The 142,258-nt window shown below is 40.9% G+C and overlaps 6 protein-coding genes across 15 annotated transcripts in view; 5 read left to right on the forward strand and 1 right to left on the reverse strand.

The window, feature by feature from the left end:
* Positions 1–5,561: 5,561 nt before the first annotated feature.
* On the forward strand, positions 5,562–20,772 carry CCNC (cyclin C). The gene is made up of 12 exons (XM_080616146.1): positions 5,562–5,656; positions 6,338–6,444; positions 10,066–10,150; positions 10,394–10,463; positions 11,944–11,995; positions 13,628–13,683; positions 14,931–14,966; positions 16,479–16,570; positions 17,299–17,366; positions 17,501–17,580; positions 19,750–19,868; positions 20,541–20,772. The coding sequence occupies exons 1-12, from the start codon at positions 5,625–5,627 to the stop codon at positions 20,593–20,595; spliced, it is 852 nt and encodes a 283-aa protein (XP_080472272.1). The 5' UTR covers positions 5,562–5,624; the 3' UTR covers positions 20,596–20,772.
* A 4,473-nt stretch (positions 20,773–25,245) lies between these two features.
* Positions 25,246–28,106, reverse strand: TSTD1 (thiosulfate sulfurtransferase like domain containing 1). The gene is made up of 4 exons (XM_080616340.1): positions 27,682–28,106; positions 27,351–27,521; positions 26,931–27,090; positions 25,246–25,668 (listed from the first exon to the last, which is right to left on the reverse strand). Exons 1-4 carry the CDS (start codon positions 27,758–27,760, stop codon positions 25,605–25,607), a joined length of 474 nt encoding a protein of 157 aa, XP_080472466.1. The 5' UTR covers positions 27,761–28,106; the 3' UTR covers positions 25,246–25,604.
* A 5,696-nt stretch (positions 28,107–33,802) lies between these two features.
* Positions 33,803–87,411, forward strand: USP45 (ubiquitin specific peptidase 45). Of its 6 annotated transcripts, XM_080616946.1 has the most exons (18): positions 33,803–33,874; positions 42,836–42,945; positions 45,613–45,782; positions 46,897–47,000; positions 47,506–47,606; positions 55,412–55,557; positions 56,785–56,880; positions 58,933–59,063; positions 68,535–68,622; positions 72,011–72,092; positions 72,965–73,056; positions 75,132–75,188; positions 76,837–76,980; positions 78,907–79,576; positions 81,231–81,328; positions 81,716–81,802; positions 82,246–82,399; positions 83,380–84,511. In XM_080616946.1, the coding sequence occupies exons 2-18, from the start codon at positions 42,846–42,848 to the stop codon at positions 83,511–83,513; spliced, it is 2,454 nt and encodes an 817-aa protein (XP_080473072.1). In that variant the 5' UTR covers positions 33,803–33,874; positions 42,836–42,845; the 3' UTR covers positions 83,514–84,511. The 6 variants fall into 6 exon arrangements, with proteins under 6 accessions (XP_080473072.1, XP_080473074.1, XP_080473075.1 ...); XM_080616948.1 differs by lacking the exons at positions 82,246–82,399; positions 83,380–84,511 and adding an exon at positions 86,025–87,411; XM_080616949.1 differs by lacking the exon at positions 82,246–82,399 and having other exon boundaries at positions 83,380–83,493.
* Positions 87,412–89,368: 1,957 nt separating this feature from the next.
* On the forward strand, positions 89,369–121,365 carry PNISR (PNN interacting serine and arginine rich protein). 5 transcript variants are annotated; one of them, XM_080616943.1, is made up of 13 exons: positions 89,438–89,482; positions 95,498–95,588; positions 101,690–101,808; positions 103,037–103,222; positions 108,694–108,917; positions 110,655–110,841; positions 111,127–111,317; positions 111,911–112,048; positions 113,047–113,146; positions 113,857–113,910; positions 115,178–115,348; positions 117,998–119,093; positions 119,339–121,365. In XM_080616943.1, exons 3-13 carry the CDS (start codon positions 101,721–101,723, stop codon positions 119,367–119,369), a joined length of 2,466 nt encoding a protein of 821 aa, XP_080473069.1. In that variant the 5' UTR covers positions 89,438–89,482; positions 95,498–95,588; positions 101,690–101,720; the 3' UTR covers positions 119,370–121,365. The 5 variants fall into 5 exon arrangements, 4 of the variants coding, with proteins under 4 accessions (XP_080473068.1, XP_080473071.1, XP_080473069.1 ...); XM_080616942.1 differs by lacking the exon at positions 95,498–95,588 and having other exon boundaries at positions 89,369–89,482; XM_080616945.1 differs by lacking the exon at positions 95,498–95,588 and having other exon boundaries at positions 89,369–89,482; positions 118,001–119,093.
* A 4,050-nt stretch (positions 121,366–125,415) lies between these two features.
* COQ3 (coenzyme Q3, methyltransferase) lies at positions 125,416–131,071 on the forward strand. Its single transcript, XM_080614774.1, has 6 exons — positions 125,416–125,504; positions 125,855–126,007; positions 126,155–126,254; positions 127,761–128,003; positions 129,174–129,333; positions 130,825–131,071. Exons 1-6 carry the CDS (start codon positions 125,491–125,493, stop codon positions 131,019–131,021), a joined length of 867 nt encoding a protein of 288 aa, XP_080470900.1. The 5' UTR covers positions 125,416–125,490; the 3' UTR covers positions 131,022–131,071.
* Positions 131,072–141,890: 10,819 nt separating this feature from the next.
* FAXC (failed axon connections homolog, metaxin like GST domain containing) overlaps positions 141,891–142,258 on the forward strand; it is a gene marked incomplete at both ends in the record, with an annotated part of 22,088 nt that continues 21,720 nt past the window's right edge. Inside the window, one exon of the mRNA XM_080614838.1 lies at positions 141,891–142,165. Within this exon, the coding sequence (XP_080470964.1) occupies positions 141,891–142,165 (275 nt within the window). The remainder of the gene's footprint in view (positions 142,166–142,258) is intronic.

The following is a 142,258-nucleotide window of genomic DNA, read 5'->3' on the forward strand; positions in this document are numbered from 1 at the left end:
AGAGGAGGTGGGGTTAAATGTAACCCAGAAAGGAAACCCTTTGAGATTCCTACTGTGTGGGAATACTGGCGTTTTTTAGAATTGTGCAAGTTGGTAGGAGGTGGCTGAGAGCATCTTTCTGGACCAGCTACCCTCATCAAGGAGTTCTCACAACAGAGCTGATGCTTTTAGTAACACCTTCTTCTCTTCTCATTTATCCTCATGTTGTAAACTGGACTCTCATTATTTGAAAGTTGTTCCCTCATCTAATGAAATTATCCTGAATGTCTTCTATGTATAATATTAAATGGTTGCCTTTGCAAGAGTCTTTTGTGTGTGCATTGGGGGGAGGGTGCTTCAAATAAAATATTCTCCAATATAAATCCTTTGCCCCTGAAATTGTCACTCAAGAACAACAGGATCCTTATGTTCAGATATGTGCATGACTGAGCAGCTGAATTTTTATTTCATATGTATAAACATTATTTGTGGATACTCCGTACTGGTTTGACATGCGGTCACATCCAGAGTCACCACTCCTCCAATCCACCTCCTCCGTTGCAAAATATAGCCTAAAAGACCACCATTATTGGGAAAAATATCAGACAACTGTCACATTACCTATCTTAGTGAAATCATAACAAAGGCTTCCATTAGAAGTGACATAACATAAGCTGGAAGGGGTTTTCAATTCCACTTAGATTTCTGTTCCCTGTTCCTTCCCTGAAACGTCTCACATTCTTGGCATGTTTTGTGAAAGCTTGATTAAAGTCAGGAAATCTGGTTTTGTACCACTCATTCATTTCCTGAGGGGATATTAAACAGAAGAGAGCAAACAGGAATGCCTATTGTCAGGTCTGTGAGAAGATACGCACTGTTTTCAGTTATTAGATGAATACGTAAACATGTAAAAAACCTGAGAGTATTAGCAGAGACTATTTTTTTGTGTGCAACTAAGGGAAGGGGATAAAGGAAATATTGTATTTGGAACAGTGGTGGAGGACCCATGAGGAGGAACATGCATCATCTTTCCATCATTTTAAATGCTATTTATGACATGTGGATTGAAAGAAGCATTTATTTTGTAAGAAAAAAAGAATCTGTCAAACTATCCTGTGTAAATTTATATGTAGCGAAGCACTACTAAGTACATTCAATATGTTTGTGACAGGTTTTATCAGGGGGGCAGCGAGGGAAGAGATCAGTGAGAGCTGACAGATAATTTCATCTCACAAATACAACGAAGTATAATTTTACCTGCAGGTTCTTGGCTGCAATTTTTTCATCCCATATCTGGATGTCCCTCAGAGCAGCAGCCAGGCCCAATGCTGAGCAGGAGACATTGGCACACACAGCAGCACTGCACATCTTCTTCATGAAATCTTTGTTTGCCTGTTTTGACAGAAGCATACAGAGAGGACATGGTAAATAAAGCAATCCTCAGCACTGCTTCTGGAAAAGAAAGGCTGTAAAGCAATGTCAACGGGAAAAAGCTCTGCCAGTCTGCCCCCCGCCATGCCCTCGCCAGGCTCACCTTCCAGCTGAGCCTCCAGGGAGATGGAGCCCCAGCAGTATCCACATCCTCTAAGAAACATGGGAAAATGCACATGGCTCCACAGCTCCACACCAGCTGCAGGACTTCTGGCCTGGCAATGGGCATTCCCAGCATGCTGCAGTCAAGACAAGCCTTTGCCCTTTTGCTCAAGGGATGCTGCTGGGCTGGAAGGACCCCTCAAAGCACTGGGAGCCCCTTGGGTGCTGTGGCACAGGAAGGATCTCCAGCATGGGAGGATGTCCCTTTGTAGGGCACCAGGAGGGTGGCTGAGCAGGGCAATGCATATCCCAGAGGCTTTCGCTTCTCTGTATGTGTGTGGGGCAGGGAGTGTTTCTTCCTTCATAACTCTGGTACTAGTGTGATCTGCAGCAGTGCTGTGAAATGGGGTCATGCAATGCGAGGCCTGTCCTGTTGGGAAAAGGACAGTCTGGGAGCAAGGCTGGCAAGACCCTGTGATGCCAAGTGCTCCCGTTCCAGCAGCATTAGACAGCCCATATGTTGTCAGGTGCAGGGCAAGCAAAGCTGTCCCCTGTGCCCAGTGTGCAGTGGAGCAGTGGTATTTATCATGGTTGTGTTACGTCTCCTGCTCGGTCCCTACTAATTATTTCCTGCCACACTGTAGCGCAGGATCTCAGAATTGTTTTGGTTGGAAAATACCTTTGAGATCATTGAGTCCAGCCATTAACCCATCACTGCCAAGTCCACCACTAAACCATGTCACTAAGCTACACATCTACACATCTTTTAAATACCTCTAGGGATGGTGACTCCAGAAGCCTGTTCCAATGCTTGAAAAACCTTTTGGTGAACGTATTTTTCCAAATATCCAATCTAAACCTCCTGATGCAACCTGAAGCCACTTCCTCTTGTTCTATTACTTGCTACTTGGGAGAAGAGACCAATCCCACCTAATTACAACCTCCTTTCAGGTAGCTGTAGAGATCAATAACGTCTCCCTTGAGCTTCTGTGAGAGCCTGGAGATTGAGCTTGTCTCAAACACCACTTACATTCCGTAGTGAGAGTCAGAGACAGGAAACTGAGCTTGTTTCAGGCACCATTTGCATTTGACCATGGGAGGCCTTGAGCTTAAAGAAGCAAGGATGTTGGCTCTCCATACTGAGTAGATAGGACTGTTCAGATCCCTTTGTTCAAAGCTGATGGGCCTTCGCAGGAATGTGAAAAATGCTTACCTCAGAGGAGGACTCAAGTGGAGGGAGTCAAATAGCTGACACCACCATATGAGGGACACTGCTCCTGTTCACTAATCTACACCCGTCATTATCATATTAACACCTCTCCATGCTTCATATGCAAATGATGGATAACACCCCAAAGAACATGAACGTAAAAGGGCATGTCTACAGTCAGAGGGAGAGCTCCCTCTGATGATATCAATGATACCCTGGGTGAAGAGGATCAGTGACATGTCACTGGATCCAAGGGTAGCAATACTTCTCTTCCCTCTCCTCTCCTCCTCTCTCCTCTCTTCAAGTATGTAGAAAGTTCCTATGTTAAATTTTGCTGAATGAAGCCATTTCCTTGCTTATTGGTGATGGTGGGGTTGGCTGCCTTGCAGGATATTTACTTCTGGCTCTGGGGACAGCCCCTTAGTTCAGACTGATGAAGCTGAGAGAGATGTTTGAGGTGATGGGCAGCAGTGGAGGGAGTTTTCCCACTGTGAGGGGAATCCCTAAGAAGCAAGCAGGCTGCTTTTTGCACGATACGCTGTTTGCAGATGGGTGAGGCATACTTAAATTCCAGAACAAATAAGTTTTGTCAGACCATGCAAAAAGTAGTCCTCATCTGCTCACAGGTCTTGATATCCACTAGCACCAAGCACAACCTTCCCAGCAGGATATACCAGGAGTTATTTCACCTTGCCAAGGATATACCCTGTCAGAGTGCTTTTTGCTATCACCATGATTGCTGAAAGGAAATCTGCTGACTTGTGCGGGTGCAGGGGTGGGTCCGAGCCCCAGCCTGGGTTCATGGTGGAAGGGGGAGGCCATGAGGGCTGCAGCTTTCCACAACTGCTGCCAGCTGTTGTCTATCTGTCTTCCTGTCTTGTGTCCAGGCAGCCTTCCTTTTCCTGCCCGCATTCAGCCCTGAAAACTGGGCTTGCAGGAGGGATGCGTATGCACTCATCTGGGTGAGACCACACATGTATGTCTCTGGGTGTGAAAGGAAATAATCCCCCAATCTTGGTTATGCCACAGTAGGGTCCTCATTAGGGGTAGACAACTAGCCTGTTGATTTTGCAGTAGAAGGTGTGGAAATGGGAAATATACCCAGTGGACTGACTTACTCAATCCACTACTTTCATATACAGTGCATGTAGAGGACAGTGGAGAGGAACGGATGAATGTGACTTCTGGCTCCAGTGCACACAGGTCAAGCTTGCCTTCAAGACCCCAAGAGTTTCACCTTTTTAATATTCTTGGTTAATTAGCAAATTAATGGTTAATTAATCCAATTTAATGGTTGGACTTGATGATCTTAAAGATCTTTTGCAACCTAGTTGATTCTATGACTGATTCTAAATCAAGAAACTATTCTGGAAAGCTGAGGCAATAAACTGCAAAACTTAATGACTTAGACAGCAGCTTTAATGCAAACATGCTTGGGTGAAATACTACATCTCATGAAACAAAGACGTCCCTTTTACTGCATCCATGCTGGCACACCACACACCAGCACCACGCGCCAGGGCTCCAAGGACACTCACACTCCTGGGCATCCCTGCCCACCCCCTGGGGCTCACCTCACGCTTCTCATGGCCCGGGAGCCCATCTCAGCCCCCCAAGGCTGTCAGACACTGCTACATGCTGCCAAACTGCATTAATGAGTGCTCTCCCTAAATATGGAGTGGGGGTTAGCCAGCATGTGATAGGAGTGTGGACACTTGGCCTCTAACCACATCAGTCCCAGCAGCCTTGCCCAGGGTCCCTCAGTGGCTGAGCACTCCCAGCTCTGCTAAATGCCAGGCAGACCTGCTGACCTGGGAGGTGATGGATAGTATTCAGCTAGACTCCTTCAGACTTTTAAAACATATCCGTTTTTACTGATCTTGCTGCACTTCCCCTAGCAACAGTTCTGCTTGAAGAAATGAAGGCACCATCCATCCTCTCCTCCCTCCATGCTCATCCTGATGGGATCGCTGCATTCCAGTGGCAGTGCAGGTAGCAGACCCACAGCGCCTGCCTTGATGCACCCTTCCTGGCAATACACGGATCTCAGATCCCATCAGAAGTTGAGAGCTGTGAGTGTTCTGTATGCTGCCACAAGGAAGAGCATGAAAAGAAAGTTGCAAAGGGCTCACGCCTGCGTTCTTCCTGTTAGATGCTAAATAAAATTACCTCAGGAGACTATCTCCATTGGAAATTCCAGCGTGGAGCAAGCTGAGCCCTGGAACCTTGGGAATGGGCAAGACAAATTTAAGTGAGGTAGATACAGTGGAAGACAAGTAAGTCCCAGTTGCAGCTGGGACCTTGGTGGGAGAGGACTGGTACTGAATTTAGACAGCACCAGCTTTCCACTGAAATAGGGCAGTTTGAGACTGAACATAACGAAGTAGTTCTTCACTATGAGGGTGGTGAGGCACTGGCACAGGTTGCCCAAAGAAGTTGTGGCTGCCCCATCCCTGGCAGTGTTCAAGGCCAGGTCGGAAGGGGCTTTGAGCAACCTGGTGTAGTGGAAGGTGTGCCTGCCCGTGGCAGGGGTTGGAACGGGATGGTCCCGAAACGGTTCGAGTCTGTATGAAGCGGGCACGGCGCGGGAAAGCCCTGGCGGGACGCGCGGCAGCCCGGTGTGTGCTCCGTGCGTGCGTGGTGCCTTCGCTCCCACCACTGCAGCGGGTGGCCGCGCTTCGGGGGCCTGACTGCCTCAGCTGGGCCTGCCGGGGTCGGCGGAACCCGCGCGCAGGGGAACGGTTCCCCCGTGCCGCGTGTTGCCGGCCGGCGGCGGCGGGCGCGGGGCGGTGGCGGCGGCCGCCTCCTTCCTGCTGCTGGCGCGGGGGTGGCGGCGCTGGCGCGGCGGGGCCGGGGCATCGCGGGCCCGGGCGCCTCCTCCCGCTCCTGAGCTCCGCTCCCCATGGCCGGGAACTTCTGGCAGAGCTCGCACTAGTGGGTGCCGCGGCCGCGGGGGACGGGCGGGGGGGGCTGCGGGCCACCGCCGCTCTTTGTCCATTCATTGCCGGGCTGGGGGCGCGGGGCAGGGCTCTGCCGGAGGCCCAGCGGGGGCGAGGGGCGCGGCGCGGCGCTGGGCCGCGGGTCCTGGCGGCGGCCGGGCCTGCTCGGCGCGGAGCCCTACTGGGAGCCCAGCTGCAGTGGCCGCGTTTTCAAAGTGTCCGGGCTCTCCGGGAAAGGCGTCGCGTCCCGGGGCCGTGACCGGGTCTCGGGCGGCCGAGGCAGGCAGCCGTGGTCCCTGCGGTGGGGTATATTTTCTCTCGGCGGCGGGGCACCCAGGCCGGGCTGCATTAAAACACCTCGTGGTGAGCACGTCGAGGTTTAAATGGGTGCTTGTGAAGTGCTATATGTAACTTAAAGCTTGCTAGTAAGTGTCAGTGTGTAAGGTCTGTAAAGGCAGTTTAGTTTGCTGTAGGTAAAGGCTAATCCTGGTCCTTGCTAGATAGTGCTTTTTCGTGTCTGTGAAAACCTGTAGAGAACGCTGGCTTGAGAGGATTTTATGTGGCTTGGTTAAAGGTCACTAGCTCTTCAGACCTGAGCCTCCATCTGTAATCTGTTTATATAGTAAACGGTGTAATCTTGGCAAAGAGTTGCTGACATTATTTTATCTCCCTTTAGTTTACAATGGATTTTGGATAAACAAGATCTATTGAAGGAACGCCAGAAAGACTTGAAATTTCTGACTGAAGAAGAATATTGGAAGCTACAGATATTTTTTACTAATGGTAAAACTGTTTTATTTTTATTTCTGCAGTAAAATTTGTTGTCTGCCACATCTAAATGCAAGTTTGAATTGCCTAGAGAATGTAATGTTTTCATTATGATATTACATATACTTTTACAACCTGTTTTGACAAAGAACTAGAATATCAATAACATTGGCATTTGTTCGTGGTATTAATTCAGGAGAACCTACGGGCAAGCTAGCTGCACATACAATGTTTTAATGTGTCACGGGACAAATCACATTTGTACATTTAGTACATTTTCTTATTTTCAAGAGGTTCTTAACCAAAAAGGAGAAGCAAGGAGAACCTGCTAAGCTAGTATAGTAAGGGCTTAATGTAAACAATAATACTCAGACCGGGCTTTTGGTGGGCCATTAAGCAGTGGTGTTTTGTCTCATCTGTGCAGTCCTGTTGAAGAGCAAAGCTTGGAACTTGTTGCTAGTGCTCAGTTACGTTCCTTGAAACTTGCACCACAGCCTGTGTCTTGCCTTGTGACTCATTCCCTAGCACTGGGTGGCTCTCACGTTGCCTGTAAGTTTCCAAGAGCTGTTGGCAGGCAGCCTGTTCTCCCACAGTGTCTGGGGCTTGCCTGTGAAGTTATCTAAGTCTTACTTGGTCCTGCAAAGTATTTAACCATATGAACCGTTGTGCTAGAGCATTTCTGATTACGCAGGCACTTAAACTCTTTTCTGTGCAATAGTTCAGCATTAAAAAAACCCCAAACAAACCACTCCCTAAGCAAGGATATTGCAAAGGAGCAGTTTGTTTGCAGACAGCTGCTTAAATATTTTTTCACTGTAGTCTTTTAAAGTAGAGAATGCTATCTAGCTGGGCTGGAGACAGAGAAGTGACTTTCCCAAGGCTGCTGAAAGATGTTATGTCAGTGCTGGAATGGTATCTGTGAAAGATACTTGTCCCAGCTTCTCTCTTAGTATAGCTATTTTTGTAATAATGGTGTCTGCTGCAAATCTGATTGCTGTGGATACATCTGTGTTATCACTTACACAGCACCAGGAAATCAAGCTAGTAATGATTTACCTATTTGATCAATTCCTGAAATTCCTTGAGTTTGAAACAAAGTGTTATAGCTTCATAACGCAAAAAGAGAAGATGGAGTACTGGTATTTCTAAAACTGTATTTCTATGCTAATTTTCACCAGCATTAATTTCAATTACAAAATAGGCTTTTAAAAATGTTTCACTTCAATATTTTTCTTGAGTAAACAGAAGTTTATAAGGTAGACAAGTTGGTTTCAGTTTGTGGTTCTCAGGCTTCTTTTTATTGGCACTCCTTGCCTCCCCTGAAGATACAGTGTGCAACCTGCAGCAGCTGGAGGACAGCTCTGCCATCATCTCCTTTGTGCATTCGTGAACACAGCCTGCCATGGAGGAGAGTGGTGCTGGGCTTTCACCCCTTTGGTAGCAAAGTGAGCCACTGTCACAGGGAGGATGAACAGGGGCTGCTGTGCACTGGTGGCACCTCAGGCAGAGCTTGCCTTCTTCACACCCTTGATATATGTTGTATTATCAACACCTGCCTCTGAATAGGACCCTGCTTTGGGTTCATAGAGCCTCCCCCTCTTCTCTCCTACTTCTTGCATTACCTGAGTAGGGATATGAGTCTTAGGCATGGCTTGTCACATTCACAGTGTGTCTGTCCAAGACATGGTTGTTACCTAAAGCAAGCAAAAAATTGCCTGGAGAGAGGCAGTTTCCTGCTGCCTTCTGTTTGGAAAACAAGTACAATAGATGACCAACTGATTGTATGGCCATGCACAACTATTCAGAATGTTAATACTTTAAAGAAGGAAAACTATCATCTTCTAAAATAGTTCAAAAAGGGAAACTGATGTTGATTTCTTTCTTTGGATCACCAAGTCTTAGTAGAGTTTTTGGTTGAAAAGCACATTAATTGATTTCCCTTTGTGGTTTAAGGCAGAAGCTGTAATGTTTGTGTTGCGGGCTACTCAAGATATTCAGATTTTAAATAATTTTTATTAACTTCCCGCTGAAACCACTTGTGTTGTAAACAAAAGGGAATAAGTAATCCAGTAGTTTCTTTTAAAATAATTTAAAAATTAATTACAAGTATTGGACTTTTTCCCAACATATACATGCTTCCATTTCATTAAGTCTCTCTAAGCTCTTGTCCATTTTTTTCCCTAAACCACACTTGATTTTTCTCTGACAGCAGATGGCCTAACCATTCCTGAAAATCCCATGGGAGTAAGAAACATATTTGGAGAATTCTGTTTATCTGCATATTTGATTTTTTCCTGATGCTCTGGTAGCAGGGCAGCTTTGCAGCCCCATGGTTTAATCAAAGGAAAAAATCCTTTCAGACCTCCCAAGGTATGCAGATAAATATTTTAATATTTGTAGAGGTACTGCATACCAGGCTTAACCTCCTTTCTGGCAGTATTGCTTGTCCTACTGTCACCAGCTACTAAGAACGAGAAAAATGACTGCTACTGCTGAACCCAGGACACACTGGCAAGCCAGGCTCAATTTGGCATTCTTCTATTTAGGAAAGGAGTGATGTGACATGGACAGGGACTTAATGTTGCTTTGGGTAATTATAGTGGGTATCAAATTAATTACCTTTTCCTGTGGGAGGAAAAAAGTTGTCAATCATCCATGCTGTTCAGGGTGGTTTTCTCCTTTATCTCCTACCTTCCACCCTTTTCTAGCCAACAATGCCCTTGATATTTGCGTGGTTTAAAATGCTGTGATGCTCATTAGAAGTGAGAGTAGGGTGTAGCCTGACTGTTCCCAAGGGATATGGGATAAGAGCATAGGGAAAAAAACCTGGACTTGAGTGCTTAAGTAGTGTCTGAGAAACATAGCCAAGCCTTGTACAGAATAATGGCTGCAAGGAAGTATGGGAAAAATAACAAGTAATAACCTTATGTTTCACTGTGCCATTCTCTGTATCCAACCACTGCACTTAATCTCAGCTTGATGCATCTAATTTGCTTGGCACCTTTCCTTTGCCTGGGAGGCCAAACAAGAGCTACCTGCACAGATGACACCAGGGTTGTTTCTTGGCCAACTGGCAGAGGACCACTGTGATGGAGCAGCTGACTGCTTCCTCTGGTCTCCCACCCCCTCTCCCTGGACTAAATATGTCATTTTTTTAACACCTGCTGTCTCTGCCAAATTTAATGACCATGTTTGTGTTGGCAGCTTTAGTTGTTTGAAAAAAAGCCCAAAACAGAACCCAAAACATCATTTTGCATGGCACTGAAAAGCCGTAGACTTATATTTTAAGTGCTTGATTTTGTTTTGCTCTAAAATGGAATACTCAAGCTTTACCCCTCTGAGATTTGTGTTGTCATCTTCTTAAAGATCATAACTGACTTTGTACACAATGAAGTTACTTTTCCCTTTTCAAAGGTGTCCACAGGCTTCAGGATGCAGTGCTGCTTCTTCAGCTGCAGGTCTGTAGGTTTACAGGAACGCGTTATTTCACCAGAACTACGTATCTGAACTGGGGCAGAAGACTGCAGCTGCTCCTTAGCATCCCCAGAACTAGTCATGTGTTGAGATCCTGTGCTATTTGGTGTCAAGTTGTTGTAAAAACTCAACTCAAGCTTCTGTTCATTTTTTTTTTTTAAGTTATCCAGGCTTTAGGTGAACATCTTAAATTAAGACAACAAGTTATTGCCACTGCTACAGTCTACTTCAAGAGATTCTATGCCAGGTAGGACTGTTTACTATGATGGTACAAGAATAAAACATTTGCTAGGCACATTTTGGTAGCCCTTTTAAAATGCAGTTCTGTATTAAAACCAGTGCCACGTTTGTTTTCTGGATGGTATAAAACTTTTATGCTAATAAAGTTAACTTAAGCTTTGCTTTTTCAAAAGGAAGTGTGGTGCTCTTAATAGATTAATCGTTCTACGTGTATGAAACAACATATTATAATTTTGTTATAACATTTCAGATATTCCCTAAAAAGTATAGATCCAGTATTAATGGCTCCTACGTGTGTGTTTTTGGCATCCAAAGTAGAGGTATGAAGTATTACGATTTTTTAATGTAAATTATGTGATGTATGAGAGAGAGAAAACGTTTAGAACTTGTAAATTTTTTGTCATTCTTCATGCTTTGGGGTTTGAAACCTTCTCTCTTTTTTTTATATAGATTTCTATAGCATTTGAGAAAAGGAGATGGAGAAGGCCTTCAAACATGTTATTTAATATTTGATCTTTCAGTTTTGTCTGAACTACTAACCCTGAAGGACCTCTGAAAATTGGAAGGAGTATTTTAAATGGCTGTTTCACTGTGATACAGTGTTTACATATTTACATACTCAAATATCTCAAATTGTGCAGTGTCTCCTTTCTGGTGTGTTTTTCCTTATTTATGTTTACTCAGACTTGAAAACCTAATTTGAAATTTTTTCCTAATTACCCTTTTCCCTTTCATATATTTTCCCTACATATAGTCAGGGATTCTCAGAGTTTACCACACTTTCATTACTTGTATTAAAAGTATATTGTAGCTCATACGTCATCTTTGAGAAACTATTGTAAGCAACTGATCCATTAGTGTTGAGAAGGCTCCGTGCCTCTACCATTAGAAGTCCACTTTGAATGTGGCCTAGAGTTAGCATCAGCTGGGCACTGCTCTTAATCCTCTGTAATGCAGGAAATTTTTCAGCTGTTTGAGAAGTGTCTACGTAATGGAAAAAAAAATAATCACAGTGGCCGATTTGTGCTATGTCAGTGCAAATGAATTTTACAGGGGGAACTCAAATACCTAGTGATAGTAGAAGCAGTCCTGCTAAACCAGTGTCTGCATGTGGTGCTGTTGTCTGTACAAATACTGTGATACCTTTCAGTGTTTGGAAGAGTATTGGAGAGAGTATTTTAAGCCTTTAAGAAGGTACAGACATAGAGTATATATATATATACATGTACCTTATATTTTAGAACGAATACTAGAAGTCTGTGCAGCCCTCCCTATGCTAAAGTTTCTGCAATTTTAGAGGGCATCTTTAGCAGTAATGTTTCAGCTATACACTTCTCTGGAAGAACAGCATATACAGAAAATTTTCAGCTTGCTGACTGTCTCAGCAGAGGAGCTAAGGCTTCATGGAAACATAATAAAAAGGGTAGTTAAAGATAGGTTCCTAAAGGCAGTTTTTTCTCCCAAGTGGGTTAAGGAAAACCACTATACTTTCTTGAAGCCCTCTTGTCTATTTTATATGTGGAGTGGTAGCAAACTGAGCTTTTGTGGCTTTAGTTCCTTTCATAAATGTTTACTGTTCCTCACAACTCAAACAACAAAGTAACTAACTGATGAAAAAAACTCTTTACCTAAGAGTTGACCCTCTTCACCTTAAAACGAAAGAAAAAGGGGTGTGTGGGGGGAAAGAAGTACTGCATAAAAGAAGCCCAGTTTATTAAGAAGCTATTATTTTAATTTGAAAACAGTGTGAGTATGTAGTGTTTCAGGGGGTTCACATCATTTATCATTCTTTTTATTCAGGAATTTGGTGTTGTTTCAAATACAAGGTTGATTTCTGCTGCTACTTCTGTATGTAAGTATCAGTGATTTACATTACACTGTTTAGGTACCTCTATAGGGAAATCTGACATTTTCTTTGTGGGTTTTTATGTTTGCTTGCTGTTAAAAGGTGTCTTTCTATCATGTTTTGGTGGGGCTTGTGTGTTGACTTCTAGGAGCCAGTTAAAGCCATTTAGAATAAATAACTTCTGTTTCTAAATACAGAAACAGATAGGTCCTTTCTGTACTAGTTTTGGTTGATTCTGATTGGAACTTATGCCAAGCATAAACAAAACCAAAGTAATAAACTACTGAGGTTTATAAACAGTCTCAAGTAGTAAATTGAATTCTGAACTACTCAAAAGGTAGAATTGGAAACTTAGGGCTTTATTTTTCTGCTTTATAAAAGAGATGGCTTAATGGAAGTACCTGTTTTCAGAATTATTGGAAGGCTGTATACCTCCTTGGGGTTTTTTTAATCCTTTTTTCCCCCCAACCCCATCATAAAATTAGTCTTTGCACATGATATTTATAAAAGTACATTTTATAACCTATATATTGTTCACAAATAAATGCAATAAAATCACACTGTAGTTACTTAATTCTCTATCTTTTCCACTCGCCTTATATTTCCCAGTTCCTGTAACTTGCATCGTATCCATCAAGTTCTTAAAGTGATGGCTTCCTTAACTGAATATTATAATTTGACCCAGAAGGTCCAGCTGCTCTCAATAGACAATTCCTGGCTGTGGTCTTCAAAATGTAGGTCAGTGCTTTTGAAATCCCTCTTAGCCATTGAGGGGACAGGTGACTGGCTGTATCTGTAGCCTCCACATGCAGTAAGTATATCAGTCCATGGGGCTGGCCATATGACAGTTCCACCACCAGGGACTGAAACGCATCTTCAGTGCCAGCATAACTAAGACCAGTACTGGATTTAGCAGTAAGAGTTGCTGTTTTTTACCTCAGTAGCATCTCAAAGCACAGATCTATGTGGCAGTTTTGATGAATCAATGAGAAAGATGGATTTTGGTAAATATGCAGTAGCTGATTTTACTTGGACATCTGGTCCTGAGCTGTGCTGTTTCTGAAAATCCTGTGTCAGAATCCCATAGCAGATTTTCCTCCCAGTTATTCCTTCAGACCTAGAAGCTCTGCCTGCCCTGAAATACTCTGCATTTCATGGAAGTGGAGACCGTGGTGTCATTTAAAATCTTGAATGCTGGAGGATCAAGCCTGTGTAAAAAAACACCACATGAAAATCTCATTTGGATTTAGTGTTGGAAATGAGATCCTGAAGGGATCATCAGATTCGGAGTGACATCAGTAGGCTGATAGCTCTGTGAATGATAACTCATGGAAAGTTAAGTGACCATAAGCTAGTTGTTGTTGGTTAATCAGAAGATTTAATAATGCCCAAAGCAGCAGACAAGTGTCTGGCTGAGTACCTGTGCAGATCTACGTTTCAGGTGTATTTCTCTTTCTCTTTGAGGATCTTGAATCTTATAACTTAACTTTTCTCCTTCAAATAAAAACCTTTTGTACTGCAAGTAGTTGTGCTGCCTAATGGATGTGAAGGGCTATATACATATGAAGTAACAGAAAGGAAAACAAATAAAAGTGTTAATTACATAATATTTAACATACTGATTTTTCTTTACGGTAGTGAAAACTAGGTTTTCGTACGCCTTTCCGAAGGAGTTTCCTTATAGGATGAACCATGTAAGTATTTTGTTTAAAATACAGCTTGATCAAATAAATTAAAAGACAGATAATTGTAGCGGGAAATCTTATCTTTTAAATTCTAAGAAAGAAATATTTTCGTACTCATATGTCAGGTTGCTCATAATGAGTTTCTGATAGATTTTTGGCAAAGTCGCCTTTTAAAAGTCATAAATATTATATAACCTCCTTTCCTTAAATTGTTGACAGGAATGATATATATATATTACTGAAATGGTAATGTAGTATGATGATAAGAAAGATTTTTAGAGCTCTTTTTTGAATGTTCTTGTTTACAAATACATTGCTGCAGGGAAAGTAAATAGCCCTTGCACCTGGGATGCTTCCAAGCTTGCACAAAGGAGCAGTTGGCTTACAGAAAGCAGTTCTGGTTTTGCTGTAAAATGTAATGGCTTTTGAAAAATAAATTTATTTATGCCTTAAAATTTAGGTTTATCAGTGGTTTTCAAGGCATTCTTGGCCACAATGTTAAGAATTTTTGTCATTTTTTCTTGAAACCAGTTTTGACCTGTGCTGGAGTATTGTGAAGGTTAAACCAGATCTAATTATTTTTAGATCAACTGTGACAAATACTATTTTTTTGTTGGCTGGCTTTTCACCCAGTCTAGAAAGCCAAATGATATATCAAGAATATAAAATACCTAAGTCTTCACAGTAAAACTGCACTGCTATTTTAGAGATAAAGGCAAATGGAAATATATTTGGGAATATTGCTTTCCTATAGCCAAAGCAATCTTTTCTTTGTTACCACTAATATGTCACCATCTCTGTGGAAAATTAAGAGCTGATTTAATTACTACAATTGGACAGAACATTAAATGTGAAATTAAATCTGAAAATACTTTAAAAGGCCATTTGGCATGTTAGCGGTCTGGTGAAGAGGCTTTAATTCTACAAAAGGATTTCTCTGTTGCTGTTAATTGTTAATACACTGGAAACAATTCGTTACTGCAAAGTGCTGGAACAAATCAGATGAGTACTGCGAATTAGGTAGTCTCTCCCAGTAAAGTTGATCCAAAATGCTTAAATGCATTGTTATTACGGCTGGAGTTAAGTTACAATGCTGGTAAGGAAATTGCTAATGGTAGTTTGATTTTTATTTGGTTTTGTAGCTTCAGGTGAAATGCATTTAGGACTGTTGGAAATGTGTGTTGAAATTCTGGATGGTGGTTAATTCTGCTGTCTGAAACATGCTGCTGTTTAACTGTGATTTTACTTCTTTGCAGATACTAGAATGTGAATTCTATCTCTTAGAATTAATGGTAAGTGGGGGTTTTCTGGTGGCTTGCTTTTTTTAATTTTTTTTTTTTTTACTGTTGCCTCAGTTTACTTTTTACTGGTGAATATTTTGAATTTTGTGCTATGAAATATGCGTTATGCTGTCTTCTTTCCTCACCCCTCCAATTTTAGAATTATGTCCATGCAGGTCTAGCATTTACATTTCCAGCAGAATACCATAATTACTGTGCTGTCATCTAAGCTGAGTGAGGGCGTTCTCACTTCCTTGTGTTGAAGCTGGACTTAACAGAAAGAGGGCATATTGTGGGAGCAGTGGGGCCAGGAGGATCACCTTTGGCTTTGCATCCCAGTGGTTAGGGCACTGTTAGGAAGGGTAACATGAAAATTGTTTCCAGAACTGTTTCTGTTTTTAAAAGAAAGGTAACTGTATATAAGTCCTGCTGCAGAGACAAGGATGTCAGCATCCTTATTTCCCCAGATGAATGGACTGTCAAAAGCATGAAGAATTGTATTCTTTCTATGCCTTTTTCTTCTTGCCTGGAAGAACCTGGAGCTATGTTTCCTGCATTTTCTAGGGCAGCTGAAAGGATGCAGCCCAGGCTTCTTAGGGGGCTTAGATAACGTGGTGCTCAGTTTCTGTCTATAGGCAGCAAGCTTGCTCTACTAGAGTGGTTCTGCTCAAGTGCAAATGCAGAGGAGAGGAGAGAGAAGCCAGGGAGGAGTCTAGCGAGTCAGGCAGCAACCAGGAAAGGATATGTTTTGGGAACAGGACACAGAGGAAGCTGTATCAAAAGTTTTTGTTTGTGCCTAGAGTTGTTATAACCCCTTTATAGATAACCTGTTTAGATTTAGTGCTAGATACCTCTGCTGTACATGGCAGTAACTCTTGAGTTTTGAATACATGACTTTTACACAAATAACTGCGTTTACAAGAAGTTAGATTTTGGGAATTAACTTAGTTTTTCCAGTATGCTATGTAATATATAGTATGTGCAATAACTGTCTCACTTCAGTGTTCAGCACATGTAACTTAACGTGGCTTTTCCCTATAGTATTCCTTCAGTATATAGTTGGCTGCTTTCTGTGAGAGGGTTACTCTTTCTTGTTTACACCAACCTGGGCCTGAAAAGAGGGGATTTGAGAGCAGTGGATTTTTTTTCTTTCGTTTCTTTCTTTCCAAACCAGTGTCAATTATTTTGGCATGCTTTCCATGTATGGTATTTAGCGACAGACTGTTTTCTGGCAGTGTTTTGTATTTCCAAGTGGGAATTATGGGTTTCTAAGCAAATGAGGTTTCAGTGTGCTGCAGATGTGGCTTTCTCTGTCTCTTAGGGGAAAGATGTTGACGGACTGGCAACCATGCTATGTAATAGTATTCTAGAGAGAGCTCTGCCCTCATTAGAACAGGGTTAGGTGTCAGAATGCTACTTAAAAAAATAATCAGTAATTGACTTGTTAACCAGATGGTTTTAATATGAACTGACAACATGTTCTGCATTGTAACCTAACTTTCATCCCGTTGACATTTTTCCTAGGACTGCTGTTTGATAGTATATCATCCTTATAGACCTTTGCTCCAATATGTACAAGATATGGGCCAAGAAGACATGCTGCTACCTCTCGCATGGTAATGAAGACAGTGATTAACAATAGTGCTTCCTTGCAGCAAGAAAGCAAGTATTTAACAGCTATGTTTCAAAGGTGGTTAAGCAAAAGCAGGCTTAGCTGTATTTGAATATGAGGGGTGCCCTAGTTAACCTGTGCAGGATATGTCCCTGACATAGCTTATTCTGTCTTTAGCCCTGAAATGATTTTACTTCACTGAGGTCTAATTTTTATTTTTAGACTAGATCTAATAGCACAGTTTTTTATGCTACAGAATGGTGACTATGACTAGAGGTAATCTTTTTCTATCAATGTGGGCTTTCTGCTGTATCTTGTAATAGAAGGTAAAGCAGTATATAGGGGCTTTCAGCTGTGTTAGCAGAACTCTCAATCTTGAACTATTTCTCAAGTACAGAAAGAGTGAAAGTACTACTTTTACGCTTGCTCTTGTTTATTTGTGAAATATGGATAATTATTTTACGGTGTATGTTAGCACCCTCCGCAGAAAGATATTTATGGTACTATAATAGTGCTTCCGAATAGACTTCTGCTGTGATTACAAGGAAAAAAGTGAAAGGGTTTAGTTTTTTTACAAGGGAAGAGATCTCTTCCCTTTGCTGTTTTGCCTTGCAGCCTCACAACTTCTACCATCTGAGGAACTGGCAAAATATGTATAAACTGACAGCCGTTTTTGAAATCATATAGTCTAAAGGTGAATAGGGCAATACTTACAAGTTCTTTCTTGCACAGGAGGATAGTGAATGACACATATAGAACTGATCTTTGTCTGCTGTACCCTCCTTTCATGATAGCTCTAGGTAAGTAACAGAAGTAATATCTCTTGCCATGTTTAAATGGATGTATTCCATGTGCTGTTTATAAAACATAGAATGTTTCTAACCATATAAAGAGTGGATCTTTGTTCAATATCCGTGTCACCTGATCTTTGCAGCTTGCCTACATGTGGCCTGTGTTGTCCAGCAGAAGGATGCAAGGCAATGGTTTGCTGAGCTGTCTGTTGATATGGAAAAGGTAATTCCTGCCACCTGTTGTGGACTGACCAGAAATAGTAGTCATGGTTATAAAACTACTGTTTTACATGTCTGTGGTACTGATTTGAACTTCATTCAGTGATCACATGTTAGGTACTGTTGAAATTAGGTGCATCTCTCAGGGAGAGAGACAATGTCAGGTCATTTGGTTATCACCCTGCTCTGAAAGTGAGGACAGAACCGTTGCAAGTGTTGCTGTTTTTCAGATGGAAATACAAACCCCATATCCTTTGCAGTTTTTTTTTTCCAGAAAATGAATTCCCTGTGGTTTTCATCATCCAAGATTGCCAGCATGAGTTTGACATTTAAATTCTAGTGTATGTGATTTTCTGATTCACCTTTCAGCATCATGCCTGCATACTGTTCTCATTTTCTCCCTATAATTGTGCATAGAATAGCAGAGTGTAGAATGTGCTTAACACTTTCAGGATGACCAGGACCATGATGTCAGTCAATGTTAAATAGAGGAACGCCAAGATTATTCGGTTGAGTTCCTGCTATTGAAAATCTGTGTCAAATAATCCGCTTCTTAAATTTTATCAGGTTCCAAAGCGCAGTTGTTCTCATACCAGTAAGAATGTTCATCTCCACTAGTTCCTCTCAGTTTTTAGGCTGATTTATTTAATCTTTGTTTAGCTCCAGCAAGCAAGCTGGAGCTTGCTTAGCACTCATGCTCCTTATCACACTATTTCACTTGGCACATATTTTTCAGTCTTCCTTTTTTGAAACTGTCTGGAATTAAATAGAGTATTACGGATGAAACACACCATTGCCCTCTGTGCCCTCAGTATTGCCCTTTAGCCCACTGATGGTATCCTGGCATTGCATTTTTATTCCAGGATTTGTCTTCATATTTAAGCACAGTGTGGATGCTCAGCTGCATCAGGCACTCTGTGAATTATGCTGTCATGCATATAAAAGCAGAATGACAATAAATTGGCAGCAGAGGAGAACCAGCCTACATTTGAGAGATAAGGTTACCATAAGCTTGGTACTGAACATGTTTTAATATTTACATGTCATGGTTCTCATGCCAGTGATACAATCTAAGCATGATTTTTTTTTAACATTAACACTATGGACCTTTTAGCCAACTGTGACTTTTGTTTCAAGGATATAGAATCAAAGTCCATGTATTAAAAAGATTTTTCAATGAGAAACTTAACATGGGCCGGCAGTGTGAGCTCGCAGCTCAGAAAGCTAGCCATATCCTGGGCTGCATCAAAAGGAGCATGACCAGCAGGTTGAAGGAGGTGATCCTTCAAGGCCAGGTTGGACAAAGCCTTGGGTGGCATGGTTTAGTGGGAGGTGTCCCTGCCCATGGCAGGGGGGTTGGAACCAGATGATCTTAAGGTCCTTTCCAACCCTAACTATTCTATGATTCTATGAAAGAAGTCGACTTTATTGAATTAGAGAATAATTCATCAAATTACGGACTGAACATTGTCCACCTTTTATACAGAATATTGCATTAGAAATTTAATAGGAAATAAAGGTAGTTGAGGTTCAGTAGATAGAAAATGTCCAAACTGGTAGAGAATGCTTACAGTTCCAGAAATGGAATATGAAATTCCAACTATTCTTACTATATGTATATAAAATAATAAGAAAGAATATTCTAAGAATAAGAAGGATTCAGACACTCCTGGACTCTTTATTTCTTGGAAGGAGAGAATTAAGACCAATGTCTTGTGGTTTTGGGCTTTTTGTTTTTCCTGTGCTGTGCCTGTGATATGTATAGAACATTTCTAGCCATTAGTTATTGTATTAGTAATCCATTGTCATCTAGCTGCAGTCATGCTGCCAGGTGTCTGCATTTTCCCTGTAGCACAGTTGTAAGCTGTGGCAGTAGTTGCAAATAAATAAATAAAAAGCTGTTTAGCTTGCAGGGGACAAGTGGTATATACAGTTGAATGGGAGGGAAAGTATTGTGTTCAGGCTTCCTTTCAAAATTAAATCAAAACCTAATTATAAAAATGGTTGATTGCGAGCCCAGATTAAATATGAGACATCTCTGTTTATAATATGAAAATTGTGCTGCTTAATTTCAGTTAAGGGCATGTTTAATTAATTGCACACTTAAACTGACTATGGCAAAGATAAAATCATTATTGTGTCTGACCTTAGGATCTCTTTTCTTTTTAATCAGATTTTAGAAATAATCAGGGTTATTCTGAAGCTGTATGAGCAGTGGAAGAACTTTGATGAGAGGAAAGAGATGGCTACTATTCTTAGTAAAATGCCTAAACCAAAACCACCTCCAAACAGGTACTGTAATTCCTTAATACGCCTTTCACATGGAAAAATTGGAATATTCAGAATGAGTTGATATTTAATTTCGGGTGTAGTGTTACGTTTTTATGGTGCAGACCTTTCTATTACAAACTGCCAGTCTAATTGTTCAGGAACTAGTGAGAAGCAGAATACATTGTTTAATGGAGGGCATTAATGTGATTAGAATATAATCAATACAACTTAGCAGATGTAAAGAACCGCAGTGTGAGGCTCCATGCTGGGCCAGATCTGTTGGAACTAGGCCTGCTTGATGTCGTATTTAATTACTGTGATTAAATATCACTGCTTAAATATCTGTACATGACGATTCCTGTGCACATGCTTACGTAATGTGAACTTTGACATGCTGACTTCAGAATTGGATTCAGCAGGCAGCTGCGTGGGGATATATTGAAATTATTCTTCAAATAAATAGACTGAAGTTATTTATGCATGTGGAGAATAACATTTGTGTTTTTAATGAAACTGAGCCAAATATCTTAACCTATTTGTGTATATATTGGAAGTATTTTCCTTCAAAAGGTTTTTACTACTTTCAAAATACTGTATTTTTAATTATTAAAAAAAGCCCAAAACAACAAAAAACCAAAAATGTAATATGATGCTTCTTTTTGAAGACTTTTTTTTTTTTTTCCTTCCAAACAGTGAAGGAGAACAGGGTCCAAATGGTAGCCAGAACTCTAGCTATAGCCAATCTTAAGACATTCCAAAGAATTTCTTTATGGACCACTTTGACTCAAGACACCCTGGGATCTTTCCTGTGTTCATGAAATGGACAGAAGGTTTTAGTAACATCTTTGACAAAGAACTTGAAGAATAAATAGCTTGTTTGTGTCAAGCATTTTGAAAGCTTTTTCTCTAAAACTGCATCATTTTCTCTGACGCTGGAGCAGATGTACTAAGATTTTTCAGTGTAAGGAATCAAACATTAAACCAAGCTGCAAAAGGTTAACACCATCCACTCAAAACAAGTAGGTCATTATTTGGTTTGTTTGCTTTGAGGAAGTTGTAACTTGTCATGGAAGTGAACTATTTTTAAAGCGACAGTAACCTGAAGCCTAAGTGTAACTGTGTTAATGACTTGTGTTGTCTTCATTTTGTTTGTGACTGAGGGAAGATAGTGCCCTGTATGTTAAATTTATTCATTACCCTGAGTTCTGTTGATTTTTTTTAAACAATCAATGTAGATTCAGTAACAACACAGCAATCCTTCAGAAACAAAGCCAGCAAAGAATATTGTTACAGTTTTAATGAAAGCTGCAGGAAAGAAATTCAGTTCTTTTTTCTTTGTTTTTTTGATTAGAAGAAAGCTGTTTTACTCAGTAGATATACTTGGAGGGTGTTTTTGCCATGAAGCATAGTACCCCAGCTGACCAGAGAAGTGCAATATGTATAGTGATTCTGCAGTTTTCTTAAACATTTCAAGTGTTACGAATTAAAAAAACCAACATACTATGACTTCTTTTTTTCTGCAAGTAAGCGTTCTGTGTAGTACAATTGGAATAGTTCACAATCAAGTAACAATCTGGATATGATTACCATTTTTTATGGATTTTGTTTTGTATGAGATAAACACTGCTAGTCTGCCTTCACTGTTAGCGTGAATTTGTGTGGTTCATTAGAGTTTATTTAAGAGGTTCAAGATTTCGGTGAGCTTCATCCTAATTTTAATTGTGATGTTAGGAGCAACTTTTTAGAATAACTGAAATGGGATTCCTTGGTTAACTATGGGCTGGAGAAAATGAGATTCCTTCAAGCAGAAGGCCGTATCCTGTGTTCCTTACTCAGGCAGATACCCCACTGAAGTCAGGAATTGGCCTAAATCAGATTTCTTGATTTTTTTAGATAACTTTGTTTCTAATTCAGTTCTGTACAACTTCATTTTGAGTAGTAAGACCAAAAATATCAAACCTGAATGACAGAGTGCAGTCACATGGTTCTCCTTTTTTTATTTTTTTTTTTTCCCCCTTGAAACAACACATGTCAATGGTCTGAAATCCTGGAGGGAAATTCTTAAAAACCCTTGTTCTGTGATGCATCTTGGTTCCACAAACCATCCCCTTAAAAAAACCTCAACAGTTTTTGTGAGTAACTGTCTGTCTTTGTAATGGGCTGGTCATTCAGCGAAATATAACTGAAGTGTGGTTGTATGTAGCTCCTTTGGCTACTAGCATTTATTTCTGTTCCAGTCATTTTTGTAACACATTAGGCAAACAAGCCCAAACATCTTGGTCTTTGCTACTTTTGTTGTAATTTCATCCATATCTTTTATAGACACTTGATTGATGAAGTGGAATTTGGCTATTTGCCTCTGTTTCTTGAAGTCTAAAATGTGCTATTTGTAATGTGGACTGGGGGAGTAGAAATAAATCAATGCAACTTGACCGCTGTGTGGAGTTCTTTAACTGTTCTTTAGGTAAACATGAGTCTTCTCACAGATACCACATAATCTGCTGAGAGCAAATGTTTTGAAATCAGGGATTTCACACCATTAATTAATTAAGAATTCTGTCTGGAGTGACTAGAAGTTTTCTTGCTGCTCAGGAACCTTTGCAGACTTAACTTCACACCTTAATTAGCTGTGTGACCTAAACCTCAGAGCTAAAAGTTCAGGCACTTCTTGATGGTAAATAGAAGTCATTTTTCTACTGGGGAGGTTAGGATAGGTTTACCAGCTGTGATTCCAGTGTAAACAGTAAAAGGATATTAAGTGCAGTCAAAAGAACTACCAGTGATGATGGATAGTTGTAAAAAGAAATATGTAAATTGGAACAACTGGAAATGGGACATGATGTGAATTCAGTAGCTTTGCTACCAACCAGACAGAAAAAAACCCCTACCTTTACCATGCTTCATTCAAAGGAGAGAATGTGTAAAAATGAGGTGTATCTTTAAAAGAGAGGTATCTGAAAATCTTCACAGATACATGGTTACAGGTGACAGTGGAGTCTCAAAGCAAACACAGTCCATCTATGCCAAAGACCTGAGGAAAAATCTAAATGGAAGCAAACTGATCTGGATCAGACAAGTTAACTCAAAACCCGTAATTTGAAAAGCAAGTTAAATATATCCTTATATCCATATAAGGAAGATACATAGTAAGACACAAAGGATCATCGACTTTGACAAGATACAAGTAATTCGAGAAACATGTTGCAAAAAACTACCAAGATTAATAAAAACTGGATCTACCAAGACTAATAAAAATTATGAAAATCAGAGATACACAGTGGCCTTCCTATTAAAAAATCCACAACTCTTCAGATCAGAAGAGAAAGCTGAGGTCTAGAAAAATCTTAAGGAGTGTGAAGACTGATGACAACTGTTTGTCGCTTCTGACAGAAGAAGCAGGAGCATGCAATAAACACAGTATGTGACAAGCTGAGAAGCAACAAAGGGAAGGACTTTTCACAGCACCTTGTTACACCCAGTGCCACCTGCCGTGAATGCCAGGAGTTTGTACTGATAATTTACAAATACCCAAATATACCAGGACATGCAAAGCCTGAAGGAAGTATCAGAGCACTCGGAGGAGTAAATGAGAATAATCTGGGGATTGTATCACTGCACACTTACCCTGTTTTATGTTTTCTTCAGATACTTAGCACTGGTTGCTGCCAAACAAATGGGCTATACAGATCTTGGTGTGACCCAAGATAACTGTTGTTCATTCTTTGAGGTTATGTAGTTCTAGGTATTCCCAACAAATTTTAACATAAACTACAAAAAGCAGCATTGGCCACTTAGATTAAATTCTGACCAAATGTAGTTGATGAGATCTCCTTGCTTTGTTCATTTGTACACTGAAGTTGGGTGTCTCAATCAATATAGCTAGGCATGCTTAATTACACATTTAGATAAGCATTTTCAATGTGACCTTAATGATCTAGAGCAAAAGGCATCATTAGTCCTGGCAAGTCCTGGCACAACACAGCCAGCAGTGAGCTTCCGTCATCCCTTTGACTATGTGCCCACAGCGCTGGCGGACCTGACAGTCTTAAGTCATGGTAAACAGGCAAAATCATAGGATTTAGCTAAATCCAACAAAACCGTTGGCATCTGTTACTCCCCTTACTCCCCTGATGCAGTCTGAAAAAGACCTTTCCAGAGTAAGTGCAGAGTAATTGACCACAAGGTAACACGCTTACTCATCCTGGTATTTTAATTTCATCTTACTCCTATTAATTCATCAGTTAAACTAAAGCATTTATTTTGGAAATTGGTCTAAATTCCGGTTCTTAAAGTTGTTTGGGTTTTTTTTTAATGGATTGAAAATAAAGTGTAGCAATAAGACCACTAAAAAGACAATGATTTTTTGAAAAAAAAAATAAAAAATGCACTCATTATTACGACAGCTACACTACACGGTCTTTAATTATTACTGGAGAGAACAGAAATCTCTGTAAGATACATTGTCCAGCAGCACAGCTAACACAGCTGGGTAGGCCAGCTACAGTTGTCTAGAAACAAATGACTGCAGAGACTGCTGGATCTACTAGAAATAAAATTCTATTAAGATTTCTTCTCTGTTCTCTAAACTTGAGAAGGTTTATTTTTTAGGTCCTCTTCTCACCATGCAGACTGCACTGTCAGAATGGAAGAGACGTAGGATAAGTGCACCATGCCTGCAATACTGGTTAGAGGAGGACCAGAAATTTGAATTCCTTCTTCCAGACATCCTGCAGAGTCCTGAATTTCTGTGCTAGGACTTCAATTTTCTAGAAGGCAAAGCAGCTCACCTTTGCTAGTGCCCCTGAAATGCTAACAGCATTGAAAATAACAACCAAGCAAACAAAAAAATCCTTACAATGATAACTATGCAAATTTACAGGTGGGGATGACACGGGTTGGTTTGTTTTTCAAAGTTTAAGACATGCAAATTAACGTACATAAAAGAAGAAAGGGGGGTTAGTAACTTCCTCAGATTCCTTATATTTTCCAGCCTAAAATTACCTCTCTTTAATAATAACTTCAAATACAGTCAAGTTCTCACTTGATACTGAGCTGCTGAGAGAAGTTGTTGACTGAATGCTACAGCATTTTGTGCTCAGAAACAGATCTGCATATAAAAATTAATACACTTCTAAATAAGGAATCAACATTTTGAACAACAAATATTCTAGCATCAGGTCAGTTTCCGTTTGTGTTTTCTGATCAGTAGTGCTGTTTTGACCTTACAATTGTGTAAGTACAAACCTAAACATTTGTACTTTACTTGTACTCCTTGATAACACAGCAAATATTTTAGAACTCCAGCTACACATGAAGTATAATAAATCTGTGTTTAGGGAAGTTACACCAATTCCATTAGAATATCTGCAGTTTAACTACTCTAAACAAACCACCAGAGTTACTTGGGGAAGGCTAAGTTTATTTATTCTATCATCATTAGTTTAAACAGCCATAATCTATGTCATACAAAAATCTTAGTAAACGTAATAAGTTCTTAAGTTTTCTTTACATACTTTCACCAAAAACCATAGCTCAAAATAAAGGCTGAGAAAATTCAATGTTCTTTGTTCATGTCACAGTCTTTAAATATAATTTAAACCAAGCAACTAACATGCATGGCTATTTGAAGTTGAGTGTCCATTTACACAAGAAAAGAAGAGTGGGCTGTATTCTGGGAGTGGAATACACGTAGCTTGAATGCCAAAACCTACAAACCATCCTGAAGCCTTGATGACGTAAGGGCTGGGGGAGTTATCTTCATTTTGTCGCTGGAGGTTCATGTTTTACCCAGTCCTCAAAGCCACCTGCATATTGCTGAACTCTGAAAATATACAAAAGATACAATGTTAAGGACTCTTCTTGAGAAAAGTATCTAAGAGGACAAGGCAAAAAATCCAACCCCAAACCAAAACTAATCAGAGAAACAAAACAAAACCAAACCTTACAGAAATTCTCTGCAATCAAATACACTTGTACTTAGCTTCAATGAGCCAGATCAACATTCCTTATACTCTAATGCTGTCTGCTGCCATGCAGTGTGTTTTGTAACTCTTTTGTTTCCAATTGGCACAATGCTAGACATCAAACATCAAGCAAGCAGCAGCAGACGGGTCAACGGAACAGCTTGCCACTTCATTTTTAAAAAAGAACAGACTCAATGCAGTGGGAGATTTACATGCTACTATGTTGAATACTTCAGATGTCATCAAACAAACACAGCACACTGATCTTCCTTGCAAACCTAAATGCTCTACAGATCAAACAGAAGTCTGCACAAACCCAACTCTTTCAATTAGGCAGCATGAAAAACAGGTAATGGAGGATATCTGCACTTATTAAAACAATGAACAATGTATCTACAAAATAAGAACATGGTTACGTATTTTTTACTAGCATTACTAGGGATATTCCAGTTCATAAATTGCAGCACAGTGAAAACATGAGCAAACAACCAGTTTTTTAAATTTTATCTGCAGTCTTCAGCAAGCCACCTTCTGGCATGGGCTTAACAGTTCTGCCAACCAAACACTGTTTTTGCTTTCAATCCCTATCAGTCTCATTCTCTTTTTAGCCATTGCCTTCATGGCATTACTCCTGGAAACAATACCATGCTTTACTGAAAGTGAATGTGTACTCTGTCAACAGTGAACTGTACAGGTAAAACTGCAATTTACCAAAGGGTGTGGTTTCATAAATTAAGATCATACTTCTACCAAAGTGAGCAATTCTCCACCTTTCCAATCATCCTGCACCTCAGGGCTAGTGTTTATGAAGCTGTATAAGGAATCATCATCTTGGTGAGAGAGTTGTCACTGGCAGCATGGTCTTGCAGGAGATTGCACCACCCATGGCACATGCCAAGTGGGTGTTTCACAAGGTGACACACTTCACTTTCCTGGAATGCCCAACGGTGTCTTTCAAGAGGAAGCAAGAGGTGGTGTCTAACTCAAACATCAGTAGTATTGTTTATACTACTCCACATTTAAAGTTTTACCCTTGCCCACAAGAAGCTGAGCAGGCAAGGGTAAACATTCTGCTTCATGGGGGAAGGCCACATTAATCCCATCCTTACAGAAGCCATACCTGCTGAAACCCAAAGACATGGCAAACCCAAGTGCTTGTTTACTTCTGGTTCCTGCCAAACACGAGAAAACCACAGGGTCCGACCTGGACGGCATCTTTTGATTGTACCGCTCCTTGAACTCCATTGGGTCCATTTGTAGAGCTTCCACTAATTCACCCACTGGGAAACACAGCAAAGAAAAGTCTCCTTTATTCTCCATCAACAGGCAAGCTTACACTGTAAGGTTCTAATTCCTCTGGAGGAAAAGTTTAGCCTCACAACACACTAGCAACCGTCTAGCATAGCTCCCCTTTGCTCAATCACCACCACCTTTTTCAACAAGCAAAGGGGAACTCCCAACATCCCCACAGCAATGTTAATAACTTATACCGTATGTTTACAACACCCAATGTCTCCATGTAGCAGTGCTAATAACTCACGCGGTATGTTGATGGACGACGGGATTTTCCCAGATCTATCAATCTCCCATCTCTCCCGCACGTCTATGTGGAGAACGCCGGTCTTCTTCAAGTCCTTGAGCTGTTGGTAGGACAGGCTCGGCGCCCCTCCGGCGCACAGCCTGCGGCTGGTGGCACCCGCAGCCCCGGGACCTGGCGGAGAAGCGCAGCCCGTCAGGCCACCGTAAGCGCCCGCCCCCCCCGCCTCTCGGGGAAGGAAGCCCACCGCCCCTTCTGTTTAACATCTTTACGACGGGCTCCCCAGCCGGCAGCCTCCGCAGAGGCCCAGCCGCCGCTCCGCTCTCCGCCTCACCGGGCGCTGCCGCCGCCCACCAGCCACAGCTCGTCACCCGCAACCTCCGCGCTGCCCACCACCAACCCCTCAATCCCATCTGCCCGCCTCCCAAAATGGCGGCCGCCGGGCCGCCCCGCGGGCGGGGAGGAGACGGCTGCCCAGGCGGCACCGCCTTCACCTCAGAGGCGGGGACTGGGAGACGGCCTTCAGACGCTGGGACGTTCTGGGGCTAAAAGCAGCTAGTTTGGCGTTTGCTTTTTTTTTTTTTTTTTTTCCCTTGTGAATCTCTCAGATTTATGACAATTTATGACTCGCAGTTGATAAAATATTTGCACGCTCGCATCTTATAAATTTACACCTTGGCATACAATCGCCAGTCGTGCTGGGCTGCATCCAAAGGAGCATGGCCAGCAGGTCAAAGGAGGTGATCCTGCCCCGTAGAGGGCAGATCTGCTCTGGTGATTTCCCACCTTGAGTACTGCATGCAGCTCTAGAGTCCTCAGTACAGGAAAGACATGGACCTCTTGGTCCAGAGGAGGGCCACAAAAATGGTCAAAGGAATGGAGCACCTCATCTATGAGGAATGGTTTAGAGAGCTGGGCTTGTTCAGCCTGGAGAAGACCGCATTTTTCAGTACTTAAAGAGGTCTGTAAAAAAAGATGGGGCAAGACTTCTAGCAGGGCCAGTTGTGATACAATGAGGGTGTAGAAGATAACTTCCTTCTGCAAGTAGTAGAGGAGCCAACAAGGAGAGGTGCCGTGCTTGACATTGTGCTCACCAACAGGGAAGGGCTCATTGGAAATGTGACGCTCCAGGGCAGCCTTGGATGAAGTGACCATGAGATGGTCGAGTTCGAGATCCTCAGGACAGTGAGAAGAGCGTGCAGCAAGCTCACTGCCCTGGACTTCAAGAGAGCAGACTTTGGCCTCTTCAGGAGCCTGCTTAGGAAGGTTCCATGGGATATAGCCCTAGAGGGCAGGGGGGCCCAACTGTTGGTTGTTATTCAAGGATCACCTGCTCCAAGCTCAGGAGTGTTGCACCCCCACTAGAAGGAAGTGCAGCAGGAGGGCCAGGAGACCTCCTTGGATGGATAAGGAGCTGCTGAGGAAAATTCAAAGGAAAAAAGAGGCTTATAGAAGGTGGAAGCAGGGACAGGCAGCCTGGGAAGAATACAGAGATGTTGTCCGGGAAGCTAGGGACCAGGTTAGGAAGGCTAAAGCCCAGTTAAGAATTCAACTTGGCTAGGGATGTTAAGAGTAGCAGGAAGGGATTCTATAGGTACATTGCAAATAAAAGACAGACTAGGGACAACATAGGCCCCCTCCGGAAGCTATCAGAAGAACTGGCTACCCTGGATTTGGAGAAGGCTGAGGTTCTGAATGACTTCTTTGCCTCGGTCTTCACTGGCAAAGGCTCTGAATGCACCACCCAAGTTTTAGAAGGCGAACGCAGGGACTGTGAGAATGAAGACCCCAGGCCCACTGTAGGAGAGGATCTGGTTCGAGACCATCTTAAAAACCTAAACGTACACAAGCCCATGGGACCTGACAACATCCATCCATGGGTCCTGAAGGAGCTGGCGAATGAAGTTGCTAAGCCACTGGCCATCATATTTGAAAAATCATGGCAGTCAGGTGAAGTTCCCGAAGACCAGAAGAATCACAGAATCACAGAATAGTTAGGGTTGGAAAGGACCTTAAGATCATCTATTTCCAACCCCCCTGCCATGGGCAGGGACACCCCACACTAAACCATGCCACCCAAGGCCTCATCCAACCTGGCCTTGAACACCGTCAAGGATGGAGCATTCACAGTCTCCCTGGGCAACCCATTCCAGTGCCTCACCACGCTAACAGCAAAGAATTTCTTCCTTATATCCAATCTAAACTTCCCCTGTTTAAGTTTGAACCCATTACCCCTTGTCCTGTCACTACAGTCCCTGATGAATAGTCCATCCCCAGCATCCTTGTAGGCCCCCTTCAGATACTGGAAGGCTGCTATGAGGTCTCCACGCAGCCTTCTCTTCTCCAGGCTGAACAGCCCCAACTTTCTCAGCCTGTCTCCATACGGGAGGTGCTCCAGTCCCCTGATCATCCTCGTGGCCCTCCTCTGGACTTGTTCCAATGGTTCCATGTCCTTTTTATGTTGAGGACACCAGAACTGCACACAATACTCCAAGTGAGTTCTCACAAGAGCAGAGTAGAGGGGCAGGATCACCTCCTTCAACCTCCTGGTCACGCTCCTTTTGATGCAGCCCAGGATACGGTTGGCTTTCTGGGCTGCGAGCGCACACTGAAGCCGGCTCATGTTCATTTTTTCATCGACCAAGACCCCCAAGTCCTTCTCTGCAGGGCTGCTCTGAATCTCTTCTCTGCCCAACCTGTAGCTGTGCCTGGGATTGCTCCCACCCAGGTGTAGGACCTTGCACTTGGCATGGTTAAACTTCATCAGGCTGGCATCAGCCCACCTCACAAGCGTGTCGAGGGGAAAACGGATGACCCGGGGAATTACAGACCAGTCAGTCTCACCTCTGTGCCTGGCAAAATCTTGGAGCAGATTCTCCTGAAATTCATGCTAAGGCACATGAAAAACAAGGAGGTGGTTGGTGACAGCCAGCATGGCTTCACTAAGGGGAAATCCTGCCTGACCAATTTGGTGGCCTTCTATGATGGGGCTACGGAACTGATGGACAGGGGCAGAGCAGTTGACGTCATCTACCTGGATTTGTGCAAAGCCTTTGACACTGTCCCATGCAACATCCTTGTCTCTAAATTGGAGAGACATCAATTTGATGGGTGGACCACTCGGTGGATAAAGAACTGGCTGGATGGCCGCACGCAAAGAGTTGTGGTCAATGGCTCAATGTCCCGCTGGAGACCGGTAACGAGTGGTGTCCCTCAGGGATCAGTGTTGGGACCGGTCTTGTTCAACATCTTTGTCGGTGACATGGACAGTGGGATTGAGTGCACCCTCAGCAAGTTTGCCGATGACACCAAGCTGTGTGGTTCGGTTGATACGCTGGAGGGAAGGGATGCCATCCAGAGGGACCTCGACACGCTTGTGAGGTGGGCTGATGCCAGCCTCATGAAGTTGAACCATGCCAAGTGCAAGGTCCTACACCTGGGTTGGAGCAATCCCAGGCACAGCTACAGGTTGGGCAGAGAAGAGATTCAGAGCAGCCCTGCAGAGAAGGACTTCTGGGTGTTGGTCCATGAGAAAATGAACATGAGCCGGCTTCAGTGTGCACTTGCAGCCCAGAAAGCCAACCATATCCTGGGCTGCATCAAAAGGAGTGTGACCAGCAGGTCGAAGGAGGTGATCCTGCCCCTCTACTCTGCTCTCGTGAGACCTCACTTGGAGTATTGTGTGCAGTTCTGGTGTCCTCAACATAAAAAGGACATGGAACAGTTGGAACAAGTCCAGAGGAGGGCCACGAGGATGATCAAGGGACTGGAGCACCTCCCGTATGAGGAGAGGCTGAGAAAGTTGGGGCTGTTCAGCCTGGAGAAGAGAAGGCTGCATGGAGACCTCATAGCAGCCTTCCAGTACTTGAAGGGGGCAGCCTTCCAGTTTCTGAAGGGGGGCTATAAGGATGCCGGGGAGGGACTATTCATCAGGGACTGTAGTGATAGGACAAGGAGTAACGGGTTCAAACTTAAACAGGGGAAGTTTAGACTGGACATGAGGAAGAAATTCTTTACTGTAAGGGTGGTGAGGCACTGGAATGGGTTGCCCAGGGAAGTTGTGAATGCTCCATCCCTGGCGGTGTTCAGGGTGGGGTTGGAATTAGATGATCTAAAGGTCCTTTCCAACCCTAACTATTCTATGATTCTATAATGGTTTTAAACTAGAAGAGGGAAGATTCAGGCTGGATGTGAGGAAGAAATTCTTTACAATGAGGGTGGTAAAACACTGGCACAGGTTGCCCAGAGAGGTTGTGGATGCACCATCCCTGGAGACACTCAAGGCCAGGCTTGATGTGGTTCTGGGCAGTCTGATGTAGTTGAAGATGTCCCTGCTCATTGCCTGGGAGTTGGACTAGATGACCTTTGAATGTCCCTTCCGACCCTAACCATTCTAGGAGTCTATGGTTACCTGTGGCCAGCAGGGCATCCCCCTGGTTCAGCGAAGGCCTGGGTTTCACCAGAGCTATGAAAATCTGTGCTTTGTCTGGGCAGGGTGACTTCCACAACCAAGCCAGGCTGTTGAGAAGCCTTGAAGTACCAAAGGCTGGGAGACTGAACAGAGATGAGGAATTTTGATGCCAAACTCACTCAAAGTAATCAGAAAAAAACCCCCTCAGTGTTACACCTGGGGAGAAGAGGTGACACCAGCACTTGCCTGCACCACTGTCACACTTGCCACTGCCCTAGCAGACACAGGGGCTGTGGCCCAAGGGTAATATCTGCACCCCTAGTTTCAATATGCTTTAGCATTGAAAGCTGTTGGTTGTTCAGCTCCAAGGACTGATGGCCAAGGCATGTTTTAAGTTTAAATGAGGGTCCTCCTGTTCAGCATTTGTTTATATCAGTGCTCTGTATTTACTACATACCCTTGTAGATATATTATGCACCAGCTCTATGTATGTGTAAGGGCAGACATGCTGGATATTTTCTTTGGAAAAGATGCATTTTGAGGAGTGTATTGTTTAATCTGTACTAATGAGAGTTTTCCTTCTCAAAACGAGAACAAAATATTTCTCAGTACTGTAAAGTGTGACAAATTGAACTTGGCACATATAACTGGTTCACTAGCTGCCCTTCTGCCAGCCTCTCCATATGGCTGCCTTGACAGGCATTTGCAAATTGTCTCTTTGAGGCAGTATATCTATATATGAGTTGAAGATTTATGCATTTTCCATTTTTAACAAGGTATGGATAGAATACATTACCTCTACAAATTTTCAAGTATAACTTACTGTGTATTTTATGTAGTAAAAAACAACCACCTCCTTTCTCTTTAAGCTTTTAATCTAGCTATTGTTCTTGCAGTACAATAATTCTCTAATCTCTACCATCTGGAGAAGGAAGGACCCACTTATTGATCAAATTGGTTTCAGATTATTGTCCCACATTCTTTCTCTCTTTCATATATAGATTCCATGAACTCGAGTCTGGGGCTTCTCTGTTACATGGTCTGCAGTGTGCTTGCAGATCTTTGTGCTCAGTTGTTACCACTGTCATTGAAGTGCCTGAAGAATTCCTCCTACCTAAATCAAATCCCACTTAATCTGTCAACCACTTTCAACAATATTCTTCTTGATATCCTGTCTTTGCTTGGTTCAATGACTTCTACATGCTTCCCTTCCCATTCTTTCATCTCATTTATCAGCAGACACGCTAGAGGTTCTCCATCCTTAATTTTTGAGGGGTGCCACTGCAACTTCACCCTTTCCCCCTTTCTTCTCTATTTCTTATCACTGGTTAATCTTATTCCAATAAAACTACTATTTTTTAGTCCTTAATTCAGATTTGATTTCTTCCAAATAAAGCCCCCCTTGCTGTCTAGCCAGAGGATGAGTTTAATCTGAATCCCAGTTTCTTCTAGCTTCTCCCTTGTGTGCTGGACACCTTTTACTCCGCCTGCCCCTGCAAATCAAAGGATTTGCACCTTTGATTCCGATCACCCCCCTGTCCCTCCCACAGTGGCTATCTTGAAAACTTACGCAGGGCCTAGACCCTTCTGTATGACCTCTGAATGACTATCCACACCCTTGCAGGCATGCAAACCTGTTAGCTTGCTCCCCACATATACAAATGCAGTACAGCATCCCCAGGTCTTTCAGCAAGACCTCACCAAATTCCAATGCGAAGGTAACCCCTCTGCACGCCTTCCCTTCTTTCCATTGAGTTTCTAAGGTGCCCCGCAGCCAGGCCTGCTTCGACCTGTTGCCTCTCGTCGGGCTTAATACACTCCGACCCGGCCGGCAGCCCCACTTCCCCACCGCCCTTCCTACTCGGGAGACCCATTCTGCCCTCAAATCGGCACCACCCCCCGAGCCCGGCTGCCCTCTCCGCGACAGCTCCGGGGCCCGCGGGGAGACCGGAGCTCGGGCCCGGGCTGCGGCTCGGGCTGGGGAGGGGAGCGGCGCGGCGAGGCCGGGGGCGGGCCGCGCCGGGCGGAGCGGAGCGGCGCGGGCCTGGCTGCGGCCCAGCTTCCTCCGTCGCTTCCTGCCGCCGCGCTCGCCTGCCTGCAGCCCGCCCGCCGCTCCGTGAGTGTGGGGCGCTCGGGGGGGGGAAGGAGAAGGGCGCCAGCCCAGCTCGGGGGAAGCCGTGTCCGGCGCGGGCTCCTCCTTGCGGAGCCGGGGTCGCGGAGCCTCGGCGCTAACGCGCGGCTGCTGCGGCTTGGAGAGCCGGGCCGCGCCGCCCCACCATGGCGGCGGCCGGGCTGACGGCCTGCGGAACCGAGTCCCGAGGGCGCCGCGCAGGTGCAGCCGAACGGGGCGCAGGAGGGGAGAGGATGGGGCGCAACGCTGGTGCCGGGCTGCGGGAGGTCGGAAACGGTTATTGCCTCGCCTTGGCCCCGGGCCGGGCAGGTCGCCGTTCCCGGTACCGAGCAGCGTTTCTCTCGACGTGTTTCGGTCTGATGGCCAACTACGGCTCATGTGGGCTCGTTTTGGGTAGCTGGCGGCGAGCTGCTGGTGCCGACCGTTCGCTGTTGGTCTGAAATAGGCTAACTCTACTGTGACATGAAAACAGCAGCACCGGGCCGTCTCCATGACCCGCAATAAGCGTCTCGGCCTGTTCAGTTAGAGTTGGTAGCATCGGGCTTAAACATATGCTCTGTTCACTTTGCATTAGGCAAGTTAGCAAGTGAATGCAATTATAAAATGGTCTTGTGGTTCCGTGTCATGAGGCTGCCGTGATCATTTCTGCCCTGCTCTGACAGCGTGGCATATGCCGGCCTGGTGATGCCACTGCCCGGCCTGCTGCCACTGCTGCGTGGAGCTCTCCACACCAAGTGTTTTCGCAGGCATTGCGTGTGGCCACAGTGCCCATGCTCCACTACCTGAAGTCTGGTTTTCAGCTAATGCAGACTGGTACATGCCTGGTGGTTAGATGACAGCATGGTGACAGTCCTCTTGATCAACCAGAGAGATGGTATTGTAGATCCATAACTGCAACTCTGCATGTTGTATTTGCGTTAATGTTTTTATTCTGTGGATTTTGTTTTTAGAACTTCATTCAGCCTTTTGCTGTTCATATCTCTTACTTTAGAACTTCATTGTGCTCTTGCTGTAGATATGTTGCTACTCACATGGTTAAACAGGATATGCACAACAGCATATTAAACGCAGATGCAGAAGAATAAAGTAAGATGTCAAGAATGCAGAAGCAGATGGTAATAAATCTAGGTGTAGCACTGTGTTCTTGTTGCGTGTTGTCTTTAGCTACAAGTATTTCCCAATTCATTAAATAATCTTCTTATACAAGCATGTAAAGCAGAGTTGTGTTCAGAGGATTCTTTCTGCTCTCATTTTCCAGCTTTTTAAATGGAAGCATAGTAGTGGCAGATTGGTAGCAGAATATGCCTTTGTGAAACTGCACTGCAGTTTACTACGGTTGTGAATGTTCTGTCAGATTTCTTCATGAAATATTGAAGAACTGGTACTCTGTAGTTTTGTTTCTGCAAGATTCACAGAAATGCAGCTGGCATCTTATGGGCTCTGCTGTAAGCATCAATCATGGATCAAGGACAAGTTGTTCCACTTTACACGTGTCATCAAAGGAAACTGGGGCAGTTTGTGTGGAGGAAGAAATTGTAATGAATTTTTTTGGTCTCAATTGCAAGACTTTGACTTTCAAAGAGTTCAAACCAGTTTTCCATAGTCCTTTACCATTTTATCTGTTTTACTTCCATTGCTCAGCTCACTCCCACAACACCGTTCCACAGTAGATGGGAAGTTACGTGGAGCCGTTGTCTTCCTTCATCTGCTCTGACTCAGCCTTTTAGGAATGGGTACAAAGTGAGTCTCAGCTTAATGTATTGTTTTGTGTGGGCTTCAGCCTGCTATCTCACACATTGTACTGCATCCCCAGTTCCGTTTGTTTTTTTTCAGGCTTCACAGAATTAGCATTTCTCTGAAGTTCATCCTTTGCTGATGTTGCCGTTTGTGTTCTCTTAGTGACATCTGAGATCACTTTTTTTCTCTAGTTTTTGTCCACATAGTTGTCCTCACAAGATTTCAGTGGTTACTTTCCAGCTGTTTCAGTTGTTACGCCCTCAGATTTTCTGTGGTGATGGCACTGTTACATTGGTGTTCATATCATGTGAGTGCATAGTCTGTCAGCTTGGTTAGTACTTGGATGGGAGACCGCCTGGGAATGCTGGGTGCTGTAGGCTTTATACTGGGCATGACATGCTATGGTATGGAATACCCCTTCGGCTAGTTTGTGTCAGGTGTCCTGTCTGTGCTCCCTCCCGGCTTCTTGTGCCCCTCCTCACCAGCAGAGCATGAGAGACTGAAAAGTCCTTGATCAGGGTAAGAACTACTTGGCAACAGTACTACTTGGTGCGTTATCAGCATTGTCCTCAGACTAAAGCTGAAAACATAGCACTGCACCAGCTACTAAAAAGGAGAAAAATAACTGTTACAGCTGTAACACAGAGTGTCATCTGCCTACCTTTCCACATAACAAAGTTTTCACTTGCGGGCTAGCATCATCAGTTAAAAGCCATGGCTCTTTTTATGGTACTTTAATGGTGTTCAGCTTTTTAAAATGTGAATTTGTGGAAAATCCATGTTAGACCACGAATGCATCTATCAAATGTTTTTCCCCTCTCGGTGTGTTCATATTTATTCATTTTTTAATACATTTAAGGTGAGATAGAGAACATAACAGAAGTTTCAGTTTACTTTATGAGGTTGGATATTGATAGATATCCTGGAAATGTTTCTGTCAGACCTGTGCTGTAAGATGCTAGCAAAAATACGTCATCAAAATACTACTCCTTTTACCCACTCAATCCTTCATTTACTTTAGTCATAAACCCAGTTACAGCGTCTCTCCATTCTTGTTTCTGGACACATCTGATTTCTATTAATCTTTAGAAGCAATTTTTCTGTGGCAAGTTGGTTTTAGGAGGAAATGTGAGGGGGATTGTTCAGGATGCAAACATGAATGTCATCGGACCATGTTTAGCATGGTCAGCTGGATAAAAAAGATTAATAAAAGTGAGAAATGCTGCAGGATTTTTACTGTCACTTGGAAAGTTTTATCTAGTGGTCTGACGGCTCCATCTCATTCCTTGTGCAAAAAGTGCATCTGTGTCTCGCCCTTTTAGGACTGTAATATAATGTCAGGGTTGGCATTTGAGCTCCAGTGACGGTGTAGGATGTGTGATGTGCCTTTGGGGTAGGAAATCTTGGAGAAGACACTTTCAGAATCTCAGATGACATTTTCCAGGGGAAGAAGTGTTGCTGCCACTACCAGTCAGCAGTTCTGGTCCTTTTACTGCTCCAGCAGGGCTTGTTTGCCGCAAAGGTTTTGGTGGCTGTCAGAGCGCTGAGATGGGTGACACTGCCCAGTCGCTAACAGTGATAGACACGGTTCTTGCTCTGATTGGGTGACATTTGATCTAGCAGCAAGCAAGCCAAAATGCCACAGGTAACGCTTGGAACAGATGTCCAAAATAGATCAACTTGCAGCTTACATCAGAACATGTAGCAGTTCTACTGAGGATCTGTCATTACTGACCTGTACAAGGCTCTTTCTATAGTCTGACAGTTATGTGGAAGTTCATAAAGGCCCTTCACAGATGCACTACGGAGCATCTTGGCATTTGGACTTAAACTGCACATCTGTGCTGTTCCTCAGCCCCTTTGGCCAGGATGCTGTTGACAAATGGACAGTTCTTTTAAGTGAAATGGCTAATTTTTCACTCTATGCCTTTTCAGTATGATGCAGTTGCTTTTTTTTTTTTGCATTAGCAACCTAAAATGGTATGATTTTAACATGAAAGTTTCACTACAAGTGGTGAGGCAGCTGGAATTTAGGATATCTCAGATGAATTGAGGGACTGAGGTAAATGTCTTTGCCCCAGCTTCTTTGAATTCGAGTGCTCACTGATGAAATAATTAACAACACTGGTTTCACAGTTAACGGGCAGTCCTGCTGTAAAATCTTACCCCTATCCAAAATAGTACCTGGAGACTATCTGTAGACAAACTTGGCTATATTTCTTAGGGTAAGTTGCTTAGATGAGTTGGTGGTTGTTGCACCATTTTTATCTTGTTTGCATTCTAGTAATGAAATGGTAATCCTCCCAGTTAATCAAGGATCAGGAAAAATGTTGTGATAGGTATTAAACACATAATAAGAATAAAAATGTGGCACTTGCCTGAAACGGCTGGCACCACCATAAGGGGAGAGACTGTGATCTAGGCAGATGGAACCAGTGATTGGTAGTAGTCAGCATGGCAGGTTGTTTCTTTAGCATACTGATGATCTGTTTCGAGTTTCTTCTACACATCATAGTGAAGGTACAGCATTGGAAAACTTGCTAAGGTGGCACATTTGAAGCAAGTGAGCTGTAGACATTGTAGGAGGAGGGACTCAAGCTCTAAGTCAGGAGTGCAAGATGGTAAGACGAGAATAGGTTTTGGGGAGTCTAGACAGTGAAGACATAGTTTGCTTGTACATCTCTCCTCAACCAGAAAAGTGAATTGTAGTTCACGCTAACTTTATATCCTTTATTGGTCCTAGCTCTACTGAGTTCCAGCAAAAGATAAAATTGTAAAAAAATAACAAGTACCTATTTCAGGAACTGCAACCAGCTCTTTTTAATTTCTGAATATATATTTTATGAAGAGGGTGCATTTCTAAATATAAACATATTAACATTGTTAAATATAGCCTATTTCAGTCATAGTTAACATTTAACAGTCTAGGCATACCTTAGAGTTAACTTAATGAATTTAGCATGTTGTTTTTTGGCATTTTGTCAGTTTTGAAGCTCTTTAAATTCTGTAGGCAGATCATTCTATTGCTTTTGAAGTGGCTTGTTCTTTTTACAAAGGTGGAAATGAGCAGTTGTAGTGAGAAACTTTTGATCTTAATCAGCTATTTGTAGGCAGACTGGCATTAGGAGCCTTTTAAGAAGTAAAAAGCAAAGGGAGAATTGCAAGTGATGATGATTACACTTGAAACTGAGCTCAAAGAATCTGAATGAGTTTGGCAAGAACTTGTTCTTAGTTTTGTATGAAGTGATTGTTTAAAAGGAAGAGATCTAGCTCTTTCTATTTTTAACTTTTCTAGTTAAGATTTTTACTGTGTGCAAATAGAGATTGGGATGGAGCTAACATACCCTCTGAACTCAGCTTTTTCTACCCCCAAAATCAGAGTTTTTCTGTTTGTCAGATTCATTAGTCACGTGCCATTTGCACTATGACTTAATTTTTTGTATACAACATAAAAACATTCCTGTATTTGTTTTTCCAACACAAAAGGAAACTTCCAGGCAAGGAAGTCATGGAGACTTCTTTCCTTACAGGGGAAGAGGGAGAGTCAGTTTCCTAGAACACTCCACAGTTGACAGCTGTAGCCACAAAGTCCTCATTGAACATATTAAAAAAATAGGAGAATGGGTTGAAAAGAGGCAAATAATGGGAATATTCCCACAGTTTTGAATCTTCAGTGTATCAGGTTAATTTTGTGTGAATAGTTAATTTTTCCTCTGCCTGCCTGTTGTGAATGGCTTGTACCTATAGTCAACAGAAACCTACAGAATTTTTCTCTTGCTTTTTTCTTAGCTGTATTTTATGCTTTATTTGGTTTTTGTTTGTTCAAGGGTTTAATGCCAATAAAATCTTTTATTTCCCGTAAACTGAAATATTTCTGAAAAGTAGTTTCTGTAGCAGCTTAGGTTTCTTCCTTATTTATCTCAATTAAGTGTGATAATCAAATTCCTAGTGTAAATGTCTTGAATTTGAAACATTGATCATGTTTTTAATTGTTAAATGAGATTTTTTCTTGGTAATGTTTTCCATCCCGAAATATATTGGAAAAGGGCAGGTAGCACTGCATATATACTGTGCTGCTTGCATTGTAGATGCATGCTGAGTAGCTTGTTGCTCTTACCCTTCCATCCCACTTACATGGTTTTATGGTTTTCAAAATCGGGCACAAACCGTGGCTGGCTAGGTCCTTGACATGCTGTGGCTTTTCCAAGTGCTCACAGGTCAGTAAACATTGTCTGATGGATGCCTGTCTATATGTGTGTTCAGGAAAACTGATTTATCCAATGGTCCATGTTATCTTTTGTTCTGCCTGCTTTTGCTGAAAGAAGACTGAAAGTCTTTGGGTTGCTCGGTGGGTTCCCAAGCCTGCAGTATGAGTGCTGGCTTCTTAAGCTAATGTTTATTTCTAATTCCATGTTCATTATACTGGGCTAGAAATGCCACATTTTCAGTCGTTGCGGATACCTGCTGACACTGTCCTTTCCATGTGTCCTGAAGGACCCCGGAGAGTGAGTTTAGTGGTGGGTTGTGTGTGCCCAGATCCAGATTGTATCACCTGGCCTATGTGCCACAGGATTTCACGGGTTGTAAAGCTTGCCTGTATTTCAGCTGATTTAGTCCATGATTGTGCTTTCATTAAGTTATCTGAGCTCTCAGAATGTACTGATCTGAACATGACTTCCATTGGGTGAAATCTGTGGTTTGGACAGTCTTATATAATCTGTCCAAAGAGATAAAAATTGTTATGCTGAAATGAACTTGTAGATTGTTTATGTCAGTGTTGAGTAAGCTAAACACAACTATATTCCTTTAGGGAGGACATTTTTGCTGCCTTTGCTATTGACTCTTTATATAATTTAGTGTAAAATCATGGCTTTTCTAACAGCAGATTTATATCTGCTTTACTGTTTGATGAATGTCTCAGTGACAGGTGGTGATGGGTACTTTCACATAAAGCTTGTATATCTGTGATAAGGTGTCAATACAGAAGCATGCAGTTGAAGTTGTTTGGGTCTGAAGCACTTTTTTGTGTTCTAAGAAGGCTGTTGATGTACATTAGACATGCTAACATTTGTTGAATATAAATAGTCAAGAGCTGGAATATTGACATTTTCCTTACTATATGGACATGAATTGCAAACCTACAAAAAGAGCAAAGCTGAATTCAGTGTCATTGTTTACTTGCATGTCTAAATGCTGGAAGCTTTATACCCTTAAGTACAGGAAATCTTGAAATCTGTAGTTTAAGAGGACAATGCTATTTAATATAGTATAAACTGACTGCTATGTAAATGTAGCATTCTGCAAAAAATGGAGTGTGTTTTGAAAGGTTGAGGAGACATGAAGCCATTAAGCAAAGAGTAAAGGTTTATTTCATACTCTACAGAAATTTGACTTGTCCAGAATAAATCTCTACTTGTTTGTGCAAAAAACCTCTAGCGCTAACAGTATATGTGACAGATGCAGAGATGTCTGTCCAGATCTGTAGGAACCTGGAACAGGAGCATTGAGGTATGGTTGCCTGCTTTGCTTCAGTGAAGGCTGTTCAAATACCAGCAGTGATGGTGCTCTAATATAGATATTGACAACTGTTCTGCTGATTGGCTTAATGGATAAGAAAGGAGAGGGAACACTGAGTTCAATATACAAGTCAATTCAACTGTCTCTCAAAGCTTCAATAGTACAAAGGTCTAAATGCATATATGGAGATTTAAAACCTTAGATAGACAAACTTTCTAAACTTTGGCAATCATCTGCTTATCTGTAGCAAGAATGTATCTTTAGCTATTCCCAAATGTAGAGCTGGGGTTGTTCAGCCTGGAGAAGAGGGGGCTCGGGGGAGAGTTTATAGCAGCATTCCAGTACCTGAATGAGGCCTACGAGAAAGCTGGAGAGGGATTTTTTACAAGGGTATATACTGATAGAACAAGGTGGGGATGGCTTTAAACTGAAAGAGGGTAGATTTAGATTGGACACGAGGAAGAAGTTCTTTACTGTGAGGGTGGTGAGACAGTGGCACAGGGTGCCCAGAGAAACTGTGGCTGCCACATTCCTGGCAGTGTTCTAAGGCCAAGTTGGATGGGGCTTGGGAGCACCTGATCTAGTGGAAGATGTCCCTGCCCATGGCAGGGGGGTTGGAACTGGATGAGCTTTAAGGTCGCTTCCAGCCCAAACCATTTTGTGGTTCCATGATTCATTCTATGATTTTATGAATGTAGAGGTTTCCTATACATAAATTTATTAGCACAGTTGAAAATGCTTGGTAGTGGTGGCTCAGGTGACATTAGTCTGTTTGGGGTATACAGCAAGACATAGGGTTTTTTTTCGTAACAGAATGGTCCACAGGTTTGCAGTGTATGAATATTTGGCTATCTTAGATTCATATGCTTTGTGTATGAAAACATAAATTTGTTTATGAATCACATTATTGAAAGACAGCTTGTAAACACCTGCCTCGGGAGCTGTTTGTGTGACACACAGCTACGCTCCTTTGGTAAATTCATATTTGGATTTTGATTAAATGAACGGTGTGCTGAAATCTGTGAAGGCTGTTTTTTAAAATTTAGTGGCAAATACTTATCCTTTAATTCTTTTCCTCGTAGGACTCCTTGATTAATGACCCTAATTTCCAATGAGAGACTTCATCTATATGTATTCTTTGATATTAAATGTGTGTGGGGGTCAGCTTGCACTCCAGTCTGTCCTCACTCATGAGAGAGGACACTTTCATGAGATTTGGAAGACTTTTGTATTGTATTAAATTGTTTGAAATTGCTCAAAAGTTTTTAGGTAATGTGGAAGGATAAATGGTGACTGAAGCCTTTTCAAAGAGAGATATGGTAAGGAAGAGAAGCTGTTCTTTTGATGAAGTTTTTCTGGTACGGTATGGTTGGAGCTCTGTAGTACTTTACAGTAACAAACGTGAAGAAAATCTCGGTATCTCAAGTATTTAATGCCATTGTCTGGAAGTGTGTCCCCTGTAGCTACAGATACAATTTATAATGTCATGTAGTGTAACTAACTGATGTTGCGGCATGCCTAAGAATTCATTCCTGGCACATTTGTACTCCTCGTTACACAACAACGGACATTAGTCAAAGCCTAAAACTGTGTTCATGAGGTTTGAATGTGTGATTTGATTTCATGCCTTTAAACTCACTACATTTGATGAAGTGTTCAGCCAGTAAAACAACCTCTGTTTCTCTTTCCTAGTAAGTAACAGATGCGGGTGAAAGATCCATCAAGAGCCAACCCTGAGAAACCAAAAAGAAGCAAAAGGCCTAACAGGCCACAGGATGAGGACTCTTCAGATGATATTTCAGGTAAATACACTATGAGATGTTTGGTCTTGAAGTTGAGGGCTAATAACTTAGTGTTGACTGATGAAATCCACAAATCAGTGGTACCATGAGACACTTCTTTTTTGAATTTGTAACAGAAATATCCCCAGTCAAGTGTTTATGACATGATCTGTTGTTACACTGCGTGACTGCCCTGAAAGGGCAACTCTGGAAAATTGGTTGATATCTGATGACAACCTCTTCAAAGCAGGAGAATGGTCCTTTCCCATGTAGGGAAGGTCAAGCACATGTGGCAGGAGGCTGGTTGGCTGAATGGGAAGCTTCCAGCTGAGCTCATTGACAAAAAGGAGGGGCAGAGAAGCTGAAAGCAGGTTTGGGCTGCCCTTGCAGGGCCCCCAAGTGTGCAGGGATGGGATTAGTTAAGTCAGCCTCTGTCAAAGTTGAATCTGATGAGGGTGAAGAGTAAGGTGGGCTTGTATGGATACTGTGACAGTAAAATGAAGGCTAAGGCAAGTGCAAACATGCTGCTTGAGGGGGCAGAGGATTGTCCTGGTTTAGCAGTAGCAGTCATTTTTTCTGCTGGTGCAGCACTGTGGTTTTGACTTTCGGCCTGGGAAAAATATTGATAAAGCCGATGTTTTCAGTTGTGGGTCAGAATGTTTACCCTGACCAAGGACTTTGTGAGTCTCATGCGCTGCCAGGGAGGAGGAGAAGCCGGGAGGAAGTAGGGACAGGACACCTGACCCAAACTAACCAAAGAGGTATTCCATACCACAGCACGTCATGCCCAGGATGTAGAACTGAGAGTTCCCGGAAGGGCTGGAGCACTGCAGGGTGGGGGTGAGGTACCGGTTGGTGAGCGGTTGTATTCTCTTCCTTGTTATTTCCTTTATCATTATTATTATTGGTGGTAGCAGTAGTGATTTGTGTTATACCTTAGTTATTAAACTGTTCTTATCTCAACCCGTGGGAGTTGCATTCTTTTGATTCTCCTCCCCGTCCCTCCAGAAGCGGAGGGAAGAAAGGTGGGGGGGGAAGTGGACTGCGTGGTTCTGATTTACGGCCTGGGCTTAAACCACGACAAGGATATAGGGACATGAGGCATGGGAAGAGGCTGAGGAACAAAATCCTGTCTTTGTCTTCACGTGTGAGCTCTGCACTCAGTGCTCCCTGGTCCCTGAGTCTAGTGGCAGACTCTGGGTTTTAAGCATTTCCCAGATTAGAAGAAGATTGAGAGCTATTAAGTGAACTGGTCCATGGGAGCAGATGGGATGCATCTGATGGTGCTGAGGGAGATGAGTGATGTCACTGTGAGGCTACTCTCTGTCATCTTCATAATAACAAATTGAGGAAAGCAGGTGATAACACTGGAGGGTAGATCTGCCATTCAGAGCAATCTAGACCGGCAGGAGAAATGGACTGTCAGAAACTTCTTGGAGTTCAACAAAGGCAAGTTGAGAGTTTGGCACCGGGGCCAAAATAGCCACATGCAATTACAGGGTGTGAATCAGTGGCTTGAAAGTAGCTTTGCAGAAAAGGGCCTGGGATTCCCAGTGCACGTGCTGAATAAAAGCAAGCAGTGTGGTTTGTGCCTGCTGTATGCTGGACTAAATTAACTGGAATGCAGGGTGAGGTATGTGATTCTTTCTATCTTCCCATCACTTGTGAGACTTCATCTGGAGTACTGTGTCCAGCTGTGGGCTCTGTGTTACAAGAAAGATACTGACTTGTCAGAGTGAGTCCAGCAGTGGTTCACCCCCTCCATGTGGTTAAGGAGATTGAGAACATGGTGTGTGAAGAGAGGCTGAAGGAAATGGCTTTGTTGAGCTGAAGGTGTGTGAAAGTATAGTATCCTTTGACTGCCTAATAGGCGGTTATAGAAAAGGCACATCCGAACTCTTCCAGAAGGTCCACAATGAAAGCACTAAATGTAACAGACAAAAGTTAGGGCAAGGGAAATTTGAGTAGGTATGAGAAAATTTATTTTCTTTTCACCCTGAGGGACAGAAAACTGGTTTTCTAGTGAATTGGTGAAACCACTATCCTTGAAGATATTAAACTCGCAGCTGAACAAAACCATCAGCAACCAGATCTAGATTTATATTTGGTCTTGCTTTAAATGAGGGTTTAAACAAGATGGCCTTCAGAGGTTGCATCAAACTTGTGTTATTCTGTAATATTACAGTGGAATTTGTGCAAAAAATATGACAGAGAAGGATGGTGGTTGATATGAATGTTCAGAATGGACAGTTGTAATAGGGATGCACAGGTATTTGAAAATCTTTCTTTATAGGTTGAAAAGGAGGTCAACTGCCTGTGTTGTTACATGCAAAAATAGATTTATGCAGTATTTTACTGCTCACGAAAAAAAAAAAGCCAAACAAAAAAAAAGGGAAATGAATTTTGTACAGAAGTAATCCTTGTACTTTTGTACAAAGTAGTTTATCTCTTTTTAAGAGGTGGCTTTTATTGTCTTGAAAAGGATTTTCATTATTGAAAGACTGAAATAGATTCTTAATAAAATTCAGTATATGGGGAGCAGCTGGATGATTTTTCCCCTTTTAGTTCTTTGCTGTTTTTTTCCAAATGCTAAATCCATTGAAGATTCTGCTCTTCTAGTGTACACGTGTTCCCCTTCATAGCTATTATTTTTAACGGATGAAAGCAAGTATGTGTTGTTTTCTCTAGGCTTAACCTGCCAGCACGTGAGCCAAGCAGTAGATGTGCATCATGTGAAGAGGGCGGTAGCTCAGAGCGTCTGGTCAATATGTGCAGAATGTTTGAAGGAGAGACGGATGAGTGATGGTGAGCCTGTGGCACCTTCAGACATATGGCTGTGTCTCAAATGTGGCTCTCAGGTAAGCGTATGCTGTAAATTTGTGGAGGTGGATTGGCCCTGATTTCCTAAAGGATATGACTGGTGTGGATCTTTGTCTCTTGGGCATCTCATTGCCTCCAGTGAAACAGTGTGACATAAATGCTTTCTTCAGCTTCTTCAGTGGAGTGGAATGTAGCCTTAGTTTGATCTTGTCTTGTTTGCAGCAGTGTTTTTGTTTACCTTTGGATCCCACAAAGACAAATGAATGAAAACCCATGTAAATATGTATATTGCTGAATCAACTTATATTGTGGACACTCAATTGCTAGATTTGACTGAAACTAGGGAGAAAGGACTGTGCTGAAGTGAGAGTTCTGCTTTTTGTGGTAGCTAGTCATTAGATTGGATCAGTTATAGTGTCAAATCGTGGCCTCAGGAGTTTATAATGGCGGGTCCTGACCCAAAGGCTTACACAGGTTTCTGCCTTGTGAGTGAAGTAAAAATACAGAAAAAGAATCAATTTACAAGAAGTATCATGCTTCGTTTAGCTAACAGTTGCCTGAACAAAACATTTCACAGTTTTCTTAAACTTTCAGTAGGTCTTGCCATAGTAAAGTAAGAAGCCAGCTCCCTCTATTATCTGAACAGATTTAATTTTGCAAAGAACCATGCTATTTGCAGGCTTCAGAAGATAGCTAACTGGATCTGAGGAGAACCCATATATTCTGTCTCTGAAAATTTGTAGGTAAGGAGGGTTTTGAAAAGAAATTAACTCTGTGCTTTTTTCATGTTTATGCTGTTAGTACTCTCCAAAACTCATGCCTTATTCAGAGACCAGTCCTGACTCTTCTAAGTCCCACTGTGTAGATACTTGAAAAATTGCAAATGCTTTCTTTTGACGTTGCTGTATATAAATGGTGTGTTGTGAGTAGCTTTTTAGTACAAACAAAAAAAAAAGTTAGTTGATGTCTTTATAATACTGGATTATAAAGAATGTTAAACCCTCTCAATCCATGGGAATGCTAAATGAGTATTTAGGGCACTACAGTTTTCTGCCTCATTTTGAAAAGCAAAGTTTTGGTAGTTGATTTACAATACAGTCTTTTCCTACTTCTCTTTTTTATTCCTTACTGTGCTGATGTTTCCATTTCTAGGGATGTAGTAAGAACTCCGAAGGCCAGCATTCTCTGAAACACTTCCAAACAGCACGCACAGAACCTCATTGCATTGTTATCAACCTCAGCACATGGATCATATGGTAAGAATGAGTACGCAGATGTTTGCATATGCTTATATATAAGGACTGTAACTTAAAAGCATAACTTAGAGCAGCGTCTTCTCATGATAAATAATGATTCTGACAGGTAAAATTAATATAGAGGAAAGGCAGGCTTTCTGGAGAGAAAATCAGTGTCCTTAGGACTTTCAGAGGGGGCACAAATCAATACTAAGAAGTTTGTGTCCATTATGTTCTGTAGTGAGTTGGCTAGTTACAGCAGTTTGTCCTTCCTGCTTGTTTCTATATGATTATTTGCAAGACTATAAACTCAGATTATTTAAATCTGCAAGTATCGCACTGAATTGGGACTGATCTGTAGAAGAGCCTATAGAAGATGAGAGAATTCAGTTTGACTCTTCTTTTTAGTATGGAAAATTGAAACCTAGAGCTTAAGTAATTTGTGTAAAGTTGTTTGTGAGGTTTGTTAGAGGTGGGAGATGTATCCAGTTATCCTGAATTTCAGTTTGTTTCTTCTCTTGTTTAGGTGTTACGAATGTGATGAAGAGCTGTCAACACATTGCAACAAAAAGGTTTTGGCTCAGATAGTTGACTTTCTTCAAAAACATGGTTCCAGGGCTGAACCAAGTAAGTTTACATGAATAGTTTTATGTGGAGAGATCTGTAAGTTACTGCCTGTAAAAATCATAGTTTCAGATTTTTAGCCATGTTAAACGTACAACTGAAAAATTGTGTATGGTGCGAGTATAATGCAATTGGTAATTGCACAATTACTTGGGCAAGTAATGCCTGTCAAAACATGCCAATTTTTTTCCTGCAATGTGGTTACATTCAAAAAATACTTTGGGCACTGTAGGACAGTTTTTCCTAGTTTTGTCTTTAATGAAGAAAGTTTATTGTAAAGAAGTTATCTTAAATAAGATGCCATATAAATTAATGCACAAAAACTATATAGAAGCATAAAATAATTGTATTTTCCTAGTGTGGGTGTGTCACATCTTAAAATTTTTCTTATTTAAATTTGTTTTCCACAGTTAATTAAATTTGTTTAAGTGGATTTTCTTGTACTTTGTTGATGGATGTAATGCTTTGTGTTCACTTATGTTATTGGGTTTTAATTGCTAGAACAAGCAATTGCCAAGGGAGATTTAGATTGTATGTTAGGAAAAATTTATCAGCTGAAAGAGTAGTCAGGCACTGGAACAGGCTTCCCAGGGAAGTGGTGAAATCACTGTCCCTGGAAGTGTTCAAAAACCATGTAGATGATGTCCTCAGTGACATGGTTTAGTGATGCACTTGGCAGTCCTGGGGTAATGCTTGGATTTGATGATCTGAAAGATCCCTTCTAATCTAGTTGAGTCTATGATTCTGTGATCCTCTCCACATGGCAGAGTATGGCTGTGCTGAGCAGTTTTGGTCCTGTTCTTGAGAGCTCTAGGAACATTGGCCCAAATATGATTTGTTGGGTTTTAAGTGGCAAGGAAAAGAGGAAAAAGCTGTTTACCTGGCTTGGTATGTTGCTCTGGGCCAGGAAAAGGCGGGGAAACAGCTGTGTATTGATAAATATAGTATGTGTGGTTTGGGAATTTCCAGCCAGAGCTGGCATTCTTGTTTCACTTTGATAAATGTGACAGCAATGCATTTTCTGTTTTATGTCAAATACTTGGGCTGACACAGTTGGTACTTCCTCTAAATAAATGTAGCTTAAGTAAGATTTTTTTCCTTTTCTTTAAATTACACTGCCTTTAAGGATTTTTTTGAAAATTAAATCTGAAATTGAAATATAGGTCATGTTATTGTCCAAAATACAAAGAACACAAAGTATAACAGTGAAAATTAACTTTTTATTAATAATTTATCATTTTTTTTTTTTTTTTAGTGTAGCATTTTATTTCATGTTACAATGATATTTGCAGTGTAACTGCCATCCTTTAAATTATTAGTTGACTTAGATTTTTAAATTTATTTTGTACATTCGGCCATTAAAAACATAAACTAATTTTAAATAAATGTAAATTAACTTGTGAGTAATGTAAGAGTGACGGTGAATAGTTCATATTTCTCACTTAAAAATCAGTCTTGTGCTTTATTCCCATCGCTTTTCCATTTCTTCTGAAGAAAGCAGCCCAAGTGAAGACACTTAATTTTCATATGAGAATGTGGCACTGTAGCAACAATTCATCTTCTGTCTGGATTTCTTTCTGTTGTAACAACTGGTTGGCATGGTGCGTCATTAAAATTCAAATAGCACGGTGTAGAAATTTCTGCAGAAATGCAGGATGAACATGGATCTAAGTAACGGATGAGGACTGCTAGGGTTTTTTTGGTTCTCAAAAGTGCAGGAGTCATTGAAAGATAAAATAATCATCTTAAACATGTAAGGGAGGGGTATATGGATTTCCTAATTAATGCATCTTGGAAAATAAACAAAAGCAAAATGCTTGTCATTTGGTACTAATGTGGTGGAATAGTGTGGCAGCAGGATCCCTGCTTTTCACTCGGCCTCTCATAAAGATTCAACTTCACTTCAGCTGTAAAAATGTGCAAATTACATTACTACTACATGACTGACTTTTGTAATTACATTAAGCGATTGAGATAAATCCCAGTGCTGGGTTCCCAAAAGAATGCTTGCAGCTGTGTGATTTTCGCATCTGATCCTGTGGTTTGTTGTACCCAGCAATGCCTGCTTTTTTTTTTGTTTTCCTTTTTCTTGGTTTTGTTTTAGAGGAGTCTGTTTGGTTAAGAGGTCGTGTTGGGCACAAGATGGAAGAATAAAGCAAGATTGCTTTCTAGGGTATACCACCCAGAAATCTGTTTTGTGGAAAAGGTTAGCAGGCCATGATGATTTTCACAGAAAGGCAAGTGCAGTATTGTCCGTGTGGCACACTTGTGAGCTTCACATGGACATAATGCACATGTAGTACACAGAAACCATGCTGAGACATTGCGGTCTGCGTGCCTGCTCTTTTGCTGGAGAAAATAAATTGGTTTTCAGTCTTAAAAGTGAATATTACGCATATTTTCCTTTACAAAGGCCAAATTAGACATCGGTGGAGACATGAGATTGCACACTTTTTTATAGAGCAGTTAATTAAATTGGTTTGTGTGGCAATAGAATAAGAAGGAAGCATATTTATCCTCAAATTTTGTAGTTAAATTTATTGTTGGGAAGGTCAAGCAGAGGAATGAGATTTTGCTAATAAGTTCAGCTGCTCAGATTTGCCAGTAGGTGAAAGTCAGAAACTTGATCTCTGTTTTAATGGATATAACTGATGTAAAACAAAGATTAAAAAATACATAATTTTACAGTACAAGTAATAGGTGTTAACTTGTAAGGAGAGACAAGAAGTATGGTCAATAACTTTTCAGATTTGTATTCATCTGTGGATATTAGCATTTGACAAAGAATCACACTGAAAAAAATGGTAGTTTGGAGCTTGAAGTCATGTTAGTCTGTTCTGTCTACTTAAAAGAATATTACCTAGCAAAGTAAAGCAGAGTATTTTGATTCTCCAAATATGAAATATGCTTCAGCAAAAAGACATTTCTGTTGCTGGTCATAAGTTTTCTTTCAAGTTTACTTCCGTGTTAGGGGATGCTGTTAGTGATGCACATTGCAAAGAAACGAAAGCCTGATAATTGGCAAAAAAATTTTTAAACACTCTGTCATTTTTCTCCACAGTCTTCCCTTTCCTGTCCACATACTTACTTGCTTGTGAGTTGTAGCACAAGTCATGTGAGCATAGGGATCAAAACTGGTACTTGAGTAGCTTGCTCTTTCACACTCTGCAGGTGTATTTTCCAGTTTATAACATTCCAGCAGAATCAGGGAAATAGAACTGCCATTTGGAATCTTTAATTTGGTAGGATTGTAACACTGCAAGGAAGGTTGGGCTTTTCAAACGTAAAGCTAGTGACTGTTTCAGAAGAGAACCATGCTGTTTTGCTAACGGTTAGATGCTGTGTTGAAAAAAGATCAAATTTTTTAAAATGAAAAGGGGGTGCCAGACAATTTAGTAGCATTTCATAATACAGCATGATGAGAACTTGGTAAAAGAAAGGCAATTTATTAACCTTGCTTTTACTGTGAAGACCTTCAGCTGATGTACCACAGTTGTATTCAGGAGAAAACGCTTGACCTTGCAATTAAAGTGCATATTCCTGGAACTCTCATTTTTAATTGAAATAAAAAGTTGCATTGAAAAGATGAGCAAAACTGCTTACTCCCCTGGCTGAAAGAAACGTTGGATGTCATTTGTCTTTCTGCTTGCATACCATCTGCACTCCCAAGCACAGCTCAGTTTCAGCAAGAGTGGTACAGAAGCCCATGTGCCTGCAAACATTTGAAGCGCTGGCAAAACAAATTGATATGGAACCTGTGATAAGTTTTCTGAATGTCTTTTGCAAGTGGATGTATGAGCACTGTGTGCTTTTGTGCACCTGGTATTGTGACTTGCTATGCTTCATGGGCTGAATCATTGTCTATGTTAACGTTGGGCTTAGGAATCTCAGTCACATATCTGTGAGGCTGGTGCTGTGCAACTGTGGGCCAAAATGATGTTCCTTGCATTCCGAGAACTTCCTAGACAAGATGGCAGGTGAGCAGAAAAAAAAGGCTGAAGAAGAGTGGCAAGAAAAGGCAAGAGCTGTAGCAAAGGAGCAGTCTGTGCTGTCCTCTTTCCTGTGGGTGTGGTGGGAAGGGGGTTTGCTAGCATGGGGGAGAGCAGGGTGACGTCAGGAAGTTTTGCAAAGCATGAAGGCTGTGCCTATGCACAAATGCGGCTGTGCGAGAGCCAGAGTGAGTGCTGGAGGTAGGCATCAATGGCCAGATTGTATGGGGCTTTGGACAGTCTGGTCTAGTGGAGGGTATCCCTGCCCATGGTAGGGGGTTTGGAACTAGATGATCTGTAAAGTCCCTTCCAACCCAAATCATTCTAGGATTCTGTAATTCTATGGTGGGACCGTAGGCAGTCACTAACCTGGTGCCTAGGAAGAAGGGTGTGATAAGTAGAATGGAGAGCTGGGCAATGGGTCTTGGCAGGGTGCTCCAGCAGGGCATCTCAGTAGCTGGATACCTTTTGTCAAGGGAAAAGGAGGTTTTGGTGATCTAGGCACAACTTGGGTGAGAGTTTTCCCAATGTGACTGGATTAGAAAGGCCACCTCTACAACAAAACTGCAGAAGTAGTCTGACGGAGAGGTGCAGTCTGAATGTGTGAGGCCCCAAACAGTCACAGTTTCATGTGCTGTCCCCACTGCAGAGATGGACAGAGGGGTTGAAAGTCACCATGTCAACTCTAAAAGATGTAATAGCAAGCTACAGACAGAAATCAGTCTATGAATTTAATTACTCTGTGCTTTTCATCCACCTTGCTCTCATTAATGTTAACAAAGTATTTTATAACAGGTATTGCACACGGATGGTTTGGGCTACTTCATTTCTCCTGTTTGGCCAGGAGCTGAAGGCCCTTGTGGGCAGCAGCAGATGACAGCCATTTCCATGGAATCCTTCTGCTGGGCTTCTTGTTGTGTCTATACTGGCTTAAAAGTAATTTTTCATATCCAAAAGCATGCCTGTTAAAGCGTTACAGGGTAGCGAGATTGAGTTGTCAAGAGTCCATGAAACAGTTCAGTGCAAATTCACTTTAAAAAATTACATCTTAGCCTTTTGATTAATAGCATGCTTGTAGCCTTGGGTTAATCTTGCAGAAGGACCCTCCAGCCCCAATCTGTAGAAGTATTTAGCTATCATAGTCATTACCAGCATCTTCTATTAAGACTGACCAACTCTTCACGTGTCAACTCAACATTCAGCTTCAGGCCTGTCTGTCATGTGTCATTGAGCTGGGGACGCTGAGCAGAGTTAAATTAAAAACTGCTGTCCTTCCTCTGTCTCTGTATATGTCCTTAAAAATATCATTAAAAATGTCCTTAAAAATAAGGAAAGCAGCAGCTACTGTTCGTGTAGTGGCAAAGCAACATTTTTCTGGCAAGACTGATTCACAGATAGACAAAACCCAGTAAAATGTCACATGGATCGTGTCTGTAAAATCCTTAGAAATCAAGAGACAGTAATTAAAACTTTCTGCAGGAAAGGAGGTTTATAGAATTCAGTAACAACATCTTAATTTACTATTAGATTTCTTAATTTACTACTAGTTCTCCTATCCTTATACTAATTATCCAGCTCTGTGCCAGTCGGATGTCTGGTTCTCATTTATTGTCCTTTATAATTGCATATTCACCCAGCTCTTATCTCAAAGCTGGATGCCTCGGCTTTGTTTTCCCTCCCTTAAATAATTTGTATGTAAGGTTCAGCAAATGGAACCTTGCTACTTGTGTGAAGCTGCCATTTAACCATGAAGTGAAATGCTTTTATCGAGTTTGCCCTGCAGATATGGTCCGCTGTGGCAGTGCTGTCCATATTTGGTGGCTGTGCAAGGAGAGCCAGGTGGTGCTGCAAAGCATAGCACAGTGAAGCGTGGACAGATCTAGGTTTGACATTTGTCATCCTGTACTGCTAAAGGGAAGAGAAAAATCTGCTTTTCCATATGCTTATGGTTTAATTTTTGCCTGCAGTTTTGTCCAGATGGCCTTGTGAACATTGTTTACTTTAAGATGCTGTCCCAGATGTTTTTGAATGCCGATGGATAAATGCAGCAACTGTGGTATACTAATACACAAATTATTTACACAATTTTGGCTTTTTTTTTACTTTTTAACCATCTCTTCTCCCCAGCCCTGCTCTGTATGGCAGTCTTCCATGGGGAAGAAGTCTCCTATTACATTGTGGAATTTCTGAGAGTGAGCAGTGCCTTCTTGTTGCAGATGCTTGGAGCTCCCGTTCTGCTATGATTTTTTTGGAGCTCTCTGTGGGTGGACAAGTCTCACATATTGTAGCGTGCCCCTTGTAAACGTGTCAGTTAAAAGGTGTTACTGCACATAGCCCATAAAGCAGTGACTGAGGGTGTGAGCAGCTCCCAAGATGTTTGTCACTCATTGTGCTGAGAAACACACTATCTCCTCTTTCATGGTGAACTTGGTCTCTTAGTTTGCCCTTGTACTGTCTTAATTTTAAACACGAGTGGAAAGAAGAGTATTTTAAATCTGTGTAAGCAGTATTACCAAGAGCATTTAAAAATGTTCCTAACCAGCAAAGCACCTCTAAGTGCGTTTTGACAAACTTGGGCACAATTTGAAAAAATGATTATGCCTTTGTGGCACTGTGGGTTGCAGACAGGCTGTATCAGAAGCTTGTTGCCAGATACAGTAGATGTTTTAATGACTTCTTCTTTGTTTAATTATATTTTTTCATCTTGTAAGCAAGATGCTACCTAGGAGTGTACATAAAAGAACCTTTTGGCATGACCATTTCATTAATGTAAATAGGTCTGTTAGTTATTTCTCAAGAATACTGTAATGAGACTTCAATGTGAAACTCATTAAAACAAATATATGAATTCATATGTCAAGACAGAGATTGCAGCATCACAGTTCTTGGCATTTATTAAGTCCATAACTCGTTTACATTGACATGCATTGTTAATCAATATTTAAGACACTGCATATGTCAGTAATGTTCACATTTTGTTCTGCAACCATGAAGATATGAAAGTTGCTAGTAGAATTTGAGGCTAAATATTGTTATCTCAAGTCTTTCCATTACCTCTAGGCTACAAGTTAATGACTGTCTAACTTTGCTGCCCCTCATCTATTTAAATAATAAGGGAAATAGGGAAATGTGGATGTTATACTGGTAGCATATTCCACTACAGATGTATGAAATTTTTGTTGTTTGAAATTAAAACACTAGCACTGTATGTATTTGGGTTGTTTTAGCAGTTTGTGAGGCTGTCACAAAGGGAGGTGGGTCGAGGAGCAAATGTAGGTTTTGGGGAAACTGGTAACACCACCAGTTTGGCTGTTCACTGAGTTGTATGAGGGAATTCAAACAGAGTGCGATAATTGATCAAGGCTTGCAACCTGATAAAGGTGGCAACTTTTGGTTACCTCTCTTCAAAGGTGTTTGATGTTTCCAGTGTGTCTAATGAATGTACATCTTAACTGCCTATTGTTAATAAATTAATAGAGCCGTTTTGCTTTATTGCTTGGCTAATTGAAGAAGGTACAGTTTCACTATGTGGAAGTTTTTGTTGGATATACATAGTTGTTGGGTTTGGTTTTTTTTCCCCCAGAAGTTTAACTGCTGATGGTGGGGTTTTTTTTTTTTTTAATTTTTAATTTTTTATTTTTTTCAGATTTCATAAAGCAGCTTAGAGTACCATCGAGATATGTTTCTGCATATGTTAAAAACGATAAACATAATCCATGGAAGAGCTGATGTGATTAAACTATGCAATTAGTGTTACAATTATTAAAAGTAATCACAATAGTACAATGATAGTAATATTAACATATACTTTAATTATAGGTTCATCAAAAATCATACGACTCCGTGAAGAGAACAGTGAAACTAGTGAAATACTGAAAGGAAAAAGTTCTGGAAATGGTGCATCAGTTCCAGTTAAAGGAATAAATAATTTAGGAAATACGTGCTTTTTTAATGCTGTCATGCAGGTAAGATGGAAAGATCATACAGCTTTCTCTTAATAAATTTCAGAAATACTTAATATGTATAAAATGTGGGCTTCAGAAAAGATTCTGACTGTTACCAGTATTCATTCTGCTTTCTGAAGGTCCTTTTCAAATTCTTTTTATTCCTTGCTGTCCAAATATATTTCCTATTATAACAAAAAAGGATTCCTGGATCAGTAGCATTTTTTGCGGTAATGAGGCAAATGAAAATGTCAAAGTGTTTTACACACTGCGTATGTGTGTGGGTTGTACTCTAGCATATGGTTTTATTTGTAGTTCAGCATTAGTCGTCATGAGTAATGCACAGTATTTACCATACTGGTGAGTGTGAAAAGTGGTACGTTATGCATAATGCAAATGTCTGCACAGAGCGTTGTGATGATTTTAAGCCCCTACAAGGGATGCAGTTATAAAAGTACTTTTATTGATTATGTGGTTTTTTTTTTTTCTGACCAGAATAGGAGGAATGAGCTATACTAATACATTTTTAGTGTACAACTAACTCAACATCCTCAAAAAAAGCAGCAGTCTTAGTGGGTTTTATATTGGACCATCCTATTGCTTGTCAGATACATCTGTATGCCTGCAGGCAGGAGTGAATAAATCATAGATGAGAGAGAACTGCTACAAAAGTGTTCTGAACTGGCACAGTTTACCTTGTGTTTATGGTGGTGATTACAAAACTCAGCAAACAAATAATACATGTGTATTGAGTAGAATTACTGCAAATTGTTCTCTGTCCATACTTAGGGCACTGTAGAAACTTAAGTGATCTGCAGTCAAAGTTAGCCAGAAATGCAGAAACAAAGCTGAGATATGTTGGTTTCTGTCTTAAATACAGAGAGGTAATGCTTCTCAGTGTTCCCAAACCTTTGTGCTTCTTGGGGCATGATGGAAGGGGTCTAGAGAAATAAACGATTTCTGATACTAATGTCCTCACTATAAATAAAATAAAATAAAAGGTAAAATAAAATACCTTGTTGTTCAACAAAAATAACAAAGTTATTACTAGGAAACTATTTTGGAATTACAGAAGAAGAAGTAGATACAATTTTTTTTTATAGTAGTCTGATTTAAACCTCAGTTGTACATGTATATTATGAAATATATATGGTTTTGTCTATCTCTGAAGCTAGAATTTATATCTAACACAAATGTATAGTTGAAAGATTAGCTTGTGTTTCTTGGGTTTGTTTTTTTGTCGTTAAGAACTTGGCACAGACTCACGTACTAAATGAACTGATGTATGAGATGAAGGAGAAAGGAACAAAGTTAAAAATCTGTCATACTTCAGACTCCCAATTGGTGAGTATGCAGTGAGAAATACAAATCTGGGGAGACGTGGGAAGAAGCTGAAGGGTGGGAAATCACACTCTTCTTGTTTCTTTTGCCTTTTAATTGTTTTAGCTGGTTTACGGTATCTGTGAACTCTCTACTTTTACAATACTAATTATTCAGCTCTGGAGGAGGAAGAATCACTTCCTTTCACATTTTGTGACACTGAAGTAGCAAATAATGCTTGACCTTGAGAAAGAGTGGTTGGATTATTTTGTTTCCCATTTCATTTTTTCAGTGTGAATGTATGATAGAAGAATTAGTATATATGGCTCTAGAAAGTGTTCATGAAATATGATGTTCCAGCCTGTCCAGCCCTTCATTGGTAAGGCTTTTAAGATGTATTGTGTCCTTCACAGGCCAGAGGATTAAACTGGGAGAAGTAAAATTTTGGTGAGGACCAAATTTCTTGTCCTTAAGTTCCGTTCAGACAAATGAGGAAGAGACTCCTGTGGTTATTATCAAAAGAATATATACTGCTGTTCCAGGTTGTATCTAAAGAAAATTGCTAAAGAAAGCAATTTACAGAGGGTTTTTTTATTCTTTTTCCTTTTTTTTTTCCTGCTCTTTCCTGGGAGTTTTCTGGTGGCAGTTAGGGTTGAGGGGTAGGATTCTGTTTCAGCTACCTCTGAAATGATGAAGATTTCTGTATGTTGCTGTCAGTGATGTTCATAGCTTCTCCAGGCAAGAACAGTGTGGAATTCACTGTGGTGTTGCCTGTATTTTCTCCAGTATTTCCTCTGAGCAGCCGCATGTTTCACTAAGTTATCCGGAGCCACAGCAGAGGTCTGGAGCTTGTTTGTGCCTAGAGACTTAGAAAGCCAGTGGTATGTTGGCTTATTTGCTTGATGCAAAACTTGCACAGCCGTAAGGCTGAAAGATTTATTTTTTTTTTGTTTAATGAGAATGCTTACAATGTAAATGGGATCTTTGGAGAAGAGACTGTGTTTTCTGGTCTTTGTATGTCAACACACAATTAGAGTGCTTCAGCAGTCTGTCTAATGCTAATGGAGAAATCTCAGCTTCCTGCTTGATAGAGGGCATTTTTCTACCTTTAGATAGTTCATGTAATGCAAATACCTTACATCTATGTGTATCCGTAGTGCTTATGTTTTGTGTGGATCTCCTTTCTGGATGAGGCAGCCTCTCTAATTGTTTGTCTGGCAGTTGTAATCTGTTTTTGTGAGTCAGGCCAGGTAGGAGGAAGCCCTGTGGTCATGTATGATGGGAGCATGTTAGGGAGAGCTGGTGATCTGTGGCTGTTGAGACACATGTAGCATGTAAGCAATGCAGGAGTGTCTCCTGCTCTGAGACTGGCTGGGTTAGCTGCTGACCAGCTTCTTCCAGCCCCCGGGCCCGCTGATTGGTGCAAATTCCACACCAGGATGGGCTGTGCAGGATGCACCCTGTGCCTGTTTCTCGCTGCCACGGTGGACCTGTGGGGTCTGCTATCGGCTCCTGCTGTGAGCCACTGCTGGTGCTTACCTGGCACCTCATGTCTGAAGGAACAGGGTATGTTTCTGTGGCTGTTGGATGTGTGAAAATCTCAGTGTGTGGCTCACAGGTCAGAGGCCACCCCTAACCCCCTAAGGTTGAGCAGACAAAGTGCTGCTGAGCTCTAACTCATGCTGGCCCATCGAAGAGGCCACCTGTGTTGTCTCTCCAACTGAATTTCAGTGCACATGGGAGTGAGAGTAAAGTGGGTAATACAGGAGATAGTCTGTTTTTGTGAGAATCAGACTGGCTCATTGACATGCCTTGTTCCTAAAACTAGTGGTTACCAACCATTTAACTTGACAAGTATTGTTTGGCTTTACTATTGTTACTGCTTAAGTAATAAGCTTTCTCTTAAACTATTTAAATCATATAGGTGACATCAACATTTCAAAAAAAAAAGAAAAACCCCAGAACACTCTATGTCTGAAAGTTGTACTTTTCTTTATCATAAATCTACTAACTTGAAATAAGTCTTTTATATCATTACCTTTGAAATCTAATGTACAATATACCTTTGCTTTGAAGGATCCTCTGGTGGTAAACCTCTCAAGCCCAGGACCTTTGACTTCAGCGATGTTCTTGTTCCTTCACAGCATGAGGGAGGCTGGAAAAGGTCCTCTTTCTCCCAAAGTGCTGTTCAGCCAGCTTTGTCAAAAGTATGTATTGTCAGTACCTTTTCCTTGCTTATTTAGTTTCAATTTCCAGTGATAAGTTTCTAAATGTGCCATGTCTATTGTCCTTTCTAAGGTGCCGTTAGATTTTTACCAGGTAGTCCAGAAAGTGTTGTCTTCATGTTTTGAAGTTGCAGGGCTCCTTGTTGCGCTCCAGGGTTGTACCTACTTGCTCTTCAGATGTATGGCCCCGTCCAGAACCAGTAAATTTCAGTGGGCTTTGAACAAAGTGAGGGGGCAGAAGAAGGTGTGATAAAACTGAAGAAAACAGAATTACCTTTCAGGTTTTGTTGTATGTTAGCATAAAGCTGTGCTAATACTGCAAAGTGTATGTAGGTGTTTTATAAAAAAAAAAAGGGTAAGCTTTAAATGGGAAACTTCTGCTGTGATGTCTGACCTTGGCATCAGTTCAAAATTAAAAAGGGTCTAACAAGTAAGGACTTGAAGCAGTACTGAAATGGCATATGGCTCCAGATTGCAAAGAGCTTACAAGCCCTAAAGAAACTCCTGTTTCTTGGCATGGAAAATGTTTACAGTGGTGCTTTGTAGGTGCCTTCAATTATGATGCAAGCAGTCTTGCTTTTTAAAACACCTGTAGAAGACTTACTCAAAAGTTGATACATGTACTTAAATATTGACTTTACAAGTCATTCCAGGGTAACCTCACTCTGTAAACAGGGGTTTATGATCTGGTATAAAGAAATAAAAGTTTTTAGACTAGACAAGGGACAATGTAATTCTGATAAAGAAATCACTTACTGCTTTTTCTTTATCCTCAAAATTCAACTTCAGAAATGTAATATTATATTTTTTGTACTTGACTCCTGTTGATTTTTTTGAGCTGTAAAAGGAAATGTGTATAATTGTCCTTACAGTGATTTTCAGTCTAACAGCAGTGTTCTCTGTTTGGCATTATCTACCTGGAAGAAAAATAAATTGTTTCTTCACTCCTTCTCCTATTTCAGGGGTGACTAAAAAATGTGATTATAAGAACAAAATTTGGCCAAGAAATTAAAGGGAAATGGTTAAATAAGAATAGTATTTTTTTCTCTGTAAGTATTGAGGACAGAAGGGAAAAGATGATGTAAAACGTGTTTTGAAGCCCACCTTAGCAAAGTCATTGTAAAATAATAATGATGCAGTACACTTCAGATGGCACTGTATTTTTTTAATTTATAGCTATTTTGTGTCTGCTCTTCTTTCTGTGTATGTGTGTTTGTGTTGTCATCAAGTGATGTCTACACAATGTATTGGTATTAAGTCTCAGACACCTAGTTGTTCTTTTTGTTGTTGTTTAATCTTTAACATGGGCATATACCATTTTACTAGCTAAAATTGAAACATATGTTAATGTGGGCAGCAGACTTTTGCTGTTTAGACATCTATCTGTTGGCTTCTGCCATTTCTTGCCTTCATTCCCACTTCTATCTTTTGTTAGCCTTAAAGAACATAACTTGGATATAAATGATTTCTAGCTCTAGTATCAATAAAAAAAGTGTCAGCCACATCCTGTTGGCAAGAAGTTAAGTGTTCATGGGCAGTAAGTGGCTGCACAGGTATGCCAGGAGGCTTTGGTCTTTTGATTATTTTGTTGTTGATGGTGATGTAAGAAAGAAAGAAGAAAGGGAGAATGTCAACAAAATCAGCAGTCTGCAGTGGTGGAAGTAGGAGAACTGGAAATCTTTGTCTTTGAAAACAATAAATTTACGATATATTAACTTAAACAGTGTGAGTGAAGTTTTCTGTCATGCCATTTTTATGAACTATTTTTAAATCTTTTAAAGATGGCTTTCTACTCTGTAGCAAAGCTGAAATGAAGGAGAGACCATGCCAAGATTGCGTGAGTCCCAGTTAGAATGAAGTCTCTGTTGCTGCAGAATTCTCCATAAACTGCTTTTTGAATCCTGCCAAGAAGTCATGTTAATCATAGAATCATAGAATAGTTAGGGCTGGAAAGGACCTTAAGATCATCTAATTTCAACCCCCCTGCCATGGGCAGGGACACCTCACGCTAGACCAGGTCACACAAGGTTTTGTCCAGCTTGGCCTTGAACGCTGCCAGGGATGGATCATTCACAACTTCCGTGGGCAACCCATTCCAGTGCCTCACCACCCTCTCAGTAAAGAATTTCTTCCTTATATCCAATCTAAACTTCCCCTCTTTAAGTTTGAACCTGTTACCCCTTGTCCTGTCACTACAGTCCCTGATGAAGAGTCCATCCCCAGCATCCTTGTAGGCCTTCTTCAGATACTGGAAGGCTGCTATGAGGTCTCCATGCAGCCTTCTCCTCTCCAGGCTGAACAGCCCCAACTTTATCAGCCTGTCTTCATATAGACTCAGTGACCCAGGAATTGTCTTCCCAGTCTTTACCATAACAATGTTTTGTATAGTTGCTTGTAGCTTGCAAAACAGAGACATGCACACTAAGTGGTTCTTCAGAGTACAGATGTTTTACTTAATAATTAGTATAGTTGCTTCCCAATCCTACTAGGCTACTTACAAACATGAATGGTTGAAATGCTGAAGCTGTCAGCAGGTATGCTGCTGTTCTTTATATACTTAGATTTATCTACTTGGCAGGGCTGTTATAGTATGCTATCTAGCCAAGAAGTAACACAGCAATTTAAAACAGTTTCCTAATAACATTTTTCTCACGTGTAGCAGAAGGCTGACCCTTTAAAAATGGTTGCTTTTTCCTGATGACATAATTGGATTATATATATTATACAAATTTTCATTAAATTGATATTGATGAGTTTGGGTGGGGTGGGGATTTTTTTGCTTGTTTGTTTGGGTTGTTGGTTTTTTTTTGTGCGTGTGTGGTTTTTTGTTGTTTTTTTGTTTTTTTTTTTTTAATCTAGGTGAATGGTAACATGTTTTGATGTTGAATCAGTTGCTCCAAGGTATAGTAAAGGTAGCTGTATAACTGAACACCTGACACTCGCCCTCATTTCCAGCTCAGTGCTGGAATAACGCTTTTGAATTTAGTATCTAGAGTTGCTCTTTTTGATGCCATTGTAGGACTTCAGGACTGCACCTGCTTCAGATATTGCAGTATGTGAGAATTTGAATGCTCACATTTGAACTGGGCATCCTCACTCAAAAATTGAAAAGTGCTAAGTGAAAGAAGACCTAAGGAGGCAGGTAAGGAAGGGAATGCTAAAAAGGAGTGGCAAAGGCATGTAGGCAAGTGGTTAGGTGTGGGCAGAGAGCCTGTAAAGAAAGGGAGCAGGTGCTGCCTTGTTCAGCTGCAGCTCTGTCATGGCTCTGGGTGGGATCCCAAAACCTGCAAGTGAGAAACTCTGGAAGTGGATGTGTATTTGCAGCTCAAAAGCAGTAAGAGAACTGGGACGTTGTCCTTTCAACTGCAAACCACTTCTTTAAGAGTCTGTGGAGATCACAGAGCGAAGTTCATTGTCTTGTGCACGAAAGGGTATTTGTGGTGCCTTTTTTTATTAAATAACAAAAGAAAAAAATGATACCAAGTGTTAATTTTATCAAGTGGTGGGGTAGCCAGGTTGAAGAAGAGGAGAAGACGAAAAGAAATGGATGAGTCTTTCTGTAGCAACTGTTTAGCGTCTGGTACTAATTCATCCACTGTTAATTTTGTTAGTGTTGCAGCTGTCAGATGTTTTGTGAGGACAGATTGTGAGCATAGCTACGGGGCCCTTCTGTTAGTTTTCCACTATGCTGAATATCAGGACTGCAGACTTCTGACTTATCTGGAGACTTAGTGACTAATGCAACACTGATGTATTAAGAGGACATGAATTTTATTTCTGTTATTTGTTAAGATGGAATAATTTTATTGGTGGAAGGAAGCTTAGGTTTGTGTAGCAAGTAAATGTTGTAGCATATAAGTGATGAGTCCAGAAAGTACTTAGAGAATTTAGCTGCTTTGAACCTTGACCAAGTAATTATTTATAGGAGTATTATATTGCTCCGTTAGCATGCAGTAAAATCTACTTGCCTGACAAAGATTTTACTGGTCATAGGTCTTTCCTCCCCAAGGAGCATTCATCCTTCCTTCTCAGGTGCAGAAAGAAGAACTGGAGACAGAGGTGGGACTGGAGGTCATCCCATTAGTTAATTATTAGTTATAGTTAAAATTATTAGTTATATTATTAGTTAAAACTATTAATTAGTTTTGGAGGGAAATCTAAACAATGCTTGGAGCATTTATCCCGTCTGAGAGGAAATGCCAAGGGAAACTGAGGTAATGTTGTATAAGATTTAAGGGGTGAAGGAAACAGTATTTTTTGTATTAATTAGGAGTCTTTTTGAGCCTTTTCTTTTAAAATAATATTGGTAGAGAGAACATCTTTTTAGAAAGGCTTTCCAAATTGCTTAGTTTTCTCTTTTGACTTTTATCATCTAAAGGTAATAGCAGTAGAACACAGCTGATACTGCCTCTGCCAATTGTGCCTCCACATGCCTTGCTGACGGTGCTGTGTCATGTTCAGGACCTCACTGACAGAGGAGATTGAATCTTCTCTGTGCAGCTGAGAGATTGCACATCTTTATTTCAGTTGGCTGTGTCAGAGTTTCCTTAATGTAGGTACAAGTTAACAAAGCTGGATGTTTATGAGTGCAAAGCAGATGAATGGCATATGTAAGTAGTGTGCATTGGCAGGAATCATCTGCACTTGTTCCTGAGTTTTGTGTTCACTCCTTCTACTCCAGAGGAAGACCTGTGCAGCATTTTGGACAACACAAGTATTTGCAATGTGTGTGGTATTGGTGAGCTGTGTAAGCCATGCTTGTAGGTACAGCGAAGGAGAAAAGCAGTAATTTCATGAGGTATATTGGGGACGTATCCTCAGTAGCGATGTTCACGTTAACTGGAATAGAGCATTACAAGTTAAAGCCAGTTTGGAGCTTTAGGGAGAGGTAACAAAAAAAGGAAGCCTTCATGTAAAGAGGGACTTCAATGATGGGAATTTAGGCTGGAGAGGACATGAAAAAGAGGCATGACAGCAAGAGAAGACAATAAATGATAGAAGGTGAATTAGCTGTTCTTATGTAACTGCTCTCTTAAGAGTTCAAGGAGCTGTCTGTGAAACTGAAAGGCAACAGATTTAGATCCAGGGGAAAAGGGATTCTTTTAGACACTTTATAGAGCTAACCTGTGGAACTTACTATCACAGAGCTCTGCTGAAAAATCTTAGCAAGACTTAAAGAAGAGTTAGACATCCATATAAAGAGAAACCATGTTTTATAGGGATGCAAGGCCTCATGCATAAAGGCCTTCACTTGTCTTAACAGCTGATAGGAAAAAATTTCCCCAGACAGGTATTTTCATTACTTGGTATGAAAGAGTTGTATTTTCCCTCTGATTGTTATGTGGGAAATGGTTCTGTTGTAGCATCACATCAGCTGTTATATCCATCCAGAGCTATGTTTAACAAGTGCTTTTTGCACAGGTACCAGAGATCTGGTGCATTGCAATAAAGAGATATTGCCTCATTTTCTTTTTTTTTGAGGGGAAAGTGAGACAAAAATAGATTGAAAGAACTCAGCCAGCACGTCCAAAGGAGAGCTAAGTGCTGTCTGTCCATGCCATCAAGATACATCAGGCATGTCTGGTGTTATTCATTCGTTACATGTGGGGGCAAACCCATGTCTGGTTGGGCTTTTTCTTACCAAGTGCCTCATGGTAGCTGAGCTCTTATGTCTGTGGGGCAGGTTTGAGATGAATTTAATCATGCTGTGAGGTTTCAATCTCTTTTCTGTCACAGTGCTGCATGTAACTTGGGATCACTAATGAGAACCATTGCTTTAGGAAGAACAAACCTTTTCATTCTCTTCTAGCTATTCTATAATGTCAGTGAATAGGTATTTGATATTGTAACTGGGAAAGATAAGTCTTGTGAATTGTGGTAACTTTTATAAACCGGTCCTTTCCATCTGCTTTTTTGTAACTTTCATTAGCAACTGCTCAGTCTTGAGGGATTAATGTCTTCATCTGCAGATAAGCAAAATTTACTCCTTCAGGCTAATGTTAGGTGAACATTTTCGTTGCTTCTCTATAGTGTATCGCAGTATTAAAGGGGTTCCTCTGCATTTTGCACTACTGGAGAAAATCAACTGGTATGGTCTGTTTTCTCTTCCAAGCACTTAATTGTTTCTGAAGTTTTCCAAGGTATTAGGCTATCTTCTTATCAAAGACAGCAATTATTGAAAGGATGATTTTCGAAAGGATTTTTATTAGAGACAGTAGAGGTATGGGAGTTCTGTGCAGTATGACTGAATGACTGTAGTTGTATCCCAGCTTTGCTTTTGAAGCATAGCTTAATTTCCCTCAAATGAATGTAAGATAAGAATTAAGAGTATTAATGCTTAGAAAACTTTTTTTTTGTTTGTTTGGTTTTTCTCCTTTAAAAAATTATGTTATTACATTGTTATTAAAACATTCTAGGAAGTAGATGAACATGAGTAGTATTTCTTTAACTGACAGTCAAGCAGTTATAACTGGTCTCCAGCTGAGTAAGGAGAGGCTAGATAAGTAGCATGCATGTCGATGTCACAGTTGTCCTTCACCACTTATGGCCATTAGCAGGGGTTCAACCTGTTCTGTCATTATCCTGCTGACACTGTACAACAGGTTGTATTGCATTGGCACTGGCTTCCATATGTCAGCACATCTGTGAGCGGTCAACTCAACCAACCATCTTCAAGTCCCTCACTTTTGCCAAGGATCTTGCTTGAAGCATATTTTCAAGGAGATGAGAGTGCACATCTTTTAGTTGTCAGATTTGTGTGTATCAGCATGGATTAATTCCTTTTTTTTTCCTTCCCTCATACTGGTTTGTAAAGTGTAGGAAGTTTCCAGTAAATGCATTGTGTGGCGTGAAATTCCCTCCCTCCTCTTTCTTTATTGTAGGTGTTTGGTTTTCATTTGTGGTTTCCCTAGAAAACAAATGCACTATCTCAAATGGCTTTATAGAGAACATGAGATATTTAGAATTATATACATTACATAGCATGCTATGTACATGAGTGTCTGATTACCTATACATTAAGCAATGTTAACAATTACATCATTTGTCCAATTAAATGACTCAAACCTTACATAGCATCTTTACAAGTCACTTTCCCTGCCACTTCACTTTTTAAGTGATAGCTGTTACATTCCCACCATCCTTATTGCCATAAAAATTCAAGCATGTAGATTGGTTTGAGGCTAGAAGAGGATTTAGTACAAGTACAGAGAAGCTTAAATAATCTTGTCCTTGTAAATGTGCTGTGTGTTAGTAAAATGAAAGAAACGAAAAACTGGCATAGCTGAGTTCTTCCCCTCCCCACCACCCCTTTCATTTAGACGAAATAAACTGTATGAAATGTACAGGCAAACTATTTTCCCTTGAAATATCATTTATTAAATCAGTTTTCATCTGAAATGATTACTGTATGTTCATCAGTGGGAGGTTACACTGCAAACCATAAACAGTAACGAAAGGTACGTGTGGGCCTTTTTTTTCATTTGCATTGAATATGTAGCTCTGTGAGGTGTGCCTACAGTGAGAAAAACCTCCTGTAACACCGGTGCACTTTTTGCTTGCTTCTTTGTCAAGTAGTTACTATTATTATTTCCTTTTTACTGTAATGTCTCTTGGCCTGCTTCTGTGGCCAAAAAAAAAAAACCAAACAAAAAAAATCCCTATTAGTACCAGGATCCAGGTCATGTAAATGCAACATTTTGTTTTCTCACTGTACACTGGAGCTATTAATATGCATATATCAGAGGAGACAGATGAATATACTCACTGATTCTCACTGTCTCAGGAAAAGAAGACATTTCTCATAAATAAAACTAATGATAACACTGTGGCTAACTAACTGGGTTTCTCAGAAGTGAACTGATACTGGCATCCAGGTTAAAAAAAGAAAAAAGAGATTCTTTCAGATTCTCAGCCATTCAGTGAAACCATCAATGAGAAAACTGTTTTAGCAAATTGAAAAGTGAAACTGCATGCAGGGACATGTATTATTATTTTTTTAAAATGTATATTAAGTGTATTATTGGATCCAAAATAGTCAGTGTTTTTCAAAATGTACTTGGGGTTTTATAATCAAATTAATTGGAAATAAAACATTTGATTTTAATAGAAGAAAAAAAATCCATTTTTCATAAAAACCCTAAAATGCTTAATTTTTAAGAGCAGTCCCTCAAGTTTAATTTTTTTTTTTATTAATTTGAAAATAATTCTTTAGGTTGACCTGCACATGCAAAAAAAAAACCAACAAACTTGACTTTAAAGAGAATGCTTAAAAAAATCAACCACTCTGCTGATTGCGGATTTTGTAGTAAGCCTCGTATGTAGAGCACCATCATTGAATCATTGTAAACTAGGGCTACTGTCAACTTTATGTCAAAAAGTAGATACAAAGTACAAGTGTAAGAGTGTTGTATTTGTAAATGTGAACACGTTGTTTTTCATATGCAGGTCCAGATTGATTCCACTTAATTTCAGGCACTGACCTTAGGTACCTTGTCACCTTAGATCCTTCTTCAGTTACATCCCACACTGCCTTCAGGGAGCAGTTCAGAACTGAGACCCTTGTATCACTTGCCTGCCTGTAGCTCAGAGCCACTCTGCCCAACTTTGCGTCTTGACATCTTGCCCAGCTTGAAGTTTTACTGGCATAGGCACATTGCACATCTGATGCGTTCTCTGACTGCCATTAGTACCTCCTATCCCTGAGCACAAGCTTCCAAGGCAAGCCTAAGCAGTTTTAGTGTGTGAGTGGGAGAGAAACCTCACCTTCAGGAAACCTGCAGCAGCTGAAGAGGGTGTCTGGCGGGCAAGTAGGATCATTGTGCCTGGAGGAAATAGTGACACGTATTTACAGCTAGATGTACTGGTCATCCAGAGCATGCAGTCTGAGGCTGGAAATGAAAACTGGCTCAATATGTGTTTAATAAAATTGAGTAACCGAGTTGGTGGTTGGTTTCTCTGGCTGCTCTGCCAGTTTGATAAAATTCCTCACTTGGAGTTGCAAGAAGCTGGAGATGGAGGAGCCTTCTAGCCATGGTTATCTTAGCAAAGGTAACACCTTAAGGATCTATCCATGTAATTATAAGTGTATTTTGTAATTTCTGTGTAATCTATGCTGCAGTGAGTGGTAAAAAAGGGAATCTACAGTTTTTGAACAGCGATAGTGGCTGTCTACTGATGTAGACTGTCAGGAAGGTTCTGCTAGCATGGATGAAACTCTACTGGCAAAGCTGTATTTTAGTCAAGCTATACCCAACAGGGTCAAAATGTTACTCAGGTTGAAGTGCAGTCTTGTTGGTGTAAGTGCTACCACAGCAGGAACTTCCAAAAGCCCCATGAGTTCCAGCAGGGATTTTACCTATTTGTACCCCTGGCCTCCAAAAGAGTCTGATGTAGACATTGTCTCATTAAGAACCTCCCAAGGTCAATGTAGATTCTTCACTGCTTCTTTTGTAGGGCTCCTCGATTTAAGGGGTTCCAGCAGCAGGACAGCCAGGAGCTTCTGCACTATCTGTTGGATGCAATGAGGATTGAAGAAACAAAGGTAATGTGTTTGTGTTTTTAAAGAACTTGACTGTACAGGGAACAGTCAATGACTGTACAGTCATTGCTTCAATGTTCTTTATATGTTTCCAATGTTTTAAAGATGTACTTAATGAAGTAAGAGCGGCTGGTTTTGTTATTTTGAGAAAAATAATGACTTTATTTGAAAGATGTTGATAGGTATTAAAGTTTCAGGCAGCATTAGAAGGAGTATGGTAAGTAGATCATGATTACTTTAGGAATCTCAATTGTCTGTGTTTAAAAAAAATGAATCAAGAAAGACTTTGGAGGTATCCTCTTGAAAGTGTGAAGAACTACTTGTTTTATAAATACAGTGCTGCTTTTCATTACTTAAAATCTGCTTTTAAGTATGCTGAGTATATAAGCAGTTAATTATATGAAAAATTACTTCATTATTTCTGTCTCCTGCACTGTTGAATGCAAGAAAGTGTGTGTTTGCTTGCTTGAACTATTTTGACCATATCACATTTCATCTGCCTTAGTACTGGACTCTCCTTTTCAGATGACATTTTGGTAAATATTCTTTGCCAAGTCTCAAAAGGAGGGCCTTAAATCTTGTATTGACCACTGTACTTCCTCTTCCCTCTACTTAGTAATGCAATGAATGTCAAGATCAGGATCAGGACTAGGACTGCAGATAAGATACAAAGCTGTGTTTGAGCCCAGTTCCTGGCACTAGAGCTGAACAAATCGCCATCCTTACAGAATATTAATATACCTTGATCTTGTCAGCAGTATACTTGATCATAAACAGAACTGAACTACAGGGAGAAACAGCTGAACTTTGACATTGTCACATTTACAAGACTATGTGTTGAACAGGGCCCATAACAGAAGCAGATGACTTCAGGTAGAAAGTGGTTGTAATGTTTTTGCAGTAGAGGGAATCTTCATTTTTTTCTTCATTGATTTTCATGTAATAAAAGGTTGAAAATGTATTTGCTTAACAAATGAAGATTCACTGAAAGCAGAATTATTACAATGACTAAGCTTCTCCAGCAGGCAATTGTGCTTTCCCTTCAAGTCAGTTTCATGAGTGAATGTGCTATCATTATGATAACCTGCATTTGTGTTCGCCTTTTGAATCTTTTATTATTAGAGAGCAGTGACAGCTACAGAGCTGCCACAAAGGAGTGACAGAAGCCAATGAGAATTTTAAGTGACATTTGGGGCAGTATTTCTGCCACCCCATCACCAGGCAGGGAAAGGTTGGTCCCTGCAATTACACCCCTCTGCTGCCCTAATGGTGCATCACTGCAAACGGTCTTTATCACCTTGGGCTGCTCCTCTGTGGACAGTACAAGTAAAAGCACTCTATTAATTGTAATTATCCCATGTTTCATGGGATAGATGGTGTGACAAACACCAAACATCAGGCCCATGCTGGCTGGACACAGGCAGGAGCAGCTCTGCTGGCCGCAGGAGCCTGGCAGCTGCGCCTGTGGCCTCCCCACCACACAGGCTCTGGCAAGGGACAGCCTGCAGCAACGTGTCTGCCATCAGAGCCCTATAGCAGGGGTTACAGCCCCTAACCTTTCTCTTTTACACCACTTTTAAACTTCTTCTCAGAAGAAGGAATGTCCCCACTGAAAGGACAGCCAGCTGCTTTGCTGTCCACCTGAAAGAGAGCTGAACCTGTACAGCTGTCCCTGCTTCCCTATCCTTATTGGATTCATTGTTTTTAAACCCTAAGAGTGTTGATGAGAAATAAATATAATGTGTAACATGGCACTAGTAATAAGAACTAACAAAAAGTCACATTACACTTCTGCATCTCCTCTGGTTTTGTATCTTGAATCTGACACCAGCATTGAACATTTTCCTGTCTCCATTAAAAAAAGTTAGCAAGTGCATATGTACACCAGTGGACTTTTAAGATAAAAGCTTGTCGATACTACAATAAAGATGACATAGCGTCTGCTGTTTCCAGCAATGTGGGCTGGAGATGGTTTCACACCAGGGCCTGAAGTGGCTGAACCCTGCTGCTAATTGATTAATGTCTGCTGCCATTGTCCGCAGCACCCTGCCCATTCAAAGACTGTGTCTTTCTTTGACCTAAATAAATGGTTCAACGCGCTAATCCCAACAAAAGGGTTGCTTATGGCCCTAAACCCATTTATGGTGCTCAACTTCATGAATTACCTATTGATTAGTCCTTTTAGTATATTGTTGGCTTTAAGATGAACAAAGCTGAGCTTGGGGCAGCGGGAGTTAATTCACAAGCCAGGTCACATACTCATAAGGTTGGAGTTTGACTTGGTCTGATGGGTGCCTGAACTGGAAACCAAACCTCTGACGCTGCTTGTCATCCTAATGCTTTTGTGATATATGGCTTGAAAGTGTACTTTGCTGCCTGCAAACAAGAGCTATTTATTATTCTTTTCCTGCGAGGACATAGGGTTTGAGTTACTTGAAGAAAGTTTGGTATCGCCATTTGTCTCTAGATGGTACTTTGCTCCAAGTGTGACTTCAGTGATACATTGAATTATAAACATAATCTGCACACCAGCATGAGAGACTTGTACATGTTACTAGAGTTTGTGGATTAGAGAGCCAATACTTTTGCTGGGAAAAAGGGAAGTACAGGTCATGCATGCTACAGTTTCCTGTCAGGGAACCCAGTTCATCCTCCTGCTTCCCTTTCCACAGAACATTGGAGGTTGGGATGAGCTGCCTTTTGTACTACTGCTAAGGTACACCTATTAGGAACACAGCATTTCCTTGTGCCAGGGCAACTGAGCAATGGGGAAGGGACCACCCCCTGTCTTGAGCTACCTGTATGAATTTGCTTCTTTCTGATTCTTCTTTCAAAAATTTAGGGTTTAAGATTTTTTGAGCAAATGCTGATGACATCTGTATGGATTCATAAAAAGTTTTCTATCTCTCCTAAGGTTTTCTAACATAACTCTGAAATGTGCAGTGTTAGAAAGTAAAACAGAAGTAATAAAAGGACTGTCCAAACACAGTCACTGAAGTCTGGCTGTTGAAAGATACTTAGCTGTCTTCAAGTATTCTGTGTCCTAGTCCATCAGTAATAGTCCATTCTTCAGTGTATTTTTTCCCTAACAGTAGGAGAAATGGATAATATTTATCCACTGAAAAACCTATAGTTTCTTGATAACCTATTGAGGGCTTTACAATGGCTCCCTTTTTAAGGGTAGGAAATTTTTGGATCTTTACTCACTAAAGTTAAGCTTACGTAGTTTTGACACTGTTAGTGAATAACAACAGTAGTTTAAAAATACTGAATTACAATTATTGTATGGAAATAAGACAAGATAAAACCTAATAATATAGTAGTAGTTTTTAGAATGTTTAAACTTACAATACTTGCTAAATGTTTTGGGGTTTTTTTCTTTTAATTATAGCGTATACAAACTGGTATCTTAAAAGCATTTAATAATCCAACTACTAAGACAGCAGATGAAGAAACCAGAAGAAAAGTCAAAGGTATGCAACTCTTTATTGAAAACTTCTAAAAATACAGAAGTTTCTAAATGCCATTTTCTTCAAAACTGACTACTGCAAACAGCAGTCCTGAAGTACTGTAGTTACAAGACTTTTATTATGTATTATTCTAGTGCCACCCAGTGTGTATCTAAAGTATAGAGCTTTGTATGGGCTGACTTGCATCTTTTATGTCCAGTATGAAGGCTTTCACTGTATTAATAATGCCTCATTTAATGATAGATAGAATTTAATTTTGTTTCCTAAAATAGCCTGCTGCATCTTCAGGTTTGTTACAAAGCCACAATTACTGTATCACTCAGAGAGGCCACTGATATAAATAACACTGACTCCTGTCAGAAATAGTTGTCACAGATACTGCGACACTAAATCTGATTACAAAGCCAAGATAAGAAGCTGTTTCAAAAGCAGGCATGTTCTCTTAAAATTAGTTTTTTGATTAATTTTTTGTATTTTTGCAAAAGTTCTAATTTGGGGATTTATTTTTTTTTTTAAATTAAAGTCTTAATAATGATTAAGCTATTTTGAAAGTCAACCTTCCCATGGTATCCTTATCAAAGTAATACATTAAAAAGAAAACTGAAATTTCATTTTAAAGGCTTCTTCTTGAGTGATACAGGAGTATTAATTGTGTTACAGTAGGTGGGGAAGGGAAGGATAAAAGGGAACCATCTCATTAAAATAGTTTTAAATGTTGAGATAATACAGTATATGATGTATTAGTTATTGTATTGTGTTCAAAACGTTTTGAGTTTGTTTAAAAATTGTGCTTTCATAATATATCTTGGAAAGAATTTTGTTGTACTTATAGTACGTGTTATTTTTCACATTTAAAAAAGGCAATGTTTTTTCAGCATATGGAAGAGAGGGTGTGAAGATGAACTTCATAGATAGGATCTTTGTTGGTGAATTGACTAGCACTGTCATGTGTGAGGAATGTGAAAATGTAGGTATTCTGGAATTTGGTTTGATGTGGAATAGATCACATACTGGTTTGATTACGTTGTCTTGAAAGTATAAAATTGTACTGCCAATTTTATACTTGTTTGTTTGTTTGTAAAAACAAGACTTTATTGAAAGTTTCTCATTTAAAATGATTTATTCCTTCTTTAAAGCATTATCCTCCCAAACCTAAGAAGAGGAGTCCTTTGAATTCAAAAAGGATCCAAGTACTGGGCTTGATTTTACATCTAACTCTTAAGGCTGGAGGTTCCAAATTCTAAAATCATCTGTGTTATACCACGATTTTATTTGATATTTTTAAAACATGTACCTATCTTAAAACATAAATCCTCCTGCCTGGTCTTCTGGGATATATCTGAAAATTGGGAATTACTTTGAATTAGTCTGAGTGGGGAAATGCTAAAATTACCTTTTATTTTCTTGAAGTATTTTTGATAATTAACATAATAACCTAACGAACAGCATATTCCTTTCATAATTAATATTACTGACATTTCATCATAAATACTTTCCATGATCCTTATAATTTTCTTTAACTTTGGAAGAGAAAAATCTTATTTGCATGACTTTTCTAATTGAATGTTACATTTGTGTTTGGTTTAAAACATTATATTTCATATTATAGAGATTAAGCAAATCAATCTGTCTGAATAATTAAGCACAGTCCTGCAGTGCCAGGTAAACTTCCCTGTGTGTGATGTGCAGATTACACCTCACTGTGCTACTAGTATAAATGAAGAACTTTGACAGTGTAAAAATTGTAAAAATTGTATGTATTTTGCATGTCGCATTTATTTTTGTTGGATTCTTACATTCTGCCTGCGCAGGACTCGGGAATTTGCTAGCTGTAACCCTCTGAGGAAGAGTTTAGCATTTGCTTTCCTTTGCCTGCATTGGCAAAGGTACTTTTGACTAATGTTTGTTCATGCACACTCGCTCTTTAGAGGAACCCCTGTTTGAACATCTCTCATCAGGCAGTCAGACATCATAGTTACAATAGTTTTGAACTCATTTATTGCTTTACTGGAACTAAACCATGCTGAGTCTCTCTCACAACAAGTGAAAATAAGCCTACAGTCTGTATCAAATGTCACAGGTGGAAGACAGGGTCACAAATACAAGATAAGGACAACGATGACAGTAATTGAGGGCATGACTGTATTCAGTAACTTACATCTACATGATCCTTTTTGTGTTTTTAAGGCCTTGTTTTCAGAGGCTTTCCAGAGATAAAATAAGTCAGTTCTGGAAGGAATTTGAGAACGGCATGGGAGAGAGCTTAAGGAACAGGCTTGGATGGTATGTTCTAGTCATAAAGGCAGATGGAAAGTGCTGAGAGAAAATCGCCTTAGGTACCCCTTGCCAGGTTATTTCCAGTTTCAGCTTAGATTGCATATGGCTTCTATAAGCCATGACAAAACTTAAGTACAGAAAAGAAAGAAGGTTTTTTTGTTTGGTTGGGTTTTTTCATTCCCTTTTCCCCCACTAATTGGATTTATTTGAACAATTACTAGAGTATATTATGGTATGAAAAAATTTAATAAATCTTTTGGCTGTAACCAGTAAGCCTGACTTAATCTTTTCTGAGAGGATCAGGTTGGAACCTGTCATTAACTGTCATTAACCAGTCCTTGCTGCTTAACAGTGTATGAGATCAAATGCTTGTGCAGAAGCATCCAGGATCAGGAAGCTCTAAAAGTTAGCTTTCAGCAGAATTGTACCATCTAGAAGGCCCACATCACTTGAAAATCTGCCTGGAGCTCAGAGACTCTGAGCACCACCCTGCTTCTAGGTGCAGTTCATGCCCAGATGAATGGTCTTGCCCCTTTTTGTCTGTATGCTGTAGTTTTGTGCAGTCTTAGAGAGAAAATCAGAGCTAATTTGAAATAAATAAATAAATAAAGTTTGTGGGAAGTTCTTCATTGTCGTTTGATACATCTTGTAACTGTTTAGCTTTTTTTTAATAGTTTCTGACAAGTTCATTTAAAAACGGGAGCTGTGTGCTAAACCCACATAATGTTCTTTGCATTTAATATGAGTTTTCTCTTTTTCTTCAAGATTTCAACAGTAAAAGAACCTTTCATTGATCTTTCACTACCTATAATAGAGGAGAGGGTAAGAAACAGAATAAGTAACTATTGCTTCAGTGGATTGTGTTTACATACTTTCATGAAGATGTTTATACAGTTTTGATTTCAAGCCTAAAAATGTATGCTTTACTGTCATACGTTTGTTCATGATTTTAAATAGATATATAGACATAGAGTGTCTTAAGTGCATATATTTTTAAATTAGTCCAACCTTGCAACAAATGACCATATGGAGGGCTGAGATGAGCTTAATTCGGCAGTAGTTTTACTATATACTTATATGAATAGAATGATTATAAACTTTCTTTTTTTTGATGGTTCAGAAAGTTAAGATTCTAGCATATGGTTTTGCATCTAGAGAACATGAGTCCCTTGGGCTGAAGTGTACCTGTGGGATGAGACAGTGTAAAAATGAATAGGCTTTGAATATATTCTGGAGTTTTTTTGGCATTTCACAAAATGCTTCCATTAGCTGCAGAGGAACTATGTTCTTTTGAAGGCATATGTATATGTGTATATATATACACACACACACACATTCTGGTTTTGTGAGGCTTGATGTTTTCATTTGAGAGTAGGAAGGGTGGGTTGGGAGTGGTTCTTCCCCCGTCCTGCATATGTTCATGTGTATTTAAGGAAGCGTATTTAATGTAATATTCAATCCTGTATAAAATGTACTCTAAACACCAGTTTTGCTCATAAGAAATTCTTCATCTTTGTTGCTGCATTGACTGCAGATGTCTGTGGGAGTTAAAGCTTTAAGAGCATTTTGAGTATGTGGGCCCCTGTGCTTTCTGGCTCATACGTGTAAACATGGGATCTTCATGGGTTCTGTTTGAGAGAGAGACTTGCTGGCTTTTAAAATATATTAATTATATGTGATAGTTCAAGTATAATGTTTTAGCTGTATGTTTCTAAGTGCAAGAAATTAATTTTAGAAGCAGACAAGTACTTCATAGGTAATTCCTCACATGTTAGAGATGAGACACTGGCACAGGTTGCCCAGAGAAGTTGTGAAGGCTCCATCTTTGGCAGTGTTCAAGACCAAGTTGGATGGGGCTTTGAGCAACCTGGTCAAGTGGAAGGTGTCCCTGCCTGTGGCTGAGGGGTTGGAACTAGATGAGCTTTAAGGTCCCTTCCAACACAAACTAGTCTATTATTTTGTGTTTTGGGGGGTTTTTAGCAATCGCTGCACTTGAGGACATGCATTACTTTATGGTCATCTCTTTCCGTTATAGTTTAGATATGCTGCTGCCATTAATGTGATGGAGGGACGTGCGGCAGTTCCTTCATCACGTCATATGGTGGTAGGCTGCTCCAGAGATTATCTGATGGGGAGCTATGTCCTCTTTGATAAATCCACAACTTCTACATATGTGCTTATACAATACTAAAATAGATTGTTTGGCATGTGTTCTGTGCATGAATTTTGTATCATTCCTGTTTTTGTGGCTCTCAGATAATCCTTCAAAGATGTTGACAGTGAGTTTATGATAAATAAAGTGAGAAAGTAGTCTTGTAACACAATTCAGGGGCCAGTTAGTTGGATTTATGTTGGTTACTGATTTCTACAGTAAAGGAAAAAAACACACCTACATTTATCTTTTCTGTAGGTTGCAAAGGAATAAAAAATTGGCATGTTTCCTTCCCTAATTTCCTGTCTAATTTCTTAGGTTGCAAAACCTGTGCCTTTGGGAAGAACAGGTAAAGGTAAAAGTGTACAAGAAGCAGATCTTGGTCAGTATAACTGTTCTTCTGTCACTACACTGAATAATCAACCCAAAATTGTCAAGAAACATGCTTTAACAAAAGATAAGGTAAGAACTTAAATACACTAAATCTTGACTTTATTCTGAAGTTTCTATGGCTCAAGGGTGGGAATTTTGACACATATCAATGGGGTTTTTTTGTATACATACAGCTGCCATAGACTTGTTTTAGAATATTTAGGTCATTCTTAAAAGTGTGAGAAATGACAGTCATTTGGAACCATTTAGTTTTTAGTTACAGGGTTTCATTTGTAAGAAAAAAAATTATCTGCAAGTTAGTTTCAAATCATGCTTTTTTTGTTGACTGGTTTTCTTTTGGTGTCCCTGTAATTCATTCCTGGTTGCAATCACAAGAACTCTATGCGAGCTAAAAGAGAAGTCTGCATTAGTGCCATCTGAGGGATTAGTTGGCAGTGGACAAAACAAAAATAGTACAGCCAGCAGACGCTCTTGGGAGACTGAGAGCATGGCTTCTGTGGTCGACTTGGCCTTCAGCAGCCTGAGGGTTGGGTGCTCGCTTCAGCCCATCTCCAGTGCAGCCCCCTAATACAGTCTTTTCTGATGGTAGCAAAAGGGTTCTGCAGATACACCGGCCTAACAGAACTGATGATTTCTACATACTAGTGTTTGCAGATCAAAAGGAATACGTAGTAACTATTGTGTACACATGTTATTGTTAATGAAATGTGATAAGGGTCTTATTATCATTATTAACACTTTTTTTTAGTAAGCCTTATCGTCCATATTGGGTTATGTGGCCAGTTAGAATCTATACTAGAATAGACATGGAAAAATCCAACAGTGTGAATAATAGTGTTAATACTTATAAATGCAAACACAATTACTGAAATGTTTAAAAAAATAAAATAAAATATAGTATCATTCAATAAACTAGACTAGATGGACTAATACAGAAGAAGCAACAACTCTGCTTTCAGTAAGAACAGATAAACTGACCTATGAAGTATGTCTGTCTAATTGGTGAGGCTTTGTGATTCTCTGCTCTCTTTCTTTTCAGATATATATTTATCATTATTTTAGTCTGTTATTACTACTATTTTCAGTGTAATAGGTCTGTTTTGCACTAAACTTATAATCCAAAACAAACAGCTGTTGAATTCAGTCAGTGTTTGCTCATGTTCTGTGACTTCAGTTTATCAGTTTGTAAGTTTGCTTGTGAAACTTGGGGTGTGTCCTGTTGGGGGTTTTGTAAACTAACAGAATACCTGAACACTCCTTGTAAGGCTTTTCTCCTGAAGTGAGGGGCAGGTTCCTCACCCTCTTTGCTGTTTATAAGGCAAAGGGGTAAAAAAGTTGCTAATTTATTTTGCTTCTTTCTTTTGGAAAGCAGCCAAATGAAAGAAAAGAATCATGAATGATTATAAATCACCTAAATTATAGCAGCATTGGGTTTTTTTTAATCTATAGTACCAGTTTTCTGTGGCAGCAAAGGTAGTGGTTTGGGTTTTTTTCCTTCTTGCAATCTTGATAAAATAAGCAATTTCAGATGATATACAAATTAGGAAACATACTGCCAGGGATGCTTTATATAATTCTAAGACAAATGCCTACAAGGTAAGTTGGTTTTTCTTCTGGAGCTGCCTGTCAGCTAAGGCCTCTGAAGGGAGGTTTGGGGACTAGCTTAAACTTAAGAACCTTTTAGAAGCTTAAGTTAGATTAAGCTTCAAACCACTTCAAATGTGCCATCACAGCTGTCAAAGTGAACGTAATTAGCTGGGGGAAGTACTGATCTTGCAGTAACTGTAATGCTCTTAGCTGGCTGGGGTGTATGTTTCTAATCCTAAATTGGTTTAAAAAGATCTTAAGGAAATCAACTAGCTTAAACATGTGGGAGATGGAGAATATAAAGTAATAGGTTGAATTTCCTTGGAATTGGTCACATTTCAAAAGCTATGTTAGATCACAGATCTGTTTTCCTCTATATTACTGAAACAATAATGCCATAATTTACAGAATCAATTGAACCAGGAAAGACGGCTTGCCAGAAAACCTTCCTCGAATGAAGAAGAAAGAAGTCCTGTTATAATACAGGAAAAAAACAAAAAGCTTGAGCTGGAAGGTGGCTCTGGCGTTCTATATTCCAAAGACACAACTGCTGACTCTGCTGTAAATGGAAGTCAGACGGATGGCAGTGAGAAGGAAGCCAGCCGCTCTGAAAGCAGCTTTGATGCAGACAGTGAAGCCTCAGAAAGCGAAAGTGCTTCTAAGCAAACAGCTTTCAGTCCATCCAGCAACATGTCTGGTTTGCATGTCAACCACATAAATGCCAAAATGCCCCACAACAAACCAAGTGACAGTAACGAAGGGATGATTTCTAGTGCCATATCCAAACTCAGCTTATGTGAGACTATGCATGAAGATAAAAAATCGAGCCGTGGAGATCCAGCAACAGGTTTATCAAATAATTCCATGTTCTCAGGAGACAAATCCCCTCTGTCCCAAAACCCTCAAAATGCTTTCCAGACACTTTCCCAAAGTTACATAACTAGCTCAAAGGAATGTTCTGTTCAGTCCTGCCTCTACCAGTTCACCTCTGTGGAGCTCCTAATGGGGAACAACAAGCTCTTATGTGAGAGCTGCACAGAAAAGAAACAGAAGTATCAGAAGAAAACCAGCTCCACAGGTAAAGTGCTTGTACCTGTCTGGACACTTCACAAAATTGCCTCTCAAAACCTGTGCCCTGGCTGCTGCGTTGTTGCTCCAGCACGGGCCTCCCCCTTGTGGCTAAATAGGAAATGTTTCCCCAAGCAGAACTTCTAACAACTTAAAACTTCATCCTGCCAAGGACAAGACAAAATTTTATATTACAATATAACTGCAGATATAACTTAGAATTAATTTTGCAGCTTTTCTTTACTTGATACAAGATAAGTAATTTAAAGATGACCATAAATTGAGTAGACACATCATTCAATATTAATCTTCGCTGCTGTTTCTGTTCCTTACAATACTAGAAGCTTTGAAATAAATGCTGTATGTAATATTCAGCTCTATCAACTCACATCCTATGGGAAGTGATTTAGTATGTAAGAGGGAAAAAAAGACACTTATGATGAAGGTGGGGGCGAAACACGAAGATTTGTAAGGATGGAGATGAGAACTACCTTGTGACAATGGTTTCCTTGATGTTTGTGTAGCCCAAGCAGACCATTAGGGTTCCTTGAGTGAGAAAAACAATTTTAAAATAATGAAAAATAACCTATTAAAAAGGACTGGAGGATTTGTTTCGGTGTATAGTAATTCAGAAGGATAAAAAATTAAGCTCTTCAGATAATTTGTAAATAAAATATAAAGGGAGGTACAGTAACAAAAAATTGTCCATATGCTGTGTGTTTATAGCTATTTAAAGAGATACAATTTAGAGCATGAGTAAATTCAGAAAAAATAATTAAGCATAGTATTTTTTAATCATTCATTAATGGACTGAGAGTAAGTGCTATATAAATAATGTTTTGGTTCCATAGGCACAATGAAAAATGGAAGAGGAAAATCTGTTCACAACTAAACATTATTCTTTTCTTTCTAAAAAAATATTTTCCTTTGGACATGTGTAAAACCAGTAAATAAATTCTTTTTTGTCAGCAAAAAAAAAGCTGTGCCATGTTCCCTTTTACTGTATAGCTAATCACTGAGCTACTTTTGGCAAGAGCCCCAGGTTCAATTTCCTCCGCACCAGAGGAGATTGGAGTTCACATATCCCAGTCCTGTGTGCTTAAGTCAGCAGGTTATGAGGCCTTAAGTAGACACCCCTCCTCAGACCTTTCTTTTAAATAAACATAAATGACTTCTTTTAAATAAACATAAATGACTTCAAAGTGTGTAGTCATTCAGAAAGAACTGAGGAATGGGAAATTAATCTCTATCTTAGTGGTTAGGACATTACCATAGGTAAAAGAGACCTGTGCCTTCCAATTCTTGTTCCAGTGATTGTCCATTAATTTCAGATGAAATGGTTTTAACAGGAAAGTTGGGTGCTATAGTAACAGACGATGTTGGTATCTCAGTGTGCAAGCTGACCTGGATAGTGTACATGTTTTCAACTTTTGATCTGATTTGCACAGGAAGAGCTAAAATAATGCTCAGATTTGACAGCTTGTTTATTAAAAACTAGAAAAAAGAGGAAATATTTTTCTGTTACTCTTAAAATTTTCGCTTGCATTTTATATAACATGCACACATCATTGCAACATAGAATATTCTGTCAGTTGTTTAAAAAATGCCGAAGTTCTGTGTGACTGCCTTCACTTTACAAATTATTTTGATATTCATAAATACAGAAAAGAAAATGGAAGGTGTCTACACAAATGCTCGGAAGCAGCTGCTGATTTCTTCCGTTCCTGCTATTCTTATTCTCCATCTGAAAAGATTCCACCAGGTAAAAGGCCAAAACCCTCCTGTATATTCCTCTGCCCCACTGGTGGACAAGCAGCTCTTTCAGTGTTGTCGTGTATACTGATATTTGCTTTTTATGTGGAGAACCAGGATCTGAAACATGCCTGTGTTGGTTTTTTTTTTTAATTGTCTCATACCTTCAGAGTGCATTTAGCCATTCAGATGTATCCAGGGAAACCTCTTACGTGTCCATCATGCTTATGTGTAGCAGGCATTGTATTGAAAGCATAAGAATGTTTAAATCAGTTACAATCTTATTATTGGTTTTGGTTTATTTTAATAGTATAATAATACACCTTAGCTTTAAAAAGCTTCCTAGTTAAAATATTTATTTTACAGTCTTTTTTTTTTTTTTCCTTTTCTTTTGAAGGCTGGTTTGAGTCTACGGAAAGTGAATAGGCATGTGGATTTCCCGGTGATTTTAGACTTAGCACCATTTTGTGCTGCATCTTGCAAGGTACCAATTTCAAATCTTTATTGTAATGGTTCTGAGCACAAGTTAAACTGGATTAATGATAATGATGATGATAATGTTTATTATTCCTGCCTTTCCTAGAGAAATTACAGACTGAATTTTTCAAATAGTATCCTCAGATCAGAACTAATTGAAATTCCATTCATATCAAGAATATCACAGAAATTAAGTAGTATTAATTAAGCTATGGTGCCCTGATGGTATTGATGTATCTAACAGCATTTAAGCTAGTATTGCTGCTTCCATGGTAACTAAATTCAATTAATAGACTATAGAGTATTTTTAATAGATGTATTTCACCACTGGAAAGCTGCAGATGTCTGTCTGCTTCTTTTAAAGTGATACTGTTGATAGCTAGTTAAGATATCTGTAAAATTCATTGTGAAGTAATTTACTTTTTATTTTCTGTGTTTCTGGGAATGCAGAATGTTATGGATGGTGCAAGAGTGCTGTACAGTCTTTATGGAATAGTGGAGCACAGTGGGTCAATGAGAGGTGGTCATTATGCAGCATATGTAAAAGTCAGGACACCCTCCAAGAAATTACTGGAGCATATTTCTACCACTAAAAATGTTCTGGGTATGTACAGAGCCTCTTTTCTCTGTGAGTAAACCCAAAAGCAACCACTGGCTACAGCTCCTTATCCTTAAGGGGATTCATAGCAAATAATTGTTTTAGCTCAGAATATTCTGTTATTTCTGTACCACATAAATAAATTCTTCTTTTTTCTGTTACACCCACTACATGACCTACTTCTGTTATTAACCCCACATAGAGCTGAGTGAATAATGGAATTTTGGTTCAGTTGTTAAAGAGAGAATTGATGGAAAACTCTCTCTTTCCTAGTCAAAGTAATTTGTCCAAATGAACAGTTGTGTGAGATTTGCTGTAGGGTTTCTGCTTGAATTTTGAGGACAGCACACTAGTTCTCATTAATATGTTTTGGATATATAGAATGAAGTCAGATTCTAGGATAGAATCTGTTAGTGAGTGACTTGTGGAGGCAAGAATGTTGAGCTGTCAGAGCAAGGTAAATGTATTTATTCTTTCCCTTCATGAGGCGAGCGAGAACTAAGCAGAATCCTGCCTGTCCTGTGACTTTGCATTTGAAGCTCATTTCCCAGAAATAAAATTTTTAATATGATTTTTGAAATGGAAGTCTCCCTCAGTCTTATGCTTCCCATGCAGTGTTTTTTAGAATAGATCTGATCTTTCTGTGTTCTTAATTTCACACTGGTCAGCTTTTGAAATAAGATCTTTTTCTACATCAGAACTGGTTGTATGCTAGTATAACTTGTTGTTAGAACTCAGCAAGCTCTACTTGAAATGTCTTAGGCTTTTTGAACAAAATAGGAAAAAAGCAATGGAAGTGTGCGTTTGTAAGCTTTGTCTTCCACCAGTTTCTCTTACAGTACTTTCTGGCATGTAAATTTCAAACTGAAAATACTGGATTGCATCTAAGTCATGAGTTCTTCTTGGAGCTTTTTGAAATATCCACTGTATTTGTTTGATAATGACGTGAAAGACAAGAAACAACTTACTTTGCTTTTGCATTTCAGGCTTAAAAGAAGCCATGGGAGCATCAGGAGGACAGTGGGTGTATGTTAGTGATGCCCATGTTCAGATGGTTCCAGAATCAAGAGTACTAAATGCACAAGCATATCTACTTTTTTATGAAAGATTATTACTATAAGTCTTAATGATTTAATTTAAAGATGGTAGTGGTTATTTAGTTTATCTTATTTAAAGCTGCAGTGGTAAGAGTACCTGTAAATATTGTGCCTTTATCTTGTAGAGAATTTATCATATGTTGACTCTGAAGTTCAGTCAAGCTATTATAAATATCTGAATTGTTCTCTTGAAGTATGCACTTTTCCAAACATTTAAAATTCCTGGATTAATTAAGATACAGTACCATTAGAATGTAAGATGATGTCCTATCCTACTGAGGTCTATAGAAAGTTTGTTTTTGATGAAGATAAGCTTTCACCCATAGTACTAGAACAGTTGAGAATAAAAATACTGATAGCGTTAAGTGCCTGGATTTGGTGGTGTACAGTAACTATATAAAGTATTTCAACTTCTGTGATCTAGTCCAGATCCTTCCCATGTCTGGGTTGGTTGTCAGCTGTTAAGAATCCTGTAAACAAGAACCTGTCAAATCGTGTTGCTTCCACATGTAGTAACTGGAAAGCACAGTGCTTCCAGAATGGAGTAACAACAGCTGTCTCTGGATAAGGCTGCAGTGCGCTTTCCCAATTGAGCTGGGAATAGATAGGGAAAAAGTGGCTTCCTCCAAGTAACAGTAAATCCTCAGATACCCAGTACCCTTTTTCAGCTGTCCCCACCTGGCACTGGTATAACAATGTATTCCTGTTTAAATACATACTTGGTGTGCATACGTATAGCCTCCTATATATATATATATATATTTATATATGCACACCATAAATACATCAATATATATTGTCATTTTACCTGCTAGGAAAGACAGTTGCAAATACTTCTGTATTTAGTAAATTTTCAACTTCATATTTATGACAATGTACAGCATATAAGCTTGTGTATGAATATGTATGGAATTTAAGTGTAACTGGGTAATTCTGTTACTTATGGTTCTAAACATGAATTTGTTTATCTGTTCCTGAATACTTTTCTCACAGGAGTAATAAACTATAAATTATTTTTGCACTGTGTCTGAGTTGGACAGTAAATGATGACTTTTGCCCTCCAATATGTGTCTGGACTTCCCTTTGTCATCACTGGAGGACAGCAGGTGTCCTGGTGGCAGAACTTGTTTCCCTATCATGTTTGACTGCCCTGTATGGAGTTGTTACTTCTTTTGGCAATTTCTCATTTCCATCTCAGAGAGCAATACATACATAATAAGCTCAAAATCTGATGACTACTTTGAAGCTATGTGGCAATTACTGTATTTAATAAGAAGTTACTTCAATACAAATTACTTCTGTAACAGCTCCATCCTGTCCAACTTGCTCTTTGGTTTATTTCTGTTTACTGTTTTCATTTATGGAAATGTGTTTTGGTGGAAAAAAGCCAAACCCCAAACAAAACCCAACAACCCATATTGTCGCTATTACTATCTGTACATCGTACCTATTTGGACAGCTTTCCTATTCTTTAGTTCTGTTTCAGGGCTTCATCTTACCTGTATTTACTCTTTTGTAGAAAGAAAATAGCAAAACCTGCCATAGCAGCATTTGCTCAAACTGCTGAGATACATTTTATAGCCACATTACCTGTGCATACTTGTGCAAGGTACTAAGGATTTTTAGGCCATACAACTGATGGTCATACCAGAATGAGCCCCTGCTTGCACAAGATTTTATTTTCCAAAGGAAGACTCCTCTTTTTAGGTCAAAATTAGGCTATACATTTTGGCCAATGCAATAATTTTTCCTTCCACTGATTAAAACAGAAACCAAGCAGTCAACTTTAGCCATCTGTATTCCAACTAAACACTTCTTAACCTGAGTCTACACTAAGAAAGAAAAAGTAATGTTTATACCAGAGTTAATAAAAATATATTAATTTGCTTTAACTCCCTTGTCTTCCCATACCCTTCATCCACCTACACACACCTTCCCCCTCTTTGTATATCGCTGATCAAAACTCACCAGTTGGTTGTGGGCAAGAGTCACAGCAAATACCAACTGAGTTTCACTTCTGTGACACAATCTTGCTAGAAGACCACACATGGAGTGTATTTCATCCACCCTAAAGCAGACAGACTGACTAGATGAGGCCTGGTCCTACCTTTGCTGACTTCTCTAAAACTACTAAACTTAAGGACCTATATTAATATCCCTTTTAATCTAGAATCTCCTGTTACCAGACCAAAGATCTTTTCAGGCTTATAGCGTCTTCTCGTCATCAAGCTGCACCATACCTTTGTGGTACCCCCCTAGCCCTGAGAAAGTGCAGTACCTTGCATCTTCATGTGGATTAATTTAGAAATGGCTCTCTCTTTGTTCCACCCTTCTCTTCTCACAAGGGCATCACTGTTTTCTTCATCACCCTCATCTGTTATTTACATTTCCAAGATCTCCATAAGCCTGTGTCAATGTCTTATTTCACTGATCCTTAACCATAATGTTTCCCAGTCCCATCGCTTGCATTCTTTGAACTAGAAACATTCCTGTTGGAAGAGCTACTGTAACTGCAGTCTTGCCTCTTCCTACAGACTGCAGTACAGGTATCTTGAGAAAAGCTTTGACTCCCAAGCAGCTCTCTGCCAACCAGTCACAAGACAGTGCCTTCAAAACAATGAGGAAGGAAGCAAAGTAAACAGTTGCTCACTCTTCAGTAAGTAAATCTAATTTAGAGAAGTACTTGATTCACATACTCTTGCTTATGGACTTCAAGTGGTAGCAGGTGAGAGTGGTTTATAAATTCATTAAAGGGCTGAAATGTCTTAACTTCACCATTTGCTTCTCTTCAGACTTCTTTTTTTATCTTAACACCAACTGAATCATAAAGGAACATATGAAATTAACACATCTGCATTCTAAACCCATTATAAAAAGCTTATTTGAACACACTAGTAAAAAAACTAAGATTTGGAAAGGAATAATTTCTTGAGAAGAAACTTGAAGATGTATTAAAATGGGAATGAAATATTTGAATACAATGCTTCTGTTAGCATAACCTGGCAAATCCACTTTAAAATAAAAAGCAGCAGCCTGCTTCACCAAACAGCTTCACAGTAGTCCTGGTTAAACAAAGATTTGATATTCCTCAGGTTTTAGCAGCTCTCTTGCTGTGCCCTGTACACATTTAAGCATTTGTACAAAGATTTATATGTGAAATCATAAAGAGATGCCACTAATGCTCAGCAGAACCATTTCCGTCTAATTATTTTAGAATGGATTACTTTTGCTTCTGTATCTATTTACTCTGTCCTAGGATGTCATTTTGCCAGCTGTTTTAGCTTGGCGTGGTGTATAAACTGCAGAAACAGTGGGAAAGTGATTATTCAATATGATTTAAAATCTGTTTTTTTCTTGTTAACTGAGAGTATGTGATTACAAAATACATTTTCAGACAGCAGGCTGTTAGTATAAGTCAAAACACTTACTTTGCACAACCTTATATAAAAAGTCTAAGTGAATTTATTTGTTAAAACAATTGCAATGCATTCTAACTAAGACTACTTGGTATAAATTCCATTGACATAAAACTATAAATACTCCTGTCTTCATTGATACTAATAGAAAAACTATTTTGCAATTGTCAAAAATGTTTCTTGCATCTATTGCAGCTTCCGATATTTTTTCTAGTACAAAATAAAAATGTGCAGTACTGCTTTTAAAAGAAAACAGAAAAGTATTCATTTTGAGTAGGTTTATGATTTCTTAACACTTACCCCATTGCTTTGCTAGGTTTTGGTTTTGAGCTGTGTAACATGGGGACCATTACAGTGAACTCGGTAAGGAAACCACCGTGTCAGTGGCAGTCATTTCACAAAGTTGAATTCTGATTCTACAGAATTCATTATTATTATATATAGATATAGATATTATTATATATAGATATAGATATTATTATATATAGATATATATAGATAATATATATATAATATATATATTAGAATTTTATATATATATATATATATAATTATTTATTCATTCAGATAATCCCTGGTACGTTCATATGTTCTTGCACTTAAACAAAAGACAATCCAAGTAACCAAAAAAGCCCATTTCTAGGTCCAAAATACTTGTGAGCAATAAATCAAGCATGTTAGAAATTTCACCTTGTTTTCATTCATTTTATTTTTCATCTGTTTGAACTAATAGTCTAATTTTCTTTCGCAGGTATTTAAATAACACTATTTTTAGAATTTCTAGCATCCTGATACATTGTACACTTCATTTGTAGATTTATAATTCCTAATATTACTAAGTAAACAGAGCCTTAAACATAGACTGTATTTAAAAAACAATCTGATCAGTTTTCCAGCCTGTCCTAGGTGCTTTAACAAGTTTCTCAGAATAAAGCTGCCATTTGTCTTCTATTCATTTTGTCTTTTCATCTATATTATATATTATTTGACAAACGTATAAATAGAACATCCAACCATTTGGAAAACTCTACTGTTTAAATATAACCTGTATGTTGTACGATTGAGTTCAAGAAGCTTCCATTTTTTTCCCCCCTCAAAAAGACAGTATTTTTTCCTTTCACCTTGTGTCACAACTTCACTGCATTTGGAAGAGCTACCCAGAGATGAGTCCACACCCTTAAACTCAACCTACACCATTTGTTCCCCCTGCTTTACCATCTGTGGCACAGGTCACAGATTAAGACAGTTTCTTCCCTTTGCACAAACCAAGCTCTCTAGTTCTGTGATAAAACCAAGACAAAGAGTGGGTCCTCCTCACATCCTCAGCTTCAGTAGTAGCTTGAAGCTCATCCATTCATAAGCACCACTCCAGGGTTCCAGCTGTGTGTCTGTAAATGCTGCACAGATTTAGAACTTCCAGAATACTTAAATCCATGGAAACCATTCTCTGTCTAGCCATTCTTTGTGACACAAAAAGAGAAAATTTTAGAACACTTCAGCTAACAGTAATATGTAGCGTAAGTGGCACCAACAAATCTCACACTGAAATCATTACATGAAGTAAAACACAAGTTTCTTAACACTTTTCCTACAGATTTATAAAAAGTTATTTTGCTACTGTTAATTTTTCCAATGATCAAAGAGGTGATGGATGTTTTAGGCATTTACATCAGATGACACTGAAGGAACGACAGGCAGTGACCATGGTAATGAGTAATGTGCTAGCTAATGACAATGTCTGTTCCACAAAAAGCAATGCAACCACCAAGTCCTTGCCTACAGAAACAACCCTAATGTCGATACAAGAGCTACATACCAATTTTGGCTTATCTTCATCCATTAAAATATAATTATAACTTTGAAGTTAATTTGGATATTCAATAGACTTAAAAGAACTGTCCTCCTCCACATACGCACACACTGACCCGACTTACTCAGGACGCCGACACCCTGCAGCCATGAAGCATCTATGTTACCTACGTATTTCAGTGCAGTATCACTACCCAGAGTTACACTCACTTAACGAAACAACTTTATATACTTCATGCCGATTCCGCCCTCCTCCACCCTGGGACATTCTCACTAGCAATCACCTGTGGAGACCGCAGGGCTGACGACTTTTCCCGGCTCCCCTCACACTAACGCATACAAGCGGGATGCAGAATCCCGCGCCGCTCCCTCAGAGGCCGGCTTCCCTTTGGAGGCGCAGATTGTTAGGAGCACGACCCCGCCTTTCCCCCCCGCCGGGGCTGCCTTGGAGAGCGGCGACAGACAGGAACTGGTGTGGCTGCCCACAGTCAAGATGGCGGCACCTGGCGCTGCCCGTGGCCTTTCGCTTCCTGACGCTGGGTGGAGCAATGGATGCACCGCCCGACACCCCGCGGGCCCTTAGCAAAGATGGTGGCGAGAGGCGCTCGCGTGTTCCAGGCAAGGGTCAACGCCGTGACGCGTTTTACTTCCGGGTGAGCGCCACTAGGCGCCATATTGTCTTGTTCGTGAAGACGAGGAGCGAAAGAGAGGAGCCGGCGGTGGAGCGGTAGCAGCGGCAGCGCCTGCGGCAGGAGGCGGGGGAGAGTGTAAGTAACGGGGCAGGCTGCGCTCGCCAGCGCTTCCGGGGGCCGGCGTGTGTCGAGCTGACCCGAGCTTCCCCTTCGCTCCTCCTCCTCCTTCCCCAGCCGAGCCGAGCCGGGCCGGCAGTCGTTGGAGGGCGTGCAGCTGGGAGCGGAAGCCGGTGGCCTGGGCGAGAAGAGGAGATTCGAGCTCCTCGACCTCCCCTGCCGCCCGGTGGCCCGCGGCGCATGCGCCGTGGGGAGACGAGGGGCGGCCTGCGCCGGGGAGCCCTCGGACCCCGGTCCCGCCCAGCGCGCATGCGCCGCCGTCCCGGCGGGGTCTCCGGTGTCTGCCGAGGCTCCGTCCGTTACCTGCTCCTGCGCATGCCCCGGGGACGCCCGTGCTCGGGGTGAAGCCGCCGCGGGTGCTGCTCGCCCAGCGCTGTGACCGGGAGCGGCCCGTGAGGAGCGCACGTAAGCGGGCTCGCGGGGGGAGCGCGCAGCCGGCCCGGGCTCGTCGAGGGACCGGTGCTGCTCGGTGCCGGTGCAGCAACATACCCTCAGATGCGCAGGGCAGAACGTCCACTGATGCAGTCAGTAGCTTAGCTAGGGAGTACCAGGAAGGCGTAGCTGACCGTGTCAGCAGCCTGGCTCCTGCAGATAAAATGTCTCCGTGGAATATTTGTGCTGTTTCATGGGTTTTGTAGCGGTTCTCGTGAGCGCAGTCCGCTGGAGGGCTCCAGAGAACTACCATTAACAGTTGAATCACACGCAGCAACATTTTGAAGATACCTGAACCTGGTTCAGTAGCTTGATAAACGCAGGATGTTTCTACATTGATCCTAAACAGCCCACAAGTTTGCAAGCCCTTTTGCATTGATGACTTATGCACAGATTCTCTGACAATCCCATGAAGTTAAACACTGAACTAAACTTGGATGGGATGTGCCAGGCTTTACAGTTAAGGATGAGGCCACAAAAATGGTAAGAGGGCTGGAGCAGCTCTGCTGTGAAGACAGGCTGAGAGAGAGGGGTTGTTCAGCCTGGAGAAGAGAAGGCTCAGGGGAAACCTTATTGTGGCCTTTCACTATCTAAAGGGCACTTTTAACAAGGATGGGGAAAGATTTGTTATTAAGGTCTGCAGTAACAGGAGCGATGGTTTTAAACTGAAAGCAGAGCTTTTAGAGTGGATGTAAGGAAGACATTTTTTATGATAAGGGTGGTGAGACACTGGCACAGATTGCCTAGAGAAGCTGTGGCTGCCCCATTCCTGGCAGTGCTCAAGGTCAGGCTGGGCAGGACTTTGAGTAACTTGGCTTAATGGAAGGTGTCCCATGCCCATGGGTGGAGCTGGATGAGCTTTGAAGGGCCCCTCTAACCCACACCATTGAATGATTTTATGATGTGCTACTCCAGCTGAAATTTACCAAGTCTCTGAAACAAATTACTATACAGACTGTTCAGCCACCTTGGTTATTGTTTATTTCTTCTCTTACAGCCATACTTGTAAATGTTTGTGTGCAAACAGTATTGAAAGGTGTGCGATACAGGGAACAAAGTATGCCCTAAAGGATCTGTGTTAAGTCAGAGTGTCAGCCACCTTTTAAATATGAGGAATGGTAGTCTTCAAAGCAGAAGTCATGTCTACCAGCAGACAATATTTAAGCATCATTTTACAAAGGCAGAGTTTACGAATAACAGTTCAGTCCAGCTGAATAGCTGTATCATGTGTAGAAGTAAGAAACCCCTTTCAAATTCAAAGGTCAGGCCATGCTAAGAGATAGTGTCGCTCCTGAAGGTGACAGAAGCTGTGCCTCCCCCTGATTGTAAAACTGGGGAACTGAGAGCCTCAGCTTTGTCCAGGGACAAGGCACTCGCATTACTGACAATTCAGTGACAAGTCAGAAGACAAGCTACTGATTTCTAATTTGTCTGGGGCAGCAGGAAACCTGGTGTCATCTCTGCTAATATGTCATTACAAGACTTCCTTACTGTCTTTGACAGAGTGACATGCAAACTCCTGCTCTCAAAGAGTGGTTTCTCCACTTTTGGGCTCGGAGGTATTGCAGGGCTTAAATCCATGAATTTAGCATAGTTCCACAATGTTTTAGTGGACAACTTGCCATATGTAACCTATAGTGGTAGAAAGGAGTCTTAACAATGTTTGATTTTCAGTTAGGTGCAGGATTATGCAAAGATACTGTGGAGACAGGGGTGTCCTGTCTCCCTTCTTTTCATGACTGAGGCACCTGATGATTGTAAGTCTGCCTTTGGCAACAAGTAGCACTATGAGTAGGTTTTATTAAACCTTCTTTCATCACTAGCTGAGCTCTCTTCCTTAAGTGATAACAGTGTTTATCATTGAGGGTAATATCTGCTCCTGACCAGCAAGGAATAGTTGTTTGTTTGTTTAGTTATTGGTAATACTCTTTGTGCAGTGCATATTCATCAAGAAGGAAGTTGCAGATGGACGGTTCATTTCAGAAAAATCATAATGCTAATTGCAAATCTAGCATCAGGTCTTCTTTTGGAATGATATATGCAAAAAATAAGCAGATCAGACTTCCCCCCAGATTCATTTTGTTCTTTTGAAAGAGTTGGCTTCAGCTGAGTGGATATGTAGATTCAAGTTTAAAATAGCAGACTGTGGAAGCTGCACTGCTTGAATGACTCACTGAAGAAGTTTTCATAGTACTTTTTTTTGTTGTTTTTCCTTTTTTTTTTTTTTTTTTTTTAATTTGGCCTTTGCTCAGCCTACTTCATCTTGGTAGCACTGTAAATGTTAGTCAGACATGCTGATGTGTGAACCTGGTTCTGGAAAACTTTGTCCCAGAACAAGCTTCAGTTCTTTTTCTGGTTCTGTATTTTGGATCTTGGTTACACATTTAGAAGGCCTCTGTTCTTCAATCTGAGAAAGCATAGTTCTGATATGGCAGAATGAGTGTAACTGAAGTTACACTGATGCAGTGGAGTAAGTGAAGTTGACTTCCAGCATTCTAGTGATGCACAAATGTAAATAGGCTGGAAGAATTTTGCATTTTTTTTGGCTGGACGCAGCAGACACATCGGTGTAGCTGCAAGCTCTTAAGAAGAGTAAAGATGCATAGTATCTGGGCATTAAATACCTGCAACAGCTTAGGGTAATGCCCTAAGGGATGTATAGAAGTTTTTGGTCAACTTAAAGTGTGATAGGTGAAACAGAGTAGCAGCCAACATAGTTATTTTAATTTTTTTTTCCTAATTGATTACAAACTTATCTCACCCCAGAAATGTTTCATTTTCTAATCAGCAGCTGAGTATAATACAGTACTAAATATTCATTTTCCCAAATGAAATGGAAGCTGGTGTGCTTTTGTCTGAAAGGAAGTACTCATTTGTTATGACTCTTGAGTGAATGTGTGTCTGCAGCCCTTCTGGAGTAATGCCTAGAGCTGGTTCCTACACAGGTGCATAGGGTGCAGCACCCTCCCATACTCCCAGATCTTTTCAGCTGCAGAGGTGTTCTGACTTATGTGGGTACCCCACATTAAGACCATCAACTGATGATTCTTCTTGTACCCTTTTGCATTAAATTTTTTGTCTTGGTAGAAGGGCTCCTTTGGCTGTGTGAGGTGGTTTTTCCTTTGTACCTCTCTTTTCAGTCACCTGCTGTGTACATATTATTACAGTAAATTATTCTTTATTCCAGTGGCACAGTAGGGGAAGATGTGCTTAGTTAAAGTTTCCTTCCAGTTTGGAGTACACTGAGATAGGTATTCTAATCTATACATTGTGTCTTTTATTGAGTTTGGACTCCAGTTCACATGGATGAGCTGCTCTGTGTCATTCCTTGGGAGAAATGTGAACTGTTGGAGTTGTATCTGTATTTATCTGCTAGTCCTTCCAGCCTCATCATTGATGCTTCTGCTGTCATGACCCTGATGAAGCAATAGCGTAATGGGAGGGAGCAGGGGGGAGGTGGGGGAGGAGCAGCTCTCAAGCTTGAACTCTTCATGTCATTGGTCTGATTCCTGTCTTTCTGCTACCTGCTTTGCTCTAGGTGTTGTGAATGTATGGTTAGATTTATCTGGTGTGCGAATGAGTGGTTCCTTAAAATTCATCATGGAAATTCGCTGTAAACCTTCAGTCACTGTGCTAAAACTTCACAAAGTCAATTTTGACTACCTTGAATGAAGGAAGATACCTTAACGTTAGAACAAGGTGCTTATACAAAAGGTCAAGAGACCAGGCTTTTGCTTTCAAGGACCGCTGCTTCTGAGACATCTTTTTCCTTTAGGTCCATCTCCAGGCCTAAGCCTGTATGGGACAGAGAAACTCTGTCCATACAGTATGTGGTGCTTTTCAGATCCTTCTCTGGATGCGAGATGGATGACTCTCTGCAGCTCAGGAGTTCCATGAAGAGCATCAGAGACTGCTGCTTGTGTTGTCTTGAACTCATTCCGAAAGCTAATGGCACTGATTATTTAATATTAATTCATTTCAAAAACAGTACTTACAGTTTATTACAAACCAGGACTCCTACCTCTTGGGATCCTTTCCTTCAGCTACTCTGTAGATCTAAAGATAGCCAGAAGTCATGGCCGCAATGGCAGGTTGTCTTAGAGGAGATGCAGTATCTGTAAGCTTGTTTTGTTGGGTTTTTTTTTACCCTATGAATGCAATATCACAAAGTATGTGTTGCGTTTAAACCCTGGGGTCCAAAGGCTAGCTATGTAGGTGTTCTCAAAGCATGCATGATTGCCTGTGGTTTCAGTTTCTTTCTTTATTTAGATGGTGAATACTTTGCTAAAATGCAGTGCCTATTTGGAAGGCCTTCAAGGTGAGATCTTTAGTCAGCGCAAGAACTTCTGCAGCTATGTGTTAGAGCTCAGATTGCAAGTAAAACTTGTCAGGCCATCTTGCGTCACTTGTGGACCAGACGTCCAGGGATGATGAGTAACATTATCAGGAAGGTGATGCAATAGCCTCTCTTCTGCACCAGAAAGCACTTGATTATTTGCTTTGGTTCTGAGACTCCAGAATCATGTCATTAGTCTACCTGTCTACAGGCTTGAATAAACCAGACTGCCAGATTGTGTCCTGGAGATCTAGTCAAATGATGTTGATATCTAATGTAGGAGTTCCTGACCTTGATCTCTTCAGCTCGTGACATAGCAGAAGGTGCCTGCTGTGTTCCTCCTAGGGACAGCTTGAGTCCTAGGCTCTCTCCTTCTTTCGTGGAGTTGAGGTAACCTTCCTTCTAACAAATATCCTCTTTAATTTCATTTTCTGGAGATTACTTGTATTTCACTGCCAAGGTATTTCACTTCCAGGAATTTCTTGGGACAACCCATTCAGAATCTCCAAATCTCTTCTGCAGAAGGGATCAGTGTGCAAGGTGTGCTGCTATGTAACTTTCATACTGAGGAGAAGCATAATGTCACAACAGGAGGTTGCTGGAGCAAGAAAACAGTGTGCCTGGTGTACTCACCTGGCCAACTAGGCATGGTTAGCTATTTTCCTGATGCTCACCTGGAGCTGAGCTAACTTTGTAAGTATCTGTGCTTCTTGTCTTGGACTATCTGCATCAGTTGTAGCAATTGAGATTATCCATTAGCTCTCTTAAATTTTATGTAAGGGCAAGTCTTGCTTACCTTTTCAGGTGAAACTTCCTGATATTTTGCAGTTCTGCTGCAGCCAATGTCAGGTGTATAAGAAAGATAGCATCTCCAGGATGGTAAGTGGGCTTTGTCTCTTGAACTTCACAGGACTGAGCCTTGCTCCCTAAGACTGTTCCTACATGTTGTTGAGAGGTCTGAGCGTGGTTACGTCTGCATCAGTGCTGTTGAACTGACTAGCAGATTTGATGAGCTTACACTACAAAGTTGCCAATGTAGAGTTGTCTGAGGAATCTGAGTGAGCCTGGTAGAGCTCAAATTCTGTTGGTGGCCTTGTCCAAAGAACAGGCCCATTTTTTACATCAGTGGGCAAATAACTGAAGAGCTCCTTCACCAAGTACTGTGCCATTGGGAAATTGTCAGGAAACCATGCTCTATTTGACAGGGTGACATCCTCATCTGTGTGAAAGTCTGTGATTACTTCAAGGTAACTGTGTTTTATGGAAAGTGCTGCAGAAAGTCTCCCAGAGTTAAAGGTGAGCATGTGAACTATCAGTCAAAACTCTGGTTACTGGTAAGTAGCTTCTAATACTTTTCAGTATATGTGGTGTGTCTGGACACATCATACAACCATATCAGAAAATAACTTATTTTGCAGACAGATAAGCATGTTGAAGGAGATGGCATTTTCCTAAAAGAACAGGTTAACACTGTATAATCTATAGCTGAGATGCACATCGCAATTGAGAAGTGCAAAGGTGTCTTTTAAAATACCTGTTCTTTCTCTGTCTTAAGCTAGCTTTTTGTTGGGTAAAATAGTGGAGTATAGTAGAGATTTTGACACCAGCTTTAAATTTTCATGGGTGCTGTTGGCTCTCAGAGGTTGCTGTTTGCTGGGGATCAAGGTAAGTCCTATCTATGCTGCTGTTGTCAGCTTTTATTGTCAACAGGGGAGCTTTCACCAGCAGTCCTCTCAAAGGTGGCACATTTAGTACCAGTAATTTGCTGTAATAAAACTTCAGCAGATCCTGCCTTTGAATAAAGTTCCAGTAGGTCCCCCCTTTGAATGGGAATCTTCTTCTTGTAAATGTACAACAGAACATATTTCAGAGCATGGCTGCTCTTAAATACTCTGGCAAAATGTTGAGATCTCTTGTTAACTTTTCATGATCTGTTAAGTACATGTAACTGAAATTAAATGCGAATCGATGGGGTGTTTTTCCCCTGTGATTGTGCTTCTGTATAAAACAAAAAGACTCCTGAATTGGCTTCTGTTTCTTCATTGGTAAACAGATTTTTAATAGATTCAGGTTCCTGTTCTGTGATCTGACATCAGGAAATGTCTCTTTAAGCACCAATAAGTGTTCTTTTGTTTGTGTCTGCTAGAGAAAGCATAAAGGCTGTGTCCAAATGGAGGGTAGAAGAGGTAAATAAAAAAACCTTATGCCATCATCACGAGAGGGGTAGTATCTGCGTTTTCCTTTGCAAATAGGTACCTGTAAAATCGATCCATTCTTTGAACCTGTTTGCTTTTCAAAACTGGTTGTAAGCACTGGTGATGTTAGAACCAGTGTGTCTTAATGATTTCTCAGTTCTTGTACCTCTCTGTTAGCATCTTGTTGAGGTTTGAATTTAGTAGATTATAGATAGTATTCATCTCTCTCCTCCCCCCCTTCAGTGGAAAGTAAAACTTGTTTCACTGCAATTTGGATGTTCTGATGTGTATTTGGCCTTGTGTTACTAGTGGGCCTAAGAGCCTTCCGCTGTGATAGGTGAAGCGTCTTTCAGGTGATGCTGATTTTTATTTTTTTTTTTAATTAAAACTCATTTATAATTCGTGTAGCAGCACCTTAAGTTAGTTTTGGCAGTGCAGATTTTAATTAGGTGGGAGAAGACTTTGGTTCACTCTTCTCCATTGTTACTACTTCATGTGTCTCAGGAAAATAATGTTTGCTTCTTGTCCACATACATTAGTGCAAGAGGTTTCAACTGTTTCAAGCTTTAAGTTACCTGTTTGGCTGGTGGAGAGGCACTGTTGGTTGGTTTTGGATTTGGTGTTGTCTCTGCTTTCCCCAGGTTGGGTGTGAATCCCTTGCAGTAAATGTAAAGTTGTTGGGAACAGTCTACATTTTCTTTGCTGTGTTTTGTGAATTCTTTTAGAAACAGTTTGTGCCCTTTCCCTTTCAGTTTATGGCACTGAGGTTTAAAAGTGTTGATTTGGTTTGTTCATTATCAGAAGACTTGCCTCAGGCTGTTTTTATTTTCGACATCTTTAAATTAGCGTCATTAGCAAAGGAAACTGTCAGAGATGTCTCCTGGGACAATATTGAGATTCTCTTTAAGAGTTTTATATGCACAGTAAAGTTTCCCAAACAGTATACAAAGTTACATTACTTTTATGTAAAAAGGAGTAACTAAAGCCAGTTTGTTTGCCTCAGAAACTTAATAAGAGATGAAACCATTAAACAGTGCTTAGCAGAACATTTTGTAAAGACAGTAAATTATCTTTGAATGCCTGTAGCCTCTCTGTAGTGAGAAGATTGTACATCAAGTACCTTTTTCATGTTTACTTTATACCAGTGAGTGAAAACTTTGAAAAGGTGCAGGAAACCAAGTGGGGAGCGAAAAATGGAGGAAGTAGCAATGGTGTCCCTCTCTTTCAGGTCACCATATAGATGGAGAGGCCCTACAGCAAACCTCTTCTGTTCACTGTCTCTGAATGGAGTGTATTAAAATACATAATTTAGTTTTCAGTATTAAAGAATTTGAATACATGTGGTCTTTTAGCCAATATATCTTAAGGTTACTTTTATAAACATTTTAAGATGCTCATTATATTCCTTCTTATCTAGTTCCTGTTTCTTTCCAAAGAATAGCATACTGAAGATCAAATTGAAATAAAGATAAGAATTAATCATAGTTTTGGCCACTTTTCACATGATATTTGAAAAAGGGCTTTTGCCCATACAGTTTCATAAAGAAAGTGATGCAATTGCTGAAGTATTGGTGTAGTACATATTTCTTGAGTAAAGAAAGCTTTTATACTGAATTTGGTAATAAATCTGTGTACTTGAAAGCCAGCATTTTTTATAGTTGCCAACCTAAGAAAATCGACCCTTCTTCAGGAAAACAGTGAGAGTACAAATGCAATACAGAATTAAAAGCTTTCAAATACAGTTCACAAAATTTAGCAGCTTCAAATAGCAGTGATCTTAAATCAGTCTGTTCTGGATGGCATAAATTGAATTAACCAAAAGCTGAAGTTCTTTAAGGTTTTACACAGCTGTTGCTGTCTTGTCATAGTCTTGTGCATCAAAATAGAAATCAACTGCCCCACCTGATTTCTCTCCCCAAAATAGCAATAATAAGGTGAGATTATCTCTTGAAAGTTGAAAACTCTAGGCCGTATTATGTTGCAGACTGATGAAGAAGCAGCTAGGTACACTAACAGCTAAAACCCGACAGGGTTTTTCATTCTGGCCCTGAAGCCAGCTGGCACTGGGTGAGTGTCTGACCTTCTAAGCTGGAATTAACACGTCTTAACTGCCGTCTGAGTCCCAGGTATGTGCTGATACCTGAAACGTGTTTGGGAGCAGCCTGGACGAACACTAGGTGTCCTAGGTCAGTGCTGCTCTCTAATGGGGAGTCATTTGGCACCACTTCCCTTTGGAGTGTGAATTTGGCCTCGACATCCTAGGGCATGATAAGTTGCTGAGAGGGAAGCCAGGAGGCGAATGGATGTTGCTGCTGCCTAGAGTTGCTGCCTAAAATCACTGCCTGTCTTCTGTGTCTCTTGGTCACCTTTTCAGATGCCTGTTGATATAGCTGCAGAATAATTTATCTCTCCATCACCGAAATGTTGAATTAATTTCTTTGAACACTTTATAAAATGGTAAGATAGTTGCTATTTCAGCGACATGATATGCACAGGAGATCTGCAGGGATTTGTTACCTTAGACCTTCTTACTCTCCAAACTGGTGCTTCAGCTTGTCCACAGTTAGGAACAAGGCCTGCAAATAAACAAGAAAATGCTCAAATACTAAATGTCCTTTTCAGTGCAGAATCCATGAGAAACAGACAACTGATAAGCATTTTGTCAGGTACAAAAGTTTATTACAAGCTAATTGTGTTATATGGAACATGCAAAAAAAAATCCAAAATATCTAAGATTTTTAGGACAGAGACAGTCCCATAAAATTAAACCTCATTTGATCCTATCAAGTAAAAGCTGTATGTAGGAGGTTCCACTTCAGTTGAATTTGTAGAGGTGCCCTTAATATTGTTATGCTTCCATGAGAGAAATTGGTATTTAACTGTTTCATTTTTATTTTTTTTATTGAATTATATGCAAACCTGCCTCTTACATTATTGGTGAAACAATCTTCTAAATTTTTTGCTGACTTTATTTTAGTAAATCTCACAAAATTTTTCCAAGGTGTTATGTATTTATGTAAAAAAATGCTACCAGAATTACTGAAAATTTATTATTGTTAGTGTGATTTAACAGTGGGGAACGAAAGGAGAGGCTGTGCAGGGCTTTGAGGCTGGTGGTTATCTTGAACCACAGTTGTTACAAGTTTGGTTTAAGATGTTAACAAGTTTATTTTGACAATTGAAAGAATTAGATTCTGGATGGAAAGATGAACTGAGGGAAGGAAGAAACTTATGTTTTTCTTATTTAGGGTGGAAATAGTATATGAGGTTACTACTTCATACTTAGTGTATGAAATATGCACATGGAGTATTTGAAGAGCTATGTATGTCAGGACCTGCTTAAATGTTGCATTAAGTGCATTATTAGCCAGCTTTGCACTCAATTGGTGTAAGAAAGTTAATTTCCTAGGTACAGATAAAAATGTAAAAAAGAAAAAAGATGATAAAAAAACCCCAACAACAACCCAAAACCAAACCAAAAACCCTACCACAGAAAACCAACCACCATACTTAATTTGGTGGGGAAAGAGAGTGAAAATAGTAAAGTAGGTTTAGCTCAGTGCTCCTGCTGTTCTCAAGTTGATCTTGCCTTGTTTAAAGCTCCCTCCCTCGAGTCCTGTACCCCCCCCCAAAAAAAGGCATTTGCAACTGAATTTTTCTGAGCTATACGTGTATAATTTTTGTACTGGCTTGAATATAAGTGGTTTCAGAACAAAGGTGTTCTCCAGTTTTTCAGATTAAAAATATGACAGAAGTATGCAAGAGACAGGCTTGCATTCACCTCTGCACGACCCAACACCCCACGATGTTCTCTACAGCTTTTTTTGTTGTGCGTTTTTGCAGTGTGATGCTCTTCCTGTGCAGCCATGCAATTATTTGTACGAATGTGTAAGCACTAAGCATGAGATCCCTTTGCAAGAAGGATCCACTGGTTGGTTTTTCTGTGTGCTGAAAGCCAGCTCTGTGGGGCTGCTTGCATCCTGCCCTGTAAGAGCAGTTGGGGTTATATTCCTGGCTGGCCACCTAAGTGGCACTGGCTGCTCTGAGCTACTTTCTCCTGAAGTTGACAGGCTGTAGTCATCTTCCTATATTGCACTTGGCTGTGAGCCACTATGAGGTTTTGTGTGCTCCTCCTGTGAATGAATGTTTCTGTTAACACAGAATGTTTCTCTTCATAGTCTACATGGGTGATGGTTTTACTGCATGAAATCAAAGATTGGCTGGTGGATGGTACGAGGATATGTTCTTTGAGAGTGAAGCCTGTTGAGAAGTGGGTACGACAGAGGTGTCCCCACTGGTGTTTGGGAACAGCTTCTAGAATGTTCTCAAAACTGTGCCCAGGGTTTGTCTTCAGAAAAGCTGTTTGGAGCAGTGCAGATGGCCGCTGTCTGGTCCTCCATGTGTAGTAGCAGGTTAGGTGTACGCAGAATGTGCAAATGACCGGAAAGAGCTGGCATTCCATTACAGGCATACCGACCTGGTAGACTGCTCTGCCTTGTCAGATTCTTGCAAAGCTGGTCCTGGAGCTTCACTTAAAGCAGGTTATGGAGCCATCAGGTCCTAGAGCTTCTGCTGCCTGCTCAGGACATAGAGGACAGTGCCAACAAATGTTTCTTACGATTTTAAGAGGCCATGTGGTAAATGTGCAGCTAAGCAGAGGCTTGTGGGTTTTTTTAATTCTTCCTCAGAAAGCATGTATTATTTAGAAATTACAGTGAGCCAGTACAGCAGGTAAAATGCATGTGGACACCATGTTGTACCTGTGCAATCATTAATGATGTGGTTTACCATTCAGTGATTTTCCTTTGTCTCGCTTAACAGACTTGCATGACACTTGTATAGAAAAATACACATCTTTTCCATAAGAAACAGGCAAGGGTATCACTTAATGTCTTTTACATTTTGACTTTAAATTGCATTTACTGTCAGATGAGTTCTTGTCTTATAAACCTGTCTCCTTGAACGTCATTTTGTCATTAATTTCTTTGTGAAAATACAGAGAAAGCATACTGGGCTTCTGAAATCTGATGATAATATTTGCAGATATTACCCTAAAGGGTGAACCATTTCCTCCAGCTTAAAATATTAAGCCAGCATTGCTTCAGCTTGCTTTGCAAGGCTTAACTATATCTGCAGTTATGTAAGTTTCAGTTATGTGATATTTCATGGGCATCTATTTAAACATACAACTATTATTTTTAGTTGAAATATAGACTATATAAAGACTTAAAAGATGTGGGATCAAGGTGGACAGCCTTGGCAGCAATGGCCTTTGAACCAACAGCAGTGGATGCAGTCATTTCAGCACCAGCAAGATCCAAGTAAGTATGTGGAAAGCTTTGTGGATTCTTTTATTTTTCCTATTGTCAATTGTATTTTTGAATCTTTGTTCAGAGCATGACTGATAGTTGCTTTTTTTGTAGCTTCTCCCAAGATAACACATTTATAATGTTTTTCTGAAGAGCTAGAAAAATAGAAAGCATCAATTCCAAATGTTTTGATGTAGTTAATATTTAATATGCAAAGTACAGACAAGCAACCTGAGTTATCCTGGACAAATTATCAACATTTTACGAGTCATACTGATTAACATTTAGACCTTATGTACTTTTACAGAATCTATCCCTCTGAGTTACAGAATCTGTATTTCTGCCAGTTCTATAGCCAAGATGAATCATTTATTTGAGGAAATCTGCTTTTTATTCAGTGCTTGTGTGGCAGAAATACTAATGCAAGTTTATACACAGAAAAACTCTCACTGGAAGATTAGTATGGTATTTGTTTTAGGTTACAGCAGTGATGATCATGATCTCTTGTTTGGATTTCTTTCCCCCACCAAAAAAATAAACCCACCAAAGCGATAAACCTGAAAATGAGAGTGAGGTGATAGCAATTCAAAGCATCAAGAGAAATATAGGAATAGATAAAAGAGAGCAAAATACTCTTGAGTGATTGGGCACACTGGTTTTACATTGTTTTCTGTCACTTCAGTTTCTCTAACTTCACTAGAGAGATTTCCTGACTTGATAAGGAGCAGAATACAGACTAGTGTCCTCATCTGAGAGTGCAACTTACTTACTGGAAGGAATAGTAGTAAAGAAAGAAAGAGGGGAGAGAAATATGCATTCCTGAAATAGGGGGTTATACAAAGACTATACATTGCAAAATGTAGTTTATAACTATGCATCTTTCTTAGACTTGAGTTTAGAAATTAAGGCTATATATATACTTCTTTCTGATATCAAAATTAGATCACTTAGGTAAAAAATGTATTGCTACCACCCATACAGCGCTAATGTGAACCTAAAATAATCTGCCTTACGGCATTTTGAACATATGCAGAGAAACGCTACTTCAGCAAGTATGTACACTGACATTTGCTTTCAGTTTGTTTTACTCCACACTGTGAGTATGTTTTAATGGTGCTCATGGTACTTGCTGAAGGTAAACGTTGACTATTTCTCTTGAGCAGTGATACATGTAATTGAGAAACATTTAAACTTCAGACACATGAATACTAACCTTTTATATTTGCTCTGTTTATTTTAGGCCAGATTGACTGGGCTGCATTAGCTCAAGCATGGATTGCTCAGCGAGAAGCCTCAGGGCAACAGAGTGTAGTGGAACAACAAGGAATGATGCCAAATGGACAGGATATTTCAGGAATAGAGTCTGGTCCAAACAACCATAATAATTTTCAGGGGGATCCCAACTTCAACAGAATGTGGCAGCCAGGTTTGTCTTCCTTACCATTCCTTCATTTTTATTTTTTTTTAATATACAATGAAATTTTAATTTTGTCAGACATTTTTGGGTGTGAATATGCCCTGTCCCTCAGGTTTCAAGATGCAAAACTACCAGTAGCATCATAACTGAGTATCACAGCTGCTACTACCCAGTCAAGTGTTCCGCAAAATGTGTAACAGTACAGACACAAACGTCTGATAACACAATTTTATAATCTCTGTATAAAATAAATCGTGTTTATAATACACATATGCAAAAGATTTGTTCTGTCCCTGAATGTTGTAGAAAGATAACTGCAATTTTCACTATTTATTTCCCTGGGTTCTTATTCTTACATCTTATGTTGTGTTTTGCTTATCCCACTGCACTAGGAACAGCAGCGCTGAATGCAACAGGATGCCTCAGAATTCAAGTGCATATGTTGCCCTCTCCTATAGCGTAATACCTGCTTCTTGTGTAATCTCGACATGTAGAACGAGTTCACAATATAGCTTGTAGATGCTGGCTTTGGGTGTCTTAAAATGCTGAAAAATGAGATGAGGAAAATTTCATCTGTAAAATATGTTTTCGTGCATTAGAATGGGCTTCCCAGGGAAGTGGTGGAATCACTGTCCCTGGAAGTGTTCAGACACTGTGTAGATGAGGCCCTTAGTGACATGGTTTAGTGGTGGACTTGGCAGTCATGAGGTAATGGTTGGACTTGATGATCTTAAAGGCTTTTTCCGACCTAGTTGTTTCTGTGATTCTCAGTTTCATATAGAATCACAGAAGAGTTAGGGTTGGAAAGGACCTTAAGATCATCTAGTTCCAACCCCCCTGCCGTGGGCAGGGACATCTCCCACTAAACCATGCCACCCAAGGCCTCATCCAACCTGGCCTTGAACACCACCAGGAATGGAGCATTCACAACCTCCCTGGGCAACCCATTCCAGTGCCTCACCACCCTAACAGTAAAGAATTTCTTCCTTATATCCAATCTAAACTTCCCCTGTTTAAGTTTGAACCTGTTACCCCTTGTCCTATCACTACAGTCCCTGATGAATAGTCCATCCCCAGCATCCTTGTAGGCCCCCTTCAGATACTGGAAGGCTGCTATGAGGTCTCCACGCAGCCTTCTCTTCTCCAGGCTGAACAGCCCCAACTTTCTCAGCCTGTCTTCATACAGGAGGTGCTCCAGTCCCTTGATCATCCTCGTGGCCCTCCTCTGGACTTGTTCCAACAGTTCCATGTCCTTTTTATGCTGAGGACACCAGAACTGCACACAATACTCCAAGTGAGGTCTCACGAGAGCAGAGTAGAGGGGCAGGATCACCTCCTTCGACCTGCTGGTCACACTCCTCTTGATGCAGCCCAGGATACGGTTGGCTTTCTGGGCTGCGAGCGCACACTGAAGCCGGCTCATGTTCATTTTCTCATGGACCAACACCCCCAAGTCCTTCTCTGCAGGGCTGCTCTGAATCTCTTCTCTGCCCAACCTGTAGCTGTGCCTGGGATTGCTCCAACCCAGGTGGAGGACCTTGCACTTGGCATGGTTAAACTTCATAAGGTTGGCATCAGCCCACCTCACAAGCGTGTCGAGGTCCCTCTGGATGGCATCCCTCCCCTCCAGCGTATCAACCGAACCACACAGCTTGGTGTCATCGGCAAACTTGCTGAGGGCGCACTCAATCCCACTGTCCATGTCACCGACAAAGATGTTGAACAAGACCGGTCCCAACACCGATCCCTGAGGGACACCACTTGTTACTGGTCTCCAGCCGAACATCGAGCCATTGACCACAACTCTTTGCATGCGGCCATCCAGCCAGTTCTTTATCCACCGAGTGGTCCACCCATCAAATTGATGTCTCTCCAATTTAGAGACAAGGATGTCGTGTGGGACAGTGTCGAATGCTTTGCACAAGTCCAGGTAGATGATGTCAACTGCTCTGCCCCTGTCCATCAGTTCCGTAGCCCCATCATAGAAGGCCACCAAATTGGTCAGGCAGGATTTCCCCTTAGTGAAGCCATGCTGGCTGTCACCAAACACCTCCTTGTTTTTCATGTGCCTTAGCATGCCTTTCAGGAGAATCTGCTCCAAGATTTTGCCAGGCACAGAGGTGAGACTGACTGGTCTGTAATTCCCCGGGTCATCCATTTTCCCCTTCTTGTAAATGGGGGTTATATTTCCCTTTTTCCGGTCATTGGGAACTTCACCTGACTGCCATGATTTTTCAAATATGATGGACAGTGGCTTAGCAGCTTCATTCGCCAGCTCCTTCAGGACCCGTGGATGGATTTCGTCAGGTCCCATGGACTTGTGTATGTTCAGGTTTTTAAGATGCTCTCAAACCAGACCCTCTCCTACAATGGGCCTAGGGTCTTCATTCTTACAGTCCCTGCATCCGCCTTCCAAGACTTGGGTGGTGCGGTCAGAGCTTTTGCCAGTGAAGACCGAGGCAAAGAAGTCATTAAGAACCTCAGCCTTCTCCAAGTCCAGGGTAGCCAGTTCTCCTGATAGCTTCCGGAGGGGGCCCGCATTGTCCCTAGTCTGTCTTTTATTCGCTGCATACCTACAGAATCCCTTCCTGTTATCCTTAACATTCCTAGCCAAGTTTAATTCTAACTGGGCCTTAGCTTTCCTCACCTGGTCCCTAGCTTCCCGGACAACATCCCTGTATTCTTCCCAGGCTGCCTGTCCCTGCTTCCACCTTCTATAAGCCTCTTTTTTCCTTTGAATTTTCCTCAGCAGCTCCTTATCCATCCAAGGAGGTCTCCTGGCCCTCCTGCTGCACTTCCTTCTAGTTGGGGTGCAACACTCCTGAGCTTGTAGCAGATGATCCTTGAATAACAACCAAGCGTCTTGGGCCCCCCTGCCCTCTAGGGGTATATCCTATGGAACTTTACTAAGCAGGTTCCTGAAGAGGCCAAGGTCTGCTCTCTTGAAGTCCAGGGCAGTGAGCTTGCTGCACACTCTTCTCACTGTCCTGAGGATCTCGAACTCGACCATCTCATGGTCACTTCATCCAAGGCTGCCCTGGAGCATCACATTTCCAACGAGCCCTTCCCTGTTGGTGAGCACGAGGTCAAGCACGGCACCTCTCCTTGTCAGCTCCTCTATTACTTGCAGAAGGAAGTTGTCTTCCACACAATCGAGAAACCTTCTGGTTTGCTTGTGCTGGGCTGTACCTTCACTCCAACAGATGTCAGGGTGGTTGAAGACCTCCATGAGAACAATGGCCTGCAAGCGTGAGGCTGTTCCTATCTGCCTCTAGAGCACTTCATCCACAGATTCCTCCTGATCAGGCGGTCTGTAACAGATCCCCACAGTAATGTCCCCCATCATTGCTCTCCCTTTAACCCTGACCCACAAACTCTCTGTCGACTGCTCACCTGTCCCCAGACAGAGTTCCATACTCTCCAGCCTATCCCTAACATATACTTAGTATTTGCCATTTTTTGCTTATGTATGTGATTGTCATCTGCAGAACTTTTCAGTTACTGTAAGTTCAAGTTGATTGAACATTTCTGTTAATTATTTCAGTTCTTTATAACTTCCTCAAAACTTTAGTTTTGGCCAAAAATTCATTTTCTTTTTAAAACTTCATAAAGTAACACTGGCAATAAGCATAGGGTAGAGATTGGGTATTTTCTGCTGAAATTTTTCTGAAGTTGTTTTCTGAAAGGTTTGTCACCTCACCATTCTATAATGCAATTGGAAATGCATGAGCAAGGTGGTTAGTAAGCCTGTATGCATGCTTTCCGCCATCTTGGTGAAAACTGCACTTCATGTTTGGTTCTGTTAATGATTGAAAGAGTAACATCTCCAGTTTTCACTGTGACTATTCACATTTGCTTTATTGCAGTGCTTCATAGAAGTACGCTGACAATGTTCTTGGCAGTTCTTAGATACGCTTTACAAAAGGGAGGTAGCCATCAGGTTTTGCATAAGTTTCACCTGCCTGCTGTGGGCTCTAAGTTATTGTAGCCATATGTAAGAATTTGAACTTTACTATGTGGCAGTACACAGAGTGTATTCTAGCAGTATTTCTGTATAAGTAAGTAGAGGTTTTCACAGAAATACTGTGTCATTATTGGACAACTTTGTTTTTCATATGATCCTGTGGTGTGAGTATGCTCACATAAAGCATATTCATCCTATGCTTTGCCATCTCTAAGGTGAAAGAAAGTAATATCTTACATGGTATCTTTTGCAAACAGTCACAGAATGGTAAAAGTGAGGAAGACATTTTTACTGATAATTATAAATGCTTGGTGCCCAAACTCACACAGAAAGTGCAGAACAGGAATACAGCCTAGATCTAGGAGTGAGAAGAATGTAACACCTTTTGTTAACAGGAAACAATGTGCCAATGCATTTTGTTATGATTGGGTATATCATTCAAAGGGTATGCTGTTTTCCCAGTTTTTTGGGATGCTGATAAAAGACCATGCTGATGAAGATATGACCTAGCTTCCTTTAATTTAGCCAATGTTATTCTTAATGTATAAAAGCAGACAAACTTAATCGTAGCATGCACTGCTACCCAGAGTTCCCTTTGCATATTTACTCTGTTTCTACAAAGCTTAATCTTTCTCCATATCCTTCCAAGTTTCTTTTTGGATCTGAAAGTCCTTTACATGCTATTAATAAAAAAAGCAAAATGGCACAAGTGAAAAGAGCACCTCTTGTATGCAACTTGCAAGCTTTCAAGTCAGTTGACTTGAGGTAAATTGAGCATTTAAATAGTGTCAAATGTTAACACATTTATGAACAATAATTCTTGTAAGCTGTATTTAAAGGATAAAGGATTTTGTCCTTTAGAATACTTTAGGAGTATTTAGGCTTATTTCCTAGGAAGACAAAGGTTATGGCCACATGACCTGTTAATTCATTCCTTAAGCACTTTTCGCTCTGTTAGCCAGCTGTAACTTATGTTTGAGGGCTTATGACTGTAGCTTATGCTAGGACCTCTGCTAGATATTGGAGAATCCTGGGAATCACCCATTATCAAGACACAAGACTTTGGAAAGCACGTTTCAGTGGCTGTGCTGCTCAGAAAACCATTAGCTTTCCTTAATAGGTCTTCTAAGCCTGTTATGTGAAGGAATAAAATAGCTCATTACTTATAAAGTTGAAGCAGAGAAGTAGGGTCACTTATACAGTTTATACAATTTATAAGTGCTATGGACTCAGTATCACTGGAAATTTATAAAAACAAATGTACGGTGTATCTGTGTACATCCAGTTCTGCCCCCAGCCCCTGGGTGTTAGTTCAGCTACAGCTATTTTTATTTCCTTCAGATAGTTGAAGGAATTGTTGAGACAGCATAGTACAGTCTGTAGATTAATGATTCTTCATAACATCATCATCTGTGTTGCTTTGAGGAACTTTCTGAGAAGTACAAAAACATTGAGTGATTGGTGACTCATAAATTGTACTAACTTGGTATTGAATTATATTCTAAATCCTAAACAGAATGGGGAATGCCTCACCAGCCCCCTCACCCACCTCCAGATCAGCAGTGGATGACTCCAACCCCAGGTCAAATGGAAATTGTTCCTCCGTCCGAAGACAGCAACAGTCAGGACAGTGGGGAATTTGCTCCCGACAACAGGCATATGTTTAACCAGAACAATCACAACTTTGGGGGACCTCCTGATAACTTTGCAATGGGGCCAGTGAACCAGTTTGACTATCAGGTGAAACATATTTGTTGCTTTAATATTGTAGGCGCGCTGAGTCTCTTCCGTGGATGTGTTCCTCTAATATCATCTAGCGGCGACTTTCATTCTTCAGTTCTACAAACATCTGCAGAATCTGTTATCTGCTAAGATACATTTTTACCAAATACTTTGCAGAAGAGACTTTAGTTCTGTTCTGAGGCAAAAGGGTTTTTTTTTTTTCCTATACTAGTAATGAGAAATTGCTGTTGTCTGCAATATTAAAACAAATCATCATGTTCCAGTATAGAAATTAACATTATGTAGCTTTGTGGTAAAAAAAAAAACAAAAAAACCACAGTAAAAAAAACAGAGGAGGAAGAGGAAAAAAAAAAGATCTCAGAAATATGTACTTAAAACCACTAGATAACGTACCCTAGGGAACAGTCCTGTATTTGCAGGGAGATAGACTGGATGATCCATTGAGCTTCTCCATACCTATCTACTGTGATTCTTTGAATAAACAATGGTATTTCTAAAAAATCCACATACACTTTTTTTTCTTCATTCTGGCATATAAATTGCGTAGCATAATAAATCTGTAGGTGGTTTTAGCACTCATAATAGCAGGGGGCATTGCACAAATCTTTAAATGTAGTTTTTTGATCTTCTCCCTGTTTTCAGTATTTTTCTTCCAAAACTTTGATATAAATGACCAGCTGTACCTGTTAAAACACCTACCTCCTGTTCATAAATAAACCCAAGTGAAGATGGGTAGAAATGAGTGTTTATCTTCTGGCCTACTTTACTCTATTATTAAATTCTGCTTTTCAGCAATATTGGTAGGAAGTGAACCAGTAATTTTCAAATACACCGATTTATTATAATTTCCTTTGTTTACTATTATGGGATCAACTCTTAAAATTAATTTTTCTAAATTCTACAGAAAACTTGTTTTGCATTGAATAACAGAAGGATGCTTGAGCTGAAATTGTAGTGGAAGAGTGGTTTTAGCACTAGTGACTTAAATACACAGTATTTATGAATATTTTTAATATATATTTTTATATAGTATATATAAATATTTATAGTATATATAAATATTTTAAATAAAACCAGATTTGATGTTGTAACTCTCTTCCTAAACACTCTCCTCTTAAATAGTTTAATTAGGCATTTCTGGGCAGAAAATACTAAAGCACTCCCATCCCCCCATCTTTGCTTCAAGACTTGTGATTTTTGTGTTGTATACAGCTTCCTCAGTACCGAGGGTCTCTACTAAACCTGTATATTGATGCAGTTAATATTTTAATCAGCCATATTAGTAGCAGCCATAAAAGATTTCTGGAAAGTGCACAGTGCAAAACACTTTTGTAATAAAAGCTTGAACTTTCCATTTTTGTCCTCATGTTGTAGTTACAAGGAAAGACTGCTCCCATAGCTAGACTTTTTAATTCTGTATACTCTTCATTTAACTGCATGCTCCGATGTTAAGCTGGTAAGGAACTGCTGAAGATAGGTGGTGCTTGTTGGGCTTAATGTTTAGCACAATATGAAAGGAGACTGGTTGAAGCCCTTTCAGCTTTGTTAGGATCCCTGCTTAAATCTAAGTTGACTCATTAAATATTTAAGGAAAACTTGTTTCTTGAGGACCACGGAAAGAGATTGAGAGCTCTCAGTAGCCTAGAAATCGTGGATTTCTACTTGCATGGACTTGCACACATGCTATATTTAGTGTTACCATGTGAAGAAAAATAAACTGCATTACTCTTTCAGCATGGGGCTGCTTTTGGTCCACCTCAAGGTGGCTTTCATCCACCTTATTGGCAGCCAGGACCACCAGGGCCACCAGGTCCACCAGCACCTTCTGCACCTCCTCAAAATCGAAGGGAAAGACCCTCATTCAGAGACCGACAGCGTTCACCTATCACGATGCCTGTGAAGCAGGAGCCTCCACAGATTGGTACATGTTAACCACTCCTTAATAAAAAAACATAAAAATTTGAAGACTTTTTTTTTTTTTTTTTTTTTTTTTACATATATGCGTATATAAAGTACAAAAGAAGGGAAAGGCAAAGCTATCGTAAATGCTTTTTTTTTTATCTCTTCCCACAGTCAGATGTGTGGAATTTTTGGATTGGGGTGAAGGGTTTATATCTTTGGGTTTGCTTGTTTTGTTTGGGTTTTTTTCTTCTTTTGGGGGGAAGGGTTTGTTCATCTTACAGAACTGTAAACCTTGTTTATACAGATGCTGTGAAGCGTAGAACTCTGCCTGCCTGGATTCGTGAGGGCCTGGAAAAGATGGAACGAGAAAAACAGAAAAAGTTGGAAAAAGAGAGGATGGAGCAGCAACGTTCACAGTTGTCTAAAAAAGAGAAAAAGGAAAGTGAGGAGGCTGGAGAAGGGGATGGCCCACGGTTACCTCAGAAAAGTAAATTTGTAAGTAGAAGTGTTTGCTTTTTGCTCAGGTTTGTATTTCCTGAAAGGTATCAACTTCCTGGCCACCTCAAAAGAGAGACTGTGTATTCCTGGTTGTCTTTGATTCTGTTGCTTAAAACTAAGGTTAAGCTGCTGCTATGTAGATAATTACTTGGTGTTTTGGAGTTGCTAATGTCTGAATGAAAGGTAAAAGTGTATTATTTGATCTGTGTAGCAAAGAAGCAGGGATGAAATTGGGCTTTTTTCTTTTCTATATTTTGGGAACATGCGTGGTCTTGGAAGCAGCTGAACAAACTCAGATACCTGTATTTGCTAAACTGAGCCCATTTAGGAAACCTTATGTTCCGTGCACTTTATCAGTTATCTCAGTTGTTTGCAATTCTAAGTACCTCTCTGGCAGTGAACTGACAACTATGTATTTTGTTATCTCCTGTGGGTATAGAGGGAGTTGCGTGTTTATTAGGAGGGGAGAAGTAGAGTTTTACGATAACTGTAATACGGACTTCAGTACAAAGTAAATCGACTATTGTCAGTAGACACAAATGAGCTTGGCATCTAAGTTTTCCCTGAAATATACTATGCTGTTCTTGTAGGACAGTGATGAGGAAGATGAAGATGCTGAAAACACAGAAGCTGTGAGCACTGGGAAAACCAGCAGGAGTCCATCCCCAGCTCCTCAAGAGGAGCAAAGCGAACCAGAAATGACAGAAGAGGAAAAGGAGTATCAAATGGTATTAATAATGTAGTTCTCACTGAGTGTTTCTGTTTGCTCCTGTTTTCCAGGCATAGCAAAGTAAAACACTTTTTCTCTGCCTGATGCTGTCAATAGAGGTATAGCACACGTACTGTAAAGCGGGGTTATATTTGCATGTCTCTATATTGCTGTCTTTCTCATATATACAAGGACGTAGGTTACATAATTTATATTTAGCACAACAGTGAAATAATGTAATGACTGTGGTCTTTACGCACTGATCATTATTAATTCTGTGGTTTTGCTTAATTTGTCTAATTTCTGAAAACTTCTGATGATTAAGTGGACGTGTCTGAAATCTATGCTTAAACCTCAATTCTTGTGAAAGGGAGTTTTAGAAATGTATTCTTGCAAGAAAGTCCTAGATGAGCAACAATTTTGCTATGTCACCAGGAACTTAGAAACTTCGTATTTTTAAATCAAAGTTGCATGCTAATTGTACAACTGAAACCTTGTTAATTGAAAGCCCTGTATTTTTGCAAAGCATGTGGCCAGACTGAGCAGCTTGGAGAACTAGCTACCAACATTTTCAATTTTTGTAGGAAATATGTCATAATAAAATCCTATATAAGTTACCTCTGATGATTCTTGCAGGATTTGGGTCAGTGAGACAGCATACCAGACATAAATGTGCTCTTTATTCTTTTTTGAAAGATAAATGGGATCAGTCCAAGTACATTTCTGATTTACATATTCATTGTATCATTCTTGACATTAGGAATCAGCGGTGTATAATACACATGGATACAGTTCACAGTCAAAATACAAACTGTTCTAAAATTTTTGAAGTCAGATCAAATTTAAACAGTTTCAGAACTATGTTTTTAAATCATGTGTTCTGAGGAGTCATAAAATTACACATGTAGGAGAGTATTTTAACAGCCATCAAAAGAAGGAAAGCTCTATGGATATAATTTGAACATAGTATTTATTCAAGGTGTTTTGGCCTTTAATTGTAAATACCATTTACTTCAGATGATGCTGACGAAAATGCTGCTGACAGAGATTCTCCTAGATGTCACAAATGAAGAAATTTATTACGTGGCCAAAGATGTTCACCGTAAAGCAACTAAAGGTATGCCAGCTCTTTTTGGGTTTTTTTGTTAGTTTCTTCAGTGAATATTCTATATTTGCATGTCTCTAGAACATTTAACCTCCATAGTTATTCCCCAAGAACAATTTTAGTATAATGCATCCAACTTGGTAGAGTTCAAATGCAGTAATCATGTACTGTCATCCTGTGCAGTGTATTGTGAGTTACTTCAGTTACTCCATTTCTTTCATACAATTCATTTTAGATAAAATGGTACCTGTGTGTCAATGGCTCTTGAGTTGTAGCTGTTTCTTAATGCTGTCATCTTTATCTCAAGTTCTTAGCTGTTCAGAAGTGAAAAGAGACAAGCGTTGAGTCCTCAATTAGTAATTAATTTCCTTTCAGTATTAACACATTGTACTTGCATAACAGATTTCTTTAACATAACTGAGTAATCTAAACATGTAACTACTGAAACTTGAAAATGATGTGCAGATGCTGTAACTTGGAAAGTGATTTATGAGTATATTTGTGTCTTTTTTTCTGTTCACTGTTAATTTGCAGTTAAATTCCAAATCTTCGTGGTCAGAAAATCTAGAAGTGGTTTTAAATGGATGATGCATTTTTAATGTTTCTTCTCTCCCTCCAAAGAACAGCAATAGTAGTAGATTTAACAATACCATAGACTCATGACTATGAAATCGTGGCTATTTGTGTTAACATGTTGTTCCTGTTGTTGATGTGATACAAAGCTCCTGCAAAACAGCTGGCACAGTCCAGTGCACTGGCTTCCCTCACTGGACTCGGTAAGTATGTTCCTTATTTTTGAGAGGGCTTAAAGGGGGAGTTTCACTCTTGCCTTGCGTTTCTAGAATTGCATTTTGAAACTTGATTTTCATTGCCCAGAAGTATGGGTCACTTTCTGATAACTTTATCAGCACTTTTGTTTGTTCCACAGGTGATCCTAATGATATAAGTGGGATGGTTTTTGGAGTAAAGGACTAGTCAGTGTGAGTTAGTGTGTGAGAATCTTGCCCAAATTTTGAAAATACATAAAAACTTCAGATAAATTTACTTTTCAAAGTATGATTGTTTCAAAGGCATACTGCAGTCTTCAGAGAGAGGAATACTGTTTGTATTTCTTTCCTATTTTGATCCAACCAAGCAGGAAGGGAAAGCTGATAGATTAATATGAAAGTCTAGAAATAAAAATATTATTTATCTTTGGTATTATTATTCTACCTAAAAGCTACATAAGCACAGAGGCTCCCATATCATATATTACCAGAAACAATACAGGAAAAAGAGATTGAAATCCCAGCTTGAGAAACAATGGCAAAAGATCTTTCCCAGTATGCTTTTTATCATCTAAGACTATCAGTGTCAGTGATCAGTTATGTGTTTGTAACTTGGAATTCTGATTAATTAGGTTAAATGTTATCACAGTTATTCACATGTTTTAAAACTAAGTCAATAAAGATCATAAGAACCTCAGCCTGAAAGAAAGTAAAACATGTCAGTTTAAATTGACTTTATCTTTCTTATCAGTCCAGTAATCATTAATATCTCTAGGGGAGAAGAAAGTCCATTTCTGTTCCATCTCCATACCTGTCAAAGTGCAGTGTTTTCTAAATCAATATAGGAAAATTGAAATGGCATTCAGAATTTCTGTAGCCTTGGACTACGGAGGCGGCTGAAGTAATTTCAGAGGTGTCTTCTGGGAAAGGTCGCAGGCATTTTCTGTCCGGTTGCTGATACAGAGGCAGGCACTGTTACGATCTCCACAGAGAGCTTTTTTGCTCTTCCATGCAATGGAAAAAGTACCATGATCACAGTGGTTGCCTGCTGAAAATAGACATTCCAGAAGAAGTAGAACCAGACAGTGAGCATCAATGCAGATATGGGGGCCTTGATCACACCAGTCAAACACCATTGGCGCTTACCAGAATAAAGTGACTTCATCAGAGAAGAGGAAGTGAAGGAAGGGCAATGTTACTCTCCTCTTTGCCCCACAGAAATATTAGGAACAAAGCTTAATCTTTCCTCGTGATAGACTGGACTTTATGCACGCAGGTGGACTGGGTGGTTATGGATCAGGAGACAGTGAAGATGAGAGGAGTGACAGAGGCTCTGAATCATCTGATACTGATGATGAGGAATTGCGACACAGAATCAGGCAAAAACAGGAAGCATTTTGGAGAAAAGAGAGAGAACAGCAACTACTACTAGAAAAACAGCTAGAAGGTAAATCATATAATGTCTTCTTACATATACTGCTTACATACACTGTTACTTACATACACATACGCTATATGTACTGCTGTATATGGGGTTTACTACTTAGAGAAAATACATTTTAAGCCAAAAGATATCAAAACAAATTTAGAAATAATGTTCTTTAAAAAGTTTTCACAAAAAAGATGGTTTGAGCTACTTGATCAAAATGGGGTTTGCTGCTTTTATTTATAAGAAGAAAAAACATCCATGTAGTGTTTTCAATAAAATATTCTACTTAAGAGTTAAGGCATGGTGCATATCTATATGCTATAGATATTGTACTATGTAAATACTAGTGTTGCTTTATAAAAATCCATGTGTGTGTATAATGTATTTTTAAAAAATTATTAGTATCTCAGTTGTGACTGGACTGTAAATTTCACCTTTCTACACCAGACTGCAGTTTGTATAAACTCGATTCCTTAAAGTTATACTTTTAAGTATATAAAGCATATTTTGCCTCATCTGAAAAACATGCTTTTCTGTTACATAATGTTGAGCAGTGCTCCATTCAGAACATACAGTGGTAGACTGCAGCTTCTTCAAACTCGCTGTTCTCAGTTGTAGCAGAGGTTTGTTTCCACCTGTTGGCTCTTCGTAACTGGGGTTTTATACCTAATACTGGGGAAAGATAACTGAACCCAGTCAGTTCACACTTAGCCTCTGGTAAGGTGGCAGTCTTGATTTTACAATACAAAACAAAACTAAATCTCTAATTTAATTCTTCTTCTCCATGCAAGGGTAAGGTTTGTTCTTTTGTACCAATAACGTAGGTCAGAAGGGAATCACAGTCACCTTGCACTGCTGAAGAGCAGCGTAGATCAACGTACAAATACAGTGGGCAGAAGTCATGAGCTAAGTTCATAAGCTGCAGAAGAAATTAAGTGCTGTTACAATAGCGTACTTTTTTCTTATTTCAAGATGGATGACTTCCTTTTTTATTTTAAAGGCCTAGAAATAAGACATGGATCTCTTATTGGAAGTCTGAACTAGCTAAACTTTGGGGTTCCTTTATATTCCTGTCTCTCTGAGTATTTTAAGATGTATGCATAATAGAATAGCTTTTTATGGAGAGTGACTGAGTAGTGGCCTATGACTGCTGTATTCCTAGTGCAGGAAGCCGCATGTCAGTTTGGGGACATCTCCATGGGGCTATTTACAGAAATATAACTCTGGAGTAAAGAAGCTGACTCTATACATCCAGAATACCAAAGAATACTAAATTCAGGGTCTCACAGTAGTGGTGTTTAGGAAAGGCAGCATATTTCTACTATACAATACAACACAGCATCTTCTAACATAGTCTGGCTTCTGCCTTTATCACCTAATAACTCGGGGAGCAGGTGGAATTTTTTTTGTGGGTTAGATTTGACTCTCAGTTGCCACTAAGATCACTGGGTTTACAGATGCATTTTTATTCCGTAAGTTAATTCAGCCCACATCAGTGTGATAGCCCACATCAAAAGGCTGTGCTTGGGGTTTTTTTGGCTAAAAATGTATGTCAGTTATTTTTTTCTTGGGTTCAGTTTAACATGGGAAGAGGAGATAAACCCTGGCCAATGATGCAAGGGATCCTAGGTTGATTAGAAATCAGTAAAACTTTTTTTAAAGTTGGAAATCTCTGGAAAATGCTCTGAGGGTCTGAGTTTCTTCACTTTGCTCTGTGAAGATCTTGGCCTGATATTTGTTACATTACTTTCAAGAAATGTATTTGTAATTCTTCTGTTGCCTTCTTACCATGTGTTGCTGACTACCAAGCTTACATATAATCCAAACTGACTAATTTTTTGTTTTGTAAGATTTTCACAATCTATTTGCATTAAATACTGTGGTCTTAACTTTTGAGCTAAATCTTAAGCAAAGAGTTATCTAGAAATCTCTCTTTTTATACTGTTGTTCCCTTCCTTAGAATTCATTGGCTATAAAACAGATAAAAACAAGGAAAAATTTGAATTGCTGGTACTTGCTAGCATTTAGGACTAATCTAAGTTATCTTATGCTGTAAACCCAGTGTTTTCTTTCAAAAAAACAAACGTGTCATTACAGCACAAGGTACTCCTCTAAGGCTTTTTGTGGTCCTACAGAACATGCAGGTACAGCCACTGTTCTGAGGTTGAGAGCCTGCCTGTGCGCTCTAATGGAAAATGCAGCTTCTTCAGACCAGCCAGTGATTACTTGAACCCAAATAAGTGGGGCTGGAAGAAAGGCAGGAAGTGTAGGTACTGCTAGAGGAGTGTTGTAGGAAGGAGAGGGAAAGAATTAGAGAGTTGCAGGAGGAAGAAATTATGTTTGTGTAGATGAGTTTGAGAGGTCTGGTGCTCCAGGATATTTGTTAAGAGAACTTTGTCTTCAGCCACTGAAACATGAAGTAAGATCAAGGACTTCTAAAAGTGGGTTGTGCACTTTTTCTAAACCAGGACTGCAGCTCTTCTAGAGTTATAAAAAAAGAAAACAAGTCTTTTGGTGGGTAGTTGGCATGATGGCAGACAGTGTATTTATTATAAGTATTATGAAAGATGCTTGGAAATCTGGTTTAAAAGTAATGGTATGGAAATTATTGTCATTTCACTCCAAATTAATTGCTTTTTTCTTTTGCATACTTTTTTTTTTTCCCAGAAGAAAAGCTACAAAGTGAAAAAGTTTCAAAAGAGATGAATGAATTTATCAACAAAGAACAAAATAGTAACTCAGCATCACAGGAGGCAAAAGAAATTGAAGCAGATATGGTTCATGAAAAGAAAAGATCTCCAAATGCAATTGCACCTGATACAGAGCTTAAAAAAGAGGGTAAAGAGAGGACAGGAAGGAGCGGGTCAGGAAGCTCTAGCAGTGGTAGCAGTAGCAGCAATAGCAGAAGCAGTAGCAGCAGCAGCAGTGTATCTAGTTCATCCTATAGCACTAGCTCAGGTAGTAGTCGCAGCTCTTCACGTTCTTCCTCTCCTAAAAGGAAGAAGAGGCACAGTCGCAGTAGGACACCTTCACATAAAGTTAGGCGCAGCAGAAGCAGGAGTTACACTCACAGAAACAGGAGAGAGAGAAGTAGGAGCAGGGAGAAAGTAAGGGAAAGGAGAAGATCTAGTAGAAATCACAGTGCTGAAAGAGGGGAGAGGCGAAGAAATCGGAGTCCTTCAAGAGAGAGAAGCTGGGATAGACGTAGTAGCCGCTCCAGAGATAGGCGAGCCAATCGTGCAAGCCGCAGCAGAAGCAGGGATAGGCGTAAAGCTGAAGACCAGCGTAGAAGCCCTCCTGGAAATAGGCACAAACATAAAAGTGAGGGTAAAGACCAAGAAAGGAAGAAGGAGCAGGGTGGAGCTGTAGATAAAGACAGAAAAAAGAACAGAGAAAGGGAGAAAGATCAGGAAAAAAGGAAAGACAGGTCCAAAAAAGAGGAAAAAGAAAGTAAGGCTGGCAATCATGACGACAGTAGATTAAAGAGAAAAAGGGATAGTGAAAGAACTTTCACTCGTGGTGATTCCATATGTGTGAAAATAATAAGACAGGATTCCAGGCAAGAATGCAAAAGAATTACTACCAAAGATAGCAAAAAACGGTCAGGTTCCGAATCTAGTGCGAGGAGTAGTTCTGAATCGCCAGGAAGCAGCAAAGAAAAGAAGGCTAAGAAATCGAAGCATATTCGGTCATGCTCCATGGAGAGATCTCAAAGGTCTGGTAAGAAGGCAAGCCGCAAACACAAGTCTAAGTCACGATCAAGGTAGTATACTTTTTAAGTATTTTGTCTGACTTTTTACTTTTATTTTTTGATATTCGTCTTCATGTGTACGGCATATGAACTTTTTTAATAAAGTATGGTATTTGTTAATTTTTTTGTCTTAGGCAAAAGTAACTTTGGAAAAATCTTTTAAAACTGTTAATAACTAAAGCCTAAAGTGTGTGTGGGTTTGGGGGTCTTTTATTTTTTCCAATTAACTCTTCCCCCCTTTTCCTTCTATTTTTCAGATCAACGACTCCTCTTCGTCGTAAACGCTGAGGAATTTATGGCACCAGTGCTATGATGTTTAAAAATTCCATGAGTTATAAAGGCTTGTCTCATTATAGAGGCACATTGTGGCTATGTAGGTGAAACCAGAATCCTTTTTTTATCTGTAAATAGGTGTATTTTTTCCAAATGCTGCTCAGAATTAAATACCTAATAGGATTTCTTTGCATTACTTTTTTTTTTTTTTTTTTTTTCCCCAAGAACGGTAGTGCTTATTAAGAATATAAACCAGGCCATTCTCTTTCAGCTGTAATGTTCTTAAAATTACTATTGAATGTACTGTGATGTCAATAAAGCTCTTTAGTTCATTTTTTTTGTTTAAAATTCTTGCACCTGAATTTTGTGTTAAATTGTAGAAGGTACAGGTTTTTTTTAAGGAAAAAAATAAGCAAAGAAAAAGGCAGCTTTTTTGGTATAACAGTTTTTAAAGTACTTGAAAAAGATTTTAACGTAAACCACTTGTCAGAATATGTAATCCATGGACACGATGAAATTAATCTATTGGGGGGTGGAAGAACAAAGCAAAGACATCTTATTTTTTCTTTAGGTTTGTGTAAGAGATTTTTTTATAACCTTTTTATTTGGACTAGCAAGTAATATATGCTGTGTGTGTAAAATATGGGTCACTGTAATACAAGCTATACTGAAACAGACTGAACCCCACTATAGGAATGTGTGCAACTAACTGATCTTATGTGACATTGTTAAGCTCTGGAACTATATTCCTCACCCAGTTTTCAGAGAGGACTTTCTGGATGTCCAGGGATATTACAGGAACAAGACTCTATTTTAGATGTTTTTACGGAATATATTTGTAAATGGCACTCAGTACACAGTAGAAAACTGACAGTAGGTTAACTTTACATTTTGGCACATGGCATTAAATGTGTAGTAAACATTAAAGCTGCTTATTTTTGTTAGTGTTACGAACGAGAATTGTGATTCCTGTAAATCACAGTCATGAGACAGCAATGTAACTAAATTTTTCATTTTAACATCACCATGAAGTGAAAAAGGTCACTGATTTTGCCTCCTTCTTCAGGAAATTAACTGCTGCTGTTAGTAACAGGAGTGTGAAATAATACTAATTAACAAAAAAAGCCACACTACCTAACTCTAGGCCAGTGACTGTTAACAAGGAACATTAATGCAGGAAAAGACTGGGGATCTGTGCCTAGAAGGTCTGGTTATGATACCAACTGTGAAAAAGACAACAGGCTTAACATCAAAGTAAGATCTCTTTGATGGCTGTATCTTCTGAGAAAAAAACCTAGTAGTATGGGCAACTTGCAGAGCATGTCTTCACAAACAGTTTAATCCATTTAACTAAAACTAGAACTCAGTTATGCAGCATTTTTGCCAGTGTAATTTCTTCATAAGTTAGAAGTAAACTGCTTCAGTGCAAAGAATCACATTTTAAATACATGTTTATTAAGCAAGCTAATGGCTGGCGAATACATGATGCATGTTTATCAAAACACTGTTACAGATAAATAATAAGTTAATTGGTTATAAATAACATACCTCCCCCACCCAATTAAGTCCTTTTACATAGTGTATGCACTCATACCTGTTAGCAAAATAAGGCACCATTTGCAGCACACGACTTTTAATTGCATTGGTGTGGATATAAATAAGATACATTAATCCAATTGCAGTACATGATTTGCTCTTGGTAAAAGGGAGAGTTTTAGGAGAAGTAGGTAGCATAACAGGTGTCTCGGAAGGATGTCTCTTGAGGGCAGGAATTAAGTTTAAGAAAAACTATTGAGGAATACAGTTTCCATGATGCATTGAATTTAATTTTCAGTTCAGATTTTATATTCTCTGTCTAATAATAAAAAAGATTGTGTATGCAAAGCTTTATATACTCTGCCAACAACTGGAATTCTGTCACTTCCTGTAAATATGAGAATTATTTTTTGACACAAATGCACTTATATGGGTAGTGAGTGTATGCCAATAAAAAGAGCATACGATCTCTGTATTTAACTGTTTCAGAAATCTTACTAAACAGCATACTCAGCACACCAGTAATTAAAAATACATCAGTGCTATGTCAGCTTCACCTACATTAGAATTCTTTGTGGATTAGTAACTCCCTTCTGACTGTTTTTCAGTGGTAAAGCTAACATGACCTCTAGTCTTTTAATTCCACACATGTAAAATGTTCTTGAATTCAAACATGCAAATATTACACAATGGGAATGTATCATTTTGGAAAAATCTGAATTGGGCTGCTGCTCTGTTCTTTTACTTTTTGAAATAAACACTGCAAAAACCATTTTGGTGCACTGCAGGAGAGCAAGGCATACAAGTTTGAATGGCAAGCAGCAGCATGACAGTTGGAGGCACCTCCCTTGAAAAATTGTTTTAATAAGTAAGGGATGGTGTGGAATCGAGTAAAAAATGGTTTCCATGCAAATTGTTTTGAAGATGAATACAGCAAACCCAATGTGAGCAAACCCCAAGGCACCCGTTGCGCCATCTGTGAACAGGAACCGGCTGTGGCCATGGACAGGCCAGTTGGGTAAAATATTCCAACTTTAAAGATTGAGCAACTACATGCTTTTTGAAATATGGGCTAATTGCTGGTTTTGGGGGGAAAATCTGTTGTCATTTGTGTCTTTGAGGAGAGACTTTGTGTCCTGTGGGAGAGATTGGTGCCCAGGCTGCTGCTGTTAATTACAGTTACCTTAGAAGTCTGTGCTTAGTAACAGAAAAATGGAATAGCTGCCTCCAGTTTAAAACCAGCTTATCCTGTTAAGTAAAATACTTGCCATTGTGCATGTATTTAATTGCTTGTTACTAAATTTTTAGAAGTCACAAATATAAAAGCAATGGCAGCAGAAGGATTGGCTCTCTCCAGATTTTGCATTTGCTCTGCTAAATAAATGGCAAGTAATAAATTAATCTGCATAAATAATATGCAGAAGCACACTTGAAAGAAGGGTTAGTTTTGTGTCTTAAAGAGACTGTGTGTCTCAGCATAAAGGATTTCTTTGAGCTCTCTTTTTCCAGTAGCTCTGAGATGTCATTCATGACTCCTAAGTCCACTACAGTGTGAACTTTGCTGGATGGGAGGTAGGTGCACAGTGAAGTGGTGCACACACACACTGAGCAGCTTTGCCACGTATTTATTTGCTGCCGAGACCAGCTCTTTTGAGACCTTTCAGCAGTCCTTATTTAGCTTTAAAAAAGGTAAATCTGAACACTATCTAGTAGATGAATTGCACTGTATTTGCAGGAGACCTGCCAGTGGTCAGATTTCAAGCAGTGAGGGTTGGTGCACTGATCAAGCTCAGTTAATGAAACAGCCTGGCTATGGATAGAGGTCGTACTGCTCCAAACCTGCTGCCGGGTGGTTTGTGCAGGCCGTGCTCCCGCCTGTGGCTGCCAACGGCCATCCACGCGGCTGGACAGGGAACCCGGCTACTGCAGTCATCCGTGTGGAAAGGATGGGAGCGCTGCCAGCTCCTGCTTTCATGGCTTATCCCTGCCTTGCCCCGCACCCCTCCCTTCCTGACAGCTTGGGTTTTCATGGGACTTTCTCATGAGACCTGCAGCTGAATAAAGTGTCAGAAAACGATTCTTGGTTGAAACTGGCTGAATTCCTTACCATTTAAGCGTGTGAAACTAGCTCACCATGTGAATCGGAAAAGGCCAAAGCCTGCCAAGGGGAGACAGGAGGCGAAGAAGGGTCCCTGTGTGTCAGCTCCGACAGTCACTCAAAGAGCCATGCAGATTCAAACCCCCAACTGAACCTCTGTTCAGGGCCCTGGGCAGCTGTGCCGAGGCAAGGGATGGGGAGGGGAAGGCAGCATTGTCCTTCCTGGGGCCACAGCAAGGGCTTTGCCTGCACACTGTGACAGGGCAGCCTCTGCAACAAGCAGGAGCAACAGAGCTCAGGAAGTTCCCAAGCGCCCCGGGGGTTGTCTCAAGCCTGGCTGTGTTGGAGGCCCAAGAGCTCTGCTTCCAGCCGTGGATATGCAGTGCAGGCGGTTGGGGATCACTCCTCCCCGCGTCTCCCCTCTCCCAGAAGTGAGGAGTCTTGTGATCCGGGCCTTCCCCTGCACGTTCAGTGTGTTACTTGGTGATACAAGAGACTGAAAACTAATTGCTGTCTCATTGCAACAAGCCTCTCCTAAAGAAGTGCTTCTTTCTGCCAGGACGTGCAAGGATCACGCCCACACGCAGGAGTAAGGGGACATATATTTACATAAAACGACTGAATTTTGAGCACGGCGCCCAGGTGAAGCCCTGCTGACACAAGCCACGGTGTACCTGGGGTTGGCATGTGCAGGGTAGGAAGGGCGCCTGGCTGCTGCCATCAGCAGCAGTGCCGTGCTTCACTGTTGTGAAAGGAAAGGTAAAACCAGTGTTTTCATCTGTCTTGTACCACATCTTCAGCTGAAGTACATATATATATATATACACACACATAAATACATATTAGCAAGCATGATAGTGCTTGCAATGGTCTGTCCAGCGTTTTGCTCTGCTTCCCTTGCATTTTATAAAATATTAATGAAAATGTATAATAAACAATCATCTCTAAATAGATTTGATAACACATTTTGGGCGGCGGTACCTCACAACACCTAAGGCCGCAGCAGGCGCTGCCTGGGGCGGCGGCTGGACACTACCACGATCAAGGGCAGCACTGCCGGCGCTGCGACGGCTGACGTCAGGGCCGGGCCGGGCTCCGTGCCGGGCGGAACCAACCTTCCCGGCGCCCGGTCCGTCAGGCAGCCGGTACCGTGTCGCCGCCGCACGCCCGGCGCTGGCAGGGGAGCGCAGGGAAGGAAAGGGGAGCGGGGCGGAGCGAGCGCGGCGGCGGTGGCCGCGGCGATGTGGGGTGGCGGCTGGGCGGCCCGCGCCCTCACCCGCACCCTGGGGCGCCGGCGGGCTGCGAGCGGTGAGCAGGCGGCCGCGGAGGGCGCGGGTGGGAGGGCCCCGGCGTGGTGCCCGCGGGGCCTGGCTGGTCCGCTTTCCCCCTCGCGGCCGAGGTGGCCTAGCGGGGAATCGCTTCTCAGGCTCCCACGGCAGGGCCCCGTAAGCCTCCCACCGGCTTCCACCTAGCTGTTGCTTCTGGCAGTCCGCGGCGGCGTCCCCGCGGCCTAGGCTCGGCGCCCCGGCTGCAGCTTGACCCCGCTCTGGTGCGGTGGGCTGGGGCGTTGCTGATCCTTTGCGCGGCACCGCGTTCGTGCCAGTGATGACCCAGTCGTGCTGGCAGTGCCAAACCAGGCTAACGCCGGCCTGTCAGGCCTGGTGCGGCGGGGACTGGTGGGCTCCACGCACCCCTAACGGAACTCTCCTAATGGAGACGTTTTCCTCCTGCTGCCTCCTTTCCATCCCGTCAGCCGAGATACCTGTAGTTCACCTAGTCCACCCCATCGCTCGCTGCTGCCTAAACCCATCTGCAGGGGCTGTTACTCCGGTATCGCTCTGATTTGGTTGGTGGTGGCCTGGCCACAGCTGGATCGTGTGTGTATATGTTATGCCGGGAAAGCCCAGTGCCTGTTGGCAGGGCTGGTGTGACGGACAGTTGTCGAGACGGTGCCTGTGGCCTGTCTGCACTGTTTGACAGGTTTTATGTTTTGTCACCAGTTCATAAGACATAAAATGAGCGTGCAGCTGTGTATTTCTTACTCCAACAGGTGATGAAACAGGAATCAGAGCCCAGCATTGATTAACAGGAGGTGTGTGTATGCACAGCTTGTCGGAGGAAATATTTTTGTGTAGTAATTGAAATACATCAGCTGTGTGAAAAGTTCCTTCTCATCCAGGCTCTGAAAAATGCCACCGTACATAACTTGAGAAGTACAAGTGTTCTGAATTAGCATGTGCTCTTTTATTTAATCCCGTGCACTCACCAAGTACGATAGTGAGCACCGTGTAAAGGTTTGCGTGGTTAGTGGTGGTGTTCTAGCACAGCATTGTCAAGTGAGGTTTGTAAAGCTGATGTTTTCCATTTGATTGCCTTCCTTTTATTTCTGCAAACAACCATGCTGATCTGTCCTTTCAGGCAGGCCTGAGAGGTACCCTTCAGGACTGCAACTGGAAAACACAGCCGAAAGCCAGAAGTACTCTGCCTGTCCCTCTGTCCGAAATGAAAAGCAGCGTGTAAGTGTGGTATTTAAAATATCCTGCGTGACAAGGACCATCGTTTTCTGTAACAGTTCAATTTTACTTCGTGACAGTGTCCCGTGAAGTCATTTTTAAATCTCACAAATGTTTAAACATTTAATGTGGCCTAGTTTTGTTTTATTAATTACTAGCTTAAAAATTACAGGTGTCTGGCCATCTGTACACACAAAGTGTATAAAATCTGTTTGCTATTAATCAGGTGTAACTGGAGCCTCTAAAGGAGTGTGAGTTTTATCTCTTTTTCATTTTGTGATGCAGAATTTCCCATATTTTACCTGACATGAATACCGGTATTAGTTTCATGGCATTCAGCTTTCATTATTCAGGCTCACCGTGAAGAGACCTTTCAGCACTTCACGGTCATCAGTGGATCCCAAAGAAGTGAAAAAATTCGAGTTCCTCGCACAGAAGTGGTGGGATGAAGAAGGAGAATATTCAGCCCTTCATTCTATGAATGATATTAGAGTGCCCTTTATTAGGTATGGGTTTGAAGACAGATTTTTAAATAATACATACTATTTCTACATAAGGTCAGTAAGAGAAAAGCAGTTACAAGCCCTTAAGCTGCATATTGCAGCTACGAAAGCACCCATGTGTTTGCCATTAATCCATCCCTTTTGTTCCAGAGATACTTTGTTGAACATGAGCAGTAATTACCACTTGGGAAGTCCACTTTCTGGAGTAAAGATTCTGGACATTGGCTGTGGAGGTGGACTGCTCAGTGAGGTAAGAAATGGGGTTCTCTGGTTTCTCTCATTAAAAAGCATACAGTGTTTAAGTTGTTCTATTATTACACTGCCTAGTTTCTGATCCTCTGAGGAGGAGCTTTTGTTTTGCATGATATATTAGTGACTGCCTGGTTTGGAGTGTGAAGTGTTCTACAAACCCCAGAGAAGGAGCTGGTAATAAGAAGTTCTGAAATTCCAAGGTTCATCAGATAAGTAAGATTTCAAACACTGTGAAGAAAAGCAGAGGGGAAGAACAATGGCAAAGTCTTCGAGTACTCCTCTGGGCAGTCACAATGTGACAGCTATTTCTTTTTTCAATTTACAAGCCTAGGCAAGAACACTTTAATCATGACAATCCTCGTTAGCAAAGAAGTGTTTTCTGTTACAAACTTGTTCTTACACGTTCATTTCTTTGAATTGCTTATCTTCGGTTTCTTATATTGGGGGTGGGGATTCTGCCTTTGCTTTGATCTCATGGGAAAAGCAGGGAATAAAGTCAAATACCTGAGACATACCTTCCCTCCATCAGGAGAAGTTCTCCTGGTACAGGGGCTGATGTTACAGCTGCTTCCAGAGGAAGCACAAACCTAGGACTGAGAAGTCACTGTCTGTGGTGGAACCTTTTGGTTGCACAGCCTTGGAACAGTGCTGTATCCTGACAATAGGGATTGTTTGTAAATTTACTATTACAGATCTGGGAACTTTATCAGCATCTGAAATATGGTGTTAAAGAGGGACCTGAATCTCTCCCTGTGCTTTCTTTATTGTTTTGTTTCTCATTTATTCTGAGCAAAACCCTGTGATCTTGTGAGAGCCCACTGTCTGACAAGGCTGACAAAACCAGAGTGCTGCATCAGGTTCTCAGGCTGCACAAATGGTGAATTTCAGGTTGGAATAACATACATGTGGTCATGTTCTGCAGCCTGTTTCAGTTTCAGAAGAGGTGATGGCTGAGGTGTTAACCTATGAGTAAGAAGACACGGGAGAAACCTGAGTGACAGCCAAGCCTGATACTATCCTAGTAAACATCAGTGTTTAGTTCTTAACAGTGAGAAAGTCCCAGAGATAATCATATATTAAGTAACCATTAAAAAGAGATGAGGATTTACCATTACAGGTGGATGTTGAAGAAAGTAATGACTGTAATTAAATACTGCATTGTTTTCCCGCATTTGAGGACTGTGTTGATTTTCCTCCTTTTTTTTTCCTATATTGGTAGGTAATAGTGGCAGGTTCGGAACAATTTATTCTAAAAGACAATTTCAGTATGTCTATCGCAATGCACAATTTTCTAAGAAAATTAACACCACCTCCTCCATATCTAAGAATTTCCTTGCTTTAATAAACATTTAATATAAAACTGCCATGTCAGAGCTCATGATTTTTTTGTTTGCCTTGTGCTCTCGTGGATGTTTTCTGCTTCGTGTATGTACCTTGCAAAGCTGCAGACACCTTTAAGTAAATTGTTTTCATGCAGAGAATAAATTATACTCTGTATTATTAGCCTTTAGGTAGACTGGGAGCTTCAGTTACTGGAATTGATCCTCTGGAGGACAACATTAGAACAGCAGATCAGCACAAGTCATTTGATCCGGTCCTGGCCCAGAGAATACGGTACAAGTCCAGTTCACTGGAGGAGATTGTGGAAGAGTCTATGGAAACCTTTGATGTAATTGTAGCTTCTGAAGTAGTGGAGCATGTGGCTGACCTTGAAATGTTTATCAAGTGTTGCTCTCAGGTGTTAAAGGTAAGAGAGTTTTTGCTTTCATTATTGGGAACATTTATTCTCTTTTATTATTAACGCTTTCATTTGAATGGGTGTGAAGGCACCTACGTCTGCATTCATTTCTCCACTTTGAAGTCTGAACCACGCTCTAGAGGTACATTCCATTCTCCTCCATCATGCAGGTACATCTTCCCAACTTCAGTAACTAAAGTTAGAGGAGATTTGTTTCCCCAACCCTCCCTTAGAAAAGTGATATTGGCATTGCCCAGAATTACCCAGAAAAAGCAGTGTTGCTTTGAAGCAAGACCTTAAGAAATCTGGTTGCTTCTGATTTCACTCAGATGAGAGAAAACATGACGTTACTGCTGTTGATCGATGGCTGTGGCTCAGACTGCACTGAAGCTGACTGTAATGATGTTTGGCTCCTAAGATTCTATTCCAGCTCTAGCATCTCGTCAGATGTGCTCTTGGATTGCTTATAAAAGGTCATAGTTATGCCTGGATGTAATCAGATGTTGTTTTATTCCTCTCTGGTAAAGAAGGATGTTGGGCCCATTACACAAGTAACAGCTTTCATTTAATCTCTTGATTTACCTTTCTGGTCATCAGAAGGAATATAGATGATTTGAATGAAATGCTGAACTAATTTTCAGCCTGCTATGGTCATGGAAATTATCCTTTATTTCTACCAAACAATCTCTGAAGTTCTTAGAATTAATTTCTGGATTTGTTTTTTGACCCTGTAATCATTAAAACAAGCACAGCATTCAGCAGCTTTAAAAATTAGGCAGTATTGCACATTTTACTTTGGTTTTAAATTTACGAAGTGTTTATTTTTGCAACAGGTATTTTATGTACCTTGATATCTTCTACTTATCCATTTCTTTGGCAATGGTGCATTATAAGTGACTTTGTTAGACATTTTTTGAGGAAGGATGTGGTTTCCAAACTGCCCAAGACTTCGATTAGGTCGACTCTTGAAGGACTACTGAGTAATATGGTTAGAACACTATATTCTTTATTGTATTTAATAGTATACTTGTAAATACTTATCCTGGGATGAAATTAATTCTTACTCTTGCAGCATGTAGACTTGCAGATAGACAAATTATGTGTTTTAATGCCATTAAATGTACATTTTTTAAAAATAATAAATATTTTTCTAATTGAATATTTTAATCTTTTAATTAGCCTGAAGGTTCTTTATTCATTACTACAATCAACAGAACACAGTTGTCCTATGTCCTGGGAATTGTGGTTGCAGAAAAAATTCTGGGCATTGTACCAGAAGGAACACATGAATGGGAGAAGTTTGTTCCCCCTGAAGACCTGGAGCGCCTCCTGAAATCAAGTGAGTTCCAGGCTGGATGATGGGAATGCAAAGAGGTATTCACATGGTCCCTGTAGAAATGGCAAGGAGATAAGTTAGGTGGGGTGTGTGCTAGGAACACAGTACACAGCTTTTCCTCCGTGAGTTACCAGTCGTACATTATGATTTCTGGTTTAAGGACACTACTGCTTACTGTATTTTGCATAAACTAAATAAACTAAGTGGAGCCCTAAGGATGTAGAGATCAGTCAAACAAAATCACTGGTACAGCTGCCCTCTGTTTGATAGCCTGAATGAAAATCCCAAGGTTTTCCATCCTGTTCAGATGACAGAATGTATGCGCTGAAGTGGTTCCATATGCTCTAGGTCAGGTTTGAGAAAATAACTGTATTGGCATTGCAGAGCTGCGCTGCACTGTTTATCATCTTTTCCTTGGAAGAAGGTGTTTTTATTTTTGGTTGCTGTTCCATGCTTTTTATTCATATTCTATGACTAAAAGATTTCTTAAAAAAATGTGAAGATTAAACCTACCACAAATTCATTAGTCAGTTCTTGAGAAACTGTATGATACTGATTTGAAGAAATAATTAAATTGCCGTGGCTTGATTGCTTTTAAAATATACAAAACACTGAGCTGGGAAGAGTTCCACCCATTTCCCTCCTTCTCTGCAGATGTTTTAAAACCCTCTCACTGAAAATTTCATTTTGCTTTAGTTCACTGTAAGGAAGCTGTCCTGGGTTCAGCTATAACAGTTATCTTCCTCCTTCCTAATAGCTCGTGCAGTGCTGAATTATGAGTTGAGCTGTTCTCTTGGCAAGGTCTTTTCCTGGTGCTTTGCAGTACTGCTGTAAGGAACATGACTAATACCAGTTCACATATCGGTGCCTCTTTCTGTTCTGCCTTCAAAAGGAGAAGGAGGTGCAGTGCAGTGATTTGTTTCAATAGGGTGTTTGTACTTCCATCATGTACCCTGATGGGACACAGCAGAGCCATGCAGTGAACTGAGAGCTGCTTAGCAGGGAGTGCCAAATCAATTTTCATTTGCACTGAGTCCTTGATGGCATTTTTCTGCCTTTTTCTTACATTTTTCTACTCCTAAGGGGAATCTGCAGAACCCTTCCAAAGATATGATCAGGTTTTCACTTTGAAGCATGTGACATCAATCTGAAGAATGTTTCCACCCACAGAAAACATTACCAGTCACACAGATGTGGTGAAGTTGGGGTTTCTAGCTTATGACTCTGCAGTGGCTCACTGTATAGCATGCTAATGGTACATGGTCAGGCACAGAGCTACTGCTGCTGCTGCTGCCAATAATGGGACCCACTGTTACCACTGCTGCCTGCTGCTGCTGCTTGTGGTACTGTCTGACAAAGGCCAGCTTGTGAAGCACTGCTCCCCAGCTCAGAGGAAACAGCCTGTTTAAGGCTTGCTGTTCTAAATGGTTTGATGTTGCAGTGACTTACAGTATTTAAGAACATCACTTGCTTTATGGCTTCTTTCTTTTCTAGATGGCTTTTCAGTCAAGACAGTGAATGGGATGTTGTATAATCCCCTCTGGGGGTCGTGGAGCTGGACAGAAAGCACAAGCATTAACTATGCAATGCACGCTGTGAAGTCTGGGGCTCAGGGACAGTCAAGCCCAACAGATGCCCCATCAGAGACGGAAAGCAAACAGCCCTCAGCCACAGCTGGCACTGCCGTATGATGGTCTGAGATGTGTGGTGATGGGCTGTCACCAGGCACAGAAAAGAAGGTTTTACCCAGACGAACATAATAAAACCTTTTGTAACAACAAGCTTGCTGTTTGTATTAATAATGCTATTTTTGGCCAGATATTTTTGGGCAGTCTCAGAAAAAAACAAGTGCCCATTATCTCAGGAATCTTTTAAGATCAAAATGAGCAAAGCTTTTAAAGAGTATTTTTATAAGAAAGTAGTTTTCAAATTGTTGGACAGGAAAATGCAAGTTACTGTCTGTGTAGCTTGGAGGAAGCTCTTGTTTGTGATGGCATTTTCAGATGGCATGTAGAATGAGCTAAAAACCACAGTGATGTACAATAAATAAAATGCCTTAGGTATTTAAGTTACCTATCTCAGTTAAAATACAGGAAACAAGTATTTAAAAAACATAAACACTTATTTCCATGTTACGTCCTCTTCCTGAGAGGATTAAAAAAAGAGCAGCAAACCTTTTCTGTTGGGTCATGCTGTTTTCTACAGTTGACATGAGCTGATTGTGCGGTGGAAGAAGAGTCTCTTAGACCAGACTGCCCCAGCTGTCAGAAGCCTCTTCACCATAAAGGTACTTGTGGCTATTATTTCAACTCTCTTCCTCTGCCCAAATAAAGTAAAAGTTGTGGGTAAAATTTTTCTAAGCAACCAGAGCTTTATGGCAGAAAACTGAAGTTGGCAGTCTGTCCTAGAATTGAACTGCCATACCTGCTCAGCCTTACAGCCCTGGTGATAGGGGAAGGAAAAGTGTTGGTTTACAGAGACACAATGTGTGTGTATCCATTGCTCTATCTCTCTTGCTCTTCTTTCAGCTTGCATACAGGCAGAGAGGCCGCCTGGCTGTGTTTGAAGGGAGGAAACCGAAACTTTTAAAAATGTTTTTATTTTTTCTTTGTGTTTTCTTTCTTATTAATTGTGCATTTCTCCTGCTGTAGCAGTTTAGTGGACTAAATTATTGTTCTGCATGTGCATTCTTACTGTTTTGCTGAATCTGCACGCTGCCTTAGGATCCAAGTTTCATGATTGATCTGATGATGCCTGAAAGAATATTTATAATGGAAATACTACTAATTTATAGGTATTAAGACTAAAAAGGTTTATCTAGTGTGATCATTTCCGTGACAGTAAGTTCTGTTTTATAATATTTGGCTATAGCTTGGCTTTGAAAAGAAGATTCATCTTCATATAGAGAGTTGAGTGATGGAGGAAGCACTATGTTGATAAGTCAATTGTTCCAAAAGCTCATCAGTTGAAGTGGTCTAACCTCAGATCCTAGCCAGTGATGTCTTATCATCTTCATTTTTCAGGGTAAGGACCTATCAGCTATAGTTTCAAGTCAAGTAAGCCCTTAATTTTCTCTTGGATAAATGGAGTGACATTATCTCTATAGCTATTACCGCTACAATGCTGAGACTGCATAAAATTTTGTCGTAAACATCCTTTCTGAAGCATGAGAGTGGAAATGGATGCAGCATTTCAGAAATGGTTTCACTAATGCCGTCTGCAAGAGGAATACATCTTTCTTTCTGCTTGACCACCTTCTTCTGCAGGGGAGTCTCTGCTCCATTGGTTATGCATGCAGCATACCACATAATGTTCAGGAGAGGAGTGGCACTGGGACAAATGTGGAGCCACAGCAGATAACCAGTGGTCTTTGTTCCTAACGTTCCCCTAACCAAGTTAACAGCTTCAGCGTAAGTTACTACAGCTGTATGGTGGTTGTTTCAAATTTTGCCAACAGTGAATTGAAAGAAAACAGATTCTGAAAAGTGCTGAGACCTGCACAGATTCCTGGGTTAGCCCACTAGAAACGTCCCCCAAGGGGCACAGTTTCCCACTTCATCTATTTGTTTTGAGACCTATCAAGTGAAATAAAACTACTGTAGATAAAACTGGAATAGAACAGCTGATTTTTGTTTGCTTTAAAAGCCTTAGATCCAAAGGTTTGTGTGACCAGCTGTTATCCTGGCTTTCTCATCCTTTCCTTTCTTCCCGCTTGCTTGTTGCTTGCTTGTAGTTTTTCATTAAACTGTGAGCTGCCTGGGGAAGGAACTGTATTTTTTTGGACTGCTCTTCCTATTTCACTTAATACAAAAAGCCTTTGATGCTGCTTGGTTCTCTGCATCTGGTAAGAGGGATCATGTACCTAATTAACAGTGGTTGGCATTAAAGCAACAAGTACATGGACCTAATCGTCTGTGGATACCCCTGTGTTTGACAAAAACCTTAACCATGAGCACCTGACATTCTGCTTCTATGCATGCATAGAAGCCCTGCCAACCTGGGAGAGTTCAGTGAATGGTGTGGGCAGAGGGGTGGGACTGCTTAAGCAGGTCCTTGCGTACCCATGGCATGTCTCCAGATGTCCCCATGTGCTCTTTCCTCACTCTGTAGCCCTCAGGTTTACTCTCCTGGTGGAGTATCCTATCTGTTATGGCTGTACTTCATTCCTCTGGTTAAAACAATCTGTTTTAAAGCTAGAATGTAAACGATTGCACTAGAGATAATTTTAGCAAGATAAACAGTGCAAGAATATCCTGCACCTTGCTTTTTAGCTATTTTGGTTTTTTTATTAAAAATCCTTGTATTATTCATAAATGTGCACCTCTGGCACAGTGTAATTGAGTACTGCGCACTGAGTACACGCTACATATTCATGCTGCAGAAAGCGTTTACTTAATCTGTACATAGGAAACCAATCAAGATTTCACACTTCTCTTAGCCCAGTTCTGTGGAAATGTAATAGGTGCTATTGAAGGGGACAGCATTTAAGTCAAATCTGCAAATCTTTTGGCCTTCCTGTTGAAACTTGTTCGTGGGTATGAAGCCGCAGCTTTGACGCTTACAGGAATAATGGTGGTAGGAGATAAAGTCATGTTACAGCATCAGGCACACACTTGGGACTGGGGTGAGGCAAGAGGTGACTCTCACCTTGAAATTGAGGAAGTCGTATTTGGGGCTGGCTCTTTTTCAGTCTCTGTGTTTATTTCTGGTTGTAGACCCCTGGTTCTCCTGTTCCCAGCTATTTGTTTCTGCAACACTGCAATCAGAGCAAGGATCTGTTCTGCCCAAAAAAAGTCAAGCAAAGCCAACCGTGGGGGTGTGGGTGGTCTCAGCTATTCAGCATCGTTTTGTCTCATCTCTCCCCAATTCCTCCAGAGAGTCCCAGCCCCAGCCCTTCACTGAGACTGATGCTTGTCTGAATTGTAAATATATGGTTTTTTCCTTTTTTTTTCCTTTGAGGCACCGCTGGTGGTTTTGCTGTTCAAGGAGCTGAATTTTCCCCTTATTGAGGACTAGTGCCAGCCAGGAGGTGAGCAGTGCCAGGAGGGAGCATACAGCCAGGGAGAAGGTAGGGCAGAACAGCCCCTTGAAGAGGGGCAGTAAGCTTTAAGGTTGGCTTAACCTGTGTTGTGGAACAACAGTTTCAGATAATAATTGAAACATTAATTGCACTAAAACCCAATTGGAGCTGTATGAGAGCCTCAGAGGAGATTTGCATTTAATTTCTGTGTAAAATAAAACCAGAACTTGAATTCCATCATGTCCTGTTACACTGTGTCGTTGCCCATTGTTCCTTGGTGATCCAGTGACATTAAATGGTAATTTTTGAAGGACTTCACAATTTCTTTACGTATTTTCCACAAACACCCTATGTCAGGTTCCTAGGAAAAGGAGGGAGAAAGTAGTGGGAAAAGAAATATACAGTGGCTATGAGCAGAGATAAGAATAAAGACTATCTTGTAGAAAGTTTTCCTGAAAATGGCTTCTCAAGTTCTTTCATTATGTTGAAATCTCAGCTGTAATTAAAGAAAAAAAAAAAGAAAAAAGCAGCTTATTTATGTTCCACACACTTCTAAGAAACACTTGAAAGGGACAGTCAGATGTAGCCTGGAGGTTCAGAAGTCAGCACGCTCAGCTTCTGTAATTAGCCAGCCTCCTGAAGCAGACAGGAAGAGAAAAAGTGAGATGGAACATGAATCATCACATACTGCAGTTGCAGGGATTTGAGATGCACCCAGGAGTACATGGAATGGGGACAGTCATTCTCATTGAAAAGCCAGAAACTGTAGAAGGAAGAAGTGCGGTGCCTGAAAGATAAATACAGTTCTGATTTAGATGCAAAATGTGAAGTAAAGTTACAGAGGGCAGTCAGGTTCAAGTGTGCCTTCAAAGAAGAACTACTGACAGTTGGGAGAGTTGCTCTGAGTCAGTCTGGATCCTAACAGTTCAGGTATTGCAGCCTCCCACTTGGTTTTGCACATTAGCCTTCTGTGTGTTGTTGTAAATGCCCACACACCCTTGCTGAGCTCCTGGGAAGGAAATGAGCACTCCTCTCACTTCACGCTGAGGGTTGGTCACTTGGTAATCATGAGTTGCTGCCAGCTCCCTTATTAATTGTGCGCCCTATGTTAGTGTGAAGGATCTTTTACCCTGCCACATACTTTGTATGTAAGTGTATTCACACTTCTTTGCATTAAATTCCCTTTTATCAGGAGCAATAACCTAGAGCAAAACTTCTTCACTATCTACTCCAAGATGCCCACAGGTATGAACAACTTACGTCCTGAAACTGCATCTCTGTTGACTTGAGTCAGCATTTATTTAGTAGAACTACTAACATTATCTTGTTAAAGGGAAAATACAGAAGACCAAATGCACAATTTCTCTGCCCCATCACCTCATCTATGAAGTTCGCAAACTGCTGAGGGTACTGCTTCTCCCTTACTGCCTCTGCTGGGCTTTGCTGAGCCTGCGAGGGAGTAGTACCACGTGGTACTACTTCAGTACCTCTAAAGCAGAGTTTGTGGTTTATTTGTTTCTGTGCTGTCTCACAATAACTTTTCTGGATTTCTAGCTTGGGGTGAATTTTATTGCATTGTTTCCTGCTTGATGAGTGACCATGAGTGCTTGATGAGATTGTTTCCTGCACTGATGAGTGACCAAAAAATTCTTTTTATGTAGCACACTGTCTTGCCATCATAACCACAGGTTTTCCCTGGCCCCTTCTCCAATGGAAAGTAGAAACCTGCTTTTATAATCCTTTCAAAATAATTTGATTCTGCTTAGGCTAAATAGTACTATACATTTGAATAAAGATAACATTATTTTCAGATCATGTTTTTGTGATAAAAATCATGCTATATTTCCCATTTCTTCCAGGTTATAGGAAAAAAATCTTAATCATATAAAGCTTGTGCTACGAGTAGACTTTATTTGTATTGACACGTCTCATTTTCTTGAAGCAATGTAAAATGTCATGTTTTATTCTAGCCAGAAGGGCTGGGATTTCACCTGGGCTGTAAAATCACCTGACCTGTCTTGACTTACACATGCATTAGTTGCACAGCCACCTCTCAGTGCATTAGGAATGCAATATATATATTTTAGTCTGCATTTTATTGTGCTTTAATTTGCCCATGGAGTCACTCCAGCAATATAATCAATATTCACTTTTTCTAAAATAATCTTTATTTTTTTCTTCTTAAAAGGATTGTGAAGACCATTAGTGTTCCATTAATAAATCTGAAACCTCTGTTGCATCCTCATGAGATGTGTTAACTGGAAAAAAAACCAACCCTGAAACAGCTTGGAGCTTGAACTTCAAATACTGCCTTGTACAGTAGCTGTAGTGTAAAAACTTGCAATAAGAAGACATAGAAAAATGTGTTTATTTTCCTGAATTAGATAAGCACATACAACCTGAAGTCATATAAAAGTAGAAGTAAACAAAGCATAAAATAAAAGGAGACCTCAGAAGAACATATCCACCTCATGAAAGTAACTGCCAAAGTTAGCACATTTACCCTGAATGCTCTCTCATGAAGCATAGCTCCAGCACTGAAATTTGGGGTTTAATTCACAGCTTTGCCTTACAGCTGTTAGAGATGTGGCAGCTCAGAGATGCCAACCAGGTCTTGACAGTATATACTGCAAATGTTACTTCTTCTGAGGATGCTGTCAATGGGAGAGCACTTACAAATGGGCAAAGACTGGGAACTACCGTACCAGGCTATGGCAAGCAGTTTGTAGCTGGTTCCCAACACTGTTCTGCATGAAAGATCTGACTATAAAAGTGTGTAGTCTTTGTTATGGCTTTGTTTACCAGAAAGTGCAAGGTAAACCTTGGGGAACTACTGGAATTGTACTTAATGTGGACTTAGATACAGGTAATTTTGTATAGCATGGAAGAAGTTTGGATTCTGGATGGTTTGCATTTCCTACATATTTGTACCTTTGTATGGCATTGCAGTTATCATTAACCCCTTTTCTAAATCCAAACTGAAGCACAGAATGACTGTTTTGCAGTTATACCTTAGCTATTTTTATCTGAATAAAAAGATGTGCACATGAAACTCAAGCTGCCCAGAGAGATCATTAATATTACAACAAAACCAATCCTGGCAGCAGTCAGTGATTGTCTCTCTCAGAAGGATCTTGGAGAGCCTCCTGGTGATGAAAAAGCCTTTTTTCACCCTCTCATAAACTCAGCCCTCCGACAAAACCCTATTAAATTATTCTGCAGACAAGGGCTCAGTATGTTTGGGCTATTTGTGGTGACCTTATAGCAGCCTTCCAGTATCTGAAGGAGGCCTATGAGGATGCTGGAGAGGGACTCTTCGTCAGGGACTGTAGCAATAGGACAAGGGGTGACGGGTTTAAACTTAAATAGGGGAAGTTCAGGTTAGATATAAAGAAGTTACTTACTGTAAAGGTGGTGAGGCACTGGAACAGATGGCCCAGAGAATTTGTGAATGCTCCATCCCTGGCAGTGTTCAAGGCCAGGTTGGACAGAGCCTTATCAGACACGATCTAGTGTGAGGCATCTCTGCCTATGGCAAGGGGTCTGGAACTAGATGATCTTAAAGTGCTTTCCAACCCTAACTATTCTATAATTCTATTTCAAAGAGAAGGAAAGCATTTCTGTACCACTGTAGGATGCCCTGTCAGCACACAAAGTGATAGTCCAGCCTGAGCAGGGGTGTCACTTTGGCTGGGGACAGCTGGTCACTGTGCATGGGCACAGTGGGATGCTTTCACTTCAGGCACAGCAACCTGGAAAAGCAACCCATACTGACTAATGGAGCTCTTAATGGCTCCCTGCTGCCCGAACTCTGCCTGCTTGGAAGAGAGAATGGCAGCAAGTAGGAGCCATAGGTGATACCAGTGTGGGAGACAAGTGGAAGACGGGTGGCCCTATTTCTCAAAGCCTCAGGGGAGATTTGGCCAGTGACGCTCTGCTGCTCAAACCCAGTCAGCAACAGTACAGGAAAGCAAAACTTGGGGTGAGGCATTCAGTGTGAGCCCTGATTTAAAAAAAAACTTTGTTAGTTCTCAGCCAACATACAGATGGGAGAGCTTCTGCAGGGGGACTCTGCAGAGACCCATTGTAAACAGGGATTCGGACATACGCCACCAGCTCCACGGGCAGCCCACCACGCTAACTGCAGGCTTTTTTAAGAGGTGCAGTGAACCCAAAGGCATTACAGGAAAAAAAAATACATTGATGTAATGAAGATCAAGAGTCTTTATACCAACATCCAGAATCTGGTAACACTGATGAGTTTCTTAGTGCCTCCCTGCCCCAGATTAAACTGCAGACCTCAGAGGAAAAATTTGGCTTGCTATGTAAGAAAGTAGGCTTAGCTTTATCTTAAAGAAATCTACTTATTTTGTTCTGTTGTTCTCTCTTCCCTTAGGTAGCCACACTAGAACAGATTACAGATAAAAGTGTGCTTTAACATAGTAGGTCTTGTTTTGCTGTCTGTGATAATATATCTGAGGGATGACTGTTCCAAACTGTGCCACACTTGGTGTCTGAAGGCAGACAGGCATGAGGGTGCATCACTGTTAGCTCTTATTTTCCCCACTCAAAAAAGAAAATTGGCAATTTAGCAAAGATGCAGAGCTGGGTTCCCACGCTCCCTGAGCAAGACAGCAAGGTGGCTGATGTCCATTGGGCATCACCTGTGAGCTTCAAGGCAACAGTGGGAAAACCATACCATATCTCAAAAACCTGCGATGCACAGGAGCAGAAAGCAACACCCCCTGCCAAAGTACTGCAGCGTAGCTTCCTCAGCACTACTGCTGGCTAATAAGCCTCTCTAATACAAGTCATTGGCCACAGGCAACAGTGCTGCCTTGTGAGGCTGTGCACCTTCCCTGGAGGAATGGATATTGCCACAGCCAGGGAAAAGGCAGGCTGAGGACACGCTCTTTGCTGTCTTGCCTGCAGAGCATATCAGCTACCAGACTACCAGGCCAAACGGACTGAATACCTGCTGGCAGGAGTCTTAGAAAGGCTGGCAGAGCACCACTAACAAGTCAAGTGTGTAGGACAGGTATGAGGGTACAGAACTTGTGTTTTGTACCATGTTCTTTATTTGCTGTTATTCCACTGTGGCTACCAAGATGTGACATTGGGACCCACACCTTTTAAATGGCCAAGTCTGGTCAGTGCTATGCAGGTCATAACCAACCTCTTAATATCTGGTTTGCAAGCAGGACAGCAAGGCTGAGGGGTGTCTGTGGCGATCTGTACCTGACATACCATGAGGCAAATGGGTTCTGAGCTGAGGCTTCCTGTGCTGTGTCCTATAAGGCATTGCTGTGCACTGGACAGTTGCAGCCTCCAGAAAACACTGCACCCAGAACAGGAGTAACATATCACAAGATCCTTCTCCAAAAGAAGGGTGGCAGTCTCCTTGCTGAACACATGTTAAACAACTGACTAGCGTACTGCTGTAATAATCCCGGGGCAACCGATTTGCCTTACAGTCTCCTTGCACCTGTAAAGCATCTCAATGCCAGCAAGGGCACAAGCCAGACTACCAAAACACAGCATCCACTTTCACAGCATAAATTGCACTAATGCTTCGTCCGAAGTACCAGGCTTGCCTGCCTTGCCCAGGGCACCACTGGAGGAGAATGATTTACTCCCTCTTTCCCTTTCTCCTCTCCCTCACAGATTTTCCCCACTTGTGCTGGCCACTGATTCAAAACAGGATTTAGGATAGCTCATTTGCCTCTGAAAGAAAAGCAGTGGCAGCAGCTGGGATGTGGATACCCAGGGACCTTTCTCTGCCCTCACAGAAGCTTTGATCCCATCTGTCACTGGATCCCTCTTATCAGTAACACAGCAAGCAATCCCCTTCCAGCAGCAAAAGCTGAGACCAGTGAGCAGACTGTGACTGGCCAGATTTATTAGGCTGTCTGCCACTTGAAACAAATCTTCAGCCTGAGATTTACAGGTGCTGTAGCAGAGAAAACCCACTTTTCTTCCTTGTGTCTTCATTGCTCTTTTGTCAGAATTTAACAAAACCTCATGCTGCAAATCATCAGCTGTGGCATGAAGCAGCTGCTACTCCCACTTTCCACTCTTACTTCATTACCTGTGCATCATCTGTAGTGTGAAATGCCCAAAAGCTGTGAAGAAGGTGCTCAGCCAGCACCTCACTAAGGAGGGCAAAGGAGAGCAACAGATTTGGAGGGAGCAACCTGCATCTTGGAAGGAGATTTACTGAGTCCCTGGATCATCTCTGATCCCATTGATTCCCAAGAGCAGGGTGCCAGCAGAGAGTCAAACACATGCTATATATCAAACACGAGCTCTTGCACTGTACCCTGTGATTACTGAACACCCGTAAAGAACAAGTTAAAAGTGAAGAATAAACTGGAATTTTGCAAGGAGCTACTGCAGACCAGTGCCAGAGCACAGCAGTGTTGCCGGTGAGTGCATGCAGGAGGCAGAGACTGTTGCTCTTAATGATGTTGCACAGCAAAAGTAAGTACAAAATTGGCCACTGCTGGCACTTCGAGAAGCTGGCACATGGAGCTGAACTCAGCTCATCTTCCTCCGTTGTCTAATCTCTCCTATACCCTGAGGTAAAGCCCTACAAATCTGATCTACAAAGTCCTGGTCATAGACCCCATCTATCACCTACTGGAGACTGAAGATTGCTCCATTTGTACAAAAAAATCTGGTCACTTCTATTGACTCTGGTGGCTTAATAAAACACGTAAATTGCAGAAACTCTCTGGAGGAGCTGTGTACACACCACAGCATTTGATGAAGGACTAAACGTTTGGGCAGCCATATTAACCATAAAACAAATGGCACCATCTGCATTTTAGGGTCACTGTGATGTGCACAGCTGTGGATATTGGGCAGAATATAACGTGAGTCCTGGTCATGCCATCACGGAGCACACAAGGCTCCCACTGCAGCGGGGAGGCTGCAGCCCAGGATGCGCTGGGATCCTCACTGCCAGTAAAATCCCGCTACCTTGTGGGCTGAGGGATGTGAAGTCACTTTGCTTCCCTTTGTGCGTGTAAAGGCGTTCTCCCGTCACCGAGCATCAGAGGAACAAAAAACTACCGCGGCGTGCCTGTTAACGAGACCCGTGCTGTAGCGGCCAGACACCGCGGTGTGATGGATGGGGGGGGGCGGTCTTCGCCCCAGATACGGGGTAACATACGAGGCCTCTGCTCAGATCACGGCTATTTCAGCAGGACGGGCTTACACACAACATCCCACTCGAGGAGCGCGGTCAGCAGCGCCGCACGCATTTTAGCCCTGCCTTTCGAGCAGCGGCTGCCTACGCCCGCTACCCCCCTCCAGCCCCGGGCCAGCGGGAAACCACGAGAGCCTCCGCAAGGGCAGAGCAGACCCAGCCCCCCCCTCCCCGCCGCTTGCGCAGCCGCGCAGCGAAGGCTGAGAGAGCCGCCGGAGCCGCCCACCGCGGCAGGGCCGGGCCGGGCTGGGCTGGGCTGGGCTGGGCCGGGCCGGGCAGGTGCGGGGCTGGACCTCGGGCTCGGCGGGGGATGCGGTTCCCAGGCGCAGCATGCTGTGGGGGGTGGGCTTGGCGGCGCCCCGCTCCTGCGTGGCGGACCTGAGCCGCAACCGCAGCCTGTCGCTGGGGTGGTGCGCGGGGCCCGAGGAGCCGCCGCCCGCCCTCTATGGGGGCGAGATCGTCGCCTTCCCGCTGGCGGGCGGGGGCGCGGGCGGCACCATGGCGGCGCTGGGCCCCGACTCCTGGTGGAAGAAGACGCTGTACCTGACGGGCGGCGCGCTGCTGGCTGCCGCCGCGTACGTGATCCACGAGCTGCTGGCCATACGGTGAGGATGCGGCAGGGGCCGCGGCGGCAGGGCCTGCGCGGGCACTGGTACTGCCCGCGGAGGAGCGGGGCCGAGGCGGCTCTTACCTGAGGG

Source organism: Psittacula echo (assembly GCF_963264785.1).
Source record: "Psittacula echo genome assembly, chromosome: 4".
NCBI lineage: Eukaryota > Metazoa > Chordata > Aves > Psittaciformes > Psittacidae > Psittacula > Psittacula echo.

Excerpts from the sequence above, each read along its gene's own strand:
- CCNC (XM_080616146.1), top strand. The coding sequence starts at position 5,625 with ATGGCCGGGAACTTCTGGCAGAGCTCGCACTA. Across the intron at positions 5,657-6,337 it reads TTCTGGCAGAGCTCGCACTA|TTTACAATGGATTTTGGATA; the intron begins GTGGGTGCCGCG and ends ATCTCCCTTTAG. Across the intron at positions 10,151-10,393 it reads TTCAAGAGATTCTATGCCAG|ATATTCCCTAAAAAGTATAG; the intron begins GTAGGACTGTTT and ends ATAACATTTCAG.
- PNISR (XM_080616942.1), top strand. The coding sequence starts at position 101,721 with ATGTGGGATCAAGGTGGACAGCCTTGGCAGCAATGGCCTTTGAACCAA. Across the intron at positions 101,809-103,036 it reads TCAGCACCAGCAAGATCCAA|GCCAGATTGACTGGGCTGCA; the intron begins GTAAGTATGTGG and ends TGTTTATTTTAG. Across the intron at positions 110,842-111,126 it reads GCAGGAGCCTCCACAGATTG|ATGCTGTGAAGCGTAGAACT; the intron begins GTACATGTTAAC and ends TTGTTTATACAG.
- TSTD1 (XM_080616340.1), bottom strand. The coding sequence starts at position 27,760 with ATGGGATTGAGGGGTTGGTGGTGGGCAGCGCGGAGGTTGCGGGTGACG. Across the intron at positions 27,522-27,681 it reads GTGGGCGGCGGCAGCGCCCG|GTCCCGGGGCTGCGGGTGCC; the intron begins GTGAGGCGGAGA and ends CTTCTCCGCCAG. Across the intron at positions 25,669-26,930 it reads ATGTCTTTGGGTTTCAGCAG|AGTTCAGCAATATGCAGGTG; the intron begins GTATGGCTTCTG and ends GTATATTTTCAG.
- USP45 (XM_080616946.1), top strand. The coding sequence starts at position 42,846 with ATGCGGGTGAAAGATCCATCAAGAGCCAACCCTGAGAAACCAAAAAGA. Across the intron at positions 72,093-72,964 it reads AACCAGAAGAAAAGTCAAAG|CATATGGAAGAGAGGGTGTG; the intron begins GTATGCAACTCT and ends ATGTTTTTTCAG. Across the intron at positions 76,981-78,906 it reads ATGCTTTAACAAAAGATAAG|AATCAATTGAACCAGGAAAG; the intron begins GTAAGAACTTAA and ends CATAATTTACAG.
- COQ3 (XM_080614774.1), top strand. Across the intron at positions 126,255-127,760 it reads GAGGTGGACTGCTCAGTGAG|CCTTTAGGTAGACTGGGAGC; the intron begins GTAAGAAATGGG and ends CTGTATTATTAG. Across the intron at positions 128,004-129,173 it reads GTTGCTCTCAGGTGTTAAAG|CCTGAAGGTTCTTTATTCAT; the intron begins GTAAGAGAGTTT and ends TCTTTTAATTAG.